At 41.4% G+C, this 125,527-nt stretch overlaps 10 protein-coding genes and 1 long non-coding RNA gene across 12 annotated transcripts; 6 read left to right on the top strand and 5 right to left on the bottom strand.

Annotated features, from left to right (window-relative positions):
* Nucleotides 1-5,985: 5,985 nt before the first annotated feature.
* On the bottom strand, nt 5,986-14,548 carry LOC122030931. Its single transcript, XM_042589968.1, has 6 exons — nt 14,288-14,548; nt 14,015-14,199; nt 9,374-9,493; nt 6,784-9,287; nt 6,549-6,618; nt 5,986-6,311 (listed from the first exon to the last, which is right to left on the bottom strand). Exons 1-6 carry the CDS (start codon nt 14,379-14,381, stop codon nt 6,150-6,152), a joined length of 3,135 nt encoding a protein of 1,044 aa, XP_042445902.1. The 5' UTR covers nt 14,382-14,548; the 3' UTR covers nt 5,986-6,149.
* Nucleotides 14,549-24,110: 9,562 nt separating this feature from the next.
* Nucleotides 24,111-25,712, top strand: LOC122031031 (protein ALP1-like). Its single transcript, XM_042590080.1, has one exon. The coding sequence runs from the start codon at nt 24,126-24,128 to the stop codon at nt 25,539-25,541; it is 1,416 nt and encodes a 471-aa protein (XP_042446014.1). The 5' UTR covers nt 24,111-24,125; the 3' UTR covers nt 25,542-25,712.
* Nucleotides 25,713-26,064: 352 nt separating this feature from the next.
* On the top strand, nt 26,065-29,821 carry LOC122031032 (nucleosome assembly protein 1;2-like). The gene is made up of 11 exons (XM_042590081.1): nt 26,065-26,222; nt 26,320-26,363; nt 26,463-26,558; nt 27,812-27,904; nt 28,076-28,148; nt 28,228-28,289; nt 28,370-28,554; nt 28,637-28,814; nt 28,902-28,945; nt 29,108-29,315; nt 29,485-29,821. Exons 1-11 carry the CDS (start codon nt 26,171-26,173, stop codon nt 29,533-29,535), a joined length of 1,086 nt encoding a protein of 361 aa, XP_042446015.1. The 5' UTR covers nt 26,065-26,170; the 3' UTR covers nt 29,536-29,821.
* An 11,607-nt stretch (nt 29,822-41,428) lies between these two features.
* Nucleotides 41,429-44,880, bottom strand: LOC122032096. The gene is made up of 2 exons (XR_006125956.1): nt 44,340-44,880; nt 41,429-41,479 (listed from the first exon to the last, which is right to left on the bottom strand). It is a non-coding gene; the product is annotated as an uncharacterized LOC122032096 (long non-coding RNA).
* Nucleotides 44,881-49,970: 5,090 nt separating this feature from the next.
* LOC122030924 (laccase-4-like) lies at nt 49,971-52,143 on the top strand. The gene is made up of 5 exons (XM_042589964.1): nt 49,971-50,115; nt 50,188-50,339; nt 50,404-50,648; nt 50,730-51,809; nt 51,908-52,143. The coding sequence occupies exons 1-5, from the start codon at nt 50,020-50,022 to the stop codon at nt 52,036-52,038; spliced, it is 1,704 nt and encodes a 567-aa protein (XP_042445898.1). The 5' UTR covers nt 49,971-50,019; the 3' UTR covers nt 52,039-52,143.
* A 160-nt stretch (nt 52,144-52,303) lies between these two features.
* On the top strand, nt 52,304-53,754 carry LOC122031662 (glucan endo-1,3-beta-glucosidase-like). Its single transcript, XM_042590751.1, has 2 exons — nt 52,304-53,639; nt 53,729-53,754. The coding sequence occupies exons 1-2, from the start codon at nt 52,304-52,306 to the stop codon at nt 53,752-53,754; spliced, it is 1,362 nt and encodes a 453-aa protein (XP_042446685.1).
* Nucleotides 53,755-54,339: 585 nt separating this feature from the next.
* Nucleotides 54,340-58,325, top strand: LOC122031934 (kinesin-like protein KIN-10C). 2 transcript variants are annotated; one of them, XM_042591165.1, is made up of 15 exons: nt 54,340-54,598; nt 54,670-54,832; nt 54,911-55,117; nt 55,209-55,380; nt 55,480-55,685; nt 55,756-56,030; nt 56,132-56,177; nt 56,508-56,570; nt 56,639-56,732; nt 56,815-57,080; nt 57,156-57,202; nt 57,503-57,524; nt 57,602-57,670; nt 57,762-57,800; nt 57,941-58,325. In XM_042591165.1, the coding sequence occupies exons 1-15, from the start codon at nt 54,396-54,398 to the stop codon at nt 57,983-57,985; spliced, it is 1,917 nt and encodes a 638-aa protein (XP_042447099.1). In that variant the 5' UTR covers nt 54,340-54,395; the 3' UTR covers nt 57,986-58,325. The 2 variants fall into 2 exon arrangements, with proteins under 2 accessions (XP_042447099.1, XP_042447100.1); XM_042591166.1 differs by having other exon boundaries at nt 54,670-54,835; nt 54,914-55,117.
* Nucleotides 58,326-58,380: 55 nt separating this feature from the next.
* LOC122031935 (very-long-chain enoyl-CoA reductase-like) lies at nt 58,381-63,448 on the bottom strand. The gene is made up of 4 exons (XM_042591167.1): nt 63,292-63,448; nt 62,991-63,030; nt 58,901-59,655; nt 58,381-58,701 (listed from the first exon to the last, which is right to left on the bottom strand). Exons 1-4 carry the CDS (start codon nt 63,358-63,360, stop codon nt 58,633-58,635), a joined length of 933 nt encoding a protein of 310 aa, XP_042447101.1. The 5' UTR covers nt 63,361-63,448; the 3' UTR covers nt 58,381-58,632.
* A 4,269-nt stretch (nt 63,449-67,717) lies between these two features.
* Nucleotides 67,718-68,996, bottom strand: LOC122030857. The gene is made up of 3 exons (XM_042589908.1): nt 68,803-68,996; nt 68,658-68,728; nt 67,718-68,569 (listed from the first exon to the last, which is right to left on the bottom strand). The coding sequence occupies exons 1-3, from the start codon at nt 68,935-68,937 to the stop codon at nt 67,912-67,914; spliced, it is 864 nt and encodes a 287-aa protein (XP_042445842.1). The 5' UTR covers nt 68,938-68,996; the 3' UTR covers nt 67,718-67,911.
* A 1,912-nt stretch (nt 68,997-70,908) lies between these two features.
* On the top strand, nt 70,909-88,388 carry LOC122031790 (probable sugar phosphate/phosphate translocator At1g06470). Its single transcript, XM_042590930.1, has 12 exons — nt 70,909-71,825; nt 71,934-72,106; nt 73,363-73,448; nt 73,561-73,610; nt 73,711-73,778; nt 74,739-74,839; nt 74,956-74,968; nt 75,117-75,301; nt 75,426-75,512; nt 85,506-85,600; nt 86,282-86,415; nt 87,756-88,388. The coding sequence occupies exons 1-11, from the start codon at nt 71,293-71,295 to the stop codon at nt 86,394-86,396; spliced, it is 1,506 nt and encodes a 501-aa protein (XP_042446864.1). The 5' UTR covers nt 70,909-71,292; the 3' UTR covers nt 86,397-86,415; nt 87,756-88,388.
* A 2,494-nt stretch (nt 88,389-90,882) lies between these two features.
* LOC122032635 (probable WRKY transcription factor 65) lies at nt 90,883-92,785 on the bottom strand. Its single transcript, XM_042591950.1, has 3 exons — nt 91,886-92,785; nt 91,681-91,818; nt 90,883-91,600 (listed from the first exon to the last, which is right to left on the bottom strand). Exons 1-3 carry the CDS (start codon nt 91,999-92,001, stop codon nt 91,066-91,068), a joined length of 789 nt encoding a protein of 262 aa, XP_042447884.1. The 5' UTR covers nt 92,002-92,785; the 3' UTR covers nt 90,883-91,065.
* Between the last annotated feature and the right edge of the window lie 32,742 nt (nt 92,786-125,527).

Below are 125,527 nucleotides of genomic sequence, written 5' to 3'. Positions count from 1 at the left end.
AAGTTAAGACAATTGATTGTCTCAATCGATTTCAAACCTTTCTGTTCACTAGCCATCTTCATCAAATCGATTGGTGAATCTCATCAATCGATTGACTATACAACAAACTCGGAATTCCGGATTTAGGATTTGTAAATTGATTGACACTTCCTACCAATCGAATTATAACCCTGATTTCAGCCATTTTAAGGTTGAATTCGCATTTTTCTTAGTATATGATTGACCTTAACCTACTAAGATTTTATTTGCTTAATATCTAGTCACTCTTGACCTGTCAAGATTTTTCGTTCCCCAATATCCGATCAACTTTGACCTATTAGGATTTCATCATTGTCTAACATCCGATCAACATTGACCTATTGGGATTTCCTTAATCATGCCAATTGTTTGGAACTCTTTGATCCACTTAGACTTTCCTAATGTCAATTTCTTGTTGGACTTCCAATCATTAAGTGTTAGGTCCTTCTTGACTCACTTAGACTTTCCTTTTGTCAATTTTTCGTTGGATTTATAATCACCAAATGTCTAGTCCTCTTTTATCCCACTTAGACTTTCCTTTTACTAACTTCCGGTTAGACTTTTTGGTTGCCAAGTGTACGGTCAACATTTGTCTCACTTGGACTTTCCTCTTGTGCTAAGTGTCTAGTCGTTCATGACCCACTTAGACTTCTTATCCATGCCAAATAACTGGTCCTCCATGTCCCACTCAAATTTTTCTCTTGTCAACTTTCCGTTGGACTTTTAATATTTTTAAGTATTCGGTAAATCTTTACCTACCTGACTTCTTTCTCATATATTGATCAAATATCGAAATTCAACCTCGAATCAATCCGAACTTGGTCAACCTAGTTAATCTTGATCCGTGGTCAATTACACTGATAAAATATACTACTGATACATAATATATATATATAGTAGGAAATGGAAACGTACCGACGTTGCCTACTACTCTTGATAGAAAAGGTCTGTTTTACCCCTAGGTTATTTTCCCTATATAAAGGGTACGTCCAAGGATCATTAAAAGGTAAGGAACAGAAAAATAGGGGTGTGTAAAAAGAGGAGGAAAACATCCAAGGCTGCAGGATTTGGTTTGTAGAATTGTGGAGAGCTTTCTGATTGTGTGATCGTTCTCCCGACAGTAAATCCTGTCGTCACTGATTATAGATTTACGGAAGATCGCTGTAAGTATTTTTATTTATCATTTTAATTTGTTTCAATTCATGCATTTAGAATTGTCAACATTGGTATCATAGCTTTATTCTAAATGCTTGAAATGAATCATGAAATGCTTATGAAATGCATGTTCAGATATTTTCTCTAAAATGGCTTGCATGAAAATATTTGTGCCTCTTTGTTGCCTTTAAGGATTGCAAACTTATTGCAATCTGCGATTGTCCCAAGGTAATAGACCTTGTTGCAAACCATGGATGACATTGTTCTTGTGCTCTTAAAGTCGGGAAATGTATCACGACAAAGGGATATGTGTTAGTATGGGAAACATCCGACGATCAAACCCAAGTTTTGATAATGGCAAAGGGATTCAAAGTTAAGTTATTTTGTTATCTAAACATGTGTGAATGAGGTTTTTCAGGAAAGTCTTAACTACAGTTAGGCAGGTGGAAAACCCTAGGGGGTGGTAACCCTAGGTGAAAGAAAATCCTAAGGGGCGGTAACCTTAGGTCCTAGGGGTGGTAACCCTAGGTGAAAGAAATCCTAAGGGGGGTAACCTTAGGTCCTAGGGGGTGGTAATCCTAGGTGGCGAAAACCCCTAGGGGGGTGGTAACCCTAGGTCCTAGGGGGTGATAACCCTAGGCAGCAAGTCCAGTAGGTCTGGAGGATCGGACTGACATCAAGTATGCTCTCCTGAGTGGAGTAGGTGAGGACGCATTCCCCGAAAGAGGGAACAGTAGGCGTCGGTTCGACCTAGGGTTTCCGGTCAGAAATCTAAAGTCAGAACCGGACAGTCCGTGACTGTCAAACTTTCATATTATTATGTTTATTGTGTGTGCTAACTTTGTTTTGTAGGATATGTGGTTGGTTTGTGGACTAACATGTTTTGCAGGGACAAAGGAGCAAGATTAGCCTCGGATGAACAGTACCCGAGGCGCCCTCATGGAGTTTGAGGCGCCTCGGGTGCAAAGGAGAAGAGTTTGCGCACAGCAGAGCTAGAGGCGCCCTCATGGTAGCTTGAGGTGCCTCGGACAGCATTGGAGGCGCCTTCAAGGCTTATGGAGGCACCTTCAACAGGATAGACGAAGACTTCTTCTCAGCTTATCCACACGCGGCTGACTTGGCGGTTGGAGGCGCCCTCAAGGGGGTTTGAGGCGCCTCCAACAACCCTTATAAGGAGCACTCGACCAGCAGCTCAAATCAACAATTCTAAAATGATCCTTCTGCAATGTATTGTTCACGAGACACTCCAACTAAGCTACGACAAGTCCCCAACAACCCAGAGCCTTAATTCTTGTAATTCTATTGTCGGTATAACCTTCTTAATTCTATTTTGTAATCCATATTTGTACTTTGCGATCTGATAGTGAAATGCCCAAAGTAAACGCTCAACAAGCGTGAGCCTTGGAGTAGGAGTTACCCAAGACTCCGAACCAAGTAAAAAACACTTGGGTCCTTTTTGTGCGATTGTTTTTTAATTCCACTGTTTTACTCTCGAACGTTTTCCGAATACGAAAAGTGAAAGCCACAAGTGTTATTCAGGCCCCCTCTAGCACTTCTCGATCCAACAATATGTTCTCTTGGTCGTCATATTGTTATTATTGCAAGCAAGGCTAGTGATCGACTTCTGTGGTCGGAGAGTGCTAATGACCGCATTAGGATGCCAACGGTGACATTCCGAGGCTGGTGTAATATAATACATTGAAATCACATTGACCCTTTATAATGAAATTATATTAATTAAAGTATTTTAGTATTAAAATACTAAAGTAGAGTTATTAGGATAAAGTACTTGACTTTTGAAAATCTGAATTATTTGGATCTTTGAAAATCCGAATTGTTTGGATTTTCAAGTGTCACCCTTACGGCTTCCCTATGAAAAAAATTAATTTAATTTAATATTATACTTATCTTATTTAAAAAACTAAGAAAAGTATATTTTTTAACATTGTCGGCCTAAAATATTTATAGAAGTTTTTTTTATCATAGTGTTGTCAATTCTAAGATTGAGACTAAAAATAATTATATTTTTTATATAAAACAACCTGAGAAAATTAATGATGAGAAACATTCATAATAATATGTTGTAGCTGAGTCTCGAACTCTAGATTACTGATTGTTTCGCTTGTGGAATTACTAACAAAGCTTGGAATTATTTTTAGTGTGAATAGAAAAAAGAATATTAACGTAAATTTATTTTAAGCTTCATCAAAGTTAGTTAGTAAGGGGAGAAGATTTTTAATAAAATAATAAGATGACTCTCTTTTCAATATGCTGCCACTTGTGGAACTCTTTCCTCTTATATCACATGCAATGCAATCTATGGCATCTAGTTTGTGCACCCCAAAACCATCCTTCTGCCTAAACCAAATAGAAAGAACTGGATGGTTCACTTTTATTTTATAATTCCCTTAAGTCTAGATGATATTTAAGTTTATTCCACCCAGCTTCAGCATACCCTAGATATTATTTTAAGCTTACCCAATCAGGGTTCAACACGCCCTTTACTAGTTAGATACATCATACATTGAAGAAACAATGTCAGCCATCTAGAAGATGTGTTCAGAACAAGAAACAGTGTCAGTTCGAAAGGCATTCTCCTGCTAAAAATTCAAGGTTATTTATAAGAGATCTGAGATCTCTGAACATTTTTTCTTATCAATTTCGTGTTCACTTTTTTTAATCTATTATTGCTTATAAATGCATTTTTTGAATTCAGTCTGCTTACCAATTTTTCATCAGAGCTTATGAGATATAAGTAATTATTAGACGTTTGTACATTTTAAAATATAAAGCATCCAAAATGCTTTCTTTTCTCTTTAAACCTGTTTTTTACACTTGACTACTGGAACATACTGTTTTGTTGTATATCTTTTCTCACATCTATTCTGCTTCTGAACTTTGTTGCCATACAATCCACAAAGCCAAGAGCAGCTTCGGCATGGAGCTTCTAGACGAGGTGGACTCTCACCACTGATGCAGCAGCAGGTAAGCACATTCATTTGTGGCAATTCTGTCTAATTTGGCAAATGGCATACCAGACTATGTGCTAAAGGTCCAATGAGTCTATATAGCCTGCAACACCAACGGAATGAAAGATGGCAGTGAGTTTATGATGAGTCATGCCCGCTGGTTTCATCTTGCTGGCTCTACTACCTGCGTCGTCGTTGAATCAAACACTGCATTCTAACAACAATTTGAAATTTCATTGCCAAATTTCATTCTAATGATGCTGCCTTGGCATCATTTTGCCAATAATTTCATAATGTGAAATGCTCTAGATGTGGTTGATCTTACATTGATGCGTCAAGTTCCGATTGGTAGCTCAGTAATGCCGATGCCTCTCGACACAAGTGGTATGCACGTCGCTCCAATGGATTCAGGTCGGCCTTCTGCAGTCCCATTTGCAACTCTTGCTTCTGATTTGGCTTCTGCATCTGCTGGGTTTCAAAGAGTGGTAAGAACTTTCATTCACTTGGCGCTGTTAAATTTTTATTTTTATTTTTTTGGTTGAAGGTTTATTGGACCACTTATGCATACTTGAGTCGCTATTGAATTTTGTTTTTTGGTTAGATTCTGGGAGAGCACTTGTCCCCCTGGTAGAGGGAATAGAACGGGAGCAATCCGGCAAGGCAACTGGGATGTTGCTTGAAATGGATCAGCCTGAGGTGCTCCATCTTATCGAATCTCCTGATGCCCTTCAGAGAAATGTAGCAGAAGCCCTTCAAGTTCTGCGCTCGGCACATGCTTCGGCTCCGGATGCCGGCAATCACCTCGACGCATTCCCCTGAATTACCAAACTGGTTGCGTTTGGAAGATGGAAAGTTCAACTTTTGCTAGTTGTTTATAATTTGAAGAAAAACAAATCTAATTTTAAGATGTATGTGGATTTGATTGTATGTGGTTGCATTCATGGATGATTATTTATTTTCTTTTTGGTCAATGAATATTAGCCACCAAGGAAAGACTAAAAGATTTTCCTATTTATGATTGTAAAAAAATAATCAGAAAAGCAGATATACAAGAGAGGATTGTGATACACAAGTAAGTGGATTTGTGACGGTGTGATAGATTTGTGGGGGTGAGATGTGTTCCTAGAATCTATTGCATTTTTTGCCGTGTCATTCCTTCCTATAGTGCAGACTCGCCTCATGATTGACACTTTTAAATGAGATCGTCAAAACAAAGAGCACGGCAATTAAAATAACATTTTTCCCAGCTGGCAAATGCAATAGATTTTATAGCAGAAGAGAAAATATATCTCGAGTTTCATAGTATCAAAATTGAGATCTATGCCAATATTAGATAAAAATATGATCCACATTATTATCTCGAGGAGAGAGGCAATATATATATATCAGGAAATGTAAGATAAACTGGAAGGAATAGTTCAGAAAGTAAAGAAAATTCCAATATAAAAGAATCTTCCTTCTTGGCAACTTTTTTCCCTTCACGACGGTTCATTTATTTCTTTCACAGTCGAGCACTGGCTCTGGCGACTTGCCATTGCATTAGCCACAGCAAAACATCCATAAGACAGATAAAGATTGTTACTGGAAAGATAAACTTGCGAAGAATAGAATATCACCTTTCAGCTTTTGGAACAAGTATCTCTTCTTCACAATGTAGCCTGTGAAGCACTTGCAACGGCTGGCCAAGCGCTTGCAATAGCAGCCTTGACAGTGGGATGATCAGTGCCCCCAACGGCATGCAGCTCAATGCGAGGATTGTGGCTTAGGGCAAGATTTTTTATCACATTCCAAGAGGGAAAGGCTTGCTAAAGTTACCAACTACTTGCAACACACAACAGACTAATGATTATAAAACAAGATATTTCCATTATATCAAAAGGAGATCACATACTATTGTTCCAATATATGACAGCAAAAGATTGCAGTTGCACTACCGCTAACTCTTCGGGCTTTAAAAAGTTAGTTAAGCCAACTGTGCAACATTTGCTACTTACAAGTTGACAGTCATTAAGTCCCAGTACTGGAACCCTCCTTTTTCATAAGATTCTTCCATTTTTCTCTAAGATCCTTTGGTTCACGAGACTCATGGAATATATGGCGGCCATATTCTAAAATTTTAATCCACGAGATGTTACCTTTAGGCTTTTTACCAAACTTATGAATTGCTTCCTGCACAAGTATACACACTTCTGAATAACACAATTGCCGTTGGGATCCAAAATTAGAAAAAAGATTACTATGCGACATAGATAAACCTAACTAAAGATTACTGCAGAAACTACAATGATCTTTAACTAATAATATAGTAAACAGTAGAGATAGTAACACTTGAGTTGGGGCAAATGATACCAAACTGATTGACAATGCCAACTAGATTTTCTAGTAGCAACCTTAGAGAATGTATACCTTGAGAACTTCTACTTCCTCTCTGGTCCAAAGAAATCTCCGCCGTTGACTAAGGACCATTGGCTGTGATCTGCAAAACAAGAAAATCACTACTGAGATCTGGAAACCAACCTGCTAATTCAAAATAAGGGCAATTACAAAAAGTCACAGCTACTTAAATAATTGCAGAATGAAGAGAATGTCAAAGGTGGAATTAACAAACCATAACACTTATTGCTAGACTCAATAATACCACCTTTTAGACTTGCGTGCTGAAAATTTGTTTCTATGTGATTTTCTTGTTGATATTTTCTCTGCATTTTCATCTTCTTCTTCATTGTGTGCTTCCACCTTATTGTGGTAATTAATCATCCTAACATCACCTTGCTCAGCGTCATCAACATATCTAGCATCAGATGAATCCCGTAGAAAAGTAAAATGATCATTACAAGCAACAGCAAGATCTTCTAATTGCTTTTCCTTTTCCACTTTTATCTGTTCTTTAGTATTGCATGGGAATGGGTCCTCTTCAATGAGGTCAGTATTAACATTCTGAAGGAGAGGTACAACTTTGCACACAACCTTGTTATCATCTACATTTGTTGTAGTATGAGAAGCTTTCGCAGAGTCTACCATATTTGAATCAGGTTGTGGAGCTTGTAAATTAGCTTCTACTGAAACTTCATTTACCTGCTTCATGTTAAACTGATTCGACTCGACGTTTAGTGGGCCACATATGTTGCCAACAATCTCAGAGTTACCATTCTGGACACCATGAGCATATTTAACACATGGATCAGGTAGGTCACTATCAGCAGTAAAAATAGGTTCTCCACGTTGCTGATTCTCCCCAATATTGATTTGTTCACCATTAATACCTGGATTAATATCCCCTCTGCTTAAATTATCGTTAACATTCTGAATGAGAGACTTAACTCCACATAAAATGTTGTCATCACTTATACTTGGATGATTTGAGAAGCATCCATGCCCCTTACACCCTTCCTGATTCACTTTGTGACAGAGCAACACTTGGCTCTTCTCACAAGCATATCCATTATCTGCTTGTTGGCCCTGTTCATTCTCAAGTGAACTTGTGTCTCTCGGATCAACCCTTCTAAACAGACTTGATTTGACATTTAACTGACCACATGAATTGCCAACAATGTCAGCTGCACTTTGCCTGACATGGTGAACCTGTCTAGAATCTCGTGAATCCTCTTGGAAAGGTACATGAATAGTATGGGCAGGAGTATGAGGGTCGCCTGGCTGCTGGTTCTTTGTGACCTCAACATGGTCACTGTTACTGCATGTATGTACAACATCCACTTTGTTGAGGGCAACATTAGCATTTTCAATGGTAAGTGCAACTTCACGTACAATCATGTCATCATTTATGTCTGCAGGGCTCCCTCTTTGACAAGTTAACTTGCAATTAACACGAGACTGTGGAACTACTACTTGTCGAGTTTGTTCATCAGGTTCTATTGAAGTTCCAACTGGCTGATCCCTAGTACATCCACTTGAGTTGCCATTTACTAGGACAGGTGAATTTTCAATAGATTGTTTTTTTCTTTGAAGAGCAGTTGATGAAATCATCTTTTGATGCTTACGAGCAAAATCTCCACCAACAAATACTGAAAGACATTTCCTTTTTTGAAGATAATTTTCTTTAGCTTTCCTATAAGCAATAGCAGCTCTGTCACATAGACAAAAGGGGCAATAGAAAAGTCCTGACGTCTCAAACTGTGGTGATGATTTCAAACAGGCTTCATGAACAGAAATAAAGCAATCAGTGTTGCTACAATTCAACAATTCACCACCATTATTGCACTTTATACACAAACTTTCTTCAGTGCAATCACCAATAGAATCATCACTAATGTTGGCTTGCAAGCGCGGAAGATAGCATTTCTCAGTGGCAAAGGCTTCATAATGATTTGGTCCAAAGTCAGAGAGTCCTTCAAGTGTGCGATCATCGTCTCTTATCGGTGCAACACTAGATTGAATGTTCAAACAGATTTTCTCATGAAGCACAGCAATCGTCTTTTCTTTACTTCCATTTTTAGGTGTCTCTTGGAAACTGACATTTTCGTCACAAGGTTGCTGTACAATGGAAGAATCTTTCTTCAAATGACCACCAACATCACAGGCAACAGAACTTTCCAGGGGAAAATGGGATCCAAGACCATTAGAATCTTCTTGAACAACAATCTTGTCACTGAAGGGAAGTTGAGGACTAATAACACCACTGTTCTCTAGAGTAAGAAAGCCACAGAAGGAACTCTGTATGCTAGTTTTATCATTACCTTCAGTCTTTACAATCCCAGCTTCCGCACCATTTTTCTTAAGCAAACACTGCATAGATTCTGAAGTAACTTCTCTAGATGCTGCAGTGTTGCTTCCATGGGCAAAATCAACGGAATTATGTATTCCTGGGTAATGATGATCAGAGTTTAGCTTAATCCTCTTTAGCATTATGTCCTCAGTGAAATCATTGCTTCTTTGATAATTGTGTTCCTTTGGAACACTATTCTTATCTAGGAATCTATCAGTGTCTCCAATATTCTGTGCAGCTGAACCCTGCCCCAGTTGCTGAATTTGGTTCTCTTGTATACTTATTTCAAGCTGCTTAGCCATTTGAGATCCATCACAAGCATTGCACTTAGCATCATCAGATTTATTTTGAATTGGCAAACCACTCATTTCCATCAATGGTAAGAGAGCTGGGCATCTGTCCCGTAGAATTTTTTCCTTTAACTGAGATAATAACCAAAAACTCTATGAGAAGGTTAGCATGAACAAGTTCCTTCTGTAATTTAAAGGGAAAAAAATGAATTGGTAACCTTTTGAAGAAATGTTTTTGGGAAGGAAGCCTTCTTTTGGATGATAAAATTGTGAAGTTCACCATTAAAAACCTTTACTCTATCCTTCCCAAGATTAAACAATCTGGCTGCATGACAAAACTAAACAAGGCATATAACTGTCAGGTTGAGAAAATTAACAACAAAAACTAACTGAAACATTAAAATACCAATCAGAAATCAAATGACAAGTAAAAAATTACTGTCGGGGAATTAAAAATTAAAAGCGTATTCTTTTAGAAGGGAGGACAAAATAGCATGGTTTTAAATTTCATTATGTGCCACTAGGCGCAAATGTAACTTATTGTTCTGCCATCTCCAATGCAAGCTTTTTGAAAAGCTTTTTTCTTTTCGAAAACCATGTAAAAACCTGATCACCATTGTAAGGGCAAGTTTTTTGTTTGAAACCTTTGCCTGGGTTCAATATTTCGAACCCAGGTTTTTCATAGACAGTGGGCCCTGCTATTAAAAAAATATATTTTTTGACATTAATCAGCCATTTGCATTGGAACCAAGATTTTTCCTGCCCTTTTTTTTTTTGGAAGAACTAGCCGTTGCAAATGGCTAGTTTTGGCTGTCTATATATATCTGTCCTCTTTTATTTTTTTCATTCATCCTAATCAAGTCATTCCATTCCTGTTATTAATCTTTATTTTTTCTAGTCCATTTCATCTTTTATTCTTCCAAAATAGATCCAAATTACAGTGGATCTTTTAGAATTTTTTTCAATTCTGAAAATGCTAAAGAAAATACAACTTCGCAAAGTTCACACAATCGTCCATATGCTCAATATTCTCAATTTTTCATTTCCACACATTACCCCCAAAAATTTTCAAATATTCCATACATTCCACAATTTCCTCCAAATTTTCAAAGTTCTCAAAACTTTCCGGGTAATGCCCCTCAACCTCCATTTTATATGTACCCTCCCAAATATTGGCAATTCATGGCAAGCCAATTTGTAATGTCACCCCCTCATGGAATTTCTTCTCCACAACCATCATTCATGCTCTAGGACGAATAAAGAAGGGCTATAATAGATGTATCCGAAACTGACAAAGCATTAGTAACACCCAGAGTTGGGCAATGAAGTGAGTTTGGGGGTGTAACACCAAACGAGTAAAGCGGTCAATGGACGAAAAGATACACATTGCAAAGACATGGATTAATATTAGCACTGATCCAATCATCAGTAATGATCAAAAGGAACAAATTTTCCGGAAATGAATCGCAAATCGCAATTACTACAAGTATCGGCCTGACGAATTTGTGGAGCGACCTTGGGTGAAGTTAAAGTCACATTTCTATAGGTTCCATCTGATAGTGAATGAATTAGAGTCATATACAACAACTTTTATACATATCATGAAAACGGGTGGAGCGATGAGGATGTGCTTATGAGGGAAAATCATGGCAACAAGTCCTTCAACTATGAACATGTTTGGCGAGTCCTCAGAAATTGTGAGAAATATGCTCAATTGGTTATCATTCTAACAAACAGTCCAAGATCTCAAAATCAAGGGGGCACACATCCTTATCTAATCCGAATGCTTCTATCAACGTAGATGATTGTGAAGTCCATACTCATCCAATGGGGTAAAAGGCAATGGGAAAATCCAAAACTAGAGACATTGATGACATGCAATTCGATAATAGATGGCAAAAAAATGGAAGAATTACAAAGAGAGCGGATTGAGATGCAAAAGCAAGAGATGACAATGAAGGAGTATGAAATCTTTATGAAGGATACTAGTGGGATGACAAAGAATCAGCCTTAATTTATATTCTAAATTTTGTGAAAGTATTAAAAAGAGATATGACATGTAGTGGATGTTTTTTTAGATAATCTTTATAAAATTTGTTATTTTTTTATTCCATTTATGTAATTCAATTTTATCTATATTAATGTCATTTATATTAATTTGTTATATATAATAAATAAATAATATATATTAAATATACATCATGCTAAATCATACATATATACATCATTAAATATAAATGAGATATGTGATATAAGTGGGACCCATTAACAAATAATTGAGGATTTTTTAAAAAATATGTGAATTGTTGAGTGCAGCCCATAAAAAAGTTATAGGGAGGTTTTCTTATAGTGGAGAGAAAAGTGAGGTTATTTACTATTGATGTGGCAATGATGTGGCACATAGAAAACATAAAAAAAAAAACCCCACTTGAGCTTCTTGCATTGGAAATACCCTTAATGACACACGATCTGGCTGATGTGAACTGTCTTCCAAGATTTTGCAATAAGTGTTGGTTCACGAGCTATATTGGTACCTTGAACCTCTGTAATTTCATGACCCACATGAATCCATTCACAAACCACAACCACAAGCTAGGGATTTCGATGACTCAGAACTGCAGTTTCACAATTGTGCAGTCACTAGCTGTTACTGAGAGCTCAACAATAAATTCCAACAAGGTAAGCACAACAATGGATGGGCACACCCTACTCCTTATCCTCCTCCTATTTGCCTCCTTTCCGATTTCACATCATGACACCATCATCCTCATCAATGTTATTAACACCATGTCTCAGTAAGAACGAAACAACACGATATTATTTCATCCTTGCTGGAACCAAAATCCAAATTCAAGATGAAATTTTAAACCTAGCATAAGAGTGTACGGTGTACCTACCATCCCAAACATGTACTAGAAGGGCAAACAATGGTATTACTGGAAAAAACAAGTGTTCTATGCAATTTCAGCAAACTCTAATTCCTAAATCATTATAATCATTTAAAAACATTCAGATCGATTTTTTGGATATTCATTATCTTTTTTACACTTATTATTTCATTATAACTATTTACTATCATATCTGGCCAATTATTGTTGTGAACTTACATATTTATGTCATATTTACATATTAATATCTCATATGTCCATTCACTATGCCTTTCAGTCCTAGCGTGAGGGAGGGTGACGGATTTCACCTTTTGCAGAACTATGCCTTTCAGTCCAATTCAGGCCTAACTTACACTCTGTGGACCGACCTTACAAAGAAGAACTTGGGTTTATGAGACATTGGATTCTCACCAATGTCCCCAAGGCATATGAACTACTAATATGTTTTTTCTTGAAGCGAGGTCCCCAAATATCCTATCTGCACCATCTGCTAATTCTTTTTCATTTTAATGCATTTACCTTAAATGTTTCCCAGATCCCAATATCTTCTGCAATCGAGCTTCTAGTGTGATCATGTTCTTCTCCTAAAATGAGCACATAAGCCCCAGGCCAGCTGAAGTTTTCGTTCAGTGATGGTGGAAGAAGGCCTTCAACATGTCAGCCATGAAGATATGTTATTGACGGAACCCATGCATTATATATTTTCGCACTCAAATCTTCCACTCTTCTCATCTATGTTTTTTTTCACTTATTCTGTTATATCCTTTAGGGTTTTAACAGAAAATGAACCAAATAAATGTTTGGTTTTTCTAATTCGAAATGTAATATACCAATTTCAAGTCACCTAACTCATAGTTTTGCTCATGCATCATTTTTCATGTTTTCTGATTGAAACGAGCAGTTGAATGGCAGGACATCATCATTCATTTGCAGGGGCAAACTCGGACAAGCCAATTTTGAAAATCACACAAAGGAACAAACCTCTGGTGAGTAAATAAACACTCACATACTTCATATTGGCTCAAACTTCATTCTTATATAATATATATGCCTCAACAAGGGTGTTGCATTCAATGTAAGCGGAGTAGCCTGCAAAGGTTCGATCAAACAACATAACAAAAGATAATGCCAAAGAAAGGAGCATGCAACTAGTTTATTTCAAGTGGACATAAGAAGCAATCTGCACAGCAATCCCTCAGCTGCTATTGAAAGAATGTTCCAAAAATGAATTGCCCAATTTTAGTGCACTTCAACTAAGAAGAGCTAGAGATGACTAAGATAAGTCTATCTGGTCAATTCCTCTGATATCCTCCTTTTACCCTTTCAGTCCACTAATGGTTCACCATCAACATTCACTTAACATCAGGTCCATAACCAAAAATATTAATAATGTCACCTGTCTAGGAGTAGGCTTGCCTCAACAATTAGAGATAAAATTTCTCGGACATGCATACTTAAACCACCTAAACAGCATCTTATATTATTCTTTTCAGCAGTTGAAAATTTTCAGATAAACCTTCACACAAAATAAATTTTCACCAAAACCAATTCAACTAGAAGCACAGTAGCTATACATATTAAAACCCCGTGTATTGTAGCCCAAGCCATCAAATATTAAAGGATTATGCAGACTATTATCTAACATTAGTCCATAAAAATTGCTAAATAGTGCTTAAAATCTGCTTAAACAACATGCAACATCAACTGGAAAACAAATATTGTTTCAATTTAGGTTGATTTATCCAAGTCTGAAATTTGGAATCAGATCATGAAATAGCATGTTATGCCAGCAGGGGAAAACAAGTTCTTTTCTTCTATATGTAATAGATCGGGCAAGAGGATAAATATTATGCAAGTAGATAAAACAACTATGCAAACTATAGCATCCATACCAAAATTACAAAATGTCCAACCATGGCAAATACGTGCAATCAGAATGAATTATAATCTGAAGGAAAAAAAAGAAAGTACCTTCCTCGTCTGCTGACAAAGCACTTCCTCGCAAGAAAGGTTGGGATCGATCTCCCTACCGGAATACCATACTGAAGAATTCTCCTTGTGCAAGTTCACAAGTGCCTCCAAAAACCTCAAAGAAACCGCTTCCCGGACAAAGCTCGGAGCGCTATTTAATAACACCGGATTCTTCAAGATAAAATCTGAAAAAGGAGGGGAAAGGCGAAGGAACTCATCCCGAAAGTCGATTCCTGATGCTGGAGGAGAAAGAAGCTACAGAAATAGCGTTACCCCCAAGGACGGAAATGTCGAATTCCTCGCGTCTTGCTAGGGCTTCTATGACCCATTGCCATGCGAGAGACGTCGACGTCGACGTCGACGTCATGGAAGAGTGGAAAACGTAGGGCGAGGCGAGGAGCAGAGATGAGAGAGAACAGGCGATACGCCGCCGCCGGCAGGCAGACGACCTGGGATACGGCGAGGAGACGAGACGGTGGCGTATTCTCTTTTGAATTAGGGCTGAAGGCAACCATTCGTTTTCTTCCCGGTCACGGTCCCATACTCACATTTGTTGATTTAAAAAAACAATGATTTATAATAAAAAAAAAATTGAGAATATAATTATATATACCATTATTCTGACAATAATATATATTTTTAATAAAATCTTATTTAAATGATGTTATAACTTATTAGGCCATCTCCGATCCATCATTGAAATATCAAATTTAATATCAAGTTAATACCAAAATATTCCAATTCATATACCAAATTTCACGTCAAATATGTTGTTATGAATAATACAACAAGATAATGCACTATTCACATCACCATATTTGGTGTGGAAGAGAGATTTTATATTTTAAATTTGTAATTGTTATTTTTTTCTTTATTATAAGATATTTAAATGTAATTATTATTTATTATAAATTTAAATTAAGTGCATTTAATAGCATATTTAAATTTTATTAGGTATATTTGTAAAAATTTAATTTATTCAAATTATTATTTTAAGATGGAACATTTTGCGGTGTCGAGTCCATATGTTAAGCTCGCAGTAGATGATAGTACTCGATTTGAAGAATTTCTAGTTCGATACAGATAAATCAAAGATAAAAAAAACTCATACTACCTTTCGAAATGCATTAATTGAGTATTTATGGAAACAATATAACCATTCTAAAAATTAAAATATTGTAATATTGTATTTTTAATTAAGTATTGTTTGGTTTAAATAAAAAAGAGTAAAATATTTTATCTTAATTGCGTGTGATTTTATAATATTTTTAAAATATATTTATGTTTGAATAATTATGTAATAAAATTATATATATATATATATATATATATATATATATATATATATACTATAGTTGGATGATTATGAATAGGAAAAATATAATATTTGTAAGAATATTCTTTTTTTGTGTGATATGGTGTGGATGGGTTGAAGCTGAAATAGTATTTGGTGTTAAAATTGCATCATTTTGATGTCAAAACTACACTAAATATGGTGTTATGGGTTTGGAGATGGTCTTAGAGGTTATAAGTCAATGCAATTGAATGATGGAAAAATTTGCATCCACCTCCAAATCATAACTTAAACTTGGCATGTAGTCAAATATCTTAAAAACTTTATTTTCACACCCTAATCAAATTGATATCAATTTATCTAATTACCTTTTATATTTTTTATATATAAAAAATCTAAAAATGAGTATAATTCCTCTTAAATTCAGTATATTAAACTATAATCCAATATATTTTTTATCAAATTGAGTATGATTCTTTTTCCATCTTAATTGAATATAAAATATACTAGATTCTTTTCAAATGATACTCAATTGGATACAAAAATATACCAGATTCTCTTTAAATGATGTTGAATTTAGGATAAATTATATTAAATAAGAAAAAAAAAACTTTGATCAATATAAAATATATTCGATTCTAATTTAAAGTGGTGGATTTTGTAAGGAGCTATAGCGCTAAACACGCATAAAGTGCAGTAGAAAAATAAGTTCCTTTATAGAATGTTCATGCGAAGGAAAACTATATACTAAGTAATTGTTAAGGGGAGTTATACTTTTAGGTGCGTGAACACGAACTCCCGACAACTAGGATCATAGCATAATCAAATATTTGTGCCTCTTTCAGTATCCACATGAACAAGTCATCCGTCTGTCTCACGAATTCAATAAGTGGAGAAGAAAATCAACCAAAGGGTATACTGTTGTACTAGCAACACTTTGGAAGATTCGGCCAAGAGAGGGAAGGAAACAAGAAGAAGAAGAGCAAGAACAAAATTCTCTCTTTGAAAATGAATTCAAAAACTCCATTTTTTACTCATTTATGAAATTGCTTTAATGTCAATTGTCTTAATTGACATTAATATTTGTCTTCATCCAATGCATCTAATACATGACCAATTCAAAATTGACTACTCTTCATCTAATGCATGATCAATTATATATTGAACACTCCATGAATTCAAATTCATTAAATCGATCAATGAGTCTAACTCATTAATCATCAATCCAAATTGACTTAATGAGTTTAATTTGAATTGGACTCAATCCAATAGTTGGATCCAATTGAGTTTAACTCAATGAGTCAAATTTAAATTAGACTTAATCCAATGATCCATTATACGAACCTATCTCCAAATCAATTTGTTCTTTATGTGTGACCCAATATGTTATCGTAACGTTAGCAATATCTCTAAAACTATTTTAGATACATAAACAATAAGTGGCATCTAGCAATACATTATTGCTACCGAAGTGGCGAGAATGTTGAGATCCGACCTAATCTTTCCGTGTCTATCATCTTGTATGACTTAATCCTTCTATTCTTGATATTTAAATTGATCAATAAAGCATAGACCGTGTCATCCTCTTATCAATCTTTATGTTTCTTGATCTCTAAGTAGACACATTCAATTAAATAAGCTCAATATCGCATATTGACTCATTTAAACATGACTATGCATTTATGTGTCCTATTAATAAATGAGCCTACAGATATCACTTCCGTCATATGGAAGGGATAGATCTCATCTACATCACTCACATCCCTCCGCATAACTTATTACATACCCAATAATCGACTTTATGGTCCACCCTGTTATACGTAACGTTTGTTAATACCAAAGTATATAACTCCTTTTGTAGGAAATCGTAGTGACTTTAAGTCTAATAACTATTTATATTAATAGTCACATAAGAATGTTTATGACACTCATATAATAATTCATTAAACATTTTCATGACGGGTCATTCAGTACATATTTTCTAATATCAACCTAATATCTCATATTCACATGTCAACCTAATATCTCATATCCATCACTTGTGAGATTAAGTCATCTATTGAGCTATATGTTAGTCTCAACACATTACTATTGCCCTTTTATAATAATACTTGACTAAAAATAGTTAAGAATAGTGTCCTATATATCCACAACATCCCACTACAATTCAACAAATTAATATGTCGTAGACTATAACCTACTAGCATAGAATATTATTATACTTATTCATTCAACATTGAACTGAAATAAATATAATAACTAACTTTGCCTTTTATTAATAAGTGAAATATGATACAAAAGTACCCTTGTCAATGATCTCATAATTAGTACTAGGGTTAATACTAACAAATTTAAGAAAAATTATATTTATTTTTAGATTTTTTATACCTACAAAATATGAAGGACAGTTAGGTAACGATGTCTATATAAAGGAGTTGAAACAAATAAAACTGTACTTGTAGTGAATAATAGAAATAAATTTTTTTTAATAAGGGTATTGTATACAAAATTAAAATTATGAATTGCTCCCCCCCCCCCTCATCTTACACCGCACCCCTCTCTCCTCTTCTCTCTCCCTGTCAAATGACAGTTCTATATCTTTTTTCTTTAATTTTATTTATTATTTTTTCATAAATACTTATATATTTTTAAATTTTATTTTAAATTAATTTTATTTTTAAAAATTAATATAGTTTATTATTTTTTTCATCAATACTTATATATTTTTTAATTTTATTTATTTTTTATTTATTTTATTTTTTAATTAATTTTGATTATTATTTTTAAAATTTTATTTTTTAAGCAATTTTGTTTATTATTTTATTTATTTTTTCAAAACATCCTCTCCCTTTAAATTAAGTATCTTCAACTTTTGACATATGTCAGAACCTCCATTCCCTTTAAATTACTCTCATTATAACCCATGACATATTTCAAAATCTCTTATCCCTTTAAATTACTCCCCTTCAAACCCTTGACACATGTTAAAATCTTTTATTCCTTTAAATTACTCCACTTCTAACTTTTGACATATGTCAGAACTTATCACTCTCTTTAAATTACCCATGTCAAAAGCTCTTAACCCTTTAAATTACCCTCCTTCTAACCCTTGACACATGTCAAAATCTTTCATCCCTTCAAATTATCTCACTTCCAACTCTTGATACATGTCAGAACTGTTCACTTTCTTTAAATTACCCATCCTCCAATCCTTGTCACGTCAAAACACTCATCTCCCTTTAAATTACCCCCTCAAACGCTTGACAAATATCAGAACCTCCTCTCCATTTAGATTATCCACCATTCAACTCTTAACACATGTCAAAATCTTCCCATTTAAATCCTCCTCACACAATTCATTTTAATCACTTTTCAATCACACCTCCTTCCACCGCTATCTCCCTCTCAGCCTCTACTTCTCTCTTCCTGAAACATAGTGATCCTGTCCGAACGCTGAATCGATGGACGCTGGGCACGTGTGTAACACCCACTAAGATTTTAAGATAAGCATATGAATGTAGGATTTTGCCTTAGAAAAATAAAAGGAAGTGGGTTGAAGCAAAAAGAAATAAAATGAAATAAAAAGAAGAGGGGGTCAAGGATTGAACCTTGAACATCTTATATTATAATTTATGGAATTAATTAGTGGAAACCAATTGGGATAGAGAGAAGATATTGATAGCAAAGAAGAGAAACTCATGATAAGGGTGAGAGTAAAAGCTAGCCAAAAGAAAACAAGAAAAGAGCAAGAGAAAGGCAACTTGCCTTCCTTCCTTCTCTCCCTCTTTCTCTCTTCTCTTGCCGAAAATAAAAGAGGCTAATTAAGGGGATTCATTCCCCCTTATTTCATCATGAATGATGAGAATAAATTAGGAAATAAAGTAAATAAAAGAAAATAGAAAATGGGTTAAGGGAGAAGGAAAACAAAAACCAATTTTGCTACCTCTTCCCCCTTAACATAAAAGGGAGCAAGAAAAGAGAAGAATTCTAATTTTTCTCTCATTTCTCTCATTCTTCCCTCTCCCTCACCGAGAACCCCAGCCCCCTCTCCTCCATCTTCGGCCCCAAGCCAAGGTTTTCTCCTAAGAAAGCCTAAGATACAAGGAGGACTTAGCAAGAGAAACAAGGGAAGGGAACTAGAAGAAGAAGCTACTTCTTCCATCACCATACCTTAGATCCACAAGAGAAAAGGATGTAAGCTTCCCCTCACCTATGGTACAAGGCTTTTTATGTGATTTTCGGATTTTATGAGGATTAGAAAACCTAGAATAGAATTTAAGAAAATTCGGTCAAAGAAGAGTTTTCAAGTCTATGAAGGTTTGAACAAGTCCTCATTTCGTGATATTTTTCTATGCTATGTAGGAAGGTTTTCCTCCATGTTTTTATACCTATATGATGCTTGGTCAGAGGAGTACCTAACCCTAGAATTTCGGGCAAAAATATTTTAAAGAGGTTAGGGAAATCATTGTTTAACCAAACTAGTACAAGATTCCCTCCATGAATTACTAAGGATCTTTTATTGGTTTTCTTGCTTGAAAGTTACTTGGAACCAAAGGAAATCCCCTCATATGTTTCGGCCAAGAAAAGAGCTTAGGGTTAGGAAGACCTTTAAATTTAAGTAACCATGTTTATATGATAGAATATAGAGTTCTCTTAAAAAATTGCATGTTGAATATTGCTAGAAATTCATGAACTCTTTATTAAGATTTTCGGCCATGTTAAGATGGATAGCTTAGGAAAGCTTAAACCAAATTTTAACATGCTCAAGACCTCTGTGATATTAAGATATGAAAGTGGTTTAATGCTCTCATGCTTAATTAGGGTATAGAGAATTTAGTTACATGATATATGGCTTGTAAGGTCACAAGGGTCCTAGCTTGTTTATGAACCAAATTTGTAAATGATGTTCTTCGTAATTTTTGCCATGAAACTTACTTAGGTTTTCTATGCTTTAGGCCACTTAAAACCTAGTTTAGAGAATGGTAGGTTTCGTCCATGAAGAAAAATAAAAGAAAAAGGAAAGAAACCTAGGAAGCCTAAGACACAATGCACATGTATGTTTATTATGCTTGTCTTTATACATGCTATGAAACTTGTATGACTTCCTATGCTTTTAGACTATTTGAAGCAAAGTTAACCACTGATGGGTCTCGGCCAAGTAGGGTTTAAATGGCCTAGAGGCCTTAGAATTTAAACCAATTGTGTTAAAAATGCTTCTTATGGAAATATGATAATGTGTTGATTGTGTCACATGTTTGTATAATTTTTCCATGACCTAAATGGACCATTGTAGGTCTCGGCCATGAAGGGATAGATGCCCTAGAAACCCTAGAACAAAAATTAAATATGCTCATATCACTCTACATGAAATATGATAAGTAGAAAGCCAAAGTTCTCATGCTATATGTTGTTTAATAACCTAGAACGAGGCTAGGGTAAGTTTCGGCCATACCCTTTGTATGATGTCTTATTATAAATTTATACATGATGTTAGTTCAAGTTCACATGCTTGTATGCTTGATTTTAGCCCTAATGAATACTTGTTAAATTTTGGCCATGACATATGTTAAGGGCTTGAAGAACTTAGGAACTAGCTCAAATATGTTTACTATGTTACTTGGAAAAAGATGCTATAAATATGGTTTAAGGTTTCCATGCTTTCATGACAGTTGAGACCTTGTTTCACACCTGATAGGGTTCGGCCACATGAAGTTTAGGGACTTGGAGAACTTAGAAACCAAGTTAATCATGCTTATAATGCTTCCTATGAAATTGATGTGATGATAATTTAGGTTCCACATGCTTGGAGGTTGTTTTTACCTAAATTGAGATCTAAGGGGGTTCGGCCATGATAAGAACCCAAGGGATTAGGAAGCTTAGAACCCAAATTAACTATGTTACCATGTTTCTTATGATAGTATAATCACATGATACACCCTTATGCTTAAACATGTATGTTTGTGATTTATGCTTCCCATGATATGCTATGTGCTTAAAATATGCATGCTTTTATGATATGCTATGTGGTGAAAATATGCATGCTTTTATGACATGATGTATGCCTAAGTGATGCATACCTTTATGATATGATGTATGCCTAAGTGATGCATACTTTTATGACATGATGTATGCCTAAGTGATGCATACTTTTATGATATGATGTATGCCTAAGTGATGCATACTTTTATGATATGATGTGTGCCTAAGTGATGCATGCTTTTATGATGTGTGATATGTATAAGTATGACATGTACTTTACTTTATGTGGCTTGTACCAAGGGTGGGCTCCGTAAGCGCCCCGGGGTCGATGGAATAAGACTCGGGCCTCGTTAGGGATGGACTCCTAAGTGCCCCTAGGTCGATAGAGTAAGACTCGGGCCTAGTATGTTTGCCTTGTAGGGTTCATGACTTGCTACCTTGGACCTACATAGGTTGCGCGCAATATGTAAGTGGTACATAGCCGGGATCCCCTTTAAGTTGATTATATATTCAAGTATATATGTAAGAAGAAATGGTTTTAAAGATCATGAGACATACACATGTTTTTCGGATACATGTTTTCAAAATCATATTACATATACTTTATGATCATGTTGAGATGATGCTATGATTTATGATATGCCATGATTAGATATGATTATGTTATGTTTCATGCTATGCTTTAAGAGCTTGATATGTCATGCTACCTTATGATGATGCTATAATATGCCATGATTAGATATGATTATGTTATGTATCATGCTATGCTTTAAGGGATGATATGCCATGACTAGTTATGATTTTGTTACGTTGCATGATATGCTTAAAGAGTATGATATGTTATGCCATGACTAATTGAGATCACGTTACGTTGAGATATTTTTTGACCATGTGATGATTTTCGGTTTTAGTGAGTAGGAAAGGTATTTACTGAGCCCTGAGTGCTCACAGCTTACTTTCCTTGTACCACAGATAAAGGTAAAAGCTGGATGAGCTAAAGGAGCAGCAGGAGAGGCAAGAAGATGTGTGTGGCGGTGGCTAGGCAACAAAATAAGAACCTGCTTTAAGAACTTTTTAAGAATTACGCTTTGGTTTTGTAAAAATTGTAGTACTATATGGGTGACTCGATGTTATATTTCTATTTATCTTGTTATCATGTTATGGAAACCATATTAGTGTAGTTCGGATTTGAAAACAAAAAGAAAAGTTTTTATTAAACTAAGAAAGTTATTTTAAGTCTTCCGCTGTAATATGTACGTAGAGTATCGTAGCCCCGTCCCTTAGGGTTAGCAGGGAGGGCGGGCGTTACAACGTGGCGCTCTTCCAACTGATGATGTGGATCTCTGACCGGCCGTATGGATCTCCGGCGAACCTGCAAAGAAGTCGGGCCGGGAAGGGGTTCCCGGCGGCGACCCTCCGACGCTCAAGTCAGGCAAGAGAAAAACGAGGAAGTCACTCCGAAGATGTGAGATTGTGTACCTCCGTTGAAGTCTGAGGGCTCTTATATAAAGCTGTGGGAAGGCGTATGCACACCTACCAAGGCGTACACGTGTCCTTTACCATACCTTAGTATGAGCTTGTCAGAGGAACATGCCTGACACATACTGCTACAGTCCGAATACCTCTTTGATGGGACGGTAGAACCTTCTGTCGTAAGCTTCTGCGCATGACTTGGTCGTTGAACATGCCTGTTGTCAGAAGATGTCTCCCAATGTCCCCTTGTCCTTGTCTCCTTTTTCCTCGAGCCGAGCGTCCATCCGCTCGGCAGGCATCGGTCCGACCGGGCGCTCGGCTGAGACTGTTCCTTCACAGCATTGATGCTTTACGCCTCAGCCGAGTGGGATAGCCGCTCGGCCCGGCGACCCTTTTCACCATGAGCGTCGGAAACCCGACTCCCCGTCGGGTTGTTTTTGATTCCGCTCGGATCCGTTCGGGCGGTCGACCCACACCTTCTCTGATCGGCTGAACCTCATGCTAACCTTTTTGACTATTGACCTCTACGTGACATCGACTGTCCTCCCGAGGGGGTTCCCCGACCTTAATGTCGGATCACATAGTTATCTTCTTAATCATTACAAATAATAATTCCTATAATCTATAACTAAAAATAAATAAAAGATTATAAATATATAATAAAAAATTATTTAAAAAATTGATAAAATTTTTAAAAACTGATAAAAAACAAAAAATAAACAAAACTTAAAAAAAAGGAAAACGAATAAGGGATAAAACTAAAAAATAAATAAAACGAATAAAAGAAAAAGATAGAAACGGAAGCAAATAAAAATAGGAGATGAGACCGGGCAGAGGGACGTGTGAGGGGTGCGAAAAGCAGCCCTCATTAAAATTATAGTTGGAAAGTTTTCTTTAATTTTGAATATATATATACATATTTCTTGATAACTAGTCAAATAACCATTAATAATCAAATATCTTTACCACATCGGACGCTTCCTCTCACTATCCTCTTTCCGGCACACACCCACCACGTGTTTCAAAACAATCTTTCCAATTGTATTATTACTCTTTTCCTTCGAGTTGGTGGGACCCGGTCTACTTACTCGTCTGGGAATCAAAACGACCACCGTCCCCCTCAACTCGGTTATCCAATCCGACGTAACCCCGTCCCAGCCCTCCAAACGGACGGGCAGGATGCGGTCCATCTTGGTCCGGTCCACTCACCCGCGTGAGCCGCGGTTACGCCACAGTGTTCCTTCTCCTGATCGCGCCTCTCCCTTCCTTCCTCGAAGGAGACCGAAAAGACCGATCCAACCGCGTGCACGCGCCTCCTCTCGCACTCCCCGCCGCAACATATAAATAACCTCCCCTGCGCATTCGATGCTACACCCCCAAATTGCCAAATCTCCAGCGCTCCTCCATGTCATGACCGCCTACCAGAGTACTCCGTTCTTCCCCTCCGTCGCCTTCGACGAAGACGATTTCTCCAGTTACTACTCCTTCTTCGAAGACAACATCGCCGCCTCTCCCCCCGCTCCTCAGACTTCCTTGACCCCCTTTCCCGCCATGGATCACAATTCCAAGAAACGTCCCAGGGTGGATGATCCTCTCCCGACACGGTTCGTCGCGTTCAAGTCCTCCGCCTCCTCCTCCCCGCCGCCCCAGGCGGACGGCTTCACGGAGGAGGAGGATTCCCCTGCGCGGGCAATGCCTGCTCCGTCGGCGGCGCCCCATCCACGCCGCCTTTGGGTGAAGGACCGGAACCGGGATTGGTGGGACCGGTACAACCACCCGGATCTCCCCGAGGAGGAGTTCCGGCGCGCTTTCCGGATGTCCCGCGCTACCTTCAACTTCCTCTGCGACGAGCTTGGCTCTGCCATTGCGAAAGAGGACACGGCGCTCCGCGCAGCCATCCCCGTCAGGCAGCGCGTTGCGGTGTGCGTGTGGCGGCTCGCCACCGGCGAGCCCCTCCGGCTTGTCTCCCGTCGCTTCGGGCTCGGAATCTCCACCTGCCACAAGCTCGTCCTCGAGGTCTGCACCGCCATCCGCAACGTACTGATGCCGCGGTCGCTCCTCTGGCCCGCCCCAGCCGCCGCCGCCGTCTCCTCCGCGCGGTTCGAGGCTCTTTCAGGAATTCCCAATGTGGTGGGCGCGATGTACACAACCCACATCCCCGTCATCGCCCCCAAGGTCGGCGTTGCGGCCTACTTCAATCGCCGCCATACGGAGCGCAACCAGAAGACGTCATACACCATCACTATCCAAGGCGTGGTCGACCCTGACGGCGTCTTCACTGACGTCTGCATCGGCTGGCCCGGCTCCATGCCCGACGACCAGGTGCTCAAGAAGTCGGCGCTCTACCAGCGTGCGCACGGTGGTCAATTGAGCCACCAATGGGTCGTCGGCGGAGCCAGCTTCCCTCTCCTCGACTGGGTGCTCGTCCCATACGCCCAACAGAACCTCACTTGGGCGCAGCACGCCTTCAATGAGAAGATTGGGGACGTGCACAGGGTGGCGAAGCAGGCCTTCGCCAGGCTAAAGGGCCGGTGGGGATGCCTGCAGAAGAGAACGGAAGTGAAGCTGACGGACTTGCCGGTGTTCCTCGGCGCTTGCTGCGTGCTCCACAACATATGCGAGATGAGGAAGGAGAAGATGGACGCGGATCTGGAGTTCGAGCTGGTGGACGACGAAATGGCGCCGGAGAACGGCCTCCGATCAGTGAGCGCCATGCAGGCTAGAGATAGCATCGCCCATAATCTGTTGCACCACGGACTCGCCGGAACGGCCTTCTTGTAAGCTCCACCGCGCAGAGACACCAGCAATCTGTTGTTCTTTGTTCTGAAAAACAGAGATAGGGATATACGAATTCGTGTGGACAGAATGGATGGCGAAGAGTAATTGCTTAGTTCGCTGTGGATAGAAACAATTAAAGCAATGACAGATCAGAAGATCAATCATTCTCATAAACTAGATTGTTGTTGGATCTTGTCACCCGATTGGATTGGTGTTATTATTTCTCTGAACTAGAGATAAGGAATGACACTGAATCTGTTCTCCAATATTAGGGAAGTTATAGGGTTTCTTTTCTTTTTTCTAATTATTTGAGCAGTGAAAAGTTTCTGTATTTCCTCTTTTCTATTTGAAGTTTTATATTCTTTTAAAAATAAAATAAACTGGTCCTTCTTTTGTACCCGGCTCGGATGCACGACACCTGTAAATTTGGCAGGACCATCCATTGTTGATTAATAAAATGACGAATATAATCGTAAAAAGAAATGTCGAATATTGGATTAACCGACTGCTAAATTAATGAATATTGGATTAACCGACTGCTAAATTAGCAATATAAGTATCTGCTGTCTTCCGCCCTAGGGTTTTACTGAACCCTTTCGTCTTGAGGATAGCGGCCGCGGCGGAGTGCGACGATGAGCAACGACAAGCAGCAGAACAACCTCGACGTGTCCGATCTCCGCGCGGGTATTCTTCTTTCACTAATCTTGCTTTCTTCTTATTCGATCGATTTGCAAATATCTTATCCTGATGTTTGATTTTCGCCTTTGTTTTCTTCTGTCAGCTTTGAGTGCGGAGGATAAAGCTGGTCTGGTTGATGCGCTGAAGGTGCGATGCTTTTCTTAATGTTTTGGGGATCGGAGAGGAGGGGTTGAGGTCTTTTTCGTTTTCGGTTTGACGTGTTTTCTGCTGATTTTTGGAACCCAGAACAAGCTCCAGAGCCTGGCAGGGAAGCATACCGGGGTAATGGAAACGCTAAGCCCAGTAATTAGGAAGCGCGTCGAGGTGCTGAGGGAGATCCAGGTTGATTTACTCTTTCCGAGACTGTTTTCCCCCCACTTTTTGATGTACTAAGGATCTATTAAGATGACTTCAGGGAGATGCTTTATTTTGATTACCCTGTTTCAGTATGAACTTGGATTCAATACGTGGTTTGCCTGTTTGACTATGAAGAATTGCAAGAGAAAATCCTTGCGTGTTCCCTTCCAATCAGTTAGTACACAAGTTGGTTTTGTGATACACACAATTAGAAGGACGCTTAAGTTGGACGAAAATATTAAACATCACTTCTGTGCTCGATAGCTTGGATTGTTAGTTTTACAAATGATATTGATTGACAGTTTCGAGCCTACTTTTCCATATATCCTGTGTTATTGACTCCATGGATATTGTTGATTTTTTTTAGAACCATATTCTGTAAAATTAATCTATGTAGTCTTTACTACTTTGGTTGCTACTGCTGTTTATTGACTTCTTGTTTAAGATTTCCCATTCTGTATATGAGCTCAGAAAAGTAGTTGTAGTTGCCTGTTATTTCAATTTGATGCAATTCAATATTGAAATAAACTGACAAATGTTAGTTGGAAGCTACAATGGATAAGACCAAAGATAGTATGCTGTATCTCATGCAAATGTTAACTGAAAACATTAATGGTAAACTACTTGACTGAACTTGTTCATGTTATCTTGGTCTGTGCCATTTAGTGCGGTTGCTGAATTCTTTATATATTTTTTTCTAACATTTATTTTGAAGGTTTTGGTCATCAATCTTTTATCATCATTTGTTAGTTCATTACTTGGGTTATTGTTTTAAACGAAATTAGTTTATTTATATCATCAACTTTGTTTTATAATTTCTCTGATTTATATCTTCTATCAAATGACCAAAGTTAGCTATATTTTGCTGAATGTCACTTATAACATACAGAAAGAATGAGCATATCACTGCATATGTCAAGTATTTTGCAATTTATTCCATCAAGAGGTGAAGTTGGATGCACTCTGTTTCTTGAAGAGAGAACTGTATAATAGCATACACCCCACATTTGGAAGGGGGATTTCATTTGTACTGTCTCATTTTCTGTTGTTTATTAGTGTACAAATGTTGATGTAGGCGTAAATTGTAATATTATGAATGCCTAATCTCTAATTTTTATTAAAAAAAATAGGATTGCACACATAGCCTAGCCTATTTACTAATTCCACTCACTTCACAAAACAAGGTTTTTATGCTCTTATATTCTGATGGAGTGTCTTTTCATGTTTTTACTTTGTAGAGCCAACACGATGAACTTGAGGCTAAGTTTTTTGAGGAAAGGGCTGCACTTGAAGCTAAATACCAGAAGCTTTATGAACCACTGTACACTAAGGTATAATTGTAGTGGCCCTTAATGCTCTCTAATTTTGTATTACTGGATCTATAAATGACTTTGGAGTGCAAGATACTCTGCATTGACCTTACACTGAGTGCTAAAATTTTGTTATTTAGATTTAGTTTGATAATTCATTTTGTTTAACTTGGGTATTTTGGCTGAACCCAGAGGTATGAGATTGTAAATGGAATTGCTGAAGTTGAAGGCATTGCAGATGAATCTGCAACTAAGGCTAGTGAAGGTAATTTTTGGTATATTTAATGTTTCAAATGTTATGCTGTATTTTGTGCACTTTTTTGTAAAAAGTTTCCTTGTCACAGAAAAAGGTGTGCCTGGATTTTGGCTGAATGCTATGAAAACAAATGAAGTGCTAGCAGAGGAGGTAATGTAGGGTGTATAATTACACTTCTCCAGTCTTCTTGATTATTTACTCTATGATGTCAACTGGAGAATTTTATTCAGATTCAAGAGCGTGATGAGGAAGCTCTCAAATATCTGAAGGATATAAAGTGGTGCAGAATTAATGAACCCAAGGGTTTTAAACTTGAATTTTTCTTTGAAACCAACCCTTTTTTCAAGAACACTGTTCTGACAAAAACGTACCACATGATTGATGAAGATGAACCAATCTTGGAGAAAGCAATTGGGTAATGTATTTTTTCATTTAGTTTGCTAAAAGTTACCTTATGATAGTTCTAAATATTCACAAACTTTTGGGTTTTGCTCCAGGACTGAGATTGAATGGTTTCCAGGGAAGTGCTTGACTCAGAAGATTCTGAAAAAGAAGCCAAAGAAGGGTTCAAAGAATGCCAAGCCCATAACTAAAACTGAGAATTGTGAGAGCTTCTTTAACTTTTTTAATCCACCAGTAGTACCTGAAGACGATGCAGATATTGATGAAGAAGCCGTAAGTCTTTCTTCCATTTGAAAAAGAAAGTGATAAAGAACTGAATGAGTAACACTAAAACTAATTTCATCATTATTCTTTGGGCAGGCTGAGGAATTGCAGAGTCAGATGGAAGTCGATTATGATATTGGGTAAGTTGTGTTGTCAACTTGCAGTTCAGTACTTGTCTACATTTGTGGAAATACATGTTATCCACATTCTACTTGTTCTAAAATGCATGTTCTAGGATTCAGTCATTTTTGCGCATTCACTTGTTCATTTGCCTGGCTGATAGTGAGTGTGTTGATTGGCAGGTCTGCGATTAAAGACAAGATAATTCCCCATGCTGTTTCATGGTTCACAGGGGAGGCTGTGCAAGATGATGATGAGCTAGAACTAGAGAATGATGAGGATGAAGACGATGATGATGATGAAGATGATGAAGATGATGAAGAGGATGAGGATGACGAAGATGAGGATGAAGATGAGGAGGATAAAGGGGAAGCCAAGTCCAGAAAAAAGGTAATATATTTCATTTCTAAATCTTTCCTGTTTATTTTTATTTTTTGAGTTTCTTCATGTGTGCTGACGTATTTGTTCAATTGTATTATAGTCGCGGCAGAATGGTGCCTTTAATGAATCGATGCGCTATTCCTCTCTTGGTTAATAATGATGGTTCTTTGATATACAGAGAGTTGGTGGCGAGCAAGGTGATCGGCCTGCAGATTGCAAACAGCAGTAAATTCTTTTACAATCATCACAGAGAACCTATTCTACTCGTGGAGGATCCTGCAGAGACGGCATTTTCCAAATTTGTGTTCTGCCGGTATTTCTATGTGAAAGTTCAATCCGGAATCATGTGAGTGTCCTAGCGTGTGGTTGGAATCTGCAGATTTTTGGAATTGCTGAGCGAAGATTTATGTTTATCTTGTGTAATGTCGTGTCGTTGCTTTCATGTCGTGCCGTGGCTTTATTCTCACAGTGAGTGGACTGCAGATGAGTAATATGCTTATATTTTCATTGGACCATTGCATTTTTTTTTGGATAACACCTGCATTTATAAAAGTTAAAGTTTGACCATCTTTTTATGTTGATGCTGCTGGTAATCTGTCAATATATTTGTGTTGTGCGTTTTTTATTCCTACTGTAATGTGTTTTGATTTGTGCGAGAGTTGACGTTATGCTGCGTTCTAGTTAGGATTTCCAGTGAATACTCCCTAATTAGAAGCGTACTGGTAATTCTAGCCATGAGCTAATAGAAGAACTCCTCTGCGTCGCTTCGGAGACGCAAAAAAAATTGTTCTAAGTCTATAAGCTCCAACTTCAACAATGAAAACAGTCTCACAATTAATAGAAAATTGTCCTGCTGATCTGTTAATATGTCTAGCAGGAGCCCAACAAAAAATTTGTTCAGGTCTATAAGCTCCAACTTCAACAATGAAAAAAGTCTCACAATTAATAGAAAATTGTCCTGCTGATCTGTTAATATGTCCAGCAGGAGCACAGCTAATATGAGAGCTCTTCGTAGAAATTATTATGAATTCTCTGAGTCCCTAATTAGTAATTAATGGTTTGGATTAAAATATATTAAGCTTGATCATTAATTTACGTTTGCGAACAAGTTTGATGTTCAATTTGATAAGGATTTATTTATATTTGTTCAATATATATAATATCAATTAAATTAATAACCTTGAATAACTCGTTTAACTAATCAAAACAGTTTCAACACATATATGTTTATCTCGTTAATATTCGTGAATAACGTTCGTTAACTATGTTCATCAATAAGATTTTTATCAACTTGTTAAATAAATAAAGAAATTTTTAAAATGAATAAATAAATTTATATTATCAAACTCAATAACTAATCAAATAAGTTTAAAATATAAATATTTCAAATAATCAAACAATCTTGAATTGAGAGTTCGATAATATCTAAACAAAACAAACTCAAGTCTAGGGTTGTAAATGGACTGAAGGTTTAGTAAGAGTTTGTTTATATTCGTTCAAAATACATAAGATCAATTAAATAAATAAACTTAAACAACTTGTTGAACTAAACGAACAATCTTGAACACATATGTGTTTAGCTCGTTAATGTTTGCGAATAATGTCCGTGAACAACGTTCATGAATTATATTCATCAATAACTCTTATCAAATTACTAAATAAATAAAGAAACTTTTAAAATGAACAAATAAATTTGTATTATCAGGCTCAATAACTAATCAAATAAGCTTAAAATGCAAAAGTTTAGAATAATCAAACAAGCTTGAATTGAGAATTCGATAACATCTAAACGAACCAAACTCAAGCCTACGGTTATAAATGGACCGAATGTTTGATAAGAGAATGTTTATATTCGTTCAATATACATGATGTCGATGTGTCCTAAGGACCTAGGGGGAATTAGAGAAAAAGAGAGGGGTATTTTGGTCAAATCATTATTTAGAGCTTGGAGAAAAAGGGAATGCACTGTTCACGCGTGCGAGGGGTCCGTGTTTTCTCCCCGCCGCCAGGGGCTTCATGAATGACTCTTCATCACACTCCGATCCTCACCGGCGTCGGTTGCTGCTCCTCTCCTTTCCTTCTCCTCGACGCCATCTCCTCCTTCTGGTTTTCTCCGTCGCCTCACACAAGGAGTTTTGGTCCGTCGCCAGGAGGTGGACGCACAGGAGGGCCACCTTCGCGGCTGCCTTGCGCAAGCTGACGCCACCTCATGCATCCGCGTCGTCTTCTCCTCCTCACGACGCCGCCACCGGACGGACTCGGCGTCGTCTTCCTCGCGCAACCCACAATTCGACGCAACCTCTACCCCCTCCTTTTCTCTCTCTCGGCTTCGCTCTCTCGCAAGGCGGCGGCGGCGCCACCACAGGGACCTCACGCGCGCCATCTCTCCTACTGCAAGCGTCGTCTCCTCCCTATCCCTCTCACGCTCGGGCCACCTCTTGTGATCGCTAGCCTCACAGCCGGCCTTGTGCCTCCAGAGACTGCTGCCAAGTGTGTGGTGCTGCCTCCCGGCGTTGACACCGCCTCCATCGCCTCACCTCACGGCGGCAGCTGCCTCCATTGTTGGATAGACTTTCGAATGCTGACGTAGGACATTGGTGCTGCCTTCGTCATTGTTTGCGTTCACTACAAAAATAGTCGCGAATAACGATTGAATATTCCGTCGGCATTCCGTCGGTAAATGAGCTTTCCGACGGAATTTTTGATATCGGGAAGAATTGGGTCGTGGCTCAATTTACCGATGGAAAATATATTCAGTCGGAATTTACCGACAGAATGTATGAATTCCGTCGGTATACATTAACAACAGAAAACTTACCTGTCGGCAAAGGGCAAACGGCGTGTAACGGAGCTTACCGACTGAACCATATTCTGTCGGTAAATCACCGACGGAATAATGAATTCCATCGGTGATTCCCGACGGAATATTGAATTCGAGTGTGAGAGAAATGTACTCGGGAAGGGAACCCCTAGGCTTAGGGTTTTACCAATCGATTGGCAACTGGACCAGTCGACTAGGATATGACACAGAATTTTTCTATGCCCGACGACCGAGACATCAATCGATTGGTAAAGAGTCATTGGCCAACACCAGTCGACTGGTGTAAGGACTAGTCAACTGGTGCAAGGACTAGTCGATTGATATCAGTAAAATCAGTTTGCTGATTTTCCCAAACTCTATATAATGAAGCTTGGGGTGGCAGGCCTTGGTGACAAAATTAAAGATGGCTAACCCCTAATTAAAGTCTCCAAGTTCTCAGTGCAATTTAAGGTCATAATCGAGTTTGTGGCGAAATTTCTCCACCGGCAAGGAGGATTGTGCTAGTCGGAGTTTGCCAAGGACTAATCCACCAACGGATAGAGATTGTCCACCTTACGGACAACCGTAGAGTTAAGAGCTTTATCTCTGAATCATGTTAAACGAACGTGTTAGAGTTTTCATTTCCTTTTTGTCTTTAACTTTTGTATTCATATTAGTTTTGTATTTCCGCTGTGCACTAACGAATATGTAGGAAAGCGAACGTTTGGGGTGGTCGTCTATTCAACCTCCCTTCTAGCAGGTCACGATATCCAACAATTCCTTCACTATGATGGTGTTAGAAATGGGGATAGTGGGGAACGTGGCCCATGTTCCCCACTACACATAATGGAAATGTCCATTATACCCCTAGGGTATTTCCCTATATAAAGGGGGTCCGTCCAAGGCTCAGGATGAGAGAAATCGCGATCGTGCGACGAGAGTAAGAGGAGAACATCCAAGGCGGCGGGATTTGGTTTGTGGAATTGCGGAGGGCTTTCCGATTCTGTGATCGCTCTTCCGATAGCGAGCTTCATCATTGTCGATTGCAGATCTGCGGGAGATCGCTGTAAGTTTTTACCGCATTTAATTAATTCGTCTATCATACATTTAGAACAATATATTCTACATTGGTATCAGAGCACGTAGTTATTTCTAAATGCATAAGACGAATTATAAAATCGTTGTTCCGATGTTTTCTCGATTTGCCATTTCTCGTCACTGTCTTTTGCACGACTAATGTGTCGTAGCATACGACGTCGCTCACCAGCGACAGGGTCGCTGGTAAGAGTCACCATCGGCGTTAACGTCGCTGCTCTAGTGATTTCCATCAAAGCAGGGCTTAGGCCGCAATGAAATACCGGTGAAGGCATTATGTGGCCTATGATGGCGTCTTGGTTGGTTGACGGAGTGCTCATGGCTGCTGCCTCTCACAATTTCTGCACAAGCAGAGACTTGCTACCTGCGTTCGTCGTGGGTGAGGCACTGTGGTGATGGGCGGCGAATAGTTTGTGGTGAAGAAAATGCCGACTTCGTGCTTGAGGCGGCCTCGGCCTCTTGCCGTTTCTGTACCATGATTGTCGCTGGTGCGCGGCTGAGACGGCGTGCACAACGTGCACGATGTGTGAACTGCGAACGTGGTCAGCGTGCGTGGGCAGCGGGCAGCGGGCAGCGGGCAGCGGGCGGCGGAGAAAACGGGATGCTAAAAAAAAGGGGAAGAACGTGCTTCGTGAAAACATTTCATGAGGAAAAGTTTGATTTAAAAAAATCAAATTTATATATATATAAAAGGTGTTGCATGCAATTTTTAAAAAAAAAAACGAAACCTTTTATTTTCGAATTGCTCTTCCTGTAAATTTGTTTTAAGCTTCTGTGTTTTAAAAAAAAAAAATAAATATTATGCATGTTAAAATTAATTAGAATTATGATTGTTGGTCTAATTTTAATTAATTAGATGGGTTTAAATTGGTTGGTTTATTTAGACCCGGTTCAAGTATAAATCATTAGTTGATTTAACCGAACCAATTTGATCTAAACCCGAAATTAATTTGGGTTGATTAATTGGACTTGGACCAAATATGATCAAATGACCAGATTTGTTCAATTGAGTCAGATTTGATCAAAACAATTAGATTTGTTCTAATTGGTTGGACTTAAACCAATGGGCATTGATTTGATCAAACGGATCAGAGTTTGATCAATAAGTCTGAAATTGGTTGAAATGGACTTAAAAAAAAAAATTAACAGAACATAGGTACAAAAATCCCTGTCCAATTAGATTAGTTCTAATTAAGGACAATGGACTGAGCTTAGGATCTGGATCCTTAATCAACCGATCCAATCGGTCTGACCAATTAGATTAGTTCTAATTGTCGACTTAAACTCCTGAAAATCGAGAAGATTTGTTTTTTCTTGATTTATTATATTGATACTATGCCTGTATAAATTGAAATAAGCCGGTTTTGTACTGGTTAGTCGGTTTTGTACTGACTTATTTATTTTTTAATTTTTCAGATGGCTAGTCGTGATTCACGACAACATGAGCTTTGGGAGGAGATTAAGGAGCTTGATTTCGACCCTGTTCTAGGACTCGGATGGCTTATTGGTCGGCTCGATCGGTTGTTCTGGAAACTCGAGCGAGAAGAATTTCGAGTGAAGACACACACGGAAGATTTGCTCTAGTCTATTCACTGTCGGAAAACCTTAGGCAGATAGCATTCCAACTTTGGGATGATTATGATGGACATATCTCGTACTCAGAGATGTGCAGACAGTTGCTTCATCTCTATTGGGGTCACGAAGACCAGAGGAGGATCGAGATGAATCAAGGAGGATTCAGAAGATCCTGAAGATCCTCGAGGAAGATCCAGAAGAATCGAAGAGCATTCAGAAGATCCGGATGAATCAGAAGAGGATGCGGGAGAGTGTGTGGATCCAATTGAAAATCTTGAAGCTATCTTGCCTGGATTACCCCAAATGAGTCCAGGTGAGAGGGATTATATTAGCCACTGCACTAGTGTCTGTCCTAGTGGGAGTGGTAGTTGCCTATCTAGTTTATTAGAGTTCTGTTATTTTTATTGTCGTTTTGTATGAACAATAGTTAGTCCATTTCATTCATGTCAGTTGGTTATATGTTAACAATTTGCAGCATAATTTTATATTAATGATATGTTCATTTAATTATGCTGTTTGCTTGACATGATGCATGATTAGTTCATGATGTATTAAATGATTAGTTCATTTAATTTTAAAAAAAAAATTAACATGATATATTAAATGATTAGTTCATTTAATTAATGAATTCATGATATTATAAATGATTAGTTCATTTGTTGGGATGTATGTAATAGAATTGATTAATATTAATTTGATTGGTCATACGGATGATGAGTGAAAACATAGTTGTCACTTGATTTTGTAAACCAACTCAAAGTAATATTAAGTCAATCATAAATTGCATACATATGATATACACTGAATACTAAATAATTTGTTTATTTATGATAGATTATGGCAACCAAAAACATAATAGCTGAACTCAACAAAGGTGAGAAACTTAATGGGGATAACTACAAGATCTGGCACCTCAAGATACAATATGTACTTGAGGAACAAGAAGTTCTAGAGGCTGTAAATCAGGTTATGGAAGTACCTGTAGATGGTCCCACTGCACAACACAGACGAGATCTTGATGCCTATAAGGCATGGAAGAAAAAGGACTCCACTGCAAAGGGTATATTGATTAGTTCAATGGTAGACGACCTAGCTTTTGAATATGAGTCATATCTTACGGCTCATGAAGTCTGGGTTGCCCTTAAAGAAAAATACAGTGGAGTAAGTCTGAGCAAGCTTCGACAGCTGACAATTAAATTTGACAGCTACAAAAAGTGTCAATGGTTCAACACCTCGGGAGATGTCGAACATGATTCGGGAGCTTAAAGCTGCTGGTCATGAGTTGGTGATGAACAACGAGTTCAAGCAGTTATCGTTCACTTCGATTCTTGGGAAACCATGAAGCAGACCTTAACTCACGGTGAGAGTATCAAGACTTTCACCGATGTCTCACGCCATGTAGAATTGGAGAGAGTTGAATCCGCAAGGATTTGGACAAGCCTATGTGGCTGTAGGTTCTGCAGGATCATATGGATCCAAGAAAAGAAATGGTTCAAGAAAGGGAAGGAAAAGAAGAAGGAAGCTGTGGGACAGGCCCAATCAAGAAGATAGTCAAGAAGACGGAAAGAAACCTAAAACAAGTTGACTTGTTTTAACTGTGGCAAGAAAGGCCACTTCTCTCAAGAGTGTACTGAGCCAAAAAAGGTAAATCTATGTGTGTCTTCTTTTCCTGAGCATTTTGTTGCTAGTTCAGTGTTGCTAGTTGATTCTTATCCTTTGTGAATTATAAATTTAGGAGAAACCAACCATGGAACTTGGGAATGAGTTACATTTGTTGAATACCATTGGGTACCAGCTGGAAACAAATGGATTTATGTAAGAAACAATGCAAGAGTTGAAGTTAAAGGAATCAACACTTGCAAACTTAACTTTCGTGGTGGTAGTATTTTATTTCTACATGATGTCCTGTATGCTCCTGAAATTCGACAAAATCTTGTTTGCATTACATGTCTTCTTGATTTAGGGTATTGTATTAATTTTTACAGCCAATGTGTTGAACTTAAGATTGACTCAATGTCAATTAGACATGATTTTTTAACAAATGGCTTTATGCTTCTTAATGTAGAACCATATGTCAATTATGCTATTGATGGTTGTTTTTCAAACATTACTCTAACTAGTGATGCAGATATAATCGATGAGATTTAGCATGCTAGATTAGGACATATAGGATAAGAACGTATGAATTGATTGACTAGAGAGGCTATATTGGGCACTTGAGCTAAGATTCACTTGTCCATATGTGAGCATTGTCTTGCTGGAAATGTAACTAGGAAATCATTTGGTAAGGCTATTAGATCTGAATCAACATTGCAGTTAATTCATTCGGATATTTGTGATCTAATGAATGTGAAGGCTATACATGGAGCTTTCTATTTCTTTACATTTATTGACGATTTCTTTCGATTCGATCATGTATATTTGATTTCTCACAAATCAGAACCATTGGATTGCTTCATTTGTTATAAAAATGAAGTTGATAATCAAACGGAACGTAAAATTAAGACTTTACACACTGATCGTGGAAGGAAATATTTGTCTGATATGTTTAAGATAATATGTAATGACAGAGAGATTATTAGACAACTGACAATCCCTGGAACTCCACAGCAAAATGGGGTAGCAGGACTCTTCTTGAAATGGTTAGGTCTATGATAGCGCAAGCTAATTTGCCAATCTCCTATTGGGGAGATGCATTATTAACTGCAACTTATATACTTAACAAAGTGCCTTCAAAGTCAGTTCCATCTACCCCATATGAACGTTGGACAGGCAGAAAACCAGATTTGAGTAATCTGAGACCCTGGGGGTCAGCTGCTTATGTTCATGATAGTTCTCACAAGTATGGAAAACTGGGACCTAGAGGTAAGAAATGTATCTTTATAAGATATCATGAGACCTCCAAAGGTTATGTTTTCATAGGTGAGCAACTAGATGGAACCATCTCCGAAATAGACTCGAGAGATGCGACTTTTCTCGAAACAGAGTTCCCAATCAGAGGTGATGTTGATAAAAATGTTCCTCTATTTGAGGAGGATGAGATATTATCAACAAGAGAGGTGTCAAAAGGGATACCTGAGTCTAGTCAACCGAGTGGGAGTGATATGCCGAGTCATGAGTTGACTTCTCAACAGCCCAACTTACGGAGAAGTGTTCGTAAGATCAAACCTAAGAAGAGGTTTGATATTGAGAATGAGGCATTGGTTACACTTCCAATTGACGACGACGAGCCTCAATCCATTGAGGATGCATTGGGATGTAGAGTTAGAGAAAAATGGAAAGCTGCAATGGTTGAAGAGATGGAGTCCATGATTCAAAATCATGTTTGGGACTTAGTTGATCTTCCTCCGGGCCGAAGGGCTATTGGGAATAAATGGATTCTCAAAATAAAGAGGAAAGCAGATGGATCGATTAACAGATACAAAGCTCGTTTAGTTGCAAAAGGATATACCCAAATGGAGGGTATTGACTTTGAAGAGACATTTTCTCCCGTAGTGAAATTTGTATCAATAAGAGTTATTTTGGCCTTTGTGGCACATTATGACTTAGAATTACATCAAATGGATGTAAAAACCGCTTTCCTTAACGGTGATCTTGACGAAGAAATCTATATGGTTCAACCAGAAGGTTTCATTGCTGAAGGCCAAGAGCAAAAAGTATGTAGACTTAGAAAGTCTATATATGGGCTAAAGCAAGCGTCAAGACAATGGAACATAAGATTTAATGAAGTTGTTTTATCTTATGGTTTTGAAATGATCAATGAGGATCATTGTGTTTTCCTGAAACAGGAAAAAGGAAAGTATGTCATTTTATCATTATATGTTGATGATATGCTGATAATTGGAAATGACATAAGGTATGTGAATGAAGTCAAGAAGTGACTATCATCACAATTTGATATAACGGATATAAGAGAATATCTTAGGGGTAAAAATCATTAGAGATCATTCTAAAAGACTTTTGAGTCTATCACAAGAGTCTTATATAAATAAGATGTTACATCATTTCAACATGATCTAATTGCAACATAGAACATACACCTATTGTGAAAGGTATTGTTTTGAGCAAGAATATGAGTCCCAAACTCCTGAGGAAATAACCAAGATGAATAAAAAGTCATATGTCAGTGATATTGGTAGTTTGATATACACTATATTATGTACACGTCCCTATATAAGCTATGTTGTTGACTTAGTTAGCCGCTTCTAGTCCAACCCAGGATCGAAACATTAGGAAGCAGTGAAAAGAATATTTAGATATTTCAAAGGGACAATGAATTATTATCTCTATTTCCAAGGATCTGAGATGAGCCTAAAGGGCTACATATGTAACGCCCCGGCCCGGGCAGGCCCCACCCGGATCAAACCAGGAACGCCACCAGAATTGCTCATCGAGTTGACGACTAGCTCCACAGACCACCGAAGATCCTTTCAGTGTGTTTTGTCCTCACTCACACGAGAAGGTTTCAAGCATCCGAAAATTCTTGAGGATAGTGGGAGGCCGATGGCATCTCTTGTGATGGTCAGTGCAATAGCTTTTTCCAAGGATCCCAAATATCATAGCAAAGGCAAGCATATAGAAATTAAATATAATTTTATAAGGGATATTGTGGCTAAAAGAAAAGTCATCCTTGAATATGTCCCTACACGTGTTATGCTTGCAGATCCTTTTACTAAGCCAATGACTAAAGAGTCATTTAAAGAACATGTAAAGTCTTTGGGACTTCATAGAATGTAACAATATTGAAATAACAATCAAACTTTGTGTTATGATTGTGTAATTTGCCATAATTTATTCAGTGTATATGTTGTATTTGTTACATTCATGTAAGATCTCGGTAAGCATGTTGGCAGGTGGAGATTGGTCCACTCACATAGACAATCATCTCTATTTGTTAAGTACAAATAGGGGTAAGACCGTTACTTATGAAACAGCTTACGTAGCTGAAATTATCAAATTAGAGACAGATTCATAAGTTGAGGTCGCCTTGATAATTATGTCAAGATGAGATCATTTATATGTAAATAATGATCTAAGTAAATGAACCCACCATTTACTGAACCTGTTGAAGGCCAGATTAGAATTCATATGTTGAATTCGGGATTAGATGTTAGGTATGTCTAGATCAAAATCTGTACGATGTTAAATTTGAAGACAACATGCGCTCTTTTTAGTAAAGAGAATAACATCGTAGCATGTGATTCATACCACATGTGCTATTGCGACAATAAAGATAGTAGGAGAATGAATCCCTGTTTCTCTACTATATGAGACCTTTGAGATTATATGTTAATCTCAATTTTTACTTTAGTGACTATTTAGCTTGAAGTTTTAATCGGTGTCTGCTACTTTAGCGTGTATCCTATGACTATGGATGATTCGGTCTATGGAGCATAACTAGGAAAGCGACTGATTAAAATGAATTGATTCTAGCTAAAAAGGAAGATTAAATATATTTACATCTTTAGTTGTTATTCACTGGTCGACCCATTTCTGTTTTGTATAGAAATGAATGTGAATATTGGATATGGAACATGCTCTTGACATAATGGTCATTAAAAGGGATTAGAGATGTTCATATCGATGTAAATGAAAATTATTTAATCTGGGTAAATAGCAAGACATGGATATCTTCAAGATAATGGCTGTGTGTCACTTGAAGATTGGATGGATCCTGGATAAAGGCTATGTGCCACCAGGAAAGAGGCTATGTGCCATGAAGAGTGTGTCTCTAATTTATTTGAGCAGCTAAGCAAAGTGTAACAACTTTATTAGCATTGATTGCTCAACGAGCGGCTAAGTCAAGGTGTAACAATCTTCTTAGCAACTATCGCTCAGTGTGCTTGCTGTCGCACGAACCATTTTCTCTAGGTATGGATTGGATGTTCTCATATGGTCTATGTGACCAAACTCTCTAATAGTCTATGTGACTTATTAAGTCTTTGTGACTTACCTGAATGAACTAGTCTTAGTGACTTACCTTGGACGAGTGGGAGATGTTAGAAATGGGGATAGTGGGGAACGTGGCCCATGTTCCCCACTACACATAATGGAAATGTCCATTATACCCCTAGGGTATTTCCCTATATAAAGGGGGTCCGTCCAAGGCTCAGGATGAGAGAAATCACGATCGTGCGACGAGAGTAAGAGGAGAACATCCAAGGCGGCGGGATTTGGTTTGTGGAATTACGGAGGGCTTTCCGATTCTGTGATCGCTCTTCCGATAGCGAGCTTCATCATTGTCGATTGCAGATCTGCGGGAGATCGCTGTAAATTTTTACCGTATTTAATTAATTCGTTTATCATGCATTTAGAACAATATATTCTACAGATGGATTCAACTTTATTATGGAATTTATTGACTGACAATGAACATGCTTTCTCAACAATATTTGATGATTTGAAGGGTCATCCTTAGAAATTTTTGCTAAAGAAGACATGCAAATAATGAAAGAAAACACTAAAATGCAGTGATGCACAAATATTTTTTGATTCTGTCATATAAGAAATGTGTACTGTGATAATGATACCTGAGTCTCAGAAAGAAACACAAGATAGGTTTTTTCACATAAATATAAAGTTGCCAAAAAAGAACAAAATCAAAAAAAAAAGCGAAGGAAAGAAAAATAATAGATAATCCAAACAAAATGCCACCTGCAATAGGATTTTTAGCCGCTCAAGTGGAGCAACAGCTGTTCTTGATCTGCAAAAACATTGAGCGTATGTTTAGAAATCCCTTTCAATTCTTTTACTTCATTCTTAAATAATGAGAACGCATTTGAAGAAAAAAAACTAGAACTTCAGTTAAAGTTAGATAAGTTAGATTCACACAGATGAAAATAATAGTGCAACATGAACAAACAAACCTAATTCCTTAGGGCATCTCCAACCCATCACCAAAACACCAAATTTGGTGTAAATTTAACACCAAATTACTCCAACCCATACACCAAATCTCATCCCAAATATGGTGATGTGAATAGTGCAACACCAAATTCACATCACCATATTTGGTGATGGAGAGATTTTTTTTAATTTTATTATATTATTATAAAATCAAATGTAATTAATTAATAATTATTATTTTCTTTATCTTTATTTATAATATAATTAAATGTAATTATTATTTATTATAAATTTAAATTAAGTGTATTTAATAGCATATTTAAATTTTATTATGTATATTTGTAAATATTTAATTTATTAAAATTATTCTTTTAATTTTATTTAATATATTTTAATTATAATTACATTTATAAATTATCACTAATTTCATAAACATAATACAATAAAATATTAAATTTTTTTATATGCATAAATATAAAATACATTACCCATTACATTGACATAATATTCTAAGAAGTATTAATTTTAAATATAATAATTATCATATAAAAAAATTTAATAAGAATAATAGAATATTCTAAAGAATATTCCTTTTTGGTGTGATATGGTGTTGATGGATTAGAGTTGAAATAGTATTTCGTGTTAAAATTGTACCATTTTAGTATGAAAATTATACCAAATTTGATGATGTGGGTTGGAGATGGTCTTATAGACAAAGGATCCTCTTTAATCACAATCACGCACACTTTTGTCAAAATAGTAGCACTCTTCTTTAGAGAAAAAAAAAAAAGAGAAAAGAAGGAAAAGTAATTAAGACAAATAAGAATAAGATGTTTTTCCAAAAGTTCCAATACGAAAAAAAATGTCATATACTGCGCCTAAGCAAGTGCAAGAATATGTGGCTATACGACGGCACCTGAAATTTGTGATTGACCAACCATGGCAAGACTTTCTCAAAACCTTTTACATTATGTTGAGAGCCTTAAAACAAGTATCCAAGTATATGCCCTAATCTCACAACAAACCAATCAAAATTTTTATTTTGTTGCAAACTTGCAATCTTGTTATGAAAATACATGATCACCTTATTTCAGGAGGATTAATTTTAGTCCCAGCCATCTAAAAATTTATACAAAGTATGAACTGGTAGTATTCAAGATCCAATATACGCTTCAGCAACTCATCTTCATAGTATTGCATATCTGCTAATGATACTGAATTGCCAATCTAAATGCTAAAATTAACAATTTTCAGTAACAGAGTTTATAGAGACAAGAAATAGAGCAATAAAATTAATTAATCCAATTATTTTGATTATTAGAGGTTGGTTCCCTCGAAGTGATCATTGTTGGAGGTTGATTCTCTCGAAGTGATCATTATTGGAGGTTGATTCTCTCGAAGTGATCATCCTATCCCTCTTTTCTCCATTTTTTTTATGTGATAGGGCCCAGGTTCCTATCAAATGATAGGATCCCCAAATACACATATTCAAAAAACACTTCGAGATATTATCCTTTAGAATAGGTAGTTAGATTTATTATTAATTTTCTCTTTCAAAATATTATCAGTTAGAATAGGTCATTAGATTGATTATTAAAATGAGTACCAATCTAACAAAATATGAACAAACAAATCCAAAAGACGAGAAATTTTAACTTTTATTCTGAAGAAACCAGAATTAGTAAGCACTAGGGGTTATACTTTTAGTGTTTGTTTGCCCTAGAGGATGGAATAAGATTTAATAGCTAAGAAAAGGCTCTGAAAGATCAGCTAGTAATCATTCTTTTAGGGAATTGAAAAATAAATTCACAGTAGTAAATAACACACATTCCCATCTATACTATAGTATTATACTGGCAACCTCTGTGCCTAAAGAATTTTTGCAGTAATCACCAACCAAGATGACTCTAACCTCTAAACTAGACAATAACCCAAAATGTTCATTTCTAGTTAACTATGAATTGTCATCATACAGGGTGAAGGCTCATCTGGCTATCTAAAATGAGTAAACACTGAAAGAGTCTCCCAGCGCCACTATGTATTATGGATTAGTAGAAATGTTCTGACCAAACTGAATTCAAATTATTAAATTTGTGCCGAACTGAGCAGGGACTATAGCTCTCAAGGATGAGGTGGACTTCTGGCAAAAGTACAAACCGGAGCCAAAGGATTTCAACTCTCATTTGCTATAGCTCTCAAGGTCTATGCATAAGCCTCTGGCATTACATATTGGATGACATGCCAATTCACAGGCTAGAATTGTGCAGTGCGCCAACTTCGTATGGTTAATTAGTCAGGTTGGTATCATTTGTTAGAGGTCAATCGGAATGATGACTCATTCTGAATTTTATGAAAGACTACCAATCTGCATAAAATTCAAATCTGTATGAACACATACCATATGATAAGTAATAAGGAGTTAAAAGTTATAATCGTTGAGCTTCAGACTTGCAATAATTATTCCGCTGAAATGTCGACGTGACTAACGACATTTTGGGAAGGGTAAGACTTGCAAGAAACAAAAAAAACGAGAGAACCAAGATTACAGGTCAATAGGTCATACGAAACCAGAAAGCAACCTTTGCACCCAGACACGATCAATGAATAGTTGGAAGAAAAAAACAGGAAAGCAACTCTAATCTTCAATAATTTCAAGAAAAAAAAAGGACAGATCAGTGTCAGTCAATATCGGTGAAAAAGAGACCAAAGTAACTCACACTCCTCCCGCTACTCCACCGGCCACAAGGGACTTGCAGATGCTCAGGATCGCGTGACTGGGAGCCTTGACTCCCTCTCGCGCGAGCTTCGCCTCCTCCGCGAGATTCACTATCGTCGTCACCGCCGATTCCCCCGTGCTCTTCCCCACCACATCCTCTGATGCCATCAAACTCCGCAGCAAAGATCAGATCGATCTGAAAACCTACACGGACCGAGCACTTCGGAGAGGCACGAAGCTTCCCGGAGGTCCTGGGACAAGCGGATCAAGCGAAGGCGACCTCCATTGGCTCTTTTCTTTCCTCGAAAGTGGCGGCGAGAGGTTCCGATCTCCTGAGGGGGAGAGAAAAGAAAGAGGTTCGCTTTGTGCAGGTGTCAGACGGGGATGATCTTTTCCATACTCACTCTTTTACCCCGCAGTGCAGGGATCTGTATTGGCATGTGGGTCCCGCTTGAAGACGTTGTGTGCGTAAAGCGGACTCTCACGTGTGTATCAATTGGGTACAGTTGATAGGAAGGAACCATTGTGACGAAACGATGATCCTGGCGGACACTGCGAGAGTAATTATTTGTGGATAGGATATTGTTTGACTATGGTTCCTGATAAGAAAACCAGAGAGCGAAATTTTAAGAATATAATTTGTTTTATTTTTGCAGTAATGGGGCCAAATTAGCTGTTTATAGGGAAAAGTGGCGAAGCATCTGGTTCAAGCATAGTGATTTGATTAATTTTGTGGCCGTTATTTCTTGATTTTTTTTCTGATTAGAGGGACAAAAGGTGTGGGCGATCCAACTCATATTAATATAAATGAGGTAAATTATAAATGGTCATTAGTTATTAGTATAGGTGATGAACATATAGAAGTGTTGAATAAAAGCGGAGGGAGAAGAAATGGAAGTTAAAAGTGGTTTCATTGTGAATGAAATTTTAATTTCACATTGAGAGTTTCATGGCATGATAGTTGATTTGTATTGATTCACATGTATTGAGGATGTGAACAAATGCATGGGGAGAGACTTTCTATCACGTGTGGGTGCATCGGGGTATAAATCTAGGGTCTAAATTGCACTGGACCATGTTGACTCGTATGTGAGCATGACCAGCGTGCGTCGAATGTCGGACTGGTTGAAACTAACATTTTGCCACGTAAACCTTTTTGTTGTTGTGTAACTGATGCATTAAAGTTGAGATTAATGCAGAATCAAAACGGTTGAGCGATAATGAGTGAAACAGTGGGCGTTTCGCTGCTCGGCAAGTAATGGTCATTAATCAAATATTAACACTGTCGTTGATCTGAGCTCCTATATAATGAGACTTCGATCACAGGCAGAAGACACACAACCACACAAGCTTCTCTCCACCTTCATTCTCTCATTCTCTATCGTGCAACTCCTGCTCGGCAGAGTGTCCGTGATAGCATTCGGGTGTCTCTCAGTTCGCCGTGACCACTAGTGTTGGGTGGAATCATGGTTAACTGTTGTATCCTGGGAAACATACGATCCGAGTAAATCTCGAAGCACTGGCGGAGGTGGGGCGAATCTGTTTCAAGGAAACTGTGTTAGTCGCAGGCCTCGGTGAGTTTCCTCGGTCGGTCTCTTCATCCATCCGGTCGACCTCTCTATTCGCCTGACATGTCTGCCTGCTTCGCCTGGTCGACCTGTCTGCTCGCCCGACTTGCACCATCCCGCTCAGCTGTCTGCTTCACTCGATCGGCCAGTTTGCACTCGACCTACCGCTATTCCCGGCCTGTCTGCTTCGACCTGACTGCTTTGACCGGCTTGACTGACACTCGACATGTCTGCTTAGACTGGTCTGTTTGCTCTCGGCCTGACTGCTTCGCCCGAACCGGCTTGTTTGCTTGTCAGCTCGCCCCCACCTACTTCTCGCCAGGCCTTTCTAATCGCCCGACCTTATTGTTCGGTCACTCTAGTTGGACTACTAATCTTCGGCACGTTGAAAAAATCAGCCCCTGATGACAGCTTGAGATTATCCGCTCAGACCATCTCGATTATAAGTTGAATTTAGATTCTATAATTTTAAATTCAGCTAAGTCTAAAAAAAAAATTTCGGCAACAGATTATTTTTTCCAACAAGAAGAAGGTATATTTAGATGTGTCGAGTTTTAATCCTAAGATTTTATGTGATAACATTCTATATCTCAATCATCGTACCATCCCGAGGAGACTATTCGTGAACTTTAACGTCGCTATTTTTTTCTCGAAATAATCTAATTTATGTGATGATTAAATAATCTTAAAATTATGTGATGATTTATTATTTTTTTGAAATGTTCCTACGTCTTGTGTCGCCAAGAGACCAAGAAACCAAGAGAGTAATTATCCCAAGAGTCGAGAGTCGAGAAACCTAAAAGTCAAGAGTTGAAAGGTTAAGGAGTTGGAAGGCCTAAAAAAACAAGAGGCTAAGAAGTCAAGAGATCCGAAAGTTAAGTCGATAGATCTGAGAGAAATTATAGAGTAAGAAGACCTGAGACCTTTCTATGTTAAAATTACCTTAACCGTTTTTATCAAATTTTTTTATCTATATAGCGTCTACTAAAGATTCTCCGGCTCGAGTGCCGAGTTATTAATTTAATTATCTCATGATTTCTCTATTGAATGAAATTCATGGCAATAGAAAACTGGTAGAAGAATCCATTGGCAATGTTGTTTTAAAATGGTCGAGTTGAAAATTATTTGGATATATTTCACGAGAGATTTAACTTAACTTTAGCATATTTGAAAAGAGAATATATTTGGATGTAAAGAGATTTATCCCGTTACATCTTTTTAGCAGTTGATTCTAGTGGAATCGTTCGTCATAAATGATAAATCTCATTTCAATAAATGCTTTGAACAATTTCTAATAAAAAATAATGAGCACTAGCTGCCAAAAAAATTTCAAATAAATTTTATGGAAGATTCATAAATTTTAACTATTTAATTCCATCTCAATGCTTTCGTTTAAAAAATGGGAAAAAATATAAATAACATTTTATGTAAATTTTGCTGCATTTCTAAATGGTCATTTTCCCGCATTTAATAATATTAGGCCTCGGACGACTGGGCCGCGTGCTAGCATCAGGTCCACCGTCCACTCCCGCGAACCGAACCCGGCTTATACCCTTTTTTTATTCAAATTCGGGGAAAATAAAAATAACAAATGATTATCAGAGCGAGGTTTCGATCCTCAGACCTGTGGGTTATGGGCCCACCACGCTTCCGCTGCGCCACTCTGATTTTTGAAATGTAATGGATTAAATAGATATTTAAAAGCACTTACAAGCCATTCAATTCAACTCCGAGGATGACGAACACTTCAGTGGTTGCCAATCCACTAACTCTCCATGTCTCACTTATTAAAACGACCACTCACTGCACTCACACCATATGCTGTATAACTTTATCCAGTTCCCTTCATTTGTCTATCGCAATAATCAAATAACTTTGAGAGTTCACGTCTATCCATACGTAACTACGCACAAGACTTGGATGGATGCAATTGCATGACGATATAATCCAACACACGTGCGTAATGCACCGTCCGCCATCCACTGAAAAAACAAAAGATTAATCTGAATTTTCAGGACAATGTATGGAAAGTAATCGACAAAAAGTTGCTCGTTTAAAAATGATATACAAAACAACATTGCAATGAGCTTAGTTACGTTGCCCTCACGATATATGTCGTTGCTGCCCACCATGGTTGTGGTCTTCGCGCCACAGTCGGTTGTTGCCGCTGCGCGGTTCACAGCCATACCGGAGGTGGCTGCTGCCCCGTGCCAATTATCGTCGCAGGCCTTGTTGACTTTGATATGATCATACTTCGCTTCCATTGTGTTCCGGCCTTCGCAGCCATTTGTTCCATGTGCCTTGTTCTAGCCTTTGCATTGTTATTATGTTTCGGCCTTTGAGCTGCGGTTGAATCCTGATCTATGTGTCATCGTCATTGTGTTCCGCCCTTCGAGCCGCAGTTGTATTCCGGACCGTGTGCTTTGTGTCTAACCTTCGTGTTGTTATATCTCGGTCTGTATACTGAAGTCATATCTCGGCCTACGTGCCGATGTCATATTCCGGCTTACGTGTCACTGTTAGGTCCTGACTTGCGTGTCGTCTTCCAGCCGGATTCAAGTCGTGCTCGACTAGGCACCATCAGATCCAGCTCTTCATCTTGCTCAGAGTCATCTGCTCTTCCGGGTCACGACAACTCAAGCAGCGTCCTGACCAGCTTACCGATCCACCCGAGGGCGTGTCCTGGGTCAAGGTACGTTCTCCGTACTCACTCTACATTCATTTTATTATTATACGTCTTAGTCTGTTACTTATATACTCGTTGGATCTGTCTCGAGCATCGGGGTACCAGAGACCGGGGCGACCCTGTCGTTGGCTGCAGGTAGCATTGACCAGAGGACTTCTGACGACTTGGTCAACAAAGAAGCCATCTTAACAAACCGCCCTCGGGGACATCGCGATTCAGTCAACATTCCATCCACCTCACTTGGCGGTCCGTCTGACTCAGATTCCAGACATGATCAATATACAAGATCAATTAAATAAACAAGCTTAAATAACTCGTTTAACTAAACGAACAAGTTTGAACATATATGTTTTCAGCTCGTTAATATTCGTGAATAACGTTCGTAAATAATATTTTTGAACAACGTTCATGAATTATATTCATCAATAAAACTCTTATCAATTTACTAAATAAATAAAAAAATTAAAATGAGCAAATAAATTTATATTATCAAGCTCAATAATTAATCAAACAAGTTTAAAATATAAAATTTTTGAATAATCAACTTGAATCGAGAACTCAATAATCAAACTCAAATAAAGTTCAAACTTAAACTCATAAAAAAGAATTCAAGCTAAACTTGAACTATTATTTTAACGACTTGATTTTTTTTAGGTTTAATTCAGCTAAGCTCAAATCTACTCGACTTAAAATCTTATCAAATAAACTTTAAGTGACACTTAAAGCTAAACTTCAATCTGTTTGTTTACAGTCCTAGACCAATGAAAGAATAATTCATAGCAAATTTGTAGAGGCCGTCTGTAGAATTTGTGTTGGGTGAGCGGTTGCACAGTTAAAATAAGGAAAACTACATGTCTCTGGTAGATAAACATCAGCACCAACCCCCACCATAATGATTATGGAAAACTCGCACAGAATTAATTAGGACGCAATAATACATCATTAGGCATTGTTGGATTAGTATCAACGTCATGCCAATCCACTGTCCATGCATGACATTATCTTCCAAGAGGAAAATTAATGAAATACAAACCTACCATCCTTGTCCCTCTACGCCAGTTGGGTCAAACATCTCTCTTGCTTAGAACCGCAGAGATGAAACCCAAAGAAATTAAAAGAAGCCTCATACAGCTCCACCACCCAACTCCTGTCCCACCTTATACGTACATTCCTTGCAGCAAAATGACCATAGTGTAGGAGTTGTGTGTGCATGCATTTATATTTCTTAATTTGTCTACTTTGTCTACACTCTAAAGCTTCTGAACAGGAGATCCACCAAACAGAGATTACAAAATCTTATGCCCTATCTGTCTCATCTGGTCCACCAGTAAGGCAGTTCTTCCATATAAAACCATGAACTCTCTCACAACGTAGCACACATCTCATTCTTTCTTTTCTTTTCTTGTCTAGGCTCGAGAGACACAGGGATGGCCTCCCCTCTTCTCTCGCTTTTCTCCTTGCTGCTAATGCTTCATGACGCAGCCACTACACGAGCCGAGCAAACCAACCACTACAACTTCAATGTATGTATATTGCCAATTGCTATAGATTCAACTTAAAAGGAGATCGAGTTAATCATGCTGAACTCATTGCAGATACAAATGGCGAATGTGACTCGGCTTTGCAGCACCAAGAGCATCCCGACCGTGAACGGGCAGTTCCCGGGGCCGGAGATCGTCGCCCGAGAAGGAGACCGAGTCGTCGTCAGGGTCATCAACCACGTCGAGCACAACGTCACCATTCACTGGTACAACAACAACGATCATACATAAAACTAACAATACAACTTTATGGAACTGAATTATCGTCAGGCATGGAGTTCGGCAACTGCGAAGCGGATGGGCAGACGGTCCGGCCTACGTGACCCAATGCCCTATCCAGACGGGGCAGAGCTATGTATACAACTTCACGGTCGCGGGGCAGAGAGGCACTCTGTTTTGGCACGCCCACATCTCGTGGCTCAGGACCACCCTCTACGGCCCCATCATCATCCTTCCCAAGCTCGGGGTCCCCTATCCCTTCGCCAAACCCTACAAAGAAGTCCCTATCATTTTAGGTATATATATCTGCATTTATACATACATATTTAACTAGCTAAATTGATTCCGATTAATTTTACCAATCGATTTGGTCACAGGGGAGTGGTGGAAGGCTGATACAGAGGCCATCATTAGCCAAGCACTTCAGACCGGAGGAGGCCCTAACGTTTCAGACGCCTACACCATCAATGGCCTTCCTGGTCCCCTGTACGACTGCTCAGCTCAAGGTGATACGTTCGAGCTGAAGGTGAAGCCGGGGAAGGCGTATTTGCTCCGCCTCATCAACGCTGCAGTCAATGACGATCTGTTCTTCAGCATCGCCGACCATGCCGTCACCGTCGTCGACGTCGACGGCGTTTATGTGAAGCCCTTTGACACCGAGATCGTTCTGGTAGCGCCCGGGCAAACCACTAACCTTCTCCTCCGCACCAAGGGCTACTACCCCAACGCCAGGTTCCTCGTCGAGGCCAGGCCTTACTCCACCGGCCAAGGGACTTTCGACAACACCACCGTCGCCGGTTTCGTAGAATACGGTGCCGCCTTCGGCGAGACTCTGCCGCTCCGCAAGCCAACCCTCCCGGCGTTCAACGACACGTCGTTCGCGGCAAACTTCTCCGGGAGATTGCGCAGCCTGGCGACCGCCCAATTCCCCGCCAACGTGCCGCGGTCCGTGGACCGGCGGTTCTTCTTCACGGTGGGACTGGGGACGAGTCCCTGCCCGGTCAACGGCACGTGCCAGGGGCCGAACGGCACCAAGTTCGCCGCCGCCGTCAACAACGTGTCTTTCGCGACGCCGGAGACGGCGCTGCTGCAGGCGCACTACGCCGGGCGGTCGAGGGGAGTCTACTCGCCGGACTTCCCTATGTACCCACTCCGTCAGTTCAACTACACCGGGACGCCGCCGAACAACACGATGGTGGGCAACGGTACGAAGCTGGTGGTGCTTCCGTTCAACGCCAGCGTGGAGTTGGTGATGCAGGACACCAGCATCCTGGGCACGGAGAGCCACCCGCTGCACCTCCACGGCTACAACTTCTTCGTCATCGGACAGGGCTCCGGCAACTTCGACCCGGCCAAGGACCCGCCCAATTTCAACCTACTAGATCCGCCGGAGCGAAACACCGTCAGCGTTCCGGCAGCCGGATGGGTGGCGATAAGATTCTTGGCAGACAATCCAGGTATATAGATATATATATATATAATCAAAATTGTTACACACGAATCAATTAATGCGATAATTAATCTGTCGTTAAATTGACATATATAATTACTGTAGGTGTATGGTTCATGCACTGCCACATTGAGGCGCACATGAGTTGGGGATTAAAGATGGGGTGGCTGGTCCTCGACGGAAGCCTTCCCAGCCAGAAGCTGCCGCCGCCGCCGGCGGATCTACCCAAGTGTTGATGACGACGGCTAACCTGCACGGACTCAATTAACATCAAATTTATTAATATTTTTGTTTCCATTTCTTTTTTGAAATATTGTGGTTCTTCCGTGAGTTGTGTGATAGTTCGGTCGGTTCAATTATTTTCTTGAATAAAGATTTGAAAATGATCTTGATTGGCACACCCCTATTTGTCCTCTCCCACGCTCACGTCACTTGCTATTTCTGGCAAATCGCTCGTTAAATACGCACACATTAATTTCGCCGCTGACACGTGCGACCACGATGACGCCACATCTTCTCACCATCTTCCTCCTACTTCTCTCATCCGCCTCCGCCTCCGCCTCCGGCCGCTCCATCGGCGTAAACTATGGCACCCTCGGAGGCAACCTCCCCTCGCCGGGCCAGGTGGCATCCTTCATCAAGAACCGCACCATCATCGACAGCGTCAAGATCTTCGACGCCAACCCGGACATCCTCCGCGCCTTCGCCGGCACCGGAATCTCCGTCGTCGTCGCCATCCCAAACAGCGAGATCCCTAGCCTAGCCGCTTCCCGCGCCGCGGCCGACGCTTGGGTAGCTTCCAGCATCGCCCCCTTCGTCCCCGCCACCCGCATCACTCTCGTCCTCATCGGCAACGAGGTCCTCCACTCCCTCGACTACACTCTGATCCCCCACCTCGTCCCCGCGATGGTCTCCATCGCGGGAGCGCTGGTCGCGGCGGGCTTCCAGGGGATCAAGGTCTCGACGGCGCACTCGCTGGGGATCCTCGAGGCCTCGGATCCGCCGTCGACAGGCCAGTTCCGGCCCGGGTGGGACCGCGTGATCCTGGCGCCCATGCTGGCGTTCCACCGCCACGCCAGGTCTCCCTTCGTGGTCAACTCGTACCCCTACTTCGGCTACGACGCCAACAAACTCGACTACGCGCTGTTCAAACTCCGGCCGGGGTCGCACGATCCCGGCACGGGACTGGCCTACACCAACATGTTCGACGCCATGCTGGACGCGGTGCACACGGCGATGAACAAGCTCGGCTACGGCGACGTGGACATCGTGGTGGGGGAGACCGGGTGGCCCTCGGCGGCGGACAACAACCAGTACGGGGTGAGTCCGGAGTACGCGGCGGCGTACAACCACCGCCTGGTGCGGCACGTCAATTCAGGGATGGGCACGCCGCAGATGCCCAACCGGACCATCGAGACGTACATCTTCGCGCTGTTCAACGAGGACCAGAAGCCCGGGCCGCTGGCGGAGCGCAACTGGGGGCTTTTCCGGCCGGACTTCACGCCGGTGTACAACTCCGGCGTGATGAGGAGGGGAAGGAGGGGAAAGGATGCGGGCGCGGGAAGCGGTGACAATAACGCGCCTTCTGCTGGCGGGGGGAAGTGGTGCGTGGCGAAGAACGAGGCGACGGACGAGGCGCTGCGGGCGAACATAAACTGGACGTGCGGGACCGGGAAGGTGGACTGCGCCGCCATACAGCAGGGCGGCGCGTGCTTCGATCCCGACACGGTGAGGTCCCACGCGACGTACGTCATGAACGCGTACTACCATGCGGCCGGGACGCAGGACTACAACTGCGACTTCGCCGGAACCGCCGTCTTTACGACAACCGATCCCAGTAAGAGCCGCCGACATATCACATATTACTACTCCCTTTGCTTCGATTATAAATGCTAACTAGTATTTTTATTTTTTTTATTTTGACAGGCCATGGATCATGCAAATATGAATAATTAATTAATTAATAATTCACTTCTTCTATTTAATTTTCATTTGAATTCTTTATATTGTTTTATTTATACTTGAGATGTAAGTTCACATTTACTCGTCCGACATTTATTATTTTTTAAACTAATTAATCTCACGTTATCTAAAATTATATTTTTAAATTATAATAAATTTATTATAACGTAAATAACATTTAAATATCTACAAAACAGACTAAATGAGCATCCATATAGATATCTTATTCAAAAATTTTATCTTAAATTTTGAATAAAATAGTTTAAAAAATCTTTACATTACAGACTAAATGAGCTATATGATGTATTAAAAAATGAATATCTAAATTTAATAAAATAATTTTTTTATCTTAAATTATACATTTTGAATATGAAAATTACATGTGGCCTTCGAATTCAAAATTTAAATCAAATTCAAACTGCAACTGGCCTAACGGACGACGGATTCAGCGGCAAGTACTTGGTTTCAAACACAAGACTCCACCACTAAGCGTACAACAAAACTGTAGAACATCCAATAGAATTCGATATAAAGCCTGTTTCGTGTGCAAGCTGAACACCATAATAGAATTCAATAGGGCTCCCAATAAAAAAGCTGCATCGCCCTCCCCCAACTCAGATCTCGATTTGAAATGGACGATCAACCCTCGAACTCCACGAAGCCCTCTTCTTCCATGTCGTCGCCGGTGAGGGTGGTGCTGCGGGTGCGCCCGTTCCTCCGATGGGAGATCGATTCCAACGGCGATGATCGATCGATCCCCTGCGTCGCCCTACTCGACCGGGATTGCGGCGCCGGCGAGGAAGTCGCTGTCCAGCTTAAAGATCAGTGGAGCAGGTGCGCGGATCCGTGTTTTTTTCCACTCCTTTTTTTATTCGTCTGTTGAGGAGATATGTGGAATCCTGAAGCCGGAGCGAATGCTACAAGTTGGACTCTTTCTTCGGGCAAAGCGACCGCATCGGCCAGATCTTCGACCGTGAGGTCGGTGCGGTGATTCCTGGCGTCTTCCGAGGGCTCAACGCAACCGTCTTTGCCTACGGAGCCACCGGGAGCGGGAAGACCTACACGATGCAGGAAAGGCAGCAGAGCACTTTTTCTTCGCCTCGTCGTTAGTAGTACCTAGGTTTCATGTCCAGTTAATTGTTGAACCAGGGCGTAAAGGGCGAGCCTGGAATGATCCCGCTGTCAATGTCGACCATCTTTTCCATGTGCAGCAAACTGGGCAACTTCTCTGTGGAGGTTGCATACTACGAGATCTACATGGACCGGTGCTACGATTTGCTGGAGCCTAAGGCGAAGGAGATCGTCGCTATGGATGATAAGGACGGGAGGGTCCAGCTGAAAGGATTATCCTGGGTATTTTATCATCGTCAAAATAGTTTTCTTCCCAACTTTCTTTTCTACCAGCAGATTGTTCGATTTCCGTTCCATTGGGTTATCTTAAAAGGTACCGATACACTCGATGAACGAGTTCCGTGAGGTGTTCGAAACTGGCGTTGACAGACGAAAAGTTGGGCCGACAGGCCTCAACGATGTCTCGAGCAGGAGCCATGCAGTTCTTGCGATTGCTGTCACAGATGGTGTTTCTAAAGGGAAGCTAAACCTCATCGACTTAGCAGGTTCGCTCCTTCTTCAAACACCTTTTTTTTTTTTTTTTGGTAGACATTTCATTGTTATTGCAAGATGCCTATTGCTTCACAGGTGCATGTGCCTCACAGGTAATGAAGACAACAGGAGAAGTTGCAATGATGGTATTCGCCTTCAAGAGAGCGTGAAGATTAATCAGTCGTTGTTTGCACTATCAAATGTCATTTATGCCCTAAACAACAACGAAACACGAATTCCATATCGAGAGAGCAAATTGACTCGAATATTACAGGACTCACTGGGAGGGACAAGTCTCGCGTTGATGATAGCATGCCTTGTATGTGTCCAATATTGTCTTGTGAAGAATTGCATTTTGTTTGTATTATGACAGTTGAAAAATGATGCAGAATCCCGTATCGTACCAAGAGGCTGTACACACAGTCAGTTTGGCTGCTCGCAGTCGAAAAGTTATGAACTATGCAAGTCTAGATTGCAAGGAGACTCCAAAGGTGAAAATTGATATGGAAGCTAAGCTTCAAGCTTGGTTGAATTCAAAAGGGAAGAACAAAAGTGCTCAGAGAATACTAGGACCTTTTTCACCATTATCATCAGCTAATCGTTCAAAAAAACAAGAATCAAACTGCTCTTCTTCAAAAAGAAAAGCTCCAGAATGCAAGGGAAGGTCAGTTTTCTTATCTCACCACTTTTAATTGCACTACGGTTATAGCTGCTCTTTCTTGAACTAATTTTTTGAATGCCTCGTGCGCTTATGCCGTGTCTCAGTGGAGTGCTATTTAATTCTGTGGCCCCAATTTCAGCAAACGTTAAGGTAAGTTCACATCTTTTCTTGTTTATGCCAATTATGCTACAGCTTAGTGATTTGCGCTACAATTGTCAGTAAGTTTGCTCATTTCGTAGTCACACACATTTTCTTAATTGTGCTTGGACACTATAATTTCAAGTTTCTAAATCAGTCTACAACTATGCATGGAGGATAGGAGATCAATGTGATACTCGACAATACAACTCTGTTACAAAAGGAATAAGAATACCATATTTGTCCTAATTTTGCTCTGTTGAAGATGTTATTGCAATCACAGTAGTAGTTCTTTTTTCTTTTTCACCTATTTTTTTTTTAACTTAAATTTTGCCTCTTCAGCTAGAAACCTCTGGGGCACACTTGATCACAAGAAATGGCAGCATTACCATTGAGCAAACCGAGGTGAATTGTAATTTTGTGATCGATGAAGATAATCAAGATGTGTTGTTATAACCTGCCTTTTTTTATAGGTTTTGCCTGGCTGTGATAATATTGTTTCTATCCGTGATAATGATGAGACAAGTGCGACCCAAATTACCTTACCCAAGACCTCTAACTCGATTGGTATGTATAGTGCATATTGGATTATGCAGTGAGGATTTCTTCAGCTAGAGAAAGCAGCCTCCATTTTCTCTTGTTTATGTAGGCTCATCGTTTAACAAGGAGAACTTACCTTTTACTCCTCTGGATACTCTGGGATCACCAGCTGCTGACAAGGAATTACATGATCCCTCAAGAAAAGCCCTCTCGCCTTTGCCTTCCAATACAACTTCAATTACCAAGTTGTCATCTGATGACTGCATCTCTTCTATTTTTTTGGAGCCAAAAACACCAAAATTTAATTATTTAAAGGATGAGTTTCAAAATGAAACTCCATTCAAAAAATTCAAAGCATCAAGTTCAAGTTTAAAGGTTTGCTTTACCATAAAGCTTAAATGCTTCAATGGATGAATAACGTGACACTAATTAGGTTCCATGGGTACGCAGGAAAGTCTGATTGAGGAGTATTTACAATTCTTGAACAATGCCAGCAAGTAAGCTCTTCATCTCATGAATGCCTTATTAATTGCTGTCTTGTAGTTCAATGTTTTTTTGGTAGACTAATATCTTTTGGCTTTTGACAATACCACTACAACTTTTCCAGATAAGTAGGATATGTGGCCTTTTTTCAAACGAAGATTTTTTTCAATAGTGAGAATGGCAATTTGTCTTCCACATTTTCCACATAAGTGATTTTTTAAAAAATAAAAATAAAAATGTGTGTTCAATATATGGTCAAAACGAAATAAGTTGTGAAGCAAATTTTATTGACACTATTTTTTTCTATCTTACAGAGAGGAGCTAATGCAATTAAAGGTACTTTGCAACTCTAGGTTCAATCTTGATCAACAGTCTTGTTTAATCTTCAAATAACACTGATTTTCCACAACCAGGGTATTGGTGAAAAACGAGCAGAGTACATACTTGAACTTAGAGAAGAAATGCCCAACCCATTGAAATCAGTAAGTCATAAATAAAATAGACAATCAAACTAGCATTCAGAAACTTTTCATTTGGACTTTGTGAATTCTTATTTGGTTTGAATACTTACAGTTGTCTGATTTAGAGAACATAGGCCTGTCTTCGAAGCAGGTATTGTCTCAGATGACCTTCATAAACTTCATCTACTTGTTCGATTCCAGAAATATTCTTATTCTTTTGTAATAAGACCATGGATCGAACTAATGTGATGCCACAGTGACATGAAGATTAAACCTTGTTTACTTTCCCAGGTGCTTGACATGTTCAAGAGGGCTGCGACAGGAATTTTATATTGAAAGGCTCGTCACAGATGTTGGATCATGGCATAAAGTAGGATAAGCGTTAGAACTACTTAGTTTCGCTAGATTTTAGGGCCTTGCGACACCAGTTTATTGGAAGTATTAAAATTTAACCAGCTGAATTTATGGCAACATCAGAGTTGCTGCTCGAGTGAGACGCAGGTCATTCATCCTTCGTGCAATGAATGCATGCTCGTTTTCGAATAGTCTAGCTTGTAAGGCTTTTGACAAGACCAGCTGTTCTTGTTGTGTAATAGCTAACTGATACCAAATAGCTATGTCCTATTTAACCCTTATTTTTAATTTTTAATCGATGACGGTGTGATGTATTATTATATAATGAATATGTTTTTTTAAACACCCTACTTTCCATTGGTATTTACAAACATATGCAAGGAAACTAGACATTTGATATGAAATTTGTTCCCAGCTATGTAGAATTTGCAATGCAGACAGAACAAGTTTCACTGCCTACATATTTCTACCCATCGGTTAACAACAACCATCACAAGTAAAAACCTACAGGGAGTAAACAGAAGTTCTATCTGAATAGAAAATTCAGAGATAAAAACCTGAAAGGAGAAATTTCAGGTGTACAAAGTAAGCACATGTTCCAGTTGCCTGCAGCTCCAAATTTCTGAAGCTCAGATGAACGGAGGAAGTATTACCCAACGTCGTGGATACCTAGGCCGCCCCTCTTTTCCATCAAATAACTGCAATAAACGTAAATCAGACACAGGCATAATAATTAAAGGTTAGTTTGCATGTTGAATAAGCTTTACTAGGATACAATTTGTAAAACTATGAAATCATAAGAAAAATATGCATCTAAACTTCAAAAACCAAACAAAAAGTGGCAACTAAAAGTGGCAACTACTTTGAATCTGCTAAATACAGACTGTGCTAGTTTACCTTCTTGAGTCGCCGGTGCTTTGCGAGGGCCCAGTTAGTCATAATGAGACTAGCCACTATGAGGAACACATAACCTGCTATTGTTTGAGTAGCAATATTGAAACCAAGCCACTGGTAGATCTCTGTTGTGTAGTTTGCACAAGTCACTATGTTGAACAAAAACCCCCCAGGGATCTGGTAGCCACCGTTACCACTAGGGCTTCTGAGGTTCCTCAAAATGAGATGGCAGTACAAGTTTGAAATTTGGCAAATCAACCCAAATGTGAATCCAATCTTCATTTGCAGATCACCGACAGGTGTATACAGTGGATGATTCACATGGTAAGCAATGTATGTTCCAAAAGTCCAGTAATAGGCACAGTTTCTGAATACATTGGAGAGAGGTGAAGTTGCATGGCTGAATCTATGAATGAAGAAAGTCTCCATGATACGCTTGAAATAATGGAAGCACCAATAGTACAAAGCATATGTCTGGACTGGGTAAACAACTCGCTCACCCTCATAACCAAAGTACTTGTACACTGGAAAGTAGTAGCAGATGGGGTAGATAATTAGTGGGCCCAAATACTCCCAGAAGAAAAGAGTGCTGTAAGAAACTTGTATGCCTAAATCCTTGAAAAGAACAGTTAAGTTGTTGGCATTCCCATCGCAATAGTCTGCCAATTTACTCTTTGGAACAAGTACAATTGGTTTTCCTTGACTTCCAGCTTGCAGTGGAAGGGTAAGCCGCTGTCTCGAAGGATAATATTTTTTAACTGCAAACGGAGAAGAATCATATGGACGATTATTGTCTGATAATCACAGACGTAGTTCAATTTTAACAAAACTTACATATCTCAAGGTAAGAAATTAAATAGAACCAGCAAACGAATAGATCATATTTTGTAACACTATATGTTAATAAAAAGAACCTAATGTAACAATCAATGCATGTGTGTTGATAATGATGGTAAAAGTGCTTAAGGAAGTTCAGTCTCTTAGTATGTTGTTTAAATGTGCTAAGTTGGTTATGCTTACAGAGGCAAGAAAATAGGATAACCTAATTTTGAAAAATGACAGCAATGCTCATACAATATGCTATCTTAAGGTAACTTCAGTATGCATTATCATATACATGAGGATAAAGTAAATCATAATTCAATAATGAACACAAATGAATCATGTCTATTTAAGATTGATTTTTCTGATCACCAAGCTTGATACGTAGTCATGTTATAAATTATTATGTCAATGTCATTAATGTATTCTAATATGCTAATCAAATTCAGAATCTACCGATCATCAAACCTGACCTTTCCATATTAACCTATTTCCTCTTTTCAATTTTATCATCTATTAGAGATACACCTCCCACTAGTTAATAACATACTTTAGAATCTGTCTCTTGTCCATCTCATTATTCTCATTTCTACTACCAAAATTATTTGTATGCTTGCTTGCTAAGCCTATACCTTAACTTTTTGAACAAGTAAACCTGTAACATTTTGACAAAGTGATAGCTAGGACAGGCTTTGTTTTGTGCTTCTGTCGCAATAGTGATCAATTCAAACTTTGCGTTGACAACCAATTTTATTTAATCTTAATTATAATTTGTAGTTCATTACAATTGCATTTAGTTCTAGTAGGAAATTGATCAACAATGGACAAAGGAATTAGAAATTATTTACTCTGGATTGACAATCGACAATTGCATTTAATTTTTTTTTGTTAACCCCGGAATCACGTAAAACCTCACACTTCCAAGGTTATCATATTCCGGGTTATATCCCTCATTTGTTGACGTGGCAAGCATGCTCCATTACTTGGGAGTCACTCATTACTTGAACTAAACAAGATTAAATAACATAACCTTAGGCAAATAACCAAGGTTATCAACAATAACCTTCAACCAAACATGCCCTTGGAGTCTTGTAGAGCAACTCTAGAGGAGTTAGTCATATATGTAATGTTCACATCAACAATGAAAATCAACCGAGTTTAATCACAAATAAATATTCCCTCTTTTGCTTTATCCCTCTTCCAAGAAGATCAGTGTGCTCTTCTAACACTATCTTTCCTCGATTGTGGCACTCGATTATTGATGTTCTTAACAAGATTGCATAATGTGTTCATTTGTTAACATCTGATTTCAAGAGAAATATTTGCAATAATTTCTTTACACTCTTCGTGAAACTATAATCTATTACCTTCTTTTATGCATTTTGGGAGAGGTGGGATACAAAATTAAACATTGGACTCTTACCTATAACTTCATGTTTGGGGATAAGTGATCACTTAATTAAATTTAACATTTTATCAACTTGGTATGTGATATTTAAATATTGCCAATACATATAACTAAAGAGAACATGCCCCCAACTAAATAATTCCATGTGATGAGACTATGCTAAAGGATAGGAGCTCAATTATGTGAGGTAAGGTAATCAGAAATACGAAAGGATAAGTTGGGTTATTTCCCAATGCCTTTTGCAATAAATGGCCACTTGAACAATTTAGCAAATATTAGATTTTCCTCTTTGAACTTGGTTAAAGTTGCCATACTAATGAATTTCAATACACACATTAAACGAATATATACATTTTTCTAGATCCATCTTTCATTTCTTAAATGTGTTTCACATTCACTAAATCAGCAAAATATAAGTGCGGCCAGTGCTCAGAATATACATAAATAACAAAATGTTTGTTTAAGAAATTCAATTAATAAAGACAAGGAATCTAGAGGAAAAATTCAAAATGTGACCACTTAAATAGTAAAAGCATAAATATTAAAACCTAATGATCCGGTGGTAAGGACGGGGGACCCGTCCAGGAGGAGGTCAGTGACACGTAGGAGTCAAAGGTCAAGAGAGTCGACCCTAAGGTCCTGCCGAACGGAATCTCCCAGGTCGGACGAAAGACAGCTCGATCACAGGTCGGGTTTCCGACGCAAGGTAAAGGAGTTTCTGTGCCGAGAGGCCAAGCCGCCCGACTGAGTCGCAGATCAAGGTGGCGCAATCTCATCCGAGCACATGACCGGGGGCCTCCCCACTCGGTCCGATACACTCACATCCCCGCGCGCCTAGAGCGCCGGGCGGTCGGCCCGCTCGGTCCAGGAATAGACGAAAGACAAAAAAGGACAAAAGGGACGGCTGGGGAGATCATCCTAGAGACAGCTGCCGCCAACAATCAACGTGGTCGACGGTCAGGCCGTACACAGAATCGTACGATGGAAGTTTCCACTGTCCCGTCAGGGATATGCTCGGACGGTTGCGGAATGACGTCAGACATCCTTTTTCTGACATCCATGTTTGAGGTATGTTTGGGGAAGCGTGCACGCCTCGGGAAACGTGCACGCACCTCCCCGGGGTCCTATATAAGGACCCCTAAGCTTCAGCGGAGGTATGCAATCATCCACACTGTAGCTACAGTTCTCATTGTCTTGCTCCAGCTTTCTTCTCGCCTGACTTGAGCGTCGGAGGATCGTCGTCGGGAACCCCTTTCCAGCCCGACTTTATTGCAGGTTCGCCGGAGGTCCACCTCATCCCGACGTCTACACGAAGTCAGTAGAGAGCGTCACGTCCCCAGCTTTCATCAACTCATAGTTCGGACAGGATCACCTAATTTTACATATATAACAGGAAAATTTGGAATAAAGTTACAGTTACAATCTTAGAGCTATTGGATTTGAGGTATTGTGAATTACCTTATTTACTTAATTTTAAGGCACATACTTATAATTGATTAAGATGCTTGGAGATAAACCAAGCCCATTTATTATTGTTTATTACATAGGCACAATATCAAATTACTACCTAAATAAAAATTATATATGAAGGAGACAGCCGGATGTGCATGTCAAAGTACCAAGTTTAAAAGCATAATATTTAGGTGTTATCTTCTAGCCATTATACTCATCATTATTGAAAAATAGTTAGCACGTCCAAATATAACCATCTCACTTTTTCCCATTGGGTACATAAAGGGATACTTTTCTTTTCTTTTGGGCTCTAAGACTAGAAGCAATCTATGTGGTAATTTATACTAATTACAGTACCCTTCTGGTAACATGAATATAAGAATGAAGGAATTAAGCCATGAAGAAACTTACTTCGACCATGTATAGCTTCCTGTAGATCGCTTACAGTAGCCTGAAAACGCACGCCAAGAAACAGATTTTTAAACTCAAATCTACAAACAAAACTATTAAATAAGGAAAGCAATCAAACAGATCTGAACACTTCCAGTGAGCCCAATCTAACAATTAAACAAGATAAAGAGCAACAAACTAGAAAACACAAAACACTGACACTATCGCAAAGAAAGACCAGAGGATGATAAATCCCTCCGACAAATCACAAGACAAATGAATTTTGCTTATCGGACAGAGAGAAGCGAGAGAAAAAAAATACCCCGTCGGCGAGTTCAATCCCACCCTTGATGACCTCCCTCCCGCTGCGAGACACAAGGGTTACCTTCATCCTTTTCTGCCTCCAACTCCGAGAGTGCCCACAAACGAGGAAGAAAAGAAGTGGGCAAGGCAGGAGCAGATCACAAGCAGGGCATGGCGACCCATCCGGGGCTTTTATTCCGAGGTATTTCGACTTGGATCATCCAACGGCGTTGATCGGATCATGGAAGATAAAAGGGCAAAAAAAAACGATCTTTTTCCTGCTACTTCGAATTCCACGCCCTGAGATGTACTGGAGCCGTTGGATGGGAGATCTCCTTCGGCATCCACAGTGGGTCGCTCGAATCGCAGGTCTGTCGTATTGATGGGGCGGCGAGTTTATGGTTGGGAGTCGGAGATCGAACTAACCAAATTTAAGCGGCGGTTGGATGAACCACCTACTTTGATGAACACCCGCACGTTCGGGATCACAGAGCATTAATATTCTAATTATTTCATTGAAAAAAATGAAATAAAATCGTCGACTCTTGTTTATTTGAAAGAAGAAATTCGCTTTGTTTTTACTTTAACTCCAATAATCCGGTAGAAATAGAAGGAAATGAAATTAGCGTGATTCCAGCCATTTCAGAAAATCAACAAGAGCAAGCAAATGCATTCCTGGCTGAATTCAAAAGTAGGATACGGTCTTCCTTTAGACATGCCGTCGGCCCTTCTCTAGCTAATCACGCTGATCGCACAACACTTTTGACAGGCAATGCAACATTGGTGACTTCGAATATGGAGACGATGATAAAGCCGTAAGATACCTGTCGAGTACTTGAGATGAATGAATGGGAGGTTGATCGAACGTGCGAGTTATCTGCCCTCGATTGATTTGATGCATGCAGTTGCCAAAGAGATTGAATCATTTGAGCTGTCGGATTGTATTTCCTTGACTTCTGTATTCTGGATGCTAACAAACTTCGCCTGGCTAGTTCTTCTTTTCCTGGCTGTGTGAGGATGCTAACAAACGAGGTCGACAATGGTTTTGAGAACTAAGAGCAACAGCGGGTCATCGACCTTATTCTCTTATTAATCAGATGTAGATTCGTTACATTAACGATTTTTTCTAGTATCGGCCCCACATATATAGAGGGGTATATGTAGGTACACAGGCGTCAGACGCATGGTGAGATAAACTCCAGGTCATCAGTTTCTAAAAATTGACCGATGGTCATCACATTAGATTATATATCATGCGTCCACCGTCTGTGCTACGTCCTGGGGACTATTCTCTTATTGATCAAACTTGAGAATGATATTGATAGGCAAATACGATAGCCCCTGAAGTCGGGGACAAAGTTACTAAAGTTGGCTGATGTAATAATTAAAGTTAAAGAGGGGTCAACACTATAGGCTAGCATGGTCACATGATTTACCCGAGTATAGTTTAGCTAATCGGATTGGTCCGATTGAATCCCGAGTCCCTCAGGGTCGATGAAACCTCGAGTTATTTTAGTGTTATTCATATTTGAATCTACTGGATCACTTAAGGCTAACACAGGCACGTGTCTCGATAGAGTGGTATGGTCGTTCGGACCTACTAAGCACACGGTCCCATCGGGCTCTTTACTCAAGCATATAGGACAAGCAAAGATTGAGTCCTTGAGAGGGTCATCATTCTTTAGCTTACTCAATCCTGTATGTAACGAGGGTCGATCGAGCTTATCATTAAAGCATATTAATGACCCAACAATCCAATGATCTAATGTTCTTTTTTGACATTTTGTGTAACAGTTGTTAGAGAATCAAGAGAATATTCCCTATACATTATTTACGATGGAAGCTTTCACCTTATAAAGTGCAGAGGTGGTAGACTTATTTTTGAAAGGTATCAAATTGTCAGAATAGTCGATCATTTTTTAGAAATGTATTAATATTCATGCATAAAGGAAAATTGATATTATATAAGAGGTCTATTTCTAAAGGCACAGGTACACTGAGACCAGATCACTTAGTCTCTAAAAAAGTGGACCAGGAGATGGTCCACTCCCAATTACGGTCGGATCTTGGTCACAATTAATTATGATCCTTTATTGGGTTCATTGTCCCCACCATAATATAATTTGGGTCGAAGCGTACGGACAGATGCCACCGAAAGTGGGCAAGTGTCTAGGTTGTCGGGCGCTGAGCAGGGGGGCGGTCTCCGACCGTCCGCTCCGATCCAAACTATAACCTAGTGGGGACGATGAACCCAAGGAGGAAACACAATTAATTGCAATCAGATCACAATTATTATCCGATGGTAATTATATTAAAAAATGGACCATCTCTTAATCCAATTTTTTATGGACCAAGAGATCTGTTCTCAGATACACTACGGAACATTATGTATTCAGGGCTTACTATCTCTTTCTATTATTTTGATCGGTACGATCATAGTTTTGATGTGTGTGTCAAAGAGTTTAAGTTAGGTTCACCCTTGTATCTGATATGTGTATTTGAGTTGTGCAGGTTCGCAGGATACACATGCGACTCAGGTTGATGGCTTCAGGTCCGGTGAAGGATAAAGCATCCGAGGGACCGTGGACAAGGCAGCGAGGACAAGGGTCGAGGGAAGCGATTTCGAAGCATACGCGAATGATGGCATTGGGGACGAGCCGCAGGCTTGAATGCATCCGAGGGACGAGAGCCAAAGAAAGTATGCTTGAAGGTTCTGTTAAAGCTGCAAAGGAAGCATCAAATGAGTCGTAAGGGTGAGGATACGAGTACACGAGAGATTGTACTCGGAGAAAAAGCATAGTTTTAGGGTTTACTATAGCAGTACTGTAGCAGTCGACTGCATGTTTTAGCAGTCGACTGGGCGCGAACAGAATGGTTATGTTCGTTCGGTCAGTATGGATCAGTCGACTGCAAGTTTTAGCAGTCGACTGCACCAGTCGACTGCATGTTTTAGCAGTTGACTGGTAAATGACCGTTGGCATACTGTTGGTGCTGCGAAGTAGCCGTTGGCTACCTCCAACGGTAACACCAGTCGACTGATGGTTTTGCCAGTCGACTGGTGCCGAGATGAGTTGATATGATGATCAACTCTCTCCTCTTATTTAAGGGAGGCTTTGGGGATTGAAGGAGGTGACTCATGCTTATTGAATAACTCCTTGTCATTGCCCAAAACTTCCAAGCCTACTCTCTTCCTCCTAAACCTAAGTCCATCATTGTAAAGAGGAAGAGATCCTTTGTGAGAGGTTTGCTCCACCGAGAAGGAGAAAACTCTAGCCGGAGATTGCCGGGGATTGATCCACCTAAGGATCAAAGGCTAGTCCACCTCAAGGACACGCCGTGGAGTAGGAGCAAGCAATCTCCGAACCACGTTACATCGAGCTTGTTAGCGATTTGGTATTCTTTCTTTATTGTTTTCATTAATTAGTCGTATTTCCGCGTGTGCACTAATCCTTTGTAGAGAAGAAAAGAAGTTGGGGGTGACCTAGCTATCCAACCTCCCTTCTAGCCGGCCACCGATCCCCAACAAAGATCTATTCTCAGATACACTACGGAACATTATGTATTCAGGGCTTACTATCTCTTTCTATTATTTATCATATTCTTTTTTCTCTTGATCACATGACTCACTATAAGCACCCTTACCTCTAATTTTCACTTTACATTTCCATGTTTATCATTTTAGATAATAATAAAAAAATATAGAGGAGAGAGAGAAAATATTGAAAAAATAAAAATAAGATAAATTATAGAAAAGCTGATATATTATATTTAATAAACTAATTCTTTTACTCTAAACTTTAAATTTTAGATTGGGAATATAATATATATATATATATATATATACATATATTACATCAATTTTGAGATTAAAAAAAAATAAATTTAAATTTTTTACTACTGCTCTTTAATTATAAATCTCAAATCTCCTCCATACTTCTTTTTTGATTTTACAAATCTAGTAAATTTGGTATTGGAGATGCCCTGGGCTCAACTCTTTGCTCTCCCAACAAAGACAAAATCTTACTGCACTGATAAGAACAATTCGAAAGAAGATAGGAGGCGACAATTCCATGTTAAAATGTATTAGAGCATTTGAGCATTTCGAATTCCAGCGGGAAAAAGTGGAGCATGAGACTATGAGAGCCATATAACGTGGCCTGGCACTATTAGATCATGCACAATCAATGCAAAACAACAAAATCGGAAATATAATTTTAAGGTCGTTTCTCCAGGGGACAGACAAATTTGTGCTGAAGCCTGAAGCTGTCCACCATTTGACCTTAAACTTGAAATGGGAGCTTACGAGTTGGATGCGCCATCAACTCAGCGAGTTGGCCGTGTCTTCTTGCCAAGAGCAACCCGCCCGGTTCGTCACAACCTGGAAGATTGAAGACGATGACAACTATAAATGGCTCACGGCAGAAACGTTGGCTTGCTCTGTTTAATTTTCTTTTTCGACTATAAAGTACTCGCACTAATAAACAGTCTAACTGTTTCCTTCCAGTTCTCTAGTGATCAGCATCTTATTTTCCCACTGTCCGCGTAGCATTTAAGCAGACGGCCGGGTATACAATAACACGTATATAAGTTGGAATCATTCGATCAACTTGTTATACTTTTGCTCGGCATCGATTTCTTTTTACTGATGCGGTGCAGGGCGAGAGTAGCTCATCCAGTTGAAGGCCTCCTCCATGGCCCTGATGAGCGTGGCGAGTTCCTGAGACACGCCGCCGTCCATCCCATTGCCAAATCCATGGGTGAGAACGCCTGCATTGAAGCTGTTGCTGCTGCTGCTGTTGTTCCTGCTCACCGCCGGTTTCTTTTCGCAGAACACGAACCTGCACACCGGGCACTTGCCATGGAGCTTCACCCACGGCACCAAGCAGTCGTTGTGGAACATGTGGTTGCAGGGCGTGACGAGGACGTGCTCGTTGGCCACGAATGCCTCCAAGCAGACCGCGCACTCCTTCCCTTCCTCCTTCTCCTCCTCCTCTGCCTCCGATCCGCCATTGCCGGTCCAGCTGCTGAAGAGGCCGCGCCTCCACGCCCTCCGCCGCGGGTACGGCGGGTTGTACACCTGCTTCCGCAGTTTCTTCATCGCCTTCTTGTACTCCTCCTCGCTCAGCCCGGGGTCCTCCGCTGGCTCCGCCTCTGAGCCAGCGGGGACGAGGTTCCACTCGCCCCGGATCCTCGGCGGCGAGTTCCTAATGAACTGAGTCAGCCTCGGGTTCACCGGCCCGTGGCCGTCGTCGTCGAGGACCAGGATTCGGACCGGGGAGTGAGGTTGTGAAGGGAAGCTGATGAATCAATTTATATATCTATAACAATCATCGACGTACGTAATCTACAGAATTCGATGTGCATAATAAATCGTGCTCAGAGTACCGTGAGAGGCCAAAAGGTCCAGTTCTAACACGTTCTTCGAACAATCTCCACGAACTATTCGCGTCGTCTTCCTGCGCGTATGGCCGGAATACATATGGAATCAAGAGAGATTAATTAGTTAAAAGCACAGGGGCCGGGGACTCACCGGCCAGCGATACATGGGGCCGGGCCACTGGCTCAGGCGTTCGGGCGACGATGACCGCTGCCGCTCTCTGACGCCCCTCCTCCATGGACGTTGGTTGGCGAAGGAGACTGTGAGGCTGTTGGAATTGTAACTCATAGCTAGCTAACTAGCTCTCGTTGCAGGGCTTCCTGCTGAAAAAGTGAATGCCGATAATATGTCGTAAATGGTCTTATTATCTCCTCTCCTTGATCATTCTGTGCGCTACTGCGAATCTGCTTTTTGGTTTTTCAGTTTCTTTTTTGTAATAAATTTTTCTCTGTCGTGGAGGATTTTCAGGCGGTGGATGCTCTGCTTCAGTCTTCTTCGAGCATAAAGTGATAAAGCAGTCCGCAAGTTCCAGCATTAGCATGCTGCGGATGCGTCTCGTATGCCATTTGTTTCACTTGTGACGATTCTTTTTCATAGACGTGATGCCAAGGTTAAATATTCACCCGTGAGTAAACGCCTAGGCAAAAAGATGAATACGTTCGACCTATTAATATTAAAATGACCTGCTTTTGTGATAATCTCATAAAAATTGAGAAAAAAAAATTCACATATATAAAACGGTTAGCTAATTTCAAGGTAATTATTAAATTATGTTGTAGGAGTTTATGGAGTTTTTAATTGATTTTTTAGGATATTTGGGGAGATATTTAATGTCAAATTAATTTTGTAATAAAACAGAAATGTGGGGTTCGTTGATTGCGACGAACAAATATCTCGACGTGTCGTTTATATCTGAATAGAATTGTGGGGTTCGTTGGATAATGTCTGTTCGGCTACTGTTCCCTCCTATTTTTTATATCAATTTTTTAAGGTAAGGGCTTAGCTAGGTTTAGATTTAAGATTTTAAAATTTTGGATTTATATTTTTTAATACTAATTATATATATTTTTTAAAATAAGTATTAGGGAGGGAGCACTGCTAGGAGATCAAATCCTCTGTCCTCAAATTTTTCTGTCCCTGTATCCTTTTACTGATCGAACGGATCAGATTACATCTCAAGGATGTCTTAACTTACACATCACGAGGATACTGCACACATCTTAAAGATGTCATGATGTCTTAAGATGTAATCCTCTGTCCGTCTGATCGGCAGGGGACACGAGGACAGAGAAATTTAGGGACAGAAGATTTGATCTGCAGATTTACTGATTTATAAAAAAGTAAATTAGAAGATGAATTATTTATAATTGTGATCGAATATGTTAGAGGGGTTTTTACTAGTCGTCTCGAACTAAATTATAATTTGGGTGAGCAGGAGATCTCGCTTCTAGGATTTAACCGATTGTGGTCTATGTACAGGTAGTAAATCTATGTTATCCGGCCTTTTAACTAGGGGTGAGTAGTCAACCTGCTAAATTAATCAATCCATTTATACCGGTCCAAACTAAATCGAAAAAAATATATCAGATATAGGGTCGAATATAGGGTCATGATATTAGATTATCTAATTTAATAGGACCGAATAATTTTTTACCCTAATAACCGAAATAATCCGATTTACAATCACCCTTACTTGTGACAACTATTATCGATAAACTGCTATACGTTGTAGTAGTTACTGTCGATTAGCTACTACAACGTGTAACGAGTAATGTCTATTATCATTTTAATTTTTTTATTTTTTATATTTATATTTTATATTTTATTAGATATAGAGTTAGATATTAAAATAACTCACAAACAGTCAGTCAAATATCTAATACATAAGGATCGTCGAATATAAGGTTGGATATAGAGTCATGATATTATATTATTTGATCCGAGTAATTTTTTACCCTAATAATTAAATTAATCCTATCCACGATCACCCCTACTACTCCCATTTATGTTCAACATGCGATTGACCTCACGGGTCATCCTAGTTGGTAAGTGGTGGTTCGTTTGTCACGTAAGAATACGGAATCGAGTCACAGAACTGTCGGGGCGTAAATCCCCGGATCTTATGCACCTCACCTCACCCACCACTTGCCCTACTCGGCTACTGTGATTTATCTCTCTTGTGATGACGGCGGGGGCGCTGGAACGAGTAATTTCGCCTTTTGTCACATATGCTCAACATGCGATCAAGCTGCTGCGATGGACGTTTCACTAAACTCGATTGCTACGGGCGAACCTGCGAAGGACGTCACCTCAAATGCGCTACTTAATTTTGACCTCTGGACCCGACGCCGTCTAGAGGCGACACTTTTACACGCCGCCGTCGTCGCCGCCGACACTCGACGACACTGCTCCTTCTAGATCTCTGCCTACGCGGTCTCGCTCGCCCACCTCGCTCGATTTGTCTTCTACTCATTCGGAAGATCCATCCACCGTCGTGAAAGGAACGAAGAAATTAAGCATTCTGTCATTCCTGGATCTGCTTTTTGAACCGTTTTGGGGGGGTTCATCTTCAATTGGATTGATTTGGCGCCTCGTCGGATCTGAGTGTGTTGATTTCTGAGTGGATATCTCAAGTCTTTGTTGATGATGGAGCTGAGCAGTGGACTAGGAGATGAAGAGACGGTTGAAGCAACAGAAGCAGCTGCTGCTCATACGGAAGATAAAGTCGGGGAAGTTGGTAAAGAAAAGGAGAAGGATCGGAAGCTATCGCTACGTAGGGAGCCCTCTTTCTCGCGGTGGTGCAACGAGGATGGGATCTTGCGGCAGAGCGCCGTGGACGATGATGGATCCCCTAGGACCAACTCAGCGGCAGAAGAGTCCGAAGAATTCGAACTGCCGTTGCTCCATCAGAGGATGCCTGATGAAGTGGGATCGCAGGCAGAGGACCAGCGGAGAATCCATGAATTCCGCCAGAGGAGCATGTTTCTGGGGATCGTGAATGGGGACACTGAGAAGTACGTGCCTTTGGATATAGAGAACGATGTGCACGTTAGCGATTCTATGACAAAGATCGTGTCTTTGGAGCAATCCAGAAATAGCGCAATTTCTTTTGCAATCTTGCTAAAGACTCTGTTCTATATACTGGTTTGGTACACATTAAGTACTTGCTTGACAGTGTGAGTAGCTAGATCCCTGTGGATATCAAATTTGATTCCTCTTGATGCTGGATTTTTTATTAACTTTCTCAATGTGATTTTCTCAAATCACGGTGATTTGTTCTTTAGGTACAATAAGACATTACTAGGTGATAATTTGGGGAAATTTCCAGCTCCACTGTTGATGAATACAATTCATTTTTCTTTGCAAGCCATTTTCTCGAATGTCATTGTGTATATCCAGTCTCGGAATTCTGAAAGCAGCAATAATATCATGACATGGAAGGATTACTTTGCCAGAGGTAAATATTACATTTTTAGGTTGAAGTGTTTATGGATTTTCTGAATTGATCAAGTTCTTGATGAAGCCATGATATTTTTGCAGTGCTTGTATATCATGGTGTGATTCTGCTCTATAGCTCCACTATAGAAGTTGGTGCCTATGCTATACTTGATTAACTTATAGGACATTTGAATTCATTTGATGAACTTATAAGTCCCAATAGCATTAACTCTTCACATTCCAAACCAAATATAAAAAAAAAAAAGAAAATTATTGCATTAAGCTGATTTTTTTTCCAGTTAATTGATGACATTTTCTTTGATCAATATCATCATCAAGCCATTTTTGTCCTGACTATATACGGTTGGCTACATTAATCCCATGATACCATTGAACTCTATGCTAGTGATTTTCAAATTGATTAAACAATTTTTTTCATATTTTTTTTCTTGATCTCCCCAAATCCCTTATGCCTTCCACTTTAATTGATTCAACTTACATAGTTATAACTTTTACATTTAACTCTTCTAACTAACTATAGAATGTATTGGTCGTTTTTATACATGTATCATCTCAATCTATTTTCTCTCACTTTATCATTTATTGGAGCTATACTTGCTTTGAATACCAGTATTTTATATTTATTTTTATAACTCTCCACATCATCTGAGCATTCTCTTCTCTACTACATTGATTTTTTACATGTTATTTCTTGATAGACCAACACTTTGGTATATTAATGTCATTTTCTTAGATATGTTTTGGATTTTTCTTCAGATTTTCCTGTATTTGTGTTTCAAGTGATTTCTGTTTTAAGTCACCTTATATAGAGGAGATGGTACTAAGTTGAATTTAGGTTACATTTGGATTCCTAGTCTGGAATGAGGTAGAGTTAATACTATTTCTTTATATTTTTTTAAAAAAGTTTTTTAAGGTTTTTTCTTGTGAAAACTTGTCCAAAAAAAAAAAAAAAAACTGAATGACATCCTAAACTCAAGTAAAATTTTGGATACTTCTTTCTCAGAGTGGCTTTTTCTTATTCATCTTTGCTGCTTTGTCACCTGAAATCCTTTTTCACTTCTTTAGCTTCTGCATTCTTTACACTTCTTTGGCCTCATATTTCTTCTCTTATTTACATTACTTACAAGAAGCCCTGCGTTACTCATACAACCTCTCTTATCGGAGATCTAGAGCTTGATATTTTCTCTTTTTTTCATACATTCTTCCTTTTACTGTACTTGATAAATACTAATGCTTTGTAGGGATTTTTTGCAGTTATCCCAACTGCTATTGGAACTGCGTTGGATGTGAATTTAAGCAATGAGTCTCTTGTATATATAACGGTGACATTTGCAACCATGGTATGCCTTGATGCTGACCCTCATGGATTCTTCTGCTATTTCACATTTTATTGATTCACTGCACTTACTCGTACAATCTACTTCAATTACAAGTTCCACACCCTCTTTGCAGTGTAAATCTGCCTCTCCTATATTTCTCCTTATGTTTGCATTTGCCTTCAGGTAATATTTGAATCCTTTTGTATTTTTTTATGGCATCGCCACTGCTTTTGTACATGATCTTATTCAAATTGTACTTTAAGACTTTTATATGCATTTGAAGGCTGGAGAAACCTAGTTTGAAGCTTGTAGGCATTATGCTCATTATTTCTGTTGGTGTTCTACTAACAGGTAATTTTTTTCATTAGTATTATTCACTCACACTGTCTAAAATTAGTTTCTTTTTCAACATTTATAGCACAATGCATCATTTTGAAACATCTTTATTTACCTCTTAAAGGAATTTTATAATCCTTACTAGTTTGACATTCTGCATTCATATATCCTGTTACTGAATAGTCGGCCCCCATTTGTAAAACATCTTTATTTACCTCTCAAAGGAATTTTATAATCCTTGTTAGTTTGACATTTCTGCATTCATATATCCTGTTATTGAATAGTCGGCCCCCAGTTTTGAAACATCTTTTGGATTACATATGTTATCCTATTAATTCACTACTTTTGCATTTTTTTTTCTTCTTCTTGTTCTGTCTGATCTTGATGATTCTTTGGATAATTTGTTCTATGGCATGTGTAGGGCAAGTGTGTAAGAAACTTATTGTATGTTTAACTGATAAAAAACTGTTAGATTAGCTCTATTTTGTGTGATTTATTTTTTCAGTTATTAGTCACTTACACAGGAGTGAAGCTAAACCCTTGTTATTAGCTCTATTTTTTTTTTTTTTTTTTGATAGTAGAGTTTAAGTAATGCCATTTTACAATATTGTTGAGAATTTCTTTTTTGTCAATATGGGGGGATCAATCCCTTGGCATGGCAGATTTCATCTGGATGCCTAACCGCTTGGGTTAAGAAGTTGGTGGCATACATTGAGAAGTTCAAAAGCATGTGTTTAGCTGTTTCTGATTATTGCCCAAGATATCTTTCTTTTGGAGATTTTGTCTGTTTATGTTCTTTTTTGATGCCTTGTGGTTCTGCTAACTTTTACTGTAAAATTCAGAAACATGGCCACCTGAATTTGATGTTGCTTTAGTGCATCTTTCAAGTCAAAATAGTTGGTTACATGTCAATGTTTGTTAGTCTAACATTTCTGTAGTTGCATCTTGTCAAATCCACTTTACCTTCTGTTTCAGTTACAAAAGAGACAAAGTTTGAGTTCTGGGGCTTCATTTTTGTTATGTTATCTGCTGTTATGGCTGGTTTTCGCTGGTGTATGACACAGATTCTGTTGCAGGTTGGCCACTAAAGTTGCACTATATACTTGATATTTTTTTTCTGTCTATCTCCTTACTCAGTGTTTGCTAACTTGTACTCTGTGTATGTACATGGGCATCAAACCCATCAATGAAGGAAGAGGCATACGGTAAGAAATAAACTTTCTTAATCGATCTCCCCAGTAAACATGTCAAATTCAATAACAGTCTGTAACAAAAAGCAATGTTCCCTTGTGTCATTTTAGCCTCTTAGCATACCACATGAGATGTGTAAATCACTTAATTGATATTATGCAGGTTTGAAGAATCCAATCACTTTGATGAGTTATGTGACACCAGTGATGGCGATCACAACTGTTGTCCTTTCTCTATTTTTGGATCCCTGGGATACGTTCAAGGGAAACAATTACTTTGATAGCTCTAAACACATAATACGAAGCTGCCTACTTATGCTTCTCGGAGGAGCATTGGCATTTTGTATGGTATGATTTCATATTACGTGTTGCAACTTTCAGGACCAAATTTATCTGTGCTCTTAACAATTTGCTTTTTTGAATATTTATTCATCAATCTATCTAGTCAATAAAACAAACTTCTCTTGTGCAGGTTTTAATGGAATATATTCTCGTTTCAGCAACTAGTGCAGTGACAGTAACAGTAGCTGGCATTGTGAAGGAGGCTGTTACAATTTTGGTATGACCTATTCTTGTCTAGATGACTTTTAATATGCATGCCGATCTAGCATAAATGTGGAAGCATCTCCTAGTATACATGGGCACATGATGCATTGTAGCTTCAATTAGAAAGTCACATGCTCACTCAATTTTGTTAAGCAAGTTACATATAGTGAAATTAACCATGATTTTAATTGGCAACATTTTTAATTAAGAAGAAACAAAACATATTGCTATTGGTATTATTATGGTGACAAATCATAATATAGTAGTAGAGAATCCTCTATTCCTATTAACCATTTCACTTGTAAATCTATATAGAGTCTATTGATTCTTCAGGTTGCTTCTTTTGTTTACAAGGTTTTGTAGACATTTTTTTGTTTCTCAAGATTCTGCATGATCTTTGCACCTTAAATTGTCTAATCTTGACGTGCCAAATTTTAGTCACTTTACACATGAATCTATTTTTTTTATGATAACAACTTTTTGTTTATTATTATTGATCCGGTAGTAAGTGCGGGCCCCCCCCTTCTCTTGCAAAGTCAACGCCAAGTGGAAGTCACCGGAACAGCCGCCCACCCAGAGGAGAGTGTGGTCCGACCGGACGGACGGCCATAGATGGCCGGTCCCACTGGACTGCCGGCCGGCCGATGGAATCGAGTACCCGGAAGGGTCCGGCCGGTTTGCACTTATAGTTGGTAGGCACCATGGGCCGAGCTGACCTTTTGACCGATCACAGTCATAAAGCACCCCTGTTTGTTAGTCTCCACAAAGCACAAGTAAACCACTGCGGATGTCCGGTCGGATGTTTAGGTATCTTTCCGCTCGGACTACAAGTTTGGAGCAAAGGAAAGGGCCAGAGGATTTCTTTCTCTGACAACCTGTAGGTTTCACGTGTGTGTCATGCTCCAAATCTTGTGACAGGGGATTCCTGTCCCATCGAGGGCATGCTTGGACTGTAGCAGTTCTGACAGCCGCGTACCTAGGAAAGGACAGGTATACCTAGGATAGGACAGAGGACACTTATGCACCTTGGCACGCGTGCCCAAACCTTTCAACTATATAAAGAACCTCGGTGTTTCATCGACGGGGAGGATGGTATGTACTCGAGACTTGAGCCACCTTGTTCATCGTGATTTACCCGACTTGAGCGTCGGAGGGTCGGGAATCCCTTCCCGGCTCGACTTCCGCAGGATAGCCGGAGCATCTCGACACTAGTTGGAGACCTACATCGCCGAGCCTTGGGCGTCACGTGCCCGTGACTTGGTTCGGGATCAACCGCGCCGTGGGAACGCCTCGCATCCGGCGAGACAATGGACGAGGCCGACGGACAGTGCGACGCTTTCGAGGAGGAACTCGACGCTCTGGTCGAGATAAGGGCCGCCAAACTCGTGGAGCAAAAGCAAAAAGCATCCGCCGAGCGGGCGGAGCAACAAGCAACGTCCGCGTCGGGGGGCCGAGCGGAAGCACCTCCAGCCACCGTCGCATTCCACCGGGCCTTATTTCGCACCCCTGGAGCCACGCCAGCCCGAAGAGATATAGGATCTTCCTCAGATGAAATGCCAAGGCGGGATGACAGGAAGGGGAAAGCTCCCCGGACGGACTCATCTCCCGAGAGGACCAACCGCCAATTTTCGGAAGCCATTCTGCGAGATCCTCTGCCCAAGCACTACGTGCCCCCTACGATCGGCGAGTATAATGGAACAACGGACCCGGATGATCATTTGGGTAAGTTTGATAATACCGCCACGCTCCACCAATACACTGATGGAGTGAAGTGCCGAGTCTTCCTTACCACGCTCTCGGGATCGGCTCAGCGGTGGTTCCGTAGACTGCCGGACGGATCCATCACAAGCTTCAAGGACTTCCGAACGGCCTTCCTCCACCACTTCGCCAGCAGTCGGCGTTATCAGAAAACAAGCGTTAGCTTGTTCGCCATCAAGCAAGAACCAAAAGAATCGCTTCGAGCTTACATCCAGCGATTCAACCAAGTGGCGATGGACATCCCAACAGCCACATCGGAAACGATGATGAACGCCTTCACACAAGGCCTTGTTGATGGGGACTTCTTCAGGTCGCTCATCCGAAAGCCGCCCCGAGACTATGATCACATGCTACATCGGGCCAACGAATACATAAACGTGGAAGAAGCGCAAGCCGCTCGGAAAAAAGAAGCTCCAACCGAGCGTGCACTTGTTCATGCCGAGCGGAAGCAGCACTCCGCTCAGCAACCACCTAGAGGACCAAGGGCTGAAGCAATTCGATCTCCCCACACCAGATCGCACGTGCAAGAAGTGGCTGCCGCTCGGCCCAAGCCAAAGAAGAGGTGGACCCCAATGTTCTGCAAATTCCACCAAACGGATACGCACAACACGAGGGATTGCCGAAGCCTTCCCTTTGTGTCCAATCCTGTTCCCCGGAGAGCCGAACGACGGTCTCCTCCCCTCAACACGAGGCAAAGGACCCAGGAAGCCGACCGGACCCGCATAGAGAGGCGACATCACCATACGTCCGATCGGCATAGATCCCCAAGACAGGAGAGTCGCCGGACGTCCAGGGAACGGTCCCGACCATCCACTCGGGAGGAAGAAAACAGGAGCAATACTTCCCGGGGCGAAATCAACGTTATTGCTGGTGGGCCGACCGGAGGAGACTCCAACCGAGCAAGAAAGGCAGGCGTTCGGCAGCTGCAGATCCATACGGTCGGCTGCAGCGCAAGTGGACCGGAAATCACTTTCGGTCCCGGAGACTGGAAGGAGTAGAACGACGACGCTTGTTCATTAAAGCGGTAATAGCAAATTACACCATTCATCGCATATTGACACAGGGAGCTCGGTCAACATACTATTCAAGAAGGCGTTCGATCACCAGAATCGATCGAGCCGAGCTTCCAACGATCGACCCGCTCTCGGGTTTACGGCAATGAAGTTCGGTCGGACAATCCGGTTGGCCACCCTGGGAGAAGAGCCAGAGGACCAGACAACAACTGTGGTGGTTGACTCTCCCTCATCCTACAACGTCATTTTGGGACACCGGCGCTCGGCGAATTCCGAGCGGTTGTCTCAACCTTCCACCGAAGATAAAATTTCCGTGGAGGACAAAGTTGGAGAAGTGCGGGAGATCAACTAGCAACTCGGCGTTGCTATATAGAGATGATCCGAGCAGAAGCTTCTTCCGCTCGGAAGGTCCCCCGAATCGAGGTACACGCCATAACCGAGAAACCTCCTGCTTTAATTTATGATGAAAAGGAGAAAGTTCAGATCCATCCGACCCGATCGGAGGCCACCACTTTCATCGCCTCAGATCTAGAGGAAAAACAGAAGAAGAAGCTGATCCAATGCCTCCAGCAAAATCATGATGTCTTTGTTTGGTCGACACACGAGTTGCCCGGAATTTCGCCTAGCCTAGCACAACATGAGTTGCATGTCCGACCTGACGCTCGGCCAGTAAAGCAGAAAAAAAGAGATTTTAGCGCCGAGCAGAATGCCATAATCCGGGCGGAAGTAGAGAAACTTCTGGAGGCCGGCCACATACGCGAGGTGCAGTTCCCGGGCTAGCCAACGTGGTATTGGTCTCCAAGCCGGGCGGCAAGTGGCGAGTTGCATTGACTTTCGGGACTTAAACAAAGCATGTCCCAAAGATTTTATCCTCCGCCTTGATAGATCAACGGTGGACTCTACTACGTGAATTAATTGCATGCTCGACGCCTACGGGCTATCACAGTGCCGCCCGCCAAGATCAAGAAAAGGTGAGCTTCATCACGACGGAGCACATATTGCTACAATGTGATGCCGCTCGGATTGAAGAATGCCGGGGCCACCTATCAACGATTGATGAACAAGGTATTCGCGGAACTCGAAGTTTACGTGGGCGACATTCTTATCAAATCCGTCCGAGCGGCGATCTTTTCAAGGATATGGAAGAAACCTTCCGAACACCGCGCAAATACGGAGTCAAGCTAAATCCTAGCACGGAGCTAAAGGAGGGCGTTTCTTGGGGTATATAGTGACCGAGCGGGATCAAGCAAATCCCAACAAGGTGAAAGCTCTGCAAGACATGCTTCCTCCCGGAAACACAAGGGAAGTGACCGGTCGGATAACCGCTTTGTCCAGATTCATCTCCAAACCGGAGCCTGCCGTTCTTCAAGATCCTACGCAAAGCTACTAAGTTCAGTGGAACGAAGAGTGTGACCGAGCATTCAAGAGTTGAAAACATATCTGAATTCCCACTGATCGCCAAGCCGATCGGAGGCGAGTCATCATATATGTATTTTTGTCAATCGAGTAGGCTCGGCCTTGTGAGGGCGAAGCAGAAAGAGGTGTATTTTCCGAGCCATATTTTGAAGACGTCAATCTCGCCACACCGGCTCGAAGTTGGCCTTTGATTGGTTCTAGCCGCTCGGCGACCGTATTTCTTGGCCCACACAATCATTGTCCGGACGAACAGTCCACTCGGAAGAGTCCTGTTGAATCCAGAATCGGCTTATCAAGTGGACGACAGAATTAAGCGAGTTTGACATCCAACCCCGCTCGGCGATTAAAGCCCAATCCTTGGTCGATTTTGTGACCGAAGTGCAGGGGCCAGAAGCAACGTGGAAGATATATGTGGATGGGTCTTCCACTCGACTCGGAAGGATTGGGATATTACTTATCTCACCGCAAGAAGAAAAGATGCACCTATCCGTCCTACTGGACTACAAGGCCACCAACAATGAGGCGAGTACGAGGCCCTTATAGCCGGATTACAGCGACGATACGTGGGGCGGTCGGGTAACTCTATTCGATTCACAGTTGGCGCTCAAAGACTTTCCGGCCACGGTGCCCTTTCAAAATCATCGAGAAGCTCGGCGCCAGACATCGGAGGAAGACTGACGGCCTAGATAGACCGTGGAGCGAACCACCTCCTTACAAGGCGGGGTGAAAGGTGTATCACTGTAAATCACTCTTCCGCTAAATACTTGAATCGAGATGAAAAGTCAAAGGAGCGAATATAAGGCATTATCATCGTAGCGCGAAGGCCCCCAGGCCGATCGGCCGGGAGGTTTATGTGGTTAGACTTGTAAGCAAATAACCCGTGCCGTTCGGCCGGAATTAAATTGGTCAAGCCAAACGCTCGAAGATCGAAGGCCCCGTACCCTTCGAACGGAGGTATATTATCCGAGCCAAAATACTCGATGAAGTAGATCCTGAGCCGTGCGGCCAGGAGGGCATTATCCAAGCTGGGGGAAAGGCGAAGAGCAACTCCGAGCGGAATACCGACGAGCTCCGTCGTTAAAGATCGAGAGCCGCGCCGACCGGCTATAAATATCAAGAGACGAGCCGGCGTCTATAAACCCTCCGAGCGGAATACCGACGAGCTCCGTCGTTAAAGATCGAGAGCCGCGCCGACCGGCTATAAATATCCGCGCCGACGAGCACCGTCGTTAAAAATCAAGAGACGAGCCGGCGTCTATAAACCCTCCGAGCGGAATACCGACGAGCTCCGTCGTTAAAGATCGAGAGCCGCGCCGACCGGCTATAAATATCCGCGCCGACGAGCTCCGTCGTTAAAAATCAAGAGACGAGCCGGCGTCTATAAACCCTCCGAGCGGAATACCGACGAGCTCCGTCGTTAAAGATCGAGAGCCGCGCCGACCGGCTATAAATATCCGCGCCGACGAGCTCCGTCGTTAAAAATCAAGAGACGAGCCGGCGTCTATAAATAATCCGAGCGGAATATCGTCGACACTGCGATTATTCGTATTCCCCGCCGATTCAGACCGAAGCTATTTTCCGATCGGACTCGAGGTATAAAAGGTTCGGATCGGCTTATAGCGAGCGATTCTGGCTAGCAGCCCAGATTGATATTCGGCCGGACGGAAGAGCTGGGGAAAACACTTCATTCTGGAAGAATGCACCTCGAATGCCCAAGGTATGATGTGATAGAAGACGAGCGGACCGTACAAGTGTTAGCCAGGGAACAGGGCAAAAAGATAGGGTACACGAAAGGAAAGCATTTCATTAAAATTAGAACCTTAGGTCGAGTGGCCTAAGTACAAAAAGGTGCATGTTCAGCCGAGTGGCGAAATTACAAAAATTACTCGATGTAGTCGTAGAGGTCCCTCGGAATGTTGCTCAGGAGCTCCACTTGATCGCCGGCTGGAATATTGGTGGACTCCGGAAGAAGGCCCTTCGACTTCAGATAGGTCATAGTGGCCGTAATTGCCAGGTCGAAAGCCGAGTACATCCGCTCGCAAATTTTCTCCGAGAACTCGGGCGATCGGATGTAACTTTGTCGGAGAGCGGCGACTCGGCTCGGCATCCTGGTATTCCTTGAAGGTTGCACGGGAGCTTGTCAGGGCCTCATTCAGACGTTCAATCTTCTCCGCATCGGCCGAGCGGCCTGCCTTCTGCTCCGTCAGCTCCTTTATCTTCAACTCCAGGCCCCGGGCCTCCACGTTTTCTTCTCCAGATCGGAGATGGCTGTGTTCTTCCGAGTGGTGGCCGAGTTATCTTTGTGTCAAGCGACTTGTCGCTCGGACTCGGCTAGGGCGTGGGCCTGATCAGCTGTTTTCTTCTGCTCAGCAGCTAGCAGAGTTTGAGTTTTCTTCAGCTCTTTTTGCAACTCGGAGTAGGAAGGTCCTTGGGAGCCGCTCGGACCACCTGTCGCCCGCAGTTGCCTTATCTCCTCGTCCGCCATAGCCAGACGGTTGGAAGCTGCTATCTCTTCCACCCACCTCTGAAACGAGAAGTCGCAGTTGTTAGAAGCCGAGCGGAAATATTTTAGGTAAAACAAAAACAAAAACAAAAACAACGAAGAACTTACCCCGTAGCCGCTTGCATGTGGCTGTCGGGACGCGCGCCCGGGCGTCGGCCCACATCTCGGCGAGGGCCCTTTCAAAGTAATGTGCTCGGGCACGTCGTCCGTCGACAGCGTGAACTCTTGATCGGAAGATGAAGAGTAACCCGGCCGTGACGAGGATCGCCGGCCGGATCGGCGCAGAAGACCGCGAATGGATGGTCGAACGTTGGATTGACGAGCAGGGGGGAGAGTGTCGACCGGAGTGGCCTCGACCGGCTCGTCCCAGTTCGAAGGCGTCCGGTCGGATGAAATGGTCTCGGGCACGGCGCCTTCCCTTTCGCAGTCGAGGCGGCCCGGTCGGAGGGTTGGACCGCGGAGGTAGCCGAGCGTAGCGGGGTCTCCACTCGGCGTCTCTTTTGGCGGCTGATCCTCCTCCCGAACGGACCCTTCCTCGGGGGCCGTTGGTTCCTGGAGGGGGCAGCTCCGCTGTCCGCCTGCTGTTGAGAGGTCGGAACCGATCGGCTGAATACCCAGCGCCTTCATTTCTTTGGCTGCCACAGCCTCCAGCGCTGCTGCCTTTCTCTTTAGAACGCCGGCCATCACCGAGTCCATGACGATGTCAGCTGCATGAAGAGAAAAAGAAATCAGTTAGCAATTAAAGCAAGTGCCAAAGCAAAGTTCTTACCGAAGCCGGTCGGAAGTGGGGTCCGTATAGGACTCAGCCCAAAAATGTACATCACTCCCTCGTGAAGAAGCTTGTTGATGTCAAGTCGTAGACCGGCTAGTACATTTGCGGCGTGAAGATAGTCCGGTCGGGTCTTGAATTTCTTCAGTTCGGGAGGGGGAGGTAGACTGACTTGCCACTGGGTCGGAAAGTTTGGCTGACTGGGCATGCGGAGGTAGAAATAATAGTCCTTCCAATGTTTATTGGAAGTGGGTAGTTTATCAAAGAAGACCGGGCCGAGCTTGGAACATAAAGGTGCCCCGTCTTGCTTAGGATAATAGAAATAAAGAAGACCTCCGGTCGGAGGAATGTTGTGAATCTTGAACAAAACGACAACGCCGCAGAGGAGACGGAAGGTGTTTGGTACTAAACTTCCGAGCGGCACGCCAAAATAATTGAGACTTCGCTATAAAAGGATGGACGGGAACCGCAGAGGCCGTGTAAATTGGTCGCGAAGACACGAAACCACAGCGGTCTGTGGCCGGCGGGACCGACTAGGCGAACTCGATATCCTCGGGATTTCAAATTGTCACCAAAATATCAAAATCCGTTGTTCAAACGAGATCGCGATGGTAGTATACCATGGGCCTAAGGATCGTTCTTCGGGATGAGAAGAACTGGCCATGATCGCGGACAGAAAGGAAGTTCCAAAGACGAAGGAATGGAATTTCAAAGACTCGAGCTAGGGAAGAAATACGGATTAGATACCGGAAAGGAAGGAGGAGAGATCTAAAACCTTACTGAGGGGAGATGAATCGAGGAAAGGCGCCGGAGAGCGTCAGAAGGCAGCAACAAGATCGCCGGAGCTCCACAGCGCAGAGAGCAACAGTAGAGGTAACGGAGGCGTGTGAAGGCGAGAAGGAAACGAAGAATTTATAGGGTGAGGGCCGGTCGGCCTCCACCGTCGGATCCAGGTCACGGGAATCAATGCATACATCTAGCCGTTTATTTCGAATTGCTTCGGTCACATCAAAATATCATGCAACCGCCTCCGTACTCTGATGGCATTGCTCCACGTGGCAGTCAATCATTCGGAGCATTTAATGAAGGTATGATCGACATTGATGTCGAAGATTGGCGCAGAACGCAAGGAGATCCGGCGAAAGCCATCATTGATTCATTCAAGGATACCTCTGCCGCTGACCGGGCGGAGAAGATTAGCATGGAAGAGCCGTTCGGCTAGACTCACAGTCCAGTCAGTCGGACTATGCGCCTCCTTCGACTAGACTTGAAGGGAAGGCAAGTGATCCGGTAGTAAGAGCGGGCCCCCCCCTTCTCTTGCAAAGTCAACGCCAAGTGGAAGTCACCGGAACAGCCGCCCACCCAGAGGAGAGTGTGGTCCGACCGGACGGACGGCCATAGATGGCCGGTCCGACTGGACTGCCGGCCGGCCGATGGAATCGAGTACCCGGAAGGGTCCGGCCGGTTTGCACTTATAGTTGGTAGGCACCCTGTCAAATCGGGGTTCCGACGCTCAGTTAAAAAGGTCATGGACCGAGCTGACCTTTTGACCGATCACAGTCATAAAGCACCCCTGTTTGTTAGTCTCCACAAAGCACAAGTAAACCACTGCGGATGTCCGGTCGGATGTTTAGGTATCTTTCCGCTCGGACTACAAGTTTGGAGCAAAGGAAAGGGCCAGAGGATTTCTTTCTCTGACAACCTGTAGGTTTCACGTGTGTGTCATGCTCCAAATCTTGTGACAGGGGATTCTGCTGTCCCATCGAGGGCATGCTTTGACTGTAGCGATATGGGTCTGACAGCCGCGTACCTAGGAAAGGACAGGTAAGCTTTCTGACAGCCGCATACCTAGGATAGGACAGGGGACACTTATGCACCTTGGTACGCGTGCCCAAACCTTTCACAGCTCTATATAAAGAACCTCAGGTTTCATCGACAGGGGAGGATGGTATGTACTCTGAGACTTCTGGAGCCACCTTGTTCATCGTGATTTACCTGACTTGAGCGTCGGAGGGTCGTCGCTGGGAATCCCCTTCCCGGCTCGACTTCTGTGCAGGATAGCCGGAGCATCTCGACACTAGTTGGAGACCTACATCAGCGAGCCTTGGAGCGTCACGTGCCCAGCGTCTGTTGACTTCTGGTTCGGACAGGATCAATTATATAGTTATATATGACGATTAGATAAATAAAAGCTAAATGCAGTTTTTCTAGAACATTGATATCTTTTGTTAATTGCTTCTTACCCAGCACCAATGTGCTTCAACTGCAATTTGCTGCTTCTCTCAATATCTACTGAATTCTTTCTGGGTTGCCATTTTGTAGTTTTGAATTTACTATAAGCTTACAGATTGCTTGAGTTATTAAGGAATATTACATAATTGAATTTCACATCCTAGCCAAGTCCATGTAAGAATTAGGGTAAAGTTTTATTCATCTTAGCCAGCTGCATGAAGATTTGTTCATCTTTTCCATTGCATATTAATGTAAATATTGTTAAAGTGTTAAGCGCTTTGATTATCAATGTATTATATATTTTATATGTGCCAGGTTGCAGTATTTTACTTCCACGATCAGTTTACCTGGTTAAAGGGAGTAGGGCTTTTAACTATTATGGTCGGAGTCAGTTTGTTTAATTGCTTCAAGTAAGTTTCTCTGTTCATTTTTTTTTATCATTTGATGTATATTTTTGTCATCAGGTGGTTGGAACTTCATAAGATACATGATTGTTTTTAATTCATTCTACTATATTCATAAAAAATACCATGATAGGGTCACTCTCATGTCTTATGTCATACAAATGATGAATGCTCTTGAGCATCCTCCTCTTCTAGGACTCACTCTAGGTCTGTTATAATGACCAAGTATCGAGCCTGATATAGCAAAATATGTTAACAACATGATTTTGACTTGATATACATTTTATGTTTCATTGAAGGGGAGCCTTAACGCAACGGTGAAGTTGTTGTCATGTGACCAGGTGGTCACAGATTTGAGTCGTAAAAATAGCCTCTTGCAATGCAAGGTAAGGTTGCGTCCAATAGACTTAATGTGGTCCGACCCTTCCACGGGACCTACATTGGCAGGAGTTTCGTGCACCTAGCTGCCCTTTATACATTTTATGTTTCAATATGTTTGTCCTTTGATTATGCAATGTTAAAGTCATAGAGGATTTGCAATCCTTTCGTTTCCTTTTAGTCATTGATTGAAGAAAGAGATACAAACGAAATTTTAAATATAAGTTTAATGAAAGAAATAAGTTATTGCCATTAGTAATAGAGTCTCCTAAACCCTACTTTATTTTTATGTTGCCATCTGATGCTCAGATACTACAATCTGAAAAAAGAAGGAACAAATAGATTAACCGAGCGAGATGCAAAATACGTTATTCTCGATGACACAGAGCTTCAAGATGATGAACTTGAGTTTCCATCAGTGTAGACAGCACCAAATTTGGTTGGTGAGTGTGTAACTTGATCAATTTGACACTTGCATGGTACATTATCATCATAGTCATCTAGTTTCACTATCTATCATTTTATGACTGATTTCTTTTTCAAATATGCTTGTTTTCTTGATATAACAATTTCTTTATAGAATTTCTTAACTTATCACTTCTACCTATTTACACGTTCCTAATATAATTTTTACTCTGGCACACACTGAACTCAATTAACCCAAGGATAAAATCAAGCAATGCCATCCCATTATATGCTATCACAAACTGGCAGATAAACTGTTGCTGAAACCTATTTGGCCTTTTAGCTATTACTCTGGTTGTCACAGCAGTAGTAAAGCATCGAGTAACAAAACTTTATTAGGCTAGTTATTTGTTATCATTCAGAATCTTCCATCTATTTTTGGGTGCTCATACTACATACTAGTTGATCTTTTCCTGATGAAATACATAATTGTGTTTGTCATAGACAGCAAAATCAGAAACTGTCAGATAAACTGTTGCTGGAGCCTATTTGGCCTTTTAGCTATTAGTTTGGTTGTCGACAGGAATAGAGAGCATTGAGTAACAAAACTTTATTAGGCTGGTTATTTGTTATCCATCTTTTTCTTCATTCAGAATCTTGCAACTGTTCCTGGGTTCTCAGGCTACATTCTAGTTGATCTTTCCTCGATGAAATACATTATGTGTTTGTCATAGACAGCAAAAGAACAATCTTGTTTAACTGTTCTGCATGACATTGGTTCTCCCAACTGGTAAAGCACTCATAGGTTAAAGGATAATAATATAGAACAAACGCAGATTATCACATAAGTTGTAAATTATATAGAAGTTCGGTGGCTCTGGGAAATTCTAATGTGATACTCATTTTGTTTGCACTTAGTCCACAAGGTACATGGAACTGATAACTCAGAGTTGATGTTTTGGAGGTTGGCAAGCAAAGAACTTGTCCCAGACTAATTTTCTGAAGGAAAAAACACATAATTGACATCCGTTCTTTTTTTCTTTTTGCAAGAAGATGATGTCTAGGATTGGTCAAGCAAAACTCAGCTGAACACAGTATTTCTTTGGGCAATACCATCCATCTTAGATAAATCTCTACTTATCTAAAACATTTTCTTGTTTTTTGGAGTGCAATATTTCTTCAAAAGGGAAGCTTGCTATTTTTTTTCTGCACTATAATAATTATAGAGAAAACCCGACCCCACCTAGTGGGAAAAGGCTTGGTTGTTGTTGTTGTATAATAATTATAGAGAAACTAAGTAGATAGATGAAACCTTCAGTTGTTACAGACTTTTCTTGTTCCTGTTCTGACCACCATTTGAAGTTTTTTTTTTCTTCAGGTTCATGGTGCATCCGAAACATCATTTAGGTGTGTGACAAAACTTGGAATGCTTCCTTGATTGACTAAATAGTATCTCAAGTGTGAATATCATCCCTCTTCAGAAGCAACCTACTGCTCTGCAATGTCAACCCCAAGGATTTGGTAATTGATTACAAACTGTGCTTTCATGGATCTGAGTCATAATTTAAAAGGAAGGAATTGATCAACCATATCCAAACTTCTGTTTGTGAATCATAAAGCAATCTCTATAGCATCCTTGGCCTCTTCCATTTGGATTTTCATTGGCTTCCTTTCTGTCCGATGCCATTTGTATACTTTTAGTTGTTTTTACTGGATGCTTTCTTTGAGCCAATGATCTGTTCTCTTGCTAACTTCCAATTCCATCAGAAGACGTAAAGTATCAAAATATTTAACGGAACGATTTTCACGCAGCAGAGTTCTGCCGGATGCAAATTTCATATTATTCTGATTTATATAGAAGGAAATACAGCAAAGCTTATCCTTGTTTTTTTTTGTGATTGCACTGATGATAATATAATTTTTGTACTAGTAGATCACAATGGCAACCTGTGCATTGTTTGGATTTTCTACAGCTGTGTATGTCCTAATGCTATATTATTGCTTGTTTGCCTCTCCTGTTTTTACGGAGTTTAAAAACAATATATATGTTATTTTTTTTTAAAATAATAATAATAATGTGCAGATTTATCATATTCACAGTTTAGAGGGGTAGCAAGACTTTCAATAGCATTAAATTAGTTCTAATAAGGAATGAAATTTAATATTAAATAATTATTTTTATATTTATTCTTATCAGTATTATGAGTAAGTTTATATTCTACCTATTGGATTAAACAGTCTGATGGTGCAATCTGGACCACTTTATTTAACTAGGTTGATTGAATAACTACAACTCGCTTTTCCTAACTATATCAATTGACGGTTCAGCTAGCTCGCACCAGTGGCGGATCTAGGGGGGAGCGGAGGTTTGTTTGAGCACCCTTTGCTCTCGAAAAATTCCACCAGTATGTTGTAGTCCGAGGGACAACGAGAAGGAAGATAAGTTCCAGCTCTCTTCTTTGAGTAATCTCTTTCTTTTTTATTTGAATCCGCCACTGGCTCGCCCTACCCAATTGGACCATCTGACTATCTCAAATGGATTGACAAAGTCAACGGAGGAGGTAAATCACGAGCGGCTATTAGTTTTTGGAATAATGACTAGCACATAAGAGAGGTATTTATCTCGGTTTTATCGTGATTCGAACCCCAGACCTCATTGTGACAACACTTCATGTGCTAACCACTAAATCCATCCAAGGAGACGATTAATCTGTCCCTCTTGATTGACTAGTTAGGTTCCCCCAACCAAATCAATGCACCAAGCTCACTTAGCCTGATCAAATTGTATGACTAATACCATAATCTTCTTCTCCTTGGCAATCCATAAATTACCACCACTGTGCATCTTCAATAGTTATTTGTTTCTTGTTTAGCATGACTAATGCTTAAGAATATTGACAAGCATCCACTTTATGGGTGAATTCATCAACTTGAATCCTCCCTAATTTGGTATCACTCTCGTGTCCATAAAACAATTCTAATTCGGTAAATTGATAATAAATCATGCTCTTAAAATCCTCCTTTCTTTTTTTTTTCCATTTTTTTTTTGTCTCTGTTTTAATCTTCATGGTCGATAGACTAATAAATAGAACGATAAATAATCGATAAATTAGAGAAAAATCCTCAATTACAATGTTAACTTTGCATGTAATCTTCATATCTAAAAAATTTTGTTTCCACTCTCTGCATGTAAAGTTTTACTTGTTTCAACTCCCTCATGCAAATATTGATACCTAAATTGTCTCTCAGATTTTTTAGGTATAAAAAGTCCAAAATTGAGTACAAAAAATCTAAAAACGAGTATAATTCTTCTTAAAGTCAGTACTTTATATTAAAAATCGAGTATATTTTTTATCAAAATTATCCCTCTTATTTTTTAGGTATAAAAAGTCTAAAAATAAATATAATTCTTGTTAAATTCAGCACTTTACACTATAATATAGTATTCTATATTAGGATCTAGTATATTTTCTATCGAAATTAACTCTCATATTTTTCGGTACAATAGTCTAAAAATGAGTATAAGTCCTATTAAATTCAGCACATTAAATTAAAATTGAGTATATTTTGAGGTGAAAAAAGAAACGTACTCAATTTGATAGAAAATATACTAGATTCTAATTTAATATACTGAATTTAAGAGGATTTATATTGATTTTTGGACTTTTTGTACCTAAAAATATCATGGACAATTAGATAAATATATTTGACTGGAGAAAAAAATAAAATTTTCATGAATGAAGATTGTATGTAAAAATTTATTTATCAATAGGGATTGCATGTAAATTTTTCTTTAGATAATTACAATTTCTATCCAACTTAAATTGATTGCATGGACAAAAATCCAATCAAGATGATATCATAGAAGGGCCCCACACGACTTAATCCATTATGTTGACATGAACCATCAACAAGACTCGGCTTATTTATTCTTATTAACTCTCCCACTTGAATAGTCTTCCTTTTTTTTATCTCGCCCTTTAAGTAAAAAACAATTATTTCTCAACCCCCCATGCATCATCTTCACATCCATAAAATAAAGAGGAAATTTTTCTGTATTATTAATATACTCTTTAGTAGCTGAAGATGGATTTCCTTTTTCTATTAATGACGTCATATTTACGTGAGAGTTAAGGCCGGTCCGAAGTGGATCCGTAATATCTGCAACTGGATTCCGATTTCCAAATTTGACGGGTACAAGAATTTAACCATGGATTCCATGTGCATCTCGTCGACAATCATTGATGCGGTGGAACCTTAGGAAGATGGAAACGGCTTCGAAATGGTCCCAACGCATCGAAAGCGACGAACGTGGCGGAGAGAAAATAAATAAACTGAGAATAGAAACGCGACAAATGAACGGCGACGGCGGAGCCCCGCCGTTGATGGCGGGCGGCGGCCTTGCCGATGCATGCACGCCAAGGGAAGAATCTCTGAAACCGTACCAACTCCAATAATTCATCCTCGTCGAGCAGAAAACGACGGATTTCTTGTGAGGTCTAAAATGAGCAGGGGAAATATTTTGTTTTTACGGATAAATATCTAATTATTTGAGGGGGAAAAAGGAAAAAAAAACAAATATGAAGGGAGAGGGGGAGAGGGAGAGAGGGAGAGGGATGGTGCCGGTTTGTATACGTCAAACTCCTCCTCGAACCAATCGACGGGCGGAGGGGACGCGGAGGAGGAGGTCAGCCGGTGGTCCCCACCCAGGATGTGGACGCCAGCTCTCGGCGAAGCACCACCGAGTACTCCGGCAGCTCTCCCAGCCCCGCGAACAGAGAGTCCTCCTCGCCTTCGTTCAGGAATTCCTCGCGCTCCTCGGGCAGCGCCGCGGCGGCGGCGGCGCCGCCGCCGCCGGAGACGGCATCGGCCCTGGAGAAGAAGACCGAACCGTAGAGGAGCTCGCTGGATCCTGCGGCGGAGGGGGAGGCCGCGGAGTACACGTCGACGGGGAGCAGCGACCCCTCCTCCGAGATCAAGTCGGAGAACTTGGTGTCCTCCTCCCGCTCGATCGACTCCGGCGGGCTGGGTTCCCCCTGCGGCAGGGGCTGCGGCGGCGCCGCCAGCGCCGCGCTGTTGTGGTGGTGGTGGTTCTTGGGGAGCGGCCACGGGTGGTTGTGGTCGAAGGAGTAGGTCACCACGATCATGGACGGCTCGAGTCGGCTCCGCTCCACCTGCTTCCTCGCCGGGCATCCCTTCGAGCTGCTGCACCGATAGTAACCCCTGTTCCGCCGCCGATCAAACCAAAATGCCCAAATCCTGAGTCCGTTTCCATGAATCAACCCTGCCCGTATTTAACTTACCTCGGATAAGGCGAGCCCTTGATGGGCTTCTGACCGTACTTCCTCCAAGCCCACGAATCCGGCGGCGGAGCTCCCTCGCCGCTGCCCTTCGTCTCGCTTATCGGCACCGTCACCACCCGCTTCTCCACCTCCCGCCGGCTGCTCCAGTCCACCCACTCCAATTATTCAAATCAACAAGATCATAAAGTGCCACCAATCGACTCACCTTCTCTTAGGGGACGGAGCCGAAGACTGCGCCGGCGGCCGCGACTCATCGCCGGATCCGGCCTCCGCCGCTCCGATCTCCTCCTCGGCCTCGCACGTGTCCAGCTCGTCGTTCATTAATGATCCCCCTCCGAATTTCTCCACCGCTAATCGCAAGAGTGATCTCTAACACGCGCGCTGAGACTGAATTGAAGAAACGAGAGGCAGAGTGGTTGGAAAATGGGGGCGAGCAGAGGAGCAGTTCTAATACTGATCGACGCTGGCATTTAAAAAAAAAACGCATAAATTGGCCGTCGTTTTTGGAAGACGTTGTCTGCGAGTTGCTCTCCATGACTGCATCTCACACACGGGCGAATAACTCCATCGTGCACTCCACCGAGACTGCATTCATACGGACCAATAACTTCACTTAACTGCACGGTGGGTTGGATCATTTACCACTCGACTTGACCCGATCCGACCCGAATTATATTGACCCAGCCGGTTAACTTGCCCGTGTCATCGGCAACGCCTTAGCTTATCCTGTGCCTGGTTGACGGAGTTAGACACGCCAAGAAAGAAAGTCTGAAGGACTGTGTCCTGCCAAACATGATATACCTCCATTAATTAACTTCCACCTAAACAGTTGAAATAGGGGACAGCGACCGCCCTCGCGCCACCAACGCTTTTAAAATTTTAGATGACTCGACTAGTTCAAGATTTCACCCGTACGAGGACTCGATCACGACGTTAGATCTCACTCTTAACGGCCCCTGACGTGCGGCACGGCAAGGCTATAACACTCTGTCAGTCACGGGCAACGTTTTCTTCTAGTCGATCGGCGTCGCATCGCTTGTTCGTGGTCGGCGTTTGTTGATATCGTGATCAGGAGTGAGAGTCCAGTAAGTTGATCATTGTTCAGTCGTCAACATCGTTACGATCTTAACTCCGAAACTTCACAGCCTCTCTGCCTTAGTCTCAGATCGAGTATCTCCACTGATGAAGACTCTAACTGTGCCAGAAAAATTCATGGATGCAAGTTGGAGAATTATAGTGTTGACATCGGAAGCGGTGAGAAGAGTGACCCTCTCATAAAGTTCATACCCAAGAATTAAAAAGAGTGGTCATCTCGCACAATGATACCTTAGTAATGCATGCCACTACAGCTAACTACAATGGGGTAAAAGTGTTCGTGGACACGGGAAGCTTAGTGAATGTGTTATACAAATAAATTTTTGATGGAATACAAATCGACCGAGAGGAGCTATAGCCCATGTCAACCGCTCTATTAGGATTTATCGGTCATGAGTTACAACCGTTGGGGCAGATCAACCTCCCTCTCTCGCTAAGTGAGGAACCTTTGAGGCAAGCCCGGAGCTCCATCTTCATAGTAGTCGACGCTTCATGCTCTTACAATGACATACTTGGAAGGCTGACTCTGTTAATTCTGTATGGTGGTCTCCATCTTTCATCAAAAGCTAAAGTTCTCGATCACAGATCAAATTGGCTTAGTCAGTGGAGATTATGTTAGTGTAGGGAGCATCAAAATTGAACTTATATTTTGATTTTATCAAATGTTTAAAGTTAAGTCTTATTAAAATCTAATATATGTTTACCAAGTGTACAAATTGAAAGACTTAATGGTCTAGAGGACTAGATACCAGGCTGAAGTCCTATTAGGTGAGGAGGACCGTATAACTGACAAGAAGCCCAAATAAGTCAAAGGACCTGATATTTGACACGAAGTCTAGTTGGATCAACAGGACCTTACAACTAACTGAAGTCTAGATGGGGCATCTGGCAGGAAGACCTCGCGGGTCAAGAGATCAGACATCAAGTAAGTCTGCAAATGGTAAGTTAAGATAAGCAACTGGAGAAGAGATCTAGTAGGGACTGTCACGCCCCGGAGGAGTTCCTGTCCGAAGAAATTTCGGCAGCATCTTCCCTGTACGGCGGACAATCTGAAACTTTTTACATCACCATATACCTCAGCCACATGTGGCTGGAATAATAACAATAATAAATAGACAACAACACAGACAACCATGCAGTTTATATAAATTTCAGCCTCTGGCTGACACAACCACGCAGTTTAATAATAATCAAACTGAACAGTAGTACGATAACTCGAAAATAACCCTCACTACAACAAAAATAGCTTTTCGCAGCGCGCAAATTCGCTTTCCGCAGCGCGCATTGCATGCTGCACAATTAAAAGCTGTTAAAAGTCCTAAATTATTGACAGCGTACTTTGCGCGCTATGGATAATATTATCCGCGGCGTGCTTTGCGCGCCGCGGATAATATTTTCCGCGGCATGCTTTGCACGCGGTGGATAATACTTTCCGCAGCATGCTTTGCGCGCCGCGGATAATAGTTTTCGCGGCGTGCTTTGCGCGCTGCGGAAAGTATTATCCGCAGCGCACAAAGCACGCTACAAATAGTAGTTTCCGCGGCGTGTTTTGCGCACTGCGGATAATATTATCCGTAGCACGCAAAGCACGTCGCGGAAACATTTTTATGCACTAAGGATAATAATCTATAGCTTATAAATGTACGCTGTTGATAGTTTTAACTATATTAAAAAAAAATATTAATTTGATGAAAATAATAAAGCAAAATTTTACAATAAATTTAGTGCAAATAAACCACAAAATTAACAAAAGTCATAGTTTTTCATTATACCAAAAAAATTTAAAGATCTAAACAAGATACAAAATCTCTATCAAACTAGTTATTACATAACAACAATTAAACTTACAATCCACACAAATTAGTATATTATGTATCAATCACACAATACTATAAATTTCGATAACCATGCAACCGTGCTTCCTATTGCATCATCAAGAAACTGCATTTCATCATTTGGTCGAATTAGGTCCACCTTTTCCATCAAAACTTTATCAACCCAAACTTTCCAACATGATCCACCAAGAATAACGTGATGCACTTTTGTATTTGGATCTGTGGATGCAATTCGACCTTCTACAACAACTAATTCATCAGCAGACCAATGAAGCAGCTTACATTTAGTATTAGCACATGTATCTCCACGACTCGCATTTCTCGAATTTGACTGTAAATAAACAATACAAAGTTATTAATTCAATCATATATATTTTTGTAACAATTTTGTGATTCAGAAATACATAATTTTATAATAATCACCTGAAAAACATGACCAAAATCACCACTTTTTTTGGCACCAATATTAATATCGCTATTGCTACCAAATTCATTCCCAATACCGCTACAAATACCACCACTAGCAATCTAATTTTATAACCAAATCGTGTCAAACAATGTCATCATGATAATTCAAAAGCATTTAAGTGTACATATCAAACTTATTTTATATATATTGTTTACTTATTAACCTGTTCTGGATGATTTTGTTGTCTCATACTTTGTAAAAACATAGACCTCATTTCTTACATTTCTAGTTGATTTTGTTGCCTCATTTCTTGCATTTGTTGTTGAACATTTTGTACTATAGTTTGAAGTTGTTGTACCATTCCATTTTGTTACACAGAAGCTCCAACTTTCAATAGTGTTACTCCAAAGCCCATTCCACGCACTCTACCCCGAGCTTCATTGCCAAACACAATGTTAATTGCATCATCAGCAATATTAGTTGTGTTTTGAGATTCGGGTGGACATTCTAATATTTTTTCTGTAACAAAAAATAACTTTCAATATATTATCATTAATATAATAGATGACATGTACGTACTTCAAGGGAGTTCAATATAATGCATGTAAATGAAATCAACATATAATGCACGTAGTTCAATAAAATCACATGTACGTACTTCAACAAAAGATCTAATTGGTTGTGTTAAATAATTATTCTAGGAAATTGGTATAGGCCCAGTAGCACACCTATGTTTATGCAAATGTATGTCCATTTGTTTTCTCAATATTGCAATAAAAACCACAATTATCATGATTGAACAGAATGATTTGCTCATTCAAACTTTAGAGAACTATATCAAGCTAAATGATCAAGTAAAAGCAGAAATTCTGGTATTTGTAAATGAAATTTGGATGACTTCAAAATCAAAAGGAAAGAATGACTAAAGTTGGCCAACAACATTCTTAAGCACAAAGAAGTTATAACTTGAGAATTACTTTATGAAGATTTCCTGCATGGAGATTGGAAACACCTGCAAGTTTGGTTAGTGTGGAATGAAGCTCCTTTACATAGTTGGTTAATGAAAGAACCAAAGGATCCAAAGATTGATAAGCTTCACAAAGTCTGATGAATTTAAGTTTGGTACAGTTGGAACTTCTGTTCAATATAATCCATCTGTTCTCCAAAGGAAACTCCTTGCTTCATTTGATAAGGTCATGATGCAAAGCAGAACAATTAGAGCTATGTATTGTATGGTTTCATTAGCATTCTTGGCCATATCTTAGATCCAAGTAATAGGCAAGGAGTTATAGAAAAAACAAGATTAGTGGAATACTTGCTTAACATGATAAAAGTCTTTCTACAAAGACATTGGTAAGAGTATAAATGGAGATCTTAAGTATAAATGCTTATGAAAAACTATATCAGTGGAATAAAATTTCAAAGAAATCTAAAATGAATGAACATGCTTACCATTTTCTCTCCAACGGCTTCAATACTGGGCTCCCCATTTTTTCTCTTGTGACCTTCAATCCAAACTTGCGATCTCATAATTTTTGTATCCATCGGACTTGTCTTTTCCTTAAATATAAAAATATATACAAAATCATTACAACATAACTTAAAAGATGCATATATCATTAATTATTACTTAAATTATAATAAATTAAAAATAATTACCATAATGTGAGTCAAAATAAATAACTATAAAATATATAGTTGAAAATGTCCATCATGTCTCAATCACATCAATTCCCTCACACTCATTTCTTGAGTAGGGTTCTTTCTCAGTAATGTTAATATCAAGTTGGGATACATCAAGAGGTGTTGATGACGTATAAGCATCTTCTTCAAGCACGTTCATGTTATGACAAATCGAAGCAAACTAGTAAAATACTTGATCATTTTATAAAGAAGAAAGGCATGCCTCTTGGAGCGTAAATATTGTAAGACAAATCGAAGCATTAAGCAATCGAAACTAAAAAATCTTTTATATAAATCGCTCACAAAAAGAGGATGCGAAATTGTAATTATTAATCCAACTCCTCCACTGCACTCTATAGAATTGATCATCCCTAACCATTTCTGTTAAATCAGAATTAATCTATGTTGTGGGAAGAATTTAAAAGAAAAATAATAACAACAATTTGAGACACTATACTCCAAAATAATTTCTAAGAAAAATAAGAGGAAAGAAAGGAGGAAGTAGCTAACCTTCTCAGCTACCAAAGAAATACATCTCTCTCGATATAAGTCCAAAAAAAAAAACTTATACCACTAGTCCGGAAGATCACATAATGCAATTTGTCGACTAATAAACCCCAGAAGATCACATATAAATCTAAAAAGGACAAGCAATGATATTCCAGAAGATCACAAGTCAAAAATTTGTCGACTAATAGAAGTGCAATAAATTGCATAGAGATCAGCTCTAGGAAGTATGAAAAGGAATAGTCTAAAATATGAAACCCAAAAGTTTAGCAGGTACATTAGACAGCAGACAAACAGAATCACATAATGCAATTTGCTTGGAAGTGAAACTAAATCCTGGAAACACATCTGATACAGACTAAAACTAGATGTGCATTAAATGTAATTACTAAGTTCTAACATACATGACCAGAGTGGCATGAAAACTCATGAAATGGGACTGGTCCACAATATAAATACGTCAAACAACTGGAATGGGGATCAAAGAAAAAAATTGATAGAACAATGTTGTGCTGGCAATATGAACATGCAAGATTAAAATCTTCAATGTAAGTAGAATTAACACAAAATCGTAAAATATATAAATACATTCGAGCTCCAATTTATGAATAAAACTACTTGCTATAGAGTGCCTCCCAAATAAGTTTAGGGACATAGAGATTAGGGTTACCTTTTCTTTGAGCTTTTGGCTTGATGTAGAGTGTGGAGGGGCTATCAAAGGGCTTGCTTACTTTTGCTGTGGTCCTATGATATGGAGAGATGGAAGGAAGTCTTGCAGGGACGACGAGTGCGGAGAGGCAGAGTGGAGTCGTGCGACCGGCGATGTTCAGTGCAGAGAGGTGGAGAGGATTCCTACGGCTGGTGGCGGTGAGTGCTGAGAGGTAGAGAGAAGTCCGGCGACGGCGACAGTAGTGAAGAGAGGCAGAACTATTGCGGAGAGGTTGCGACGACGAAGGCTTTGGGCGATGGATATGCCCTATGCGTTTTTTTTATTTAGTAGGATCTTACTCTTTATTTAACCAAGTTAATTACAATGAATGCATATAACTAATCGCAATGAGTTGTTGACTTTTTTAACCAAGTTACAAGTTGTTGATTTTTTTAACCAATTAAGTTACGTTTTCGTTTCATATAATTTTTTAATTTAATTTTGTTTAATATAACTTTATTTTTTTTATTACTTTTTCTTTATTATTTCCAAACTAATCATTAAATTTTAATCATGTTTTTTTATTTACTACTTTTGCATGCTGTTATTATTATTAACTATTCGCAGCATACATTAACATGCATGCCGTTAATAATATATTATTGACGACGTGCTTTTAATGCGCGCTGTTAATACCTTTTTTTATTTCAAAGTTCATACTATTAACAGCGCACATCAACATGCACGCCGTTAATAATACTATTAACGACATGCTTTTAATGTACGCTGTTAATAGCGCGCTGCGAAAAGTGATTTTTGTTGTAGTGCCTACTCAACTACACCCATAAAGCTCAAAACATATTCCTACTCCACTACACTCGTAAAGCTCATATCCGACGATAAAACCAACTTACCTCTTCTGCCATCTAGGCAGACATGTAGTAAGAGCAAATCCAAAACCAAATCCATCGACATCACAAAATCCATACAATGTTCATACCATCAAACAGAACAAGTTTAGCATAATCTAAATAAGAAAACCAAAAGACCAATAATATCCTCGTGGTCTGCAGGGGACTAGCGACTGGAACTCTCTCCTGACAGCATCAACCTGAAATAGCAACGGAGGAGGGTGTGAGTCCAACACTCAGCAGGTACAACTGATATGCAAAATAAGGAATATAACAACTAGCACTAATTATGCGTATAGTCTCCTGATACAAGAAAGATAAAATACAACTGAGGAATGCAGGAGAAAAGCTGTACTAACCCGGACCAAGGTATAAGGGTAACAGGGTCGTCAGATCGAGGATGTCAATCATATGCATCCATATAAATGCAGCAAGTAAATGCAGCAAACACAAGTAATAAATGCATCATGCATATGATGCCAATGACATGGTCACCCCTGACGCCAGTCAGCCATCTCACACACAATGGTTAGTCCGAGTGGGTAGGGCTGTGACAACCGTGCACTCTGACACACTGCCCCTGATGAGTGACCGAGTGGACGGGATGCTGTCGGAGTACACACATACTCCTACCCCAAATCATAAATGGAGGAGCGTAATGCTCTCACCTCCCGGTACACGATGATGAGGAGGAATCTTTGCCGGCTACCACGCTGCGTCATATTACCCATGAGCGGACCAACGGAGCCAAACAAAGTCCAACTGCCTGCCGGCTACCACGCTGCTACACTAAACCAACGGAACCAAACAGAGCGGAACTGTTTGCCGGCTACCACGCTGAGTCACCAGACCAACGGAGCCAAACAGCAGAACTGCCACACATCTGTTTGATATACCACTAACCCATGAGTGGTGGTGTGTATAGATACATGTAATTGACGATGTGCTCGACAATAATGGAGCAGACAATTGCACAGCATGCAATCATGCAAGATGATGCATGACACTAAACATGACAATATCATGAACAACATAACAATAACCATATAAATAAATACAAAGTGTGTACCACAGGATAATGTATCAAATGGAAGGTACACCGATCAGATAGGGTATCAAATAAACCCTAGGTCCTGAACATAATGTATAATATGGTTGTGTCACTACCTCTAAAGCATGTATGATCAGGTAAATAATAACATACAGTGCATAATAAGTAAACAAGCATCATGAATCAGATCATGTAGTGACCAACTGAAACAAATGGAAAACACAATCATTGCTATATGTTAAACACATTATTATGCATATCAAAAGACATAAGTCAAAGTACCCGCCTCCAATAGAAAAGGATCTTATCCGATCCAAATTTGACGTCGAGATACTCGTCTCGCGTCAAAATCCTGTGATATCAAACAGATAATGTATTTAGCTATATAGCTAAATAAAAATCTCCAAACCTATTTAATAATCTTATCCTTCCTTAAAAATGGAATTGATCCCATGTAACAAAACAAAGTAATGGATTAAATTCAATACCAATCCAATTCTATACATAAACCTAATTCATCATGTATCAAAATTTACACTATACCTCAATTCACAGCCGCTTTTGTTGCTGGAACAAAGGTTATTTGCTGTTGGAATTCAAGGTAGCAGCTGTTGGAACAGAGTGAGCCGTGAGCCAATCTGCTGTGATTCCGGATCAAGGTGAGATCGAGCAATCAACACCCAAACAGAGAATCAAGCCCAAATCCACAGCTAGGTATGACACTTACCTCCAACCAGTAGCCCTAAATTTCTTCCACAAGGAAGGAGTCTAAGCTCCGATTAGGGGAAGCAGCAAGAAAACGATCCAAATCAAAAATCCAAATACCTCTTTTTGCCTTACCTAACTTGCTACCCCTCGTTCTCCTCACTGCCGGCGGCTGGTGGCGAAGAAGAAGGACCCGGTGGTGAGGTCTAGGGCAGAAATGTTTGGCCGACTAGGAAAAATCTCAGTGGCTGGCAACCGGAGATCGGCAGGGCTCATCTAGGGCTTGCTTCTGCCGTGAATAGGGCATCTCCGAGAAAAAGGAGGCAAGGCCGGTGGTGAGACCAGACCTAGGGCACGGGCAGAGGAGGAGGTTCGGTGGTGGCGAGAGGTGACTGTCGGAGAGGGCGTCGGTGCGGTGAAAAACCTCCGTGACCAGGAGGTGCTGCTAGGGCTTCGGCAGCAGGGGGAAGAAGACCGGCCTGGCGCTAGGGTAGCAAAAGGTGGTCAGCGTCGGCAGAGGAGAAGAAGAGGAAAGCAAGCTTGGCCGAGGGTTTATCCGCGAGAGGGAACGACAGTTTGCATCGCCGGTTGGGAGAGGTGGTTAGGGCACGGATGGTTCGGCGCGAGGAGGAGAAGGGAAATCGCGAGAGGGGCTCGGGCACGCGGGGGAGGAAGCACAGTGACGAGAGGAAATAAATAAGAAAAGAAAAATAAAAATAAAACTTTTCCTCTTTAAAACGGGGTAGCCTAAACAGGCTTTCCCGGACCCTTTTTATCTCCTTTAACTCGTCCATACGAGCTCCGAAAAATTCCCGAAATTTTTTTTAAAATTTCAGAAAATTCCCTTATTAATATTTGCCTATTTTCGATATTTTACAGGGACGAATCCTAGCTAGTGGGACTGTAGGTGCTGGTCCAACTTAAATTCATTTTGAAAATCTAAGTTGATACCAATACGAAGTCCTAGTAGACATGATTTAATTCATAAATTTTATTATGCATGCTTTGTTTTGTAGATAATTTTGTTATATAGACTAAATTATGCTACCGTTTGAGTGATACCAATCTCAAGCTACAATCTTCACACTTTACAAGTGTTGGTAACGATTTAAAATTTATTTTATTATATACTTGCATAAGAGAGTGTAGGCTTTTACACTCTCTTCTTTCGTGTATTCAACCTCTCTGCCCAATGATTTTTCTAGGGAGTTTTTAGTGGATTGTCCAATCGATACAGTCTAAGGAATCGTAAGTGATCCTACCCGAAAGTCTATAAGATGGAAAGCTGGGGATGTGGCACTCCCGCTGACCGCCTGTAGACTCCGCTTGGACCTGCAACACATATTACGTCAGTGCCGAGCTAGGGAAGGGGTCCCGGCGTTGACCCTCCGACACTCAAGTCAGTTATCGACGATGAAGTAGAAAGCAGAGCAAAATGAACAGTAGCGAGAAGTGTTTATCGTGTATTGCGTACCTCCGCTGATGCTTGGACCACCCTTTATATAGAGCTCCTGTAGCGCATGTGCACGCTCCCCCGAGGTGAGCATGCTTCCCAAAGTTTTTCCTGAAAAGACTTGTCAATAAAGTATTTATGACACAGTACCTTAACAGACCGAGCAAATCTCTTAAGTGACAGTGGAAGCTTTCGCCGTATGATCTTTTGTTTGCTTATGCCCGACGACAGTAACTTCCAAAAGGATATTGATGGATACAAGAGAGAGTATGCTGCTAGGCCGAGCGGGTTAGCCACTCGGTCGGAGCTTCGCTGTTCTTGTATTCCGTCCACTCGGCCGGAACTCCACTATGTTTGTGTCGCGTCCGATCGATCGGAATTCCACTGTACTTGTGTCATGTCTGCTTGATCGAAGTTTCGCTACCTGGCTGAGCGGGGTAGCCGCCCGACCCAGCTTTTGCACATCGTCTCCTCCGTCCGGCGTCCGAGACTTCATTGAGTTGATCATTTGACACCTCCCCGTGTCGAAGGCAGAATTAGACCGGGACCTTCTCCCCCAGGTCAGGGCATGCTCGCCCGACCGACAGATACTATCTGCGCGTCGACCGCCTTGACTATGACCTCCACCATCGAAGCTATCCTCCGCGGGGCAAAGCCCCTCCTTATCACCGCATCACACATGCCTCCCCCTCAAGTCTAGTCGAAGGAGGCTGCAAGTCCGATTGTCTATGAAGTTTTCCACCTGATCGACCTTGGACACTCCTTGGTTTCTGACTAGGATAATGTGGCGCAATGGTCGGATATGTGACTGCTCTCTGTCGGTCGACCTGTTAAAGCTTGTCGTTCAGCCGTAGGTCTGCTCCCTTAAGTCGATCGACACAACAAACATTTATACTTGTGAAATCTTTTCTTGGGCTGCCCTGGGCGAGCGTGATCCAGGCTTACGTCAGCCATATTTCTGAGAGACCGTGCAAATCTCGGCTCATGATGGATGAGCACGCTCCCATGCCTCATAATTGTCCTCCTTAAATGTCGGCTCGTGGCGAGGCGCCACGTGTCCCACCCGTTGCCGCCGCACGCTTGATGTGACAGGCGGATATCCGCTGACGATGTGATGTTTGGCGCTTCAAATTCAACGACCCGATTTCTGCCTAGGTTTTCGTGACCTAGATTGGACGGTTCCGGTCGGCTAGCCCCGAGGCTTATAAGTCCGTGCGCGTCGCCGCCTTTGCACACTTCTCTTGGAGTTCTTCGGTGACGCGTCGTTTGTGCTCCGACGACATTCCGTCTTTCGTGCTCCTCCGGCGGCCTTTTTCCAGTAAGCTTCCTTCCAATCGTCATCTTCCTTCTGATTTTTCGACGTTTCTGTCTGTGTTCCGATGATACTCCGCCAATAGTCTTCCTCCCCTTGCATCTTTTCACTACCTGTTTTTTGCGATAGCGAGTTCCTCATAGTCGTCTGTCGGTGTACCTATGTTAGCTAGAGCCCTAGAGTCAATCATTTGATGATTGTATTATGGACTTATTGTATCATATTTTTATATTAATAAAGGCAGTTGTTTGGTTATTATACTTACTTGTATTGGTGCCAAATAAACTAAGTATAATAACGTCCTTGAGTAGAAGGTTCTTACCTATATCAATCGATTGGTTGAATCGATAGTGAGATGATATAGGGAACACTACTCTAAATCATTCCTAGTCGAGTATTAACATTCAGGGACAATGTTAATACAATAAGACTAGCATGTAGGTCAACTCGATGACTTGATCTCACAAGTCATGGATATAGAGATATCAAGTTGACACATGGGTATACATTAGAGAATGTATACTGAATGACCCGCCATGAGAAAATATCATGGATCGTTATATGAATGTCATATACTTTCTCATGTGGCTATTAGTATGACTACTAGTCCTTAGACCTGAAGTCACCATGGTTCCCTACATAAGGAGTTATGTACTTTAGTTTCGTCAAACGTCACCCGTAACAGGGTGGACTATAAAGGCGATTACTGGGTATGTAATGAATTATGCAGAGGGATGTGAGTGATGTAGATGGGATCTATCCCTCCCATATGACGGGAGTGACATCGGTATTCTTGATAGAGTGAGATCACTAAGTGCATGGCCATGCCCAAATGAGTCAATATGAGATATTGAGCTCATTTGATCGAGTGAGTCTACTTGGAGTTCAAGATTTAGATTGATTAGAGGATGACACGGTCTATGCCTCATATTGATCAATCTAGATGTCTAGGATAGAAGGACACTTATCATATATTGTGAGCAGTCATAATTAGTAGTCACAAGGTGATGTTGGATCTCAACATTCTTGTAACTTGGGTAGTAATAATGTGTTGCTAAATACCGCTCATTACTTATGCTCCTAAATGGGTTTAGGGGCATTGCCAACATTACAAGAACCTATAGGGTCACACACTAAGGGCAATTAGATGGAGATTAGGTTCATTTGATGAACCTAAATGACTAGGTTCATATGATGAACCAAATTGGATTAAGAGTAATCCAAAGTAGGCTAATTGAGTTGGACTCAATTTGGTTCATGTGTTAAGTGAGTCTAATTTGGACTTAGACTCATTTAATTAATTTAATTCAATGAATGGAGATTCATTAAATTAAAATTGACTTGAAGCAATGGTTAGATTAGATCAACCAAGGGAGAGAAATGGTCAAGTTTGACTTGACTTAAGTAGGAAGATGAAGAGTCAAGTTTTGACTTGACTTTGACTTGACCAATGCCACATCATCAAGGCTTCTTCATTTGGTCAAGTTTGACTTGACCAAATGCCATCTCATGGAGGAGATCAAGAGACTTGACTCTTGATATTCCATGGGAGTTACATGCCTTGAAGTGGCCGACCACTTTTAGGGGGAATGAATATTGATTTTTCATTCAAGTGTGGTAACTCCCTTCTTCTTCCTCTTGAGTTTTTTTCTTGCTCTCCCTCTCCTCCCTACTGATCTCTAAGGTTGCTAGCACATCCTTAGAGATTTTTCTCCATCTCTTGCTTGTGTGGATACACATAGAGAAGTGTCTACTTTGACACTTTCGAGATCCGACGAACCGAGGAGAAGCGGGATTGCGAAGGGCTTCGCATCAAGGGTATATTCTTTCTTCATGTAGATCTAGGAGTAGATCTAAGTTGTAAACTCGTACTCGTAAATTTTGTTCTATACTCTTCGCACGAGATCCAATGGCATGGGTGATTCGGGGTTTCCGCGACGCGAAAAGCGATTTTCGCGGCCCGAAAAACCCAACAGTGGTATCAGAGCCACGTGCGAAGCGAGTACGAGTTTAAATTAGTATTGTTGTGAAAAATATGCATACTGTAACATTCTGTGAATTTCCTAATTTTTATGATTTTATGGGTATTTTTCTCGTAGAAGCGAAGCACAAGTGTTTCGGCACTTGTAGGCTTCGACTACCGAGAAGAATTTTCCAAAACGGTAATGTTTCGACCCAAAATCTTTTGGGACAGCGGGCTAAGGTGCTCTTGGATCGTTTAGGAGCAACTTGCGATGGTTAGATCGCGGGTAGGAGTACTGCCCCTAACCCTGCAAGGCGATTTGCTCCGCGATTGCGCCCGAAATAGCTAATCGGGACCGCCGGGAAAAATTTACTCATAAAATCTGTAAAATTATGAAAAATTACAGAAAAATTATGAAAAATATATAATTTTGAATTATATATTATTTTTGTGATAGTCATGGCCCAAAGACCCAATTCGATTGGACAATTATGTTGTAATTCATAATACGACATGCGTGCCGTTATGTGATGTGCGTGCTGTATTTATCTTATTTTTATTTATTTTATTTTTCGCGACCTGCGCGTCGTGCCTTCCTTTTATTCTGGTTGTAAATTAGATTTAGACTCGAATGTAACTCGAGTTTCAAAATTGTAATGTAATTTTGAAGCGGTGGAAGGTCCACACGAGACGGAGTTACGAGGAGGGCGCGAGCAACACAAGGTGGTCAAAGGAAGAAGCTTCAGAAGCTGTTGACCATCCGATCTTCTCATTGGCTTGAGAAGATCGTAGTAGGGCCATGACACAATCACAAAATAATTTAATTAATTGCTTATATGTATGTGATGCATGTTTAATTAAGTAGTTATTAGTGCCTAGCGATTAGATAAGATCTAAATCGTGCACATGATGCACCCCACGATTAGATTAGATCTAAATCAAGTATTTGATACGCATCATCATTTAGATTAGATCTAAATCACGTCAACTCTAATGCCTACCGTGCCGTGATACCTACTACTACCTCGATCGCATGTAGTTGTGGAATCTGCCAAAGCAGAGCAACACATACTATCTTGGTAGGGTACGGAGGGACAATCTTGGTCCCGCCTATCAACGCATGGGTGAGTTCAACTCAATTAGATTGAGTAACTAGTTAACTCGGTTAGATCGAGTACAACTATAGGTATTCTTCCAACGGTTGGAAAGGTAGGACAAAATCACGTTTATATTAACTCTCGAGCGTATTAGCCAAAGCTAACTCGAGTTTTAATATCAATGCGGATCTTGATCCTATAAACAAGAGTTGCATAGAGATGTAATTGGTAATCGTTACCTACCGATCATACTCAGTCTTGGGCGTATTAGCCAAAGCTAACTCAAGGGTTAGTATGATGTGGATCTTGTCCCACATGAATTATAGAATTCAGTGGGAGAATCATTTAGTTAAAGGCCTAATTAAATGATTAAGAATATGATACTTATTTCTGCTTTTATTTCTGTCGTAGATTACCATGACGTCGAACACGAACACCTTCTCCCTGCGATCTGTCCTCGAGAAGGACAAGCTCAACGGAGAAAACTTCCTGGATTGGTACAGGAACCTGAGAATAGTTCTCACCCAAGAACGTAAACTGTACGTTCTGGAGCAATCCATTCCGGAGGCTCCTCCTGCCACTGCCCTGCGAGCTGACCGAGATGCTTTCAAGAAGCATCAAGATGATGCATTAGATGTGTCTTGTCTAATGCTCGCGACCATGAACTCTGAGCTTCAGAAGCAATACGAGTTAATGGGCGCTTATGATATGGTTGAACATCTTCGTCAACTGTATCAAGGACAAGCGAGACATGAGAGATTTGAGATCTCAAGGGCACTGTTTCAGTGCAAGATGTCAGACGGGGCTCCTGTAGGCCCATATGTACTCAAAATGATTGGGTACATAGAGAATCTACAAAGGTTGGGGTTCCCTCTTGGCCAAGAGCTGGCTACTGACTTGATCTTGCAATCCTTGTCGGATAGCTACAGTCAATTTGTTCTAAACTACAATATGAACGAGATTAACAAGCCACTGCCCGAGCTGCTTAGCATGTTAAGAACTGTTGAGCTAAACCTTAAGAAGGCTAAGCCCAACACTGTTCTGATGGTTCAGAAACATAAGGGCAAGGGCAAGCCCAAAGGCAAGGGAAAGTCCCAAGCCAAGGGCTAAGGCAAGACACTGAAGCCTAAAGGAGGGGTCGCCAAGGATGCTACCTGCTTCCACTGCGGTCAGACCAGGCACTGGAAGAGGAACTGCAAGGTATACTTGGAGGATCTTAAGAAGAAGCGAAGTGAGACTTCCACTTCAGGTATATATGTTATAGAAGTCAATTTATCTATTTCTACATCATGGATATTAGATACTGGATGTGCTTCTCACATTTGTACTGATGTGCAGGCGCTGAGAAATAGCAGGGCATTGACAAAGAGCGAGGTGGACCTACGAGTAGGCAATGGAGCATGGGTTGCTGCTGTTGCTGTAGGGACTTACTTTCTATCTCTGCCCTCTGGGCTTGTACTAGAGTTAGTCGATTGTTGTTATGTGCCTGCATTAACTAAGAACATTATATCAGTTTCTTGTTTGGACAAGAAAGGTTTCTCGTTTACTATAAAGAACAAATGTTGTTCCATCTATTTAAACGATATGTTCTATTGTAGTGCACCTCTGATAAACGGACTCTATATTCTAGACCTTGAGAGCCCTATCTATAACGTAAATACTAAGAGGTTCAAGTCAAATGACATGAACCAAACCTACCTCTGGCACTGTCGCTTAGGTCATATAAATGACAAGCGCTTATCCCAGCTCCATAAGGATGGCTTGTTGGACTCATTTGATTTTGAATCATATGAGATATGCGAGTCATGCCTACGAGGCAAGATGACCAAGACTCCCTTTAGTGGGCACAACGAGAGAGCAACTGATTTGTTAGGACTCATACATAGTGATGTATGTGGCCCTTTCAATGTTGCTGCTAGAGGCGGTTATAGATACTTCATCACATTTACTGATGACTTCAGTAGATATGGTTATGTGTACTTGATGACACATAAGTCTGAATCCTTTGAAAAGTTCAAAGAATTCAAGAATGAAGTACAGAATCAGCTTGGCAAGAGTATTAAGATACTTCGATCCGATCGAGGTGGAGAATACCTTAGCCATGAGTTTCGTGACTACCTAGCTGAGTGTGGGATTCTATCCCAACTCACTCCTCCTGGAACACCACAGTGAAATGGTGTATCCGAAAGGAGGAATCATACCCTATTAGATATGGTACGATCTATGATGAGTCACACAGATCTTCCGACATATCTTTAGGGCTATGCTCTAGACACGGCAGCTTTTATACTCAACCGAGTTCCATCCAAGGCCGTGATAAAGACACCATATAGGATATGGAGTGGGAGAGATGCTCAGGTGTCTTTCATGAGGATTTGGGGTTGTGAGGCTTACGTTCGACGTCAAGTCTCAGACAAGTTAGGACCCAAATCTGACAAGTGCTATTTTATTGGATATCCCAAGGAAACTAAGGAATATTACTTCTACATTCCCAGTCAGCACAAGGTAGTTGTGGCAAAGACTGGGGTCTTTCTAGAAAGGGACTTAGTTTCTAGAAAGACTAGTGGGAGCGCGTTCGATCTTGAAGAAGTTCAAGATGCGAACAATAGCACTGATGCCTCGATGGAAATTGAACTGGAACTACAAAGTGTTGTAGATGATGTTGTTCCACAAGGAGTTGAGGAACAACAACCAGTTCAAGTAGACATACCTCTTCGCAGGTCTGATAGGGTACGTCGTCAGACTGATTTCTCTTGTCTGACCATGATGACGTTGTGCTCATAGAGGATGAGCCTACCACCTATCAGGAAGCTGTGATGAGACCAGATTCCGAGAAATGGCTAGAGGTCATGAGATCCGAAATAGAATCCATGTACACCAACCAAGTATGGACTTTGGTTGATCCACCTGAAGGGGTAAAACCCATTGGGTGTAAGTGGGTCTTTAAGAGAAAGACTGACATGGATGGACTTATCTATAAGGGTCGCTTGGTAGCTAAATGTTTCAAGCAAATTCATGGTATTGACTATGATGAAACCTTTTCTCCAGTAGCGATGTTTAAGTCCATTCGGATCATGCTTGCTATTGCAGCCTACCATGACTATGAGATATGACAAATGGATGTCAAAACCGTATTTCTGAATGGAAACCTACTCGAGAATGTGTACATGACACAACCTGAGGGTTTTGTAGATCCACAGCATACTAGTAGAGTATGCAAGCTGCATAGGTCCATTTATGGACTAAAGCAAGCTTCTCAGAGCTGGAATCTTCATTTCGATGATGCAATCAAACAGTTTGGTTTCATCAAGAACGAAGATGAACCTTGTGTCTACAAGAAGGTTGTAGGGGACGTAGTTGTCTTCCTCATATTGTATGTGGATGACATACTGCTCATTGGGAAGGACATCCCTTTGCTACAGTCTGTCAAGGCTTGGCTAGGGACTTGTTTCTCAATGAAGGACTTAGGTGAAGCATCCCGCATTCTAGGGATACAGATCTATAGAGATAGATCTAAGAGATTGCTTGGCCTAAGTCAGAGTACATACATTGACAAGGTACTCCTTCGGTTTGCCATGCAGAACTCCAAGAAGGGATTTCTGCCGATGTCACATGGCGTGAGTCTTTCGAAGACTCAAGGTCCCTCTTCTAGAGAGGAGAGAGACCGCATAGATCAGATCCCTTATGCCTCAGCCATAGGATCGATCATGTACGCCATGCTATGTACTTGACCTGATGCCTCGTATACTTTGAGCATGACGAGCAGATACCAGTCAGATCTAGGTGAAAGTCACTGGATAGCGGTCAAGAATATTCTTAAGTACTTAAGAAGGACTAAAGAATATTTCTTGATATATGGAGGCAATGATGAGCTAGCTGTAAAGGGTTACAGTGATGCTAGCTTCCAGACCGACCAGGATGACTATAGATTACAGTCGGGGTTCGTGTTTTGCATTAATGGTGGTGCTGTGAGCTAGATGAGTTCGAAGCAGGACACAGTAGCCGATTCTACGATAGAGGCCGAGTATATTGCTGCATCAGAGGTAGCAAAGGAGGCAGTTTGGATTCACAAGTTCATCACTGAACTTGGGGTGGTTCCTAGCATTGCTAACCCTATTGAGCTCTATTGTGACAACAATGGAGCTATAGCACAGGCGAAGGAACCTCGCTCACACCAGCGGACCAAACACATACTACGGCGCTTCCATCTCATTCGAGAGATCATCGAGAGAGGAGATGGGTAGATTTACAGAGTACCTACAGAGGCTAACATCGCAGATCCCTTGACCAAGGCTTTGGCACAGAGGAAGCATGATGGTCACACTAGGTCATTGGGGCTTAGAGCCTACACTGATTGGCACTAGTGCTAGTGAGAGATTGTTAGCTAGAGCCCTAGAGCCAATCATTTGATGATTGTATTATGGACTTATTGTATTATATTTTTATATTAATAAATGCAGTTGTTTGGTTATTATACTTACTTGTATTGGTGCCAAATAAACTAAGTATAATAACGTTCTTGAGTAGAAGGTTCTTACCTATATCAATCGATTGGTTGAATCAATAGTGAGATGATATAGGGAACACTACTCTAAATCATTCCTAGTCGAGTATTAACATTCAGGGATAATGTTAATGCAATAAGATTAGCATGTAGGTCAACTCGATGACTTGATCTCACAAGTCATGGATATAGAGATATCAAGTTGACACATGGGTATACATTAGAGAATGTATACTGAATGACCCGCCATGAGAAAGTATCATGGATCGTTATATGAGTGTCATATACTTTCTCATGTGGCTATTAGTATGACTACTAGTCCTTAGACCTGAAGTCACCATGGTTCCCTATATAAGGAGTTATGTACTTTAGTTTCGTTAAACGTCACCCGTAACAGGGTGGACTATAAAGACGATTACTGGGTATGTAATGAATTATGCAGAGGGATGTGAGTGATGTAGATGGGATCTATCCCTCCCATATGACGGGAGTGACATCGGTATTCTTGATAGAGTGAGACCACTAAGTGCATGACCATGCCCAAATGAGTCAATATGAGATATTGAGCTCATTTGATCGAGTGAGTCTACTTGGAGTTCAAGATTTAGATTGATTAGAGGATGACACGGTCTATGCCTCATATTGATCAATCTAGATGTCTAGGATAGAAGGACACTTGTCATATATTGTGAGGAGTCACAATTAGTAGTCACAAGGTGATGTTGGATCTCAACATTATTGTAACTTGGGTAGTAATGATGTGTTGCTAGATACCGCTCATTACTTATGCTCCTAAATGGGTTTAGGGACATTGCCAACGTTACAAGAACCTATAGGGTTACATACTAAGGGCAATTAGATGGAGATTAGGTTCATTTGATGAGCCTAAATGACTAGGTTCATATGATGAACCAAATTGGATTAAGAGTAATCCAAAGTAGGCTAATTGAGTTGGACTCAATTTGGTTCATGTGTTAAGTGAGTCTAATTTGGACTTAGACTCATTTAATTAATTTAATTCAATGAATGGAGATTCATTAAATTAAAATTGACTTGAAGCAATGGTTAGATTAGATCAACCAAGGGAGAGAAATGGTCAAGTTTGACTTGACTTAAGTAGGAAGATGAAGAGTCAAGTTTTGACTTGACTTTGACTTGACCAATGCCACATCATCAAGGCTTCTTCATTTGATCAAGTTTGACTTGACCAAATGCTACCTCATGGAGGAGATCAAGAGACTTGACTCTTGATATTCCATGGGAGTTACATGCCTTGAAGTGGCCGACCACTTTTAGGGGGAATGAATATTGATTTTTCATTCAAGTGTGGTAACTCCCTTCTTCTTCCTCTTGAGTTTTTTTCTTGCTCTCCCTCTCCTCCCTACTGATCTCTAAGGTTGCTAGCACATCCTTAGAGATTTTTCTCCATCTCTTGCTTGTGTGGATACACATAGAGAAGTGTCTACTTTGACACTTTCGAGATTCGACGAACCGAGGAGAAGCGGGATTGCGAAGGACTTCGCATCAAGGGTATATTCTTTCTTCTTGTAGATCTAGGAGTAGATCTAAGTTGTAAACTCGTACTCGTAAATTTTGTTCTATATTCTTCACACGAGATCCAGTGGCATGGGTGATTCGGGGTTTCCGCGACGCGAAAAGCGGTTTTCGCGGCCCGAAAAACCCAACACCCTAGGCTTTGGTACATATCTATTGAGTCCAGATTTAACGCCGACGACGCTGAGAGTCTGACAACTGCCTTTTGAGTTTCCTTGTGGCTACAAAGTTGTTATTCCTTTTTCTTCCGATCAGCCGACTCTCCGCCACTCGGCTGTCATACCTTTTTTAGAGATCAGTTTACCGTCGGTCTGCGGTTTCCTATTCATCCCTTCTTTCCCGCTGTTTGTAAATACTTCAACATCTCCTTTCACCAACTAGTGCCGAACTCTTTTAGGCTATTGTGTGGGGTAGTTATAATGTTCCACCTGCACGACATTCCTCTCACTTTTCGGATCACACTATTTTTATTACCCAAAATTATCTGAGCTGGGGACTTTTCTTTTCCAAGCCTGAGTGGACTTAGTCTTCTTTGACAAAATGCCGACCTTTAACAAGCATTATAGGGAATATTTTTTTTTATACGCTTTCCCGAGTGGCCAGACTTCCCGACCCACTGGTAGCTCGAAGTGGCGACTCAGTCTCCCTTGAAATAGTACAAGAGTCGATTGGATTACCTCAAGGCGGCTTCGATGTTGGTCGGTTAGAAGTACGACATCCACAAGTTGCTGCTAGAGGGTGTTTGTACATCTTCGGCTTGAGTCTGATCCGCACCTGACTTCCGTCCAGCCTAGGTATACAACTTCTTTGTTCCTTCCTTTGATTCTAACTGATTTTTCTTCCTCTTTTGCAGCTGAAGTCATGTTACGTGCACGTTTGGCCGACATGGCTAAACTGGCGGATGCCGCTATTAATGCAACAGCTGTGGAGGAGTTGGAAAGCCATGGCCCGCAGTTGGTCGTCTCTCATGATGACCCCAAGGCGAGAGCGAATCGGCTCCAATCTTGAGTGGTGGAGCGGCAGGTGGATCACACCCCCCCTCCGAACAGCATCCGGTCGTTCAAGTCAAGGCAACGTTTGGTTCGGCCTCCTCAGGCGAGCCATTGATCAGGCGTAAGAGGTGCCGGGTGGAGCCTTCATCATGCTCCGCATCCTCGGTGGTGCGATCCGCCGAACGGGTCGAGACGTCGACCCCCTCTCCCGTCCAAGAGTCCGCTACTCCTGAGTCGTCCGATCGGACACCCTCCTTATCCGGCTTGCCAGAAGGAACTATCTGTGCGCCGTTGGTAGCCTTCATGCCACCTTTGTCCAAGGTCAAAAAGTCGGGGCATCTGCCCGCGTCTTCATCCTGGTCGTCCGTACGGGCGACATCGGCCCAGTCAGCCCTGAGCGGCTAGCGCCATATCACGACGGTTCTTCACCTGCCAATCGAAGAATGGCGGGAGTTAGCCGACGTTGCATCCCGAGCCCTCGAGCACCAGATAATAATCTAAGGCCGCTCACGCAGATATGGGCAGACACTCGATACCACATAGCGGTGATGCCTTCGGGGGCACTTGCGGATAGTCACACCCAGATGTCGACTGGGGTAAGTGTTGTATTCTTCTTAATCTATTTTCGCTCAGCGCTTATATTTTCATTATTCGTAGTAGTGGGTAGAGAGCCTGGCTATGTGTCTGAGCCTCACATTTTTGGAGGAGGAAGTAAAGAAGATGAAGGCGTCGAGCGGCCAATTCTCCGCCTCTCAAGAGCAAACGAACGCCGAGGTGGCTAAACTGTGGGCCGATCTAGAGAAGAGCACCAAGCTGCTCAAGGTCGAGCGAGGAAAGAGCGCAGAGCCAACCTTTTTGTTGGCTCGGCTTAATAAGTAGGTCACCACCTTTGACACCAAGATCGAGTCGGCCAATGCGAGGAAGCTTTGGGCCATCGAAGACTTGGACCTGAAGAATAAAGAGGGCCAGGCCCTCGCTAAGAAGTTCAAAGAGATCGAAGATTTTTTGGTTGTCGAACGGAATAGCCGATCGGTCGAAGAAATCACCCTTCGAGGCCAACTCGCTGCAAAGAATAATGAGTTGGCCACTACGAAGGATGAGCTGGAGGCCTTCCGAACAGCTCTGAAGACCTATCAAGATGCCGAGTATAGCCAATTCGAGGCTATGAAGAGGAACTACATCCGCTCGAACGCCTTCAACGACAAGGTCACTGACCAGGCCCTTCGCCTGTTCGATCTGGCAATCGAAGGGATGTTTGGCCAACTCCAGGCAGGTGGCTACACCTCCGCTGCCTTGTCGAGCAAGGTCATCAATCGGGACAAGCTGACCGAATTGCTGCCCGACGATGCCTTAGATTATCTAGAGTGAGCCTGTAAAATACCAAAAATAGGCGAATATTAATAAGGGAATTTTTTTGAATTTTTGGATATTTTTTTCGGGAATTTTTTGGAGCTCGTACGGACGAGTTAACGGGGATAAAAATGGGGCCCGGAAAAGCCTGTTTAGGCTACCCCATTTTAACGAGGAAAAGTTTTCTTTTCCTTTTTATTTTCTTGTTATTTTCTCTTATTCTCTTCTTCGCCGATTCTTTTTCCTCTCCCCGCGCGCCCGACGCCTCCGAGCCCTAACCGTCGGCCGTGGTGGTTTCCTCTTCCCCTCTACATACAATAGCCCTCGGCTAAGGGCTTCACCTCTTCCCCTCGCCACTGCCCGTCGCCCTAGCCGTGGAGATCCCGAGCACTGGCCGCCGGCTCTCGGTCCCCCATCGCGACCCTGCCGGTCTCCCTTCTACCCTAGCGTCGAGTTGCACCGCCGACGCCACTGTCGGCACCGATTTCCCAGCGCCGGCCGCCGTCGCCTGTGACTTAGCATCGCCGGGTGTCGCTCCTCAGCCCTCGCGTCGGCCTTCCCTCCTCCAGCAACAACTATATCTTGGCATTGGATCAGTGACCACGACTGTGATTTTGAGGTAAGGTGTAATAATTTGGAATTTCTTAATGTGATTAGGAATTCGGATACGTATTGAGATGATGTGGTCTATGGATTAAGCATTTGCTTAGTTGTAGATCATAAGGGATTGGATTTATGCTGTTGATCATGTATAGGTTGATTAGGATCTTATCCTATTGGTCGTTGAGATTTTATTTAGCTATTCGTTGAGTTCTAGCTAAATAAATGTACGTATATTGGTGACACATGATTTTGACGCGAGACGAGTATCTCGACTACCGATTTGGACTTTTCTATTTGGAGGCGGGTACTTTTGACTTTATGTCTTTGATATGCATAGTAGTGAATTTAACAAGTAGCAATAATTATGTTCTCTTATTTGTTTCGGTTAATCACTACCTGATACCTGTTACATGATTGGTTGATTGCTTGTTTTGCATCTCATGTATTCCTTACCTGTTGATACATGCTTATAGGGGTAGTGATACATCATGCTTCACCATGTTCAGGACCTAGGTTTTATACCTTCAGTGTACCTTTGATTTGATTCGTTGACCTACGGTGCACTTTTATATATATATGGATTAGCTCAGGATATTTTTGTGGTTAGTGTCATGCACCATTTGCATGATTGCATGCTGTGCGATAGTCCGCTCCATTATTGTTGAGCACATCGCTAGTTACATGGATCTGCACACACCACCACTCATGAGTTAGTGGTCGATTCAGGCAGTGTGTGTTGCAGCAGGGACTTTGTTTGGCTCCGTTGGTCCGCTCATGGGTAGCATGATGCAACGTGTTAGCCGGCAGGGATTCCTCCCCGTCATCGTATACCGGGAGTTGAGAGCATTGCGCTCCCCCATTTATGATTTGGGGTAGGAGGATAGGTGTACTCCGACAGCATCCCGTCCACTCGGTCACTCATCAAGAGTAGTGACGACAGAGTGCACGGTTGTCACAGCCCTACCCACTCGGCCTCACTATTGTGTGTGAGATGATTGACTGGCGTCAGGGGTGACCAGGACGCATCATTGGCATCATATGCATGATGCATTTATTGCTTGTGTTTTGTGCTTGCTGCATTTATATACTGTATATTGTTTGGACGCCTATGTTTGACATGCATACAGGATTCCTATGCCACTCGGACTGTTTGTCCTTATACCCAGGTCCTGGTTAGTACAATTTTTCTCCTGTTTACTTCAGTTGCATTTCATCCTTTTATATCAGGAGACTGTACGCATGATTAGTGTTAGATGTTATTTCCCTACTTTGCATATCAGTTGTACCTGCTGAGTGTTGGACTCACCCCGCCTCCATTGTTGTTATTTTTTCCAGGTTGATGCTGTCAGGAGAGAGTTCTAGTTGCTGGTCCCCTGCAGACCACGAGGATTTATTGACCTTTTAGTTTTTCTTCTTATTTGACTATGTTTAGAATTGGTTTATTTTGATACTTGGATAATGTATGGATTGTATTTGTCGATGGATTTTTATTCGATATGTTTTACTACATACCTGCCTGGACGGTAGAAGAGATGAGTTTGTCGGATTTGTGTTTTATGAGTGTAGTGTAGGAAAAATAGGATTTAAGCTTGATGGGTGTAGTGGAGTAGGGTTGTTTTCGAGTCATCTTATTACTGCTCTGTTTGTCTACCATTAAACTGCATGGGTGATTGTTTATTTACTGTTATTATTCCAGCCGCATGTGGCTGAAGTATATGGATATGTAGAAAGTTTCAGATTGTCCGTCGTACAGGGGAGATGCTGCCGAAATTTCTTCGGACAGGGACTCCTCTGGGGCGTGACAATTTATTTGGTATCAGAGCCAGGTTTGCGAGTCAAACTGGCATTTCCGGATTTTCGTTATGGTTATGTTTCGGATTTTCGTTTTGGATTTATATGGATTTTCAATGATTTTCTTGTATGGAATTCAGAGGTTAATTTGGGGACTGGACAGCGACGGAACATCTCCAGACAGCAAATAGGTATGATGTTTATTTTATGATTGTTATATTGGTAGTAATATCTGTAATATAACTTAACATATATGAGGAGATCTACGCGTATTGTGGCGAGACGTGGTGTTGGACGACCACGTACGAGGACCATGGGATCTCTGGATATGCTAGAGATGCCTACTGTTGATGAGCCTGTCAGTCAAGGACAGACTCAACATACTGCGGGTGCGTCGGGCTCTCAGACCCCGACGACTCCTATAGAGGTACCTACCTCGGTTATACCGAGTGTACTTATCCCTACGGTAGTTCCGGTACCATCAGGGGTACCATTGGCGTTCCCGATATCTGCTCCAGCGCAGCCTACGGCGTACCCGACACCACCGCCACCTGGACCTACTGTGCACCCGACACCAGTGGCACCTGTGTCCCCAGTGCCTACAGTAGCAGCAGCTGCTCCACCTCCGGTATCACTACCTACTGTACCTCCAGCTGCGGCCACTTTTGTTCACCCGGCAGTACCACCGACGGCTTATGCTCCAGTTTATACAGCAGCATCGGGAGTTCCTCCTCCGGTTTATTCCGCGATACCACCTGTAGCACCAGTTCCAGTGGTTCCGCCAGTTCCTGCAGCCGTCTCGACACAACTCACTGATATTGCCGCGGCACAAGCTAGGATTCCAGTATTAGTAGAGTCGATGAAGACTCGATTCACACTCTTCCGAGGAGACCTTGATCCGAGTATGGCCCTGTCATGGATAGAGACTATGGAGCTGACCTTCTTCTATATGGCTTGCTCCGAGTGAGAGAAAGCGGAGCTGACTGCTTTCCATTTACGGGATGAGGCTAACGCTTGGTGGATTACCCAGCGTTCCATCATCGGTGAGCGGAACATTACTTGAGCCAGGTTCAGAGAGGCTTTTGAGAGTCGTTTCTTTCCACTAGCATATTAGATGGCTCACCGGCAGGATTTCATGAGTCTGCGTCACAACAATCGCACGGTGATAGAGTATAATACTGAATTCAACCGGTTAGCTAAGTTTTGTCCATAGTTAGTTGCGGAGGACAGATCTCACATGATGCAGTTTATACAGGGACTAGATGGTTATCTGCAAGTAAGGCTTGCCGGTTTAGGGATCGTATCTTACTCAGATGCATTGGATCGAGCTTTGATGATAGAGTTAGCTCAGCAGAGAGCATTTCCGGACAGGAAGAGGAAGCATACGGGTCAGGCATCCAGACAGATCCAGCAGACACCGGCGACAGGACAACAGTAGAGTAGTCGTAGTCGGTTAGGTCAGGGTACTTCTGGGGTATCTCGTAGGCCTCAGAAGTCAGGGCGATCTTCTTCAGGATGTTCTCGGTTTTTTCAGCAGAACCGGCAACCACCTTCCAGCGATACTCACTGTTTCAGATGTGGGTCCAAAGATCACCTCACCCCAGCTTGCTCTCTAGGACATCCAGTTTGCTTTTATTGCAAACTGCTTGGGCACTAGAGCCGAGATTGTCAACTGAAGGCTCAGCACAGGGTTTCCGGAGGGTCAGGTCAGAGGGGACAGTCTAGTCAGTCAGGGGCATATCGAGGAGGGCAGAAAGCCCAATCTTCACATCGTCAGCAGGGGACAGCTTCACCTGCAGCAGCAGCATTTGGCATGTTTGGAGTACTCCAGTGCTTCCATAGCACCCAGAATTCTGTTCCAGACCTTATTATCCGACGCAGGCGACGATGCGCCTCACCCTCAGGCCAAGACTGCACTCATCCCGCCATCAAGACAAGACGCCACCATCCTCTCGCCTTCTCGCACATTATCCACTCGCCTCGATGGCGAAAGCTTACCGGCAGTGTTACCACCTCCTCCTCCGCCAGAGACTGGACGTGTTCATGCGATTACCAGAGAGGATGCGCAGCGAGCCGACGGATCCGTTTTCCACGGTACGATTTCTATTTATACATTTTCCGCTGATATATTGATTGATACTGGTAGCTCGCACTTTTTTATATCCCGTACCTTTATGCGTGAGATTGATAGATTACCTACTTTTAGACTGCAGCGACTGACCGTCTCCCTACCGTCCGATGATACTTTAGATGTCACTCAGGAGGTCAGAGGTTGCCCGTTAGACTTTGGCAACATGATACTTACGGTAGATCTTCTAGTATTGGAGATGGTCGAGTTTGATATCATTCTTGGCATGGATTGACTGTCAGTATATCATGCTACCGTTGATTGCCAGACGAGGGTGGTCACCTTCAAGCCTCCGAACCAACCCTCGTGGGATTTCACTGGCATCAGAGATGACGCCATATCGATCATTTCGGTGATTCAGGCTCAAAAGCTACTGTCACATGGCTGTCAGGGTTTTCTGTTATCTTTGATTAGTACTGAGGACAGCAGTAGTTCGCAGCTCTCCGACGTTCCTGTAGTCCGGGAGTACCCAGATGTATTTCCAGAGGAGCTACCAGGTTTGCCTCCCAGAAGGCAAGTGGAGTTCGCTATTGAGCTGATTCCGGGGACCGCACCGGCATCAAAAGCTCCTTATCGTATGGCACCAAAAGAGTTGAACGAGCTGAAGGTTCAACTCCAGGAGCTTTTGGATAGGGGATTTATTCACCCTAGTGTTTCTCCATGGGGTTCTCCAGTGTTATTTGTCAAGAAAAAAGATGGCACCATGAGGTTATGTATTAACTACAGACAGCTGAATGCAGTAACCGTCAGAAATAAATTTCCATTGCCACGGATCGAGGATTTGTTTGATCAGCTCAGAGGTACCTCCGTGTATTCTAAGATTGATCTGCGATCCGAATATCATCAGCTGCGAGTCAGAGACTCAGATATTCAGAAGACAGCTTTCCGCACCAGATACGGTCATTATGAGTTTTTGGTAATGCCATTTGGGCTTACCAATGCTCCAGCGGTCTTTATGGACTTGATGAACCGCATCTTTCTGGAGTATCTGGATCGGTTTGTTATCGTCTTCATCGATGATATATTGGTCTACTCTCGTTCCGAGGAGGAGCACGCACAGCATCTTCGCACAGTTTTGGAGATTCTTCGACGACATCAGCTGTACTCGAAGTTCAGCAAGTGTGCGTTCTGGCTATCCTCAGTCGGTTTTCTGGGACACGTGGTCTCTAGCAGAGGTATTTCAGTAGACCCTCAGAAGATCGAGGCTGCCACCAGTTGGGAGCAGCCGAAGTCAGTTCAGGAGATCCGCAGTTTTTTGGGATTGGCCGGATATTACCAACGTTTTGTCGAGGGTTTCTCGCGTATTGCTATGTCGCTGACACACCTTACCAGGAAGGGCGTGAAGTTCATGTGGTCTGAGGATTGCGAGACCAGCTTTCAGGAGCTGAAGCGGAGATTAGTGTCGGCTCCAGTTTTGGTTTTACCTTCTGGAGAGGACAGATTTGTACTCTACACCGACGTGTCTCTTCAGGGTTTGGGCGATGTTCTGATGCAGCATGGTAGGGTAGTCTCCTATGCTTCTCGACAGTTGAAGGAGCATGAGAAGAACTACCCAGTTCATGATCTGGAGTTAGCTGCCATCATCTTTGCTCTGAAGTTTTGGCGGCATCATTTATACGGTATTACATTTGAGATTCTCACTGATCATAAGAGTCTCAAATATATTTTCACTCAGAAGGAGCTTAATCTCCGATAGAGGAGATGGATGGAGTTCCTGAAGGATTACGATTGTACCATTAGCTACCACCCGGGGAAAGCTAATGTGGTTGTCGATGCACTCAGCAGGAAGTCCAGAGAGACTTTGGCTTGCCACAGAGTTTCAGTTACAGACTTGGTTCAGGGTTTCTCCGAGTTAGACCTTGAGGAGCAGGGATCTACAGAGCAGGGTATTCTGGTTACCATGGTTGCTCAGTCGTCGATTAGGACGAGGATCCGAGAGGCACAGGCTGGTGATCAGCATTTGCAGTTCATTAGTAGTCAGATAGCTTCCGGGCAGTAGACCGAGTTTACACGCGATGAGGAGGGTATTATATACTTCCAAGGCAGATTATGCGTACCTCAGTCTCATCCGGTCTTACAGGAGCTACTCCAGGAGGCACACCGCTCTCGATTTACGATCCATCCAGGCGGGACCCGTATGTATCGAGACTTGAGGCGTTCCTATTGGTGGAACGGCATGAAGAAAGACATCGCGGATTTCGTAGCTAGATGTCTTGTTTGTCAGCAGGTGAAGGCTGAGCACCAGAGACCTGCAAGATTACTTCAGCGGATTCCTATTCCTAAGTGGAAGTGGGATTACATTACCATGGACTTTGTGGTGGGTTTGCCGAGGACACGACGAGGTTATGACGTGATTTGGGTAATTGTTGATCGATTAACCAAATCTGCGCACTTTTTAGCGATTCGGAGGACTGATCCCCTGGATCGATTGGCAGATATGTATTGTCGGGAGATTATCAGACTACATGGTGTTCCGTTGAGTATCATTTCGGATAGAGATCGACGGCCACGTCTCGTTTCTGGCAGAGTCTGCAGCAGGCCTTGGGCACACAACTGCTTCAAGATGTTTTTCCATCCATGCATGCATGGATGCGAGCGGACCATTCCTTTTAGAGGATCTGTTGAGGTCATGTGTTATGAATTTCGGAGGCAGTTGGGAGGACCATCTACCGTTGGTAGCGTTTGCCTACAACAACAGCTTTTATTCGGCTATCCATATGGCACCGTTTGAGGCGTTGTATGGTAGGCCTTGTCGGACACCCGTCCTCTGGGATGCGGTTGGAGAGGCCCAGATGTTGGGACCTCATAGAGCTCAGCAGGATGCATAGTTGATCCATACTATCAGACGGAGGATGTCAGAGGCGCAGGACCGCCAGAAGAGTTATGCTGATCGGAGACGCAGACCACTAGAATTCTCTGTTGGCGACCATGTATTTCTACGAGTTTCACCCACGAAAGGGGTGAAGAGATTTGGCCTCAGAGGTAAGCTAGCTCCGCGGTACATTGGCCCTTTCGAGATCTTGGAGAGGATCGGAGCGGTAGCTTACCGACTGGCACTACCACCGTTCCTGTCAGGCGTTCATGATGTATTCCACGTATCGATGCTGAGGAGATACGTACATGACCCGACGCATGTGCTGATAGATGTCTTAGTTCCAGTTCAGCCTGACGTCACTTATGAGGAGATTCCGGTACGGATTCTGGACCGGAAAGAGCGTCAGTTGCGGAACAAGACTATCCGGCTGGTTAAAGTCGGATGACATCATCATTCGGACGAGGAGGCTACTTGGGAGCTCAAGGATACTATCCGAGCTCGATATCCCATCTTTTCACTTGAGGTATGTGATTTATTTACCGTTCAGCATTTATACTCTATATCTGTTGTTAGTACTTGCTGATGATAGATAACGAAATTTGGGGACAAAATTTTTATTAGTGGGGGAGAATGTAAAATACCGAAAATAGGCGAATATTAATAAGGGAATTTTTTAGAATTTTTGGATATTTTTCGGGAATTTTTCGGAGCTCGTACGGATGAGTTAACGGGGATAAAAATGGGGCCCGGAAAAGCCTGTTTAGGCTACCCCATTTTAACGAGGAAAAGTTTTCTTTTCCTTTTTATTTTCTTGTTATTTTCTCTTGTTCTCTTCTTCGCCGATTCTTTTTCCTCTCCCCGCGAGCCTGACGCCTCCGAGCCCTAACCGCCGGCCGCGGCAGTTTCCTCTTCCCCTCTGCGTACAATAGCCCTCGGCTAAGGGCTTCACCTCTTCCCCTCGCCACTGCCCGTCGCCCTAGCCGTGGAGATCCCGAGCACTGGCCGCCGGCTCTCGGTCCCCCATCGCGACCCTGCCGGTCTCCCTTCTGCCCTAGCGTCGAGCCACACCGCCGACGCCACTGTTGGCACCGATTTCCCAGCGTCGGCCGTCGTCGCCTGTGACTTAGCATCGCCGGGTGTCGCTCCTCATCCCTCGCGTCGGCCTTCCCTCCTCTGCTTCCCGATTCCCCTTTCCTCCTCTGTGCCGAACCCTAGTGCCCAACGCCATCTTGCCGGCACAACTATATCTTGGCGTTGGATCAGTGACCACGACTGTGATTTTGAGGTAAGGTGTAATAATTTGGAATTTCTTAATGTGATTAGGAATTCGGATACGTATTGAGATGATGTGGTCTATGGATTAAGCATTTGCTTAGTTGTAGATCATAAGGGATTGGATTTATGCTGTTGATCATGTATAGGTTGATTAAGATCTTATCCTATTGGTCGTTGAGATTTTATTTAGCTATTCGTTGAGTTCTAGGTAAATAAATGTACGTATATTGGTGACACAGGATTTTGACGCGAGATGAGTATCTCGACTACCGATTTGGACTTTTCTATTTGGAGGCGGGTACTTTTGACTTTATGTCTTTGATATGCATAGTAGTGAATTTAACAAGTAGTAATAATTATGTTCTCTTATTTGTTTCGGTTAATCACTACCCGATACCTGTTACATGATTGGTTGATTGCTTGTTATTCCTTACCTGTTGATACATGCTTATAGGGGTAGTGATACACCATGCTTCACCATGTTCAGGACCTAGGTTTTATACCTTCAGTGTACCTTTGATTTGATTCGTTGACCTACGGTGCACTTTTATATATATATGGATTAGCTCAGGATATTTTTGTGGTTAGTGTCATGCACCATTTGCATGATTGCATGCTGTGCGATAGTCCGCTCCATTATTGTTGAGCACATCGCTAGTTACATGGATCTGCACACACCACCACTCATGAGTTAGTGGTCGATTCAGGCAGTGTGTGTTGCAGCAGGGACTTTGTTTGGCTCCGTTGGTCCGCTCATGGGTAGCATGATGCAACGTGTTAGCCGGCAGGGATTCCTCCCCGTCATCGTATACCGGGAGTTGAGAGCATTGCGCTCCCCCATTTATGATTTGGGGTAGGAGGATAGGTGTACTCCGACAGCATCCCGTCCACTCGGTCACTCATCAAGAGTAGTGACGACAGAGTGCACGGTTGTCATAGCCCTACCCACTCGGCCTCACTATTGTGTGTGAGATGATTGACTGGCGTCAGGAGTGACCAGGACGCATCATTGGCATCATATGCATGATGCATTTATTGCTTGTGTTTTGTGCTTGCTGCATTTATATACTGTATATTGTTTGGACGCCTATGTTTGACATGCATACAGGATTCCTATGCCACTCGGACTGTTTGTCCTTATACCCAGGTCCTGGTTAGTACAATTTTTCTCCTGTTTACTTCAGTTGCATTTCATCCTTTTATATCAGGAGACTGTACGCATGATTAGTGTTAGATGTTATTTCCCTACTTTGCATATCAGTTGTACCTGCTGAGTGTTGGACTCACCCCGCCTCCATTGTTGTTATTTTTTCCAGGTTGATGCTGTCAGGAGAGAGTTCTAGTTGCTGGTCCCCTGCAGACCACGAGGATTTATTGACCTTTTAGTTTTTCTTCTTATTTGACTATGTTTAGAATTGGTTTATTTTGATACTTGGATAATGTATGGATTGTATTTGTCGATGGATTTTTATTCGATATGTTTTACTACATACCTGCCTGGACGGTAGAAGAGATGAGTTTGTCGGATTTGTGTTTTATGAGTGTAGTGTAGGAAAAATAGGATTTGAGCTTGATGGGTGTAGTGGAGTAGGGTTGTTTTCGAGTCATCTTATTACTGCTCTGTTTGTCTACTATTAAACTGCGTGGGTGATTGTTTATTTACTGTTATTATTCCAGCCGCATGTGGCTGAGGTATATGGATATGTAGAAAGTTTCAGATTGTCCGTCGTACAGGGGAGATGCTGCCGAAATTTTTCGGACAGTGACTCCTCCGGGGCGTGACAGAGCCTCCCCCGAGTGAGCGTTTGTAACCCTTTTTCACGTGTAATCTTTTTAAGTATTAACTCATGATCGTCCGATCGGCAGCCTTTTATCTTCTTCTAGTACTTGTGACCCCGTGACTCCTATGATTGACCATGACAATTTTATCTAGCCGATTGAGCCGTTTCATTTTCCGAGTTGCATTATGATTCTACGAACTTCCGATCGACGATGAGTATTTTGAAGAATAGTCCCGAACAGTTGTCGTACTTTGAAGACTTGGAACTTTTTGAGTAGCTCGTATTCATGGTCGGTCGTTCATCATTCTCTCATTATAAGACCGGCGTTTGCCTGCTCATCAAGCTAAGGGTTTAAGGTCACTACTCGATCGTTGGGGAAGACGA

The sequence above is a fragment of the Zingiber officinale genome, chromosome 11A, assembly GCF_018446385.1.
Source record: "Zingiber officinale cultivar Zhangliang chromosome 11A, Zo_v1.1, whole genome shotgun sequence".
Classification (NCBI taxonomy): Eukaryota; Viridiplantae; Streptophyta; class Magnoliopsida; order Zingiberales; family Zingiberaceae; genus Zingiber; species Zingiber officinale.
This window is presented reverse-complemented; position numbering and strand designations above follow the sequence as displayed.

Bases quoted from the DNA above. Each gene is read 5' to 3' on its own strand.
- LOC122030931 (XM_042589968.1), bottom strand. From the start codon at position 14,381: ATGACGTCGACGTCGACGTCGACGTCTCTCGCATGGCAATGGGTCATA. The intron at 9,288-9,373 runs GTTACCAATTCA...TTATTATCTCAG, and splicing joins CAAAAACATTTCTTCAAAAG to TTAAAGGAAAAAATTCTACG. The intron at 6,619-6,783 runs GTGGTATTATTG...CTTGTTTTGCAG, and splicing joins TCAGCACGCAAGTCTAAAAG to ATCACAGCCAATGGTCCTTA.
- LOC122031031 (XM_042590080.1), top strand. From the start codon at position 24,126: ATGCTACACCCCCAAATTGCCAAATCTCCAGCGCTCCTCCATGTCATG.
- LOC122031032 (XM_042590081.1), top strand. From the start codon at position 26,171: ATGAGCAACGACAAGCAGCAGAACAACCTCGACGTGTCCGATCTCCGC. The intron at 26,364-26,462 runs GTGCGATGCTTT...TTTGGAACCCAG, and splicing joins GTCTGGTTGATGCGCTGAAG to AACAAGCTCCAGAGCCTGGC. The intron at 28,290-28,369 runs GTAATGTAGGGT...AATTTTATTCAG, and splicing joins ATGAAGTGCTAGCAGAGGAG to ATTCAAGAGCGTGATGAGGA.
- LOC122030924 (XM_042589964.1), top strand. From the start codon at position 50,020: ATGGCCTCCCCTCTTCTCTCGCTTTTCTCCTTGCTGCTAATGCTTCAT. The intron at 50,116-50,187 runs GTATGTATATTG...AACTCATTGCAG, and splicing joins CCAACCACTACAACTTCAAT to ATACAAATGGCGAATGTGAC. The intron at 50,649-50,729 runs GTATATATATCT...ATTTGGTCACAG, and splicing joins AGAAGTCCCTATCATTTTAG to GGGAGTGGTGGAAGGCTGAT.
- LOC122031662 (XM_042590751.1), top strand. From the start codon at position 52,304: ATGACGCCACATCTTCTCACCATCTTCCTCCTACTTCTCTCATCCGCC. The intron at 53,640-53,728 runs GTAAGAGCCGCC...TTATTTTGACAG, and splicing joins CTTTACGACAACCGATCCCA to GCCATGGATCATGCAAATAT.
- LOC122031934 (XM_042591165.1), top strand. From the start codon at position 54,396: ATGGACGATCAACCCTCGAACTCCACGAAGCCCTCTTCTTCCATGTCG. The intron at 54,599-54,669 runs GTGCGCGGATCC...GGAATCCTGAAG, and splicing joins CTTAAAGATCAGTGGAGCAG to CCGGAGCGAATGCTACAAGT. The intron at 54,833-54,910 runs CAGGAAAGGCAG...TAATTGTTGAAC, and splicing joins GCGGGAAGACCTACACGATG to CAGGGCGTAAAGGGCGAGCC.
- LOC122031935 (XM_042591167.1), bottom strand. From the start codon at position 63,360: ATGAAGGTAACCCTTGTGTCTCGCAGCGGGAGGGAGGTCATCAAGGGT. The intron at 63,031-63,291 runs GTATTTTTTTTC...GTGCGTTTTCAG, and splicing joins GGATTGAACTCGCCGACGGG to GCTACTGTAAGCGATCTACA. The intron at 58,702-58,900 runs GTAAACTAGCAC...CGTTTATTGCAG, and splicing joins AGCACCGGCGACTCAAGAAG to TTATTTGATGGAAAAGAGGG.
- LOC122030857 (XM_042589908.1), bottom strand. From the start codon at position 68,937: ATGAGTTACAATTCCAACAGCCTCACAGTCTCCTTCGCCAACCAACGT. The intron at 68,729-68,802 runs GTGAGTCCCCGG...CCATACGCGCAG, and splicing joins GCCCCATGTATCGCTGGCCG to GAAGACGACGCGAATAGTTC. The intron at 68,570-68,657 runs GTACTCTGAGCA...TTGATTCATCAG, and splicing joins GGACCTTTTGGCCTCTCACG to CTTCCCTTCACAACCTCACT.
- LOC122031790 (XM_042590930.1), top strand. From the start codon at position 71,293: ATGATGGAGCTGAGCAGTGGACTAGGAGATGAAGAGACGGTTGAAGCA. The intron at 73,779-74,738 runs GTAATTTTTTTC...CTTCTGTTTCAG, and splicing joins TGTTGGTGTTCTACTAACAG to TTACAAAAGAGACAAAGTTT. The intron at 85,601-86,281 runs GTAAGTTTCTCT...TCTGATGCTCAG, and splicing joins AGTTTGTTTAATTGCTTCAA to ATACTACAATCTGAAAAAAG.
- LOC122032635 (XM_042591950.1), bottom strand. From the start codon at position 92,001: ATGAACGACGAGCTGGACACGTGCGAGGCCGAGGAGGAGATCGGAGCG. The intron at 91,819-91,885 runs GTGAGTCGATTG...GGACTGGAGCAG, and splicing joins GCTCCGTCCCCTAAGAGAAG to CCGGCGGGAGGTGGAGAAGC. The intron at 91,601-91,680 runs GTAAGTTAAATA...GCGGCGGAACAG, and splicing joins AAGGGCTCGCCTTATCCGAG to GGGTTACTATCGGTGCAGCA.